Here is a 141,288-nt window from a genome sequence, read left to right as displayed (position 1 = left end):
AGCAGAAAGACAAAACACATGTGCGGAGCTAGGCGGCCTGTCTGAAGGTCTGTTTTTGAACCTCTGAACTCATCAGATGGCAGTTCGAGGAGTGCAAGCAGGAGAGGAGCTGTGGCCACTTTCAGGAACAGCAGAGCTGTGTTTTTGGTCGAGGTCGAAATCCTCCAGAGACATCTGTGACGCAGGCAACACCTCAGCCTCTGACATTTGGACCCTGCCAAGTTCCCGTCTGTCCTCCTTGCACCTTGCCAAGAGCAGAGCAAACCCCTCCCTCCGTGACTGGGGAACGGGGGGGGGGGGCGGGCGGCAGGTTTGCTCAGCAAGGTGATCTTGTTTCCTTCAACAGCTGCTGTAACTGGAGCCCAGGAGCTCAAGCCCAATAAAGATAGTTTCTACTTTGTTGTATTTATAGCCCTCTCTCAGGAGGTGTCATTTGGAGGGGGGGGGGTTTCCATGGATGAGTAGGCAATGTTCAGTTCAGCAAATAGGTCTGGGGGTGGGTTCTAAGCCACATTAGGCCTCCTTGTCCCCCGCTTTATTTCCAGGGGATTTGGCAGGGAGCCCCCGTCCCCCACCAGCACAAATCTAGAAAGTCACGTGAACCATGGGTTGCTAAAGTGCCTTTAGAAAGTCAGGGGTGGGAACAAGGGCAGTGGCCTGCCCCACAAGGTTGTTGTGAGGGTCACTCAGATGATGGTGTAGTAATATTGGGGAAAGCTATATAAATCCCTTTGTGCAAACACTGTCAGAAAGTCAGAAAGAGAGAGATGGAATTACTCTCTTGCCTACAAAGAACCCACCTGTGCAGCCCCACAGGTAAGAGGCTTCAATGGGTCCCTCCTCCCCATTCTATGTTGTTCTCACTTCTTATCTCTAGTCCAACCTTTCCTCCAAATAAGCTCAGGGGAGCAGCAAAAAGGACCGTTCTCCTCCACATTTTACCCTCACAACAACCCTGTTAGGCAGGATAGGCTGAGAGGGAGCAACTGGCAGTGAGCTTCACGGCTGAGTAGGGGATTGGAATCTGGCACCCTCAAAACCACTCCAGCCCACTGGCGCACCAATATCAGTTTTTTCCTCAAGCGAAGGTGGGAGAGTGTCTGCTGCTGCTGTCTTCATACCCTGCTTGTGGGCTTCCCCTGGGCATCTTGTTGCCAGAGAAGCAGGGGAAAGGAAGAGGGAGTTGTGCCAGCCGGGGCAATGGGGAGGGGGGGCACTCCCTCTTCACAGGCTGGGCACTTCTGAACAGCAGCTGCGGGACAAACAGCCGCACCCTCCTGTGGACTTTCAGCTTTGCACATGAACAGGCACCTTAGTCAACGTCAGAGCACGACCTGGAATCCACCAGAAGGTGCCACCTCACCAGGTAAACACTGTTGACTCTCTATAGGCGCCCTTGGCTTAAAGCTCACCTGGTCCCACCCGGAGGCGCTGATGCACTTCTGTAGCATGGGAACAGGTAGCGAGGCACACAGAAGGGTGGGAGGGAGCTCAGCACGACTGTTGTCATCAGCAAGGCCGGTCTTTGTCAATCTGGTGCTCTCTGAGCTATTTGGACTACATTTCCCATCAGCCCCAGCACCATGCAGCTGTGCTAGCTGGGGGCTGATGGGTGTTGTAGTTCAAAACATCAGCTTGAGGAAGGCCGAGGTGCACAGATAGCAAGAGAGAAGCACCAGAGGATAGCCATCGGCCAACAAAGCTGCCCATCTAGCCAGTTTAATCTGCCTCGCACCAAGTTCACAAACCTCTCTCCTGCCATCTAGCAGGAGGTTGTAAATTAAATTCCTCTATATGAATGGTGGCTATTTTATTTATAAACAGCCGGCTCATTTTTAAAAATAAAACGTCCTAAATTTAGAAAATCGTGACCAAGACTGAATCAAATCAAAAACACTTGGCCAAGTTTCTATCATGTTGCCTCTTACTCATCTGTTCTCTAAACTAAAAAGCTCCAAATGCTGCAACTTTTCCTAACAGGAAAGTGCACAATGGCCAGTGACTCTGCACATTAACTGCTCAGCTGCACATTTCACTAAACACAATTAAATAAACTATTAAAATTTTGGGAGATTAGCAGCCAAACCCAACAAGTGCATATTATTGCTAGTTAGCCTGAGAAGGGGCTAAGTCCACAGAGCTATATTGCTGATAGGCAGATACTCAGACCATAGGAATACAATTGGTAGAGTGAGCTTGGTGTGATGTCACTTCCCCTTCCTCTCCCGGATAATCTTATTTTTAAACATACTTTACTAATTGTTGCCTGATTCTTTGTTAAGAGGCGTAAAGCCAGCTTGCTTTGTTAGCTGGACTTCCTCAAAACAAGGCTTTCCATTCTTAATTCCTTTTCTTTTTAGATTTTGAAACCCACACACCTGGGAGCCTGCAGGGATAAATTTTAATTAATGTATCATCTCCTACCAATAAAAACCCATTCATCCCACAAAGATACTTTATGCTCACAATTGCATATGTCCGCCTAGAGGAGAGCTGTTAAAGCACATCGAGCCAAAATTATGCTTATACTTAATAGCGGGATGCGGGTGGTGCTGTGGTTGAAACCCCTCGGGATTGCCGATCAGAAGGTCGGCAGTTCGAATCCCCGCAACGTGGTGAGCTCCCATTGCTCTGTCCCATCTTCTGCCAACCTAGCAGTTCGAAAGCACGTCAGCGCAAGTAGATAAATACGTACTGCTGCGGTGGAAAGGTAAACAGCGTTTCCGTGCGCTCTGGTTTCTGTCATGGTGTCCTGTTGCGCCAGAATTGGCTTAGTCCTGCTGGCCACATAACCCAGAAAGCTGTCTGCAGACAAACGCCGGCTCCCTTGGCCTGAAGCGAGATGAGCGCCGCACCCCATAGTCACCTTTGACTGTCCATGGGTCCTTTTTTATATATACTAAAAATAGAGACTGTCGACTTTCAGCAGTAGAGGGAAAGCCCAAACAATTTTTTCTTTTCTTTTACGTTATGTAAGTAAAATTTAAACTTGTTGTTGTTCAGTCGTGTCCGACTCTTCGTGACCCCATGGACCACAGCACGCCAGGCACGCCTATCCTTCACTGCCTCTCGCAGTTTGGCCAAACTCATGTTAGTAGCTTCGAGAACACTGTCCAACCATCTCGTCCTCTGTCATCCCCTTATCCTTGTGCCCTCCATCTTTCCCAACATCAGGGTCTTTTCCAGGGAGTCTTCCCTTCTCATGAGGTGGCCAAAGTACTGGAGCCTCAACTTCAGGATCTGTCCTTCTAGTGAGCACTCAGGGCCGATTTCCTTGAGAATGGATAGGTTTGATCTTCTTGCAGTCCATGGGACTCTCAAGAGTCTCCTCCAGCACCATAATTCAAAAGCATCAATTCTTCAGCAATCAGCCTTCTTGATGGTCCAGCTATCACTTCCGTACATTACTACTGGGAAAACCATAGCTTTAACTATACGGACCTTTGTCGGCAAGGTGATGTCTTTGCTTTTTAAGATGCTGTCTAGGTTTGTCATTGCTTTTCTCCCAAGAAGCAGGCATCTTTTAATTTCGTGACTGCTGTCACCATCTGCAGTGATCATGGAACCCAAGAAAGTGAAATCTCTCACTGCCTCCATTTCTTCCCCTTCTATTTGCCAGGAGGTGATGGGACCAGTGGCCATGATCTTAGTTTTTTGCATAATATAGGACTGTGAGAATCTGCAAATATTAAAAAGGAAGGAAGACTACTTAACAAAAACAGAAGGCAGGGTAGGTTAAAATGTACCAAGGATGGAGCTGGATTTCCCTCTACTCAACTGGGTCTCGCAATCCACCCCAGAGCCACTCTCAAAGCCACTCTCATTCCGATTCCTCTCTCTTCTCCATCAGCCCCCAGGGCCAACTTACTGCAGCCCAAAAGTTTCTGCAACATTCTTAAGAGAAAATGTGATGAGGAAGGGAGCAAAAATCTCAGGTGCAGCACCACGTTCGGACTCCCCTGGCACAAACACACTGCCTTTTCCACAGACACACACACACACAGCTCCCCCCCCCCAGTGCCATCGCTGACTATTACACAATAGTATCTTTTATCACTTGGTATTGATTGGCTCTAATTGCTCTATGCAAAATTTTCATTTTGTGGTCTGGCTTATGAGCAGACGCTCTTCCGAAAGCTTTTTAGCCGAGGCTTGCACCAAGGGTTATGATGCCTGGCACATAATGATGAGTGTTGCAGGCAAAGCACCTCTAATTGCTTTTAAAGAAGCACTCTAGGTGGCATTTCCATGCAGACAGGAGGGTCAAAGCTTATTCTAGCTGAGAATAGGCTGCCAGACTCAATGGATCCAGCAGACTCTTCTTCCGTTTTTCAACATGGCAGAAGAAGCTGCTTTGTCACCTGCAGAGGGTCTTGACTTCATCACTGCAGTCCTAAGTGATTAACAAGATATCCCCAAACCTCAATTATTATTTATTACATTTATATATCACCCAGTGAGCTGTAGCTGGTGTACATGATGATGATGATGATGATGATAATAATAATTTTTTTTATTTATACCCCGCCCTTCCCAGCCAAAAACCGGGCTCAGGGCGGCTAACACTAATTAAAATCACAGCAAAAACATAAAAACAATCAATTTAAAATACAGATTAAAATACAAATTTAAAAATTCAAAATTAAAACTGCAGTCTCGTTTTCAAATAGCCCACCAATAAAAGAATGAAGCATAAGTATCAAACAGAAACCAACCCAAAGGCCAGGTGGCCAGGTGGAACAGCTCCGTCTTGCAGGCCCTGCGGAAAGATGCCAAATCCCGCAGGGCCCTGGTCTCTTGTGATAGGCTGTTCCACCAAGTCGGGGACAATACTGAGAAAGTCCTGGCCCTAGTTGAGGCCAACCTAGCATCTTTGTTGCTCGGGACCTCCAAAAGATTATTATTTGAGGACCTTAAGGTCCTACACGGGACATACCAGGAGAGGCGGTCCCTTAGCACCCTTTGCACCAACTGTAGGTGGTTTGTGGGAGCAGAAGGGAGAACCTGAGTCCCTAGGAGCAGAAATTGGGATGAGGGCTCAGGGTGCAAAGGCCAAACGGAAGTTAGCTCAAAGGTCTGCCTAGCAGACTTGCATGCTTCCATGGGGGTCCTCTGGCGCCAGAACTGACCCTGCTGCCTTTGTACTTGTGTGGGACTCCCATTTTCCTTGGTCCTTGCAAAACATTTTGACAGAAAGCTTGTCACAGGGGGTTTGCATGGCAGTACTGGCAGTGTCCCTTGATTTCAGTGGAGATAAACTCTTAAACTCAGGACCAACCATGCACTTGGGGAAGACCCTCTTAGCAGGAACCACCTCAGGGTCAGAAAAAAGGGAGCCTCTCCCCTCCACAGCTCACCTGAGATGGGACTTTCGTGACAGTATACAAATTCAAGATGCAAAGTTTCCCCGACTTCCTTGGTTATGGTCTTTACATATAGTGAGTGCCATAGGAGTCAACTCCAAGTGGCTGAGGTCCCTTCACACACACCCCATAAAATACTTGAGGGCTCCCCCCAAGTTGATGGGCATTGCCATTCAAATTTGTGCGTGTGCCATATCATGTGATCAATTATGTGGGGGTAGGGCTTACCTGACCCCTCCCCCCAATATTTTATTCTACTTGGCACCCCTGCCAAGTACAAAAATAAATATTTGTTACACAAACAAAGGGGAGTGGTTTCTCTTTATCTGACAGCCTTAATAAGAAGCTTAATAAGAGAAAAACAACTACCGGTACCAGACTTTTAGAAGACATCTGAAGGTAGCCCTGTTTAGTGAAGCTTTTAATGTTTAACAGACTATTGTATCTTAATATTTTGTTGGAAGCCGCCCAGAGTGGCTGGGGAAACTCAGCCAGATGGGTGGGGTATAAATTTATTATTATTATTATTATTATTATTATTATTATTATTATTATTATTATTTATTATCACCGCTGATGAGATGCGGGTGGCACTGTGGGTTAAACCACAGAGCCTAGGGCTTGCTGATCAGAAGGTCGGCAGTTCGAATCCCTGCGACGGGGTGAGCTCCCGTTGCTCAGTCCCAGCTCCTGCCCACCTAGCAGTTTGAAAGCACGTCAAAAGTGCAAGTAGATAAATAGGTACCGCTCCGGCGGGAAGGTAAACGGCGTTTCTGTGCGCTGCTCTGGTTCTCCAGAAGCAGCTTTGTCATGCTGGCCACATGACCTGGAAGCTGTACGCTGGCTCCCTCAGCCAGTAAAGCGAGATGAGTGCCGCAACCCCAGAGTCAGACATGACTGGACCTAATGGTCAGGGGTCCTTTTACCTTTACCTTTTACCACCGCTGGTAGTTGGAACCCTGCTGATTTAAAAGGCATCCTGCTGCTTTGATTGACAGGTCTTTGTTACATTTGCTTCACCGTTGTGCAAAGGGAGCTGGGCTAGACTGAGCGAACTTTGGCACCTGGGGTTTGTTTCTGGGATGCAGTGTGTCCGAGCCAGGGCTCGTGTTAGTCCAGATGCATTTATTTGCATGCATATATAAGGTCTTGTTATAAAAATTAGGTTCAACCTCAGAAGGGAGTCCACGAACCCGGGGGAGTGCCTTAGTAGGGCTCCCCTCCTCTCAAGAGCACTTATGAATAAATAGAGACAATACAAAATCTCCCAAAGCAAGGCGGTAGCCCTTTATTAGAACTGCTGCAGCAGGGTGTCTTGCAAGCAAAAGACCCCGAACAAAGGCACACAAGCTCCTATATAGACTTTTGAAATTGCCCCCCTCCAGCTCAAGACCACACCTCCATACATTAGAATTACATCACAAATTGGGAGGGTCTGGTAGCAATGATCTGAGCATCTTGGACCCTGCCCCCATGTCTCCTCTTGCCCTCCACCAAAAACCCATCAAGTGAAACAAAAGATATTTACATTTCCCTATATCCCAGCCAAGTTAATCACTCCCTTTTGTCTGACACTCAGGTATCAGGATGCCAGAGATTATCACTCAGGCAGAGGGCTGCTGAGTAGCTGGAGGGCTAACCCCCCCCCCCTTCGTTCCTGAGACAAAGAAATGCTTGGTCAGTTGGGAGTCAAAATGGAGTGAGCCCTGTCTGTGCTTTTTCAGATATGTGGCCTTATTTGTTTTGGCACATTAATAACAATTATTATATATAAAAATAAAATACCTTAAAATTCTTACAACAGTGTGTTATACGGTCTGTAGAAGTATGCGTAAAAACTCACGTATCACAAGTAAAACAAATGTTAACTCTGAAGTGCTGTGGCCTAAAAGTTTTCTGTTGAGAAGAAAAATGGATTCTGGGGCTCAGGAGAGTTCCCCTCCTTCATTTAAAGTTACTCACTAGTGATGCGAGGGGAAAGCACTCTGCATATGCTCAGCAGCACTTCCCTACATGATCTCCTTTTTGGCACCTGTTTCTGTAAAGAAGGGGCTCCTTAGGAGAGGCTCAAGGGAGGCAGCAACAGGCAGAGGTGACAACACCTGCAAGAACATTCACAGGCAAGAACACATTTTGCAGCTGGGCTGGAACTCAAAAACCTCATTGCCTTAAATATTTCCCTTTGATTTCATTCTGGGGAGCTCTGGGGAAATGCAGCTGCAGCTGCTGCTGCTGCTGCTGCTACCACCGGCCCAGGAAATGATTCCCCCTGCCTTGCTTCTCCCCAAGCAGAAATGGTTGTGCAAGGGCTCTGGCTGAGTGGCCTCCTCCCCAGGAGGGGCAAAGAGGAGGCAGCAATGATTTACCAGAGCAGCAGCAGCAGCAGCAACACAAGCACAAGGTCCCTGGGCTCTCGCCAGCCCTCCAACAGCAGACCTTTGAGACTGCAGCTGGGAAGAGGAAGGCCAGGGCTGAGCCACCCACCCTCACCCTGCCCCGGGGCCCCACCATGCTTTCCAGCCTCTACTCCTACCTGGTCTCCTGGCTGCCCACCTTCCCCAGCCTGGCCTGGGGCTCCGATCTGGTGGACTCCATCTTGCAGGGTGAGCTTCTCCTCTTCCCGGGTGTGTGTGTGTGTGGCTACCCCACCCACTGAGCCCTACCCCCTTTCTGACCTTTGCTTCCTTGCAGGGCTGGTGGGTGCCTGTGCCGTCTCCATCCTGGGCACCCTGATGAAGATTTACATCTACATCAACTGTTTGAAGTGAGTGCTTGTTAGGCAGAGCAGAGATTTCGTCTTTTAAACAGAGAGCCACTTCCTCATTCTGTCCTTACAGGCAGCCCTAGGGTGGCTACCAACCTCTGATAAGGTGCTGAGTGGGTGGTGGAGGTTGAGGGAAGGAGCCATAAAGACCAGCAAACTGACCTGTCTAGTGTCACGTGTATAGTGTCACTAGTGTCTAGTGTCCTGAATCTGGATGCTTTGATGGCTCCGTCTGTCTGCAGAAAGAATCTCAGACACTCCTATTAATTCAATAGGGGCAAGCCCAGATTTTCCACTCCTGCGAAGTTGATTGTCTGTGCTCTTGCCTTTGAGGAAGAGGGTGGGCGCCCCCTTTTAAGATCCGGATCATGCCATGCTTTGGAGTCCAACTGCTCCCCAGGGATCCCTGGGAGTTAAATATTGGAGTGGCAGCATGTTATCTCCAGGGCAGGGTGCGAGCATAGCCCCACCTGAGCAGTGCCCAGCTGACTTCTTTGTATGCTGGCTGGCGAGATGCCTTTTGTATTGGTGAGAAGACAATTGCCAGGCAAAGATGCCTTTCTTGGCATTTCCTTAAATCTTTTCAGCTTTGGAAAACAGAGCAAGACAGAGTAGATGAGCACAGGCAACGGAAAGCAGTATTCAGCAGTGTATCAACAATTTTTCAGAGGATGAGGTTGTCCTTTAGCCGTGATTCTTTGTATGAGGACAGGGGCATCGCAAACACATCCCTATGGATTTGGCGACAGTTCCGGTCAGGGCTGAACCAGGAGCTTAATTAGGAGCAGGTTTCATTTGATCTCAGTGACCAAACTCAACTTGGGAAATGTGAAATGATCACAGAGGACTTGAACACACTTCCAAGATTGAGACAGGAAAAGGCAGCCAGGGAGGTTGTGTTTGCCAGCAAACAAACCTTTGTGCGTTTCCAAGGGTCTTTTCGGAGCCAAGCCCCAAGAAGACCTTTTTCAGGCCCCAGAAACAGTACAGAAGAGGAGCACCCCCTCTGAGTTTGTATAGAGTTCCATGCGCAATTTACCCAAAGCCTGTGAGGTTGGATTGTTGGTAGGCCAAAGGGTATTTCCAGACATGCGTGAGCCCCAAAACCTCTCTGCCCCTGGGAGAGGCAGAAGATGGTTCTCCTGGAGTAAATGCAGAGAATATCAGGTTCCTCCCAACCTTGGAGACCTGGTGGTGGGAGAAGCCCTCTAGGCTTCTAGGCTCTCCTGGAAGTGCCCAGGTGGCAAAGGGAAAGTATGTTTACTCCAGCTACTCCCTGTAGCGTCCCAAGTTTGAGCTCTCAGTCCTGAGCGGAGAAATTGCTCCTGCACCTGCCTTTCCCTTCTTGAGACCCTCATTTCTGCCCCAGCGACCCCGACCGGCAGAAGGAGAAGGAGATCATCCGCAACCAGTGGCCCCTCCTGGACCAGCTGCATCTCCTGGTGCTGACTGGGACCTTCACGGTGGTTGGCTACCGTGTGGCTGCCTTGGTGGTGCTGGAGTTCTCCCTTCGGGCCATCTCCACCGTCCTCTCCCTTGACAAGGTGAGCTACTCTTTGTTTTCCCTTTACTTCATGTGCGGGCTGAGGTGGGACCAGGCGGGGAACCCCCAGACAGGCACCCGAGTTAAAAGCAGAGTCAAGATAACCAACAGCCCAGCGGTAGAAGGAAGCGAATTCCCACCGGGTCACCCAGACAGTCAAGCTTTATCCTGCCATTTGGATGGAGGGTTTATTTATTTATTTATTCACTGCATTTACACCTCAGCTGTTCTTCCAAGGAGTTCAAAGTGCTGTACATGGTGGTTCTCCTCCCCATTTTGTCCCCACAACATCCCTGTGGGGTAGGTTAGGCTGAGGCAGTGACTGGTCCCCAATGTCCCCCAGTGAGCTTCATTGCCGAGTGGGGATTTGAACTCTGATCTCCCAACACACTAACCACTGTTATTTATTTCTTGACTTTATATGCCCCCCCCCTGTACATGGAGGTCTCAGGGTGGTTGACAGAACAAAATCTAAATCTAAAATCTAAATATATATAATCAAAATAAACACACAACCCCATACACTGCCACCGTCCATATCAATTTATGTATGAATGTATGGGAGTACAGTTGTACCTTGGAAGTCGAACGGAATCTGTTCTGGAAGACTGTTCAACTTCCAAAACGTTTGAAAACCAAATCGCGATTTCTCATTGGTTGCAGGAAGCTCCTGCAGCCAATCAGAAGCAGTGGAAGCCCCATCAGACATTCAGGTTCCAAAAGAACGTCCGCAAACCGGAACAATCGCTTCCAGGTCTGCGGCATTCGGGAGCCAAAACGTCCGAGTTCCAGGGCATTCGGGATCCAAGGTACGACTGTATATTACATTGCATTTTTGTGTATTGTTTCTTTCTCTCTCTCACACACTCTCTTACACACACATTTGTTCTCCCCCCCTTACTTTCTCACTTCCCCCCTTTGTATCACTCTATTTCTTTATAATTGAAATTATTTAATCTGATCCAAAACACCCACCCACCCCACTCACACATGAAAACAAAGATCACCACAGCCGATCACAAACAAACAACCACACCCTAGCCAACCCCAACCTCTCTCACCACCAAAGGAACACAAGTGAATAGCAGAGAACCTCCACAAGGGACACGGACACAAAACCCCAAACGTACATTAAGTAGAATAGAAACATCGGCACCCGACCCCACCCCCACTCACCTCTCCCCCCTCCACCTCTCTCTCTCTTTTCTTCCTAATGTCTTAACAAATGAAACTGATCTGTAAAAAATATTACTTGAAAAAGAGAGAGAGACATTGCACATACTTTTATAATTGAAATTATTTCAATATATATTTTTTTAATATACACTGCTACCACCTCTCAATTTCCACTGGGATCCTGCAGGGGGCGCACAGCAGCCAGCTCTACCTCCTCTGCCAGTACTCCCTGGGCTGCGGCATCTCCTGCAGCCTCAGCTACCTCCAGGAGGGGGCGCCCCACCGCACGTGGAACCTGCTCCTCAGCGTCGGCCTGGCCGGACTCCTAACTTACTATGTCTGGCGCATGGCACGCCACGTCTTCACCATGTACGAGCTCCACTGCAAGGAGCGCTACTGCGGGGCCTGCCTCTTCCTCCTGACCACCTGGCACGGCATCCCTCGCCTCCTCTGCAACGCCCTCAAGGTCACCTTCGTGGTGGCCGACCTGGCGGCGGTGGCCCTGATCAACCGGGACTTCCTCACCACCTCGGAGGCCGTCCGCTTCTGGACCCCGCTCACCATCTGCTACACTCTGCTTGTCATCTACATGCAAGGTGAGCTCCTCCTCCCCTCGCGGGCCCCTGGCTCAGTGGGCAAGATCTTTGGGAGGTTGCTAGGTGTGGGCGGCCGTTGGCCTTTGGCTTCCTTCCCCAGCAGCAAGCAAGTAAGCAGCACCCTCCTGCAGAATAGTCCGCCTCTGGCACCTTCCCTTCATAGCTGTCAAGTTTCGGATTTGAAAATAAGGGATCAGCAGTCTCACCTATCCCGGGGACAGTCACATATCAGTGGTGGGCGGAGCCAGAGGCAAAAGTGGGCGGAGCAGCAATGTAAACTCCAAGCGGGCTCGGGCTCAGAGCGGAGCAAAGAGGAGGGCAGCCATGTGCTCCGCGCGATGGAGCCCCATCGTCTTCTTGTCTGATCCCATCAAAACAGGACAGGAAGCAGGAGCTGCTCAAAGGCAGCCAGGCTCCGCCCGCCAGCTAACCCTATTGGCCGGCTGAGGGGCTTGGCGGCAGCGGATAGGGGCTGATGCAGGGGGAGGAATACACCCCCCTTAGAGCACGGGAAACGGCTCCCACTTGCTTTGAGGGCTGAGGCTTTTCTCTCCAAGTAGGCGAGGTCTTCCCACCCAGTCCCTGGCCAGCAGGGGAGGAGCTGCTTCCATTACAAAACGGGAAATTTAAGGGAAATAAAAAATAAGGGAGAGCAGCAGGAAACAGCTTGAAATAAGGGAGAATCCCAGGGAAAACGGGATACTTGACAGCACTGCTTCCCTTCCTGGAGCGGCTGGAATGTTTGCGAACGTTCCGTGGCATCAAAGGCAATCAGACTAATGTCTGGTAAGGGGGAAAGGTCCCAGGTGCAACTCCTGGCATTTCTAGCTAGGGGGATCTTAAATACAAAGATCCCTTGTAGATCCGTTCCATCAACGGTGTCTCCGAAAAATTTTACACATCACTTGGGAACAGTGGCGGAGGAACCCTCTCCGGCACCCGGGGCGGTGCAGCCTGTATGGATGGAATGCCGCACATCCTGTACGGAGTGCACATGGGAGGCAGCCCATATGGACACCGTGCAAGCGGCACCCGGTACGGACTGCACATGTGAAGCAACCGTATGGGATGCCGCACATGCGCAGTATGTACAGGCTGCCTCTTGCACACGGCGGCCGTATGGGCTGCCGCGCTCTCGGCCGCTCTACAGCTGGGGGGAAGCAAGGGCCATCTTGTCGCCCCTCCCAGAGCGGCACCCGGGGCACCCTGCCCCCTCCACCCCTCCCTTCCTACGCCACTGCTTGGGAAGACAGGCAAACTAATGCCAGTGTACTGGAAGAAGCAAAGATCACCAGTGTCAAAGCAAAGATTCTTCAACACCAACTTTGTTGGACTTGTCATGTTGTGCGGATGCCTGATTGTCGTCTTCCAAAGCAACTACTCTGTTCACAACTTTAAAATGGAAAGCGTAATGTTGGTGGTCAACAAAAGAGGTTTAAAGATGCTCTCAAGGCAAATCTAAAAAAATGTAGGATAAACTGGGGAACACTGGCTTGCGAGCGCTCCAATTGGAGAACAGGCCCCAAATGAGCCAAGGTGTAATGGGCCTTGAAGACACTTGAACTCAGAAACGTGCTAAGAGGGAGAAATGTGCTAAGAGGAAGGCATGCTTGGCAAACCCTCACCATGATCAACTCTCGCCTAGAAACCTATGTCCCTGCTGTGGAAGGACGTGTGGATCCAGAATTGACCTCCACAGTCACTTACGGACTCACTGCTAAGGCCGTGTTCATGGAAGACAATCTTACTCAGCTACGAGTGATCACCAAAGAAAGAAGAAATACAAAGATGTGTACAAGACACACACACACACACACACACACACACACACACACACACCCTGCCAGAGATCTTGAGGACCTGCTGCCAATTACAAGAGAAAGGTGGATCTGGCCTAAGGCAGTTTCCTATGCTCATTTGGGGCCTCTTTATTGGGGAGGCCCCAAATAAAGAGCACACAGTAGAGTATACACCTGCCGTGTAGGAGACCCTGGTTTCAGCCCTACTCAAAAGGACATGAAGAAGAAGAAGAAGAAGAAGAAGAAGAAGAAGAAGAAGAAGAAGAAGAAGAAGAAGAAGAAGAGTTTGGATTTGATATCCCGCTTTTCACTACCCGAAGGAGTCTCAAAGTGGCTCCTTTCCCTTCCTCCCCCACAACAAACACTCTGTGAGGTGAGTGGGGCTGAGAGACTTCAGAGAAGTGTGACTAGCCCAAGGTCACCCAGCAGCTGCATGTGGAGGAGCGGAGACACGAACCCAGTTCACCAGATTACAAGTCTACCACTCTTAACCACTACACCACACTGGCTCTCAAACATGAGATTGCAAGGCTGGCAAAATAGTATTAACTTGGTACAAGGCCTGTTCCTATGTTGACATGACAGTTCGGTTTCTTGACTTTTTTTAGAAGAGAGAATTGGACTGGTTCTGCTGATGATACAGTCGTAGAATCGGGTCCTCTAGTCCCAATGCCCTGCAATTCAGGCAACTTTAGCTCCATGTGGAGCTCGAACCAGAAACCCTGTGATTAAGAGACTCATGCTGCTGTTCTCACTGAGCTATCCCTACAGCAGGGATGGTGGGCCTGTGGCCTTCTGGATGTTTTTTGTGACTCCAGCTCCCAGCTCCGGCCCTGACTCTTGCCCATACTGGCTGCTGGGACCTGGAGTCCAGCAAGGTCTGGATGGCAGCACAGGTTCTCTGTCCCTTAACTAGACCATCACTTGCCTTTACTGCCCCACATGCCTCCATCACTACTCTGCATCCTTTTAATGCAGGGATGGGGGAGCCTGTGGCCCTCCAGATGTTACCAGACTCCTCCAGCTCCCATTATCATCATCCCTGACTACTGGCCATGCTGGAGTTGGGAGACCAGCATCACGGTGTCCAGGAGCTGCCAAGTGGCCCCAGGTCAACCACAAGGCAGGGACACACAGGAGGCACAGAATGCAATTCACTTTTTTTTTTAACAACACACCAGAGTCCTCTGGCTGAGAAGTTGCTGAAACTGACCACTTGCCCTTCCCTTCCCCCTCTAGCCTCTCTCTCTGGATCTCTCCCAAGCAGATGAAGGCTGCGTCAAAGGGGAATGCTCATCCTCTGGGCCTGTCTGGCCCAATGCTCAGCAACGTGAAGGATTCTCGTCGATCGGGGTGTCAGAGTTGGGGGAGGCGAGCCAGCAGGACCGAGACTGCCCTGCTGCTGGGTAGAATAGAATAAATCTTTATTGTCATTGTCCCCTTGCGGAAAACAGCGAAATTCCTTGGTTGCTATATCAAGGGCAACTTCTGACTCCTCTCTGTCTGAGTCTGTGCTCACACTGTGACTGTCGGCCTCAAACCCTGTCCTGGAAGGGCCTCCTTCTCCTCACCTCACTTGTGCCACTCACCTCACAGAGTGTTGGTTGTGGGGGAGGAAGAGAAAGGAGAATGTTAGCCGCTTTGAGACTCCTTCGGGTAGTGATAAAGCGGGATATCAAATCGCAACTCTTCTTCTTCTGACTCCCCTGGATCGCTCAGACTCCCTGCTTCTAGCACCTCCCAGCTCGTCCCTTCCCCAGACTGCTCTTCCGTGTCCCACCACCAGGACCCAGGATCTAATCTAAGTCTAAGTCATCTTCTGCATCCTCCCTGGGGGGATCTTGGGCAGGTAGCTCCCACTGCTTTGCCCAGTGCTGTCAAGTATCCCGTTTCCCTGGGATTCTCCCTTATTTCAAGCAGTTTCCTGCTGCTCTCCCTTATTTTTTATTTCCCTTAAATTTCCCGTTTTTAATGGAAGCAGCTCCTCCCCTGCTGGTCAGGGACTGGGTGGGATGACCTCGCCTACTTGGAGAGAAAAGCCTCAGCCCTCAAAGCAAGTGGGAGCCGTTTCCCGTGCTTACAGGGGGGTGTATTCCTCCCCCTGCATCAGCCCCTATCCGTTGCCGCCGAGCCCCTCCTGTCCTGTTTTGATGGGATCAGACAAGAAGACGATGGGGCTCCATCGCGCGGAGCACATGGCTGCCCTCCTCTTTGCTCCGCTCCGAGTCCGAGCCTGCTTGGAGTTTACATTGCTGCTCCGCCCACTTTTGCTTCTGGCTCCGCCCACCACTGACATGTGACTGTCCCCGGGATAGGTGAGACTGCTGATCCCTTATTTTCAAATCCGAAACTTGACAGCTATGGCTCTGCCTCATCCAGCCAGTCCTTGACACTTGGAAGACCGCAGTTGTTCCCCATCCCTGCCCTCTCATTTACAGAGAGTATCCAATGTGAGTCTTTCTTAGGTTCATTAATTTGAACAAGTCTCCTCCGAATAGTACTGGCATTGTATATAAGTTGACCAGCATAAGCCTAACCATTTTATCTTTCCTTTGTCCAATGGCAGAAGAGCAACGGCAGAACCCCACAGAGCAGATGGCCTACCAGACGGTCTTTGTCAGGATGGGGGGCCTCCTGATTCTGCTGATGACCGTTGGCCGGTGGATGGACATTGTGAACGTCGTCGTTTCACTGGTTGGGGAGATCTGGTGCCTGATGCGGGCGGGAATCCTGCTGGATATCTGCAGGAAGCAGGTGAGGAGGAGCAAGAGGGTGTTGGCATCTGGGAGGTTTTCCAAGATGGCCGTGGGAGGGGAGAGGAATAGTGGGCTTTGTTGGGGTGGGAAGTCTGAGGGACCTCAGTGGAGGTTGCCACCAGCTGGGGGGGGGAGTCAATATTTAAAAACCTATTTTAAAAAACTATATTTGGAAACAGTCGCACTGAATCATACCAGAGGTCCACCATTTTGACACATGGAGGTCTGGACAGCTCTCTGTTTGAGGAAGGTGGTGAAAGCCAATCCCTGGGGTTTCTCTCCAACATCTGCTCCTGTCTCTAAACTCGGAGGGCACATTTCCCGCTCTCTCAGCAGATAGCCTGTCCCATCCTTCCCCAACCTTGTGCCCCTCCAGATGTTTCAGACCCAGCCAGAGATGGGAGCCACAGTCCAAAGCGTCTCATGGCTACCAGAGCGTTAGGAGAGATGGCATTATATATACTCAATGAATGTGGCTAATCTGCTCCAGAAGGCCACATCCTGTGATCATAAGCTCCACATGTTTAACAGCCATTTCATGAAAGAAGTGCTCCCCTTTGCCTGTCACAAATCTCCTCCTAATCATAGAATCGTGGAGTTGGAAGGCACCCTAAGAGTCATCTAGTCCAACCCCCTGCAATGCAGGAATCTCAACTAAAGCATCCATGGCAGATGGCCATCCAACCTCTGCTTAAAAACCGCCAATGAAGGAGAGCCTACCATCTTCCAGGGGAGTCCGTTCCACTGTCCAACAGCTATAACTATCAGAAAACTATTCCCATGTTTACTCAGAATTTCCTTTCTTGTAACTTGAAGCCGTTGGTTTGGGTCCTCACCTGCAGAGCAGGAGAAAACAAGAAATCTTCCTTGTCACAGACCTTGAGATATTTGAAGATGTCATTGATTTGCTTTCTAGAACCTAATATTTCTGTTTTTTCCTTTTCTTTTGTTTGTGGTGGCACTTCAGGATTATTCTCAAAGGTTCTCGCCCTCAGCTTCTGCCTCCCGACGGCCCTTGAGACACTACAAAGACCTTTCAAAATCCCACTCTGCAACGGCAACATCCTGAAACACAGAGCAGGCTCTGGAGGAGGCTGATATGAGCCAGTGACTGCAGGTCTAAGGTGGGGAAATCCTAGGGGCTGGATTCCATCCCACTCCTTGATTTCATCTGATCCACTGGGCTGGGCTGCTCTGGACTCTCTGGGCCCAGCATTGGATATGGGATAGATATTTCCTGCCTGTCACTTTACTAGATGGTGACTTATTTATTTCTATGTTAGTTGTTGCATTGCCCAATTGCATTTCCCCACCCCATTAATTGCAACCCACCTACCCCCCAATTCGAATCCCCGCGACGGGGTGAGCTCCCGTTGCTCGGTCCCAGCTCCTGCCCACCTAGCACTTTGAAAGCACGTCAAAAGTGCAAGTAGGTAAATAGGTACTGCTCCGACGGGAAGGTAAACGGCGTTTCCGTGTGCTGCTCTGGTTCACGAGAAGCGGCTTTGTCATGCTGGCCACATGACCCAGAAGCTGTATGCCGGCTCCCTCAGCCAGTAACACGAGATGAGCGCCACAACCCCAGAGTCAGACATGACTGGACCTAATGGTCAGGGGTCCCTTTACCTTTACTTTACCCCCCCCCCCCAATTTAAGCTATCTCCTCCCTTAAACAAACAGCCAACCCTTTTTAAAGTCAGCTTGCTATGGGAGTGCCACCAAAATACCACACACTGACCACACACAGGGGCTGGTAGGTGGATAGATTGCACCAAGGGATTATGTGCTTTATGTGTGTGTGTTGCGGGGTGTGTGTGCTGAAAATTCCCCCCGCCCACCCTTGTCCTAGAGAAACACTAAAGTACTGTGCTGATAGCTAAGGAAGGAGCTGGTGTTCCTAGGGAGCAAAGGCTTCTGACAAAAACTGCAACAAAGCGGACCAAACTGCGGAATAAAGTTTGACCACACTGCAGGAGGCAGTGGAAACCGGAGTGCCTGGCGTGCTCTGGTCCATGGGGTCACGAAGAGTCGGACACGACTAAACGACTAAACAACAATAACTATTTATGTGAAACTCTGGAGTCTCTTTCATGCTCTCTGCATGCCCCACCTTCCTAAATAAAGTTCGCCCCCTCCAGCGCTTTTTCTCATCCATCATTCCTCCTGCATCTTCCTATGTGGTAGTTTCAATTGTTTGCTGAAGACGCACCTCTTTCCCTGGCCTTTGACACCTCAGCTCAATAGATGTGTGTGTTCAGGATCCGCCCTATTCCCATGACTGTATTTTGTTTTAAACTCTTTTTAAACTCCTGTAACCTGATGGTGAGCGCCAGGTAAGAAATTGAGATGATGATAATAATAAACCATTGACCATGATATAGCATTCATGCATCAAAAATGAGTCTTGCAGCAGCTGAAAAACTATGGGATTATATTATGGAAATAAGATTTTTGTAGATCAGAGTCCAATGTGCGAAATGTTGCCTGCAGTTGGGGTTGCTGTTGTTGTTGGGTGGGGTTTTTTTTGCATTTAATTTCCCTCTCCTCAGAGTTTACTGTCTCCCTCTCCACACACAGACACTACTGAATAGACCCAGGTACTATGCTTGCTGAGGATCACACTTTCTGAGTCTGCTTATTCCATAATACATTTTGTAGCCTTTAAGGCGTGACAAGACTCTTTGTTACTTATGAAGGGGCTACCTTCCAAGGGTGGTCATCCAACCAGAAGTTGGCATGGAATGTCACCGGTCCCCCTACCAGTAGAGATTCAGCCGAGGCCACCTCACTTCTGGAATACATTTTTGTTACCTGTTTAATCGTGGATTCGTTAGCCACCTGGATGATTATCTGTATTATTGTGGGTTTTTTTAAAGCTGAATTGTCTGGGAAAATCCGGACGTATGGCAGCCCGTGTCGGATGTGTAGATTTTGGTGAATTTCAGCTCAACAACTTTTGTGTCTGGATTTTCACTTATAACACAGTGGTAACACAAAAGCAAAGACATCACCCTGCCGACAAAGGTCTGTATAGTAAAAGCTATGGTTTTCCCAGTAGTAATGTACGGAAGTGAGAGCTGGACCATAAAGAAGGCTGATCGCCGAAGAATTGATGCTTTTGAATTATGGTGCTGGAGGAGACTCTTGAGAGTCCCATGGACTGCAAGAAGATCAAACCTATCCATTCTTAAAGAAATCAGCCCTGAGTGCTCACTAGAAGGACAGGTCCTGAAGTTGAGGCTCCAGTACTTTGGCCACCTCATGAGAAGAGAAGACTCCCTAGAAAAGACCCTGATGTTGGGGAAGATGGGAGAAGGGGACGACAGAGGATGAGATGGTTGGACAGTGTTCTCGAAGCTACTAACATGAGTTTGGCCAAACTGTGGGAGGCAGTGAAGGATAGGGGTGCCTGGCGTCCTCTGGTCCATGGGGTCACGAAGAGTCGGACACAACTGAAAGACTGAACAACAACACCACAAAAGTAATTTTATCAATAATAAAGTAGAACATAGTCATTGTGGCTAGTGGCTACTGACAGCCCTTATCCCCAGTGCATTTGTCTAACCCTTAATGACTAGCCACCTAAGGACCTCCTTAACTCTTACCCATTGAAATTTGGGGGTGGGGGTCTTTAGTGTGCTTAACTAACTTGTAGCTGCACTTTGCACTACAATTCCCTTGCTGTTCAGGAAGCTATGGGGGGAATTGTACGTTATCAGGAGTGTGGGAAAAGCTGGCCTGGGCACAGCCAGATCCATGGTTGTGTTGTTGCAGACGGATTAAACCACAAAGCAATTTAATCCTCGTGTGTGCAAACACCCTCTACCTACCCAGAAGCCTCTTCTTTGCAAACCGGGGTTTGATCCTTCCTTCCTTCCTTCTCTGCCTCGAGCCTAATCTTGCATGCCCTTCCTTTATATTCTTAATGCTGTGCTCCACACCCTTCCCTTCCCTTCGCCTCCAGCCCTTGTAATCATGGAGATACACGATGAGGTGTGGAGGGGGAGGCCTCCCACACTTGCACTTCCTGTCTGCCTGTCTGGTTGGCGAAAAGCAAGGCTTATATGGGAATCCTCAATGGCTCTCCCACCTCCTCCCTCCTCCCCACGCCAGCTCAAGCTGACTCAAGGCTTCACCACTGCAACTCAAATGAGCTGTCAAATGCTGACACAGCTCAGCTGCTTCCGCAAGAGTGCTGGACAAAAGAAAGAAACCACTGCAGACCAGGAAATAAAAACATTCAACCCCACTCCAGAAAATGATTGAAGGAGACACAGAGGAGGAGAGGGTGGTGGTCCTGCTTATCCTTGCAGCCTAAATCTCACTGAATTTGTCTCCGAAACATGCCAAATGGAGACCTCCAAAAGGCTGGCAGGCACGGTGGCTGAATGTCCATTCCAGGGTTGGAAGCAGGCAGCACCCCAGGGTGATTTCCGTTGCTGGGAATCACAAGAGTGGGGAGGGGGCTGTTGTGCTCATGTCCCGCTTGCTGGGGGGGGGGCTTCTCTGGGGCACCAGGCTAGTGGCAAAACTGAGCTAGGTGGACAAAGGGTCTGGCTCAGTGTAAGGCTACTTTCCTATGTTCCTGTGTGAAATATCACAAGGAGCTGAAGGCCTTTGTTCTATCCTGTAGTTTGTGGTGGAGCATATTTGCAAAGGTTCACTCCAAGGCTGGCCAATGACTCAGAGCATGCAGCGTCTGAGCTCTGCTTGGGAGTTGGGAAACACATCTGCACCCTTGCCCCTTGCAAGGTCAGGCTGGAGAAAACATTGTCTCCCATAGAGGGAAGTGGTCTCCATGGAGCAGCAAAGATGATTCAGACAGAGCCCAAAACATGGGAGGGGAACGCCAGAGGCAGAGAGACTGTCACTAAGCCCACAACCTTAACCCAGTCCTTTGCAACGCTTGCTTCTATTTCATTGCAATAGCCCGTGGCGGTGAGTTCCACAGCACCTGAAGCACTGTTCCCTTTTGTCCTTGAATAGTGTGCTGCTAGTGAGGAGAGGGCTGCTGTTGGTGCCCAGGTCTCACTCACAAGCTTCCCTTTGGGGCAACTGGTTGGCCACTGTGAGAACCGGGTGCTGGCCTAGATGGGACTCTTTATCAACTTTTCCAGCAGGATTCTTCTGGGATCTGCTGCCAGCAGGCACCACAGCATTCTCAGCCTCCCCGTTTGGCACCCACCAATCCTGCAACATGCTCCTCCTAATTTTAATTTAGAATAAATTAGGGTTCTTGGGGTGAGGTGCCTACTTTGTTGTCCGTGTTTCACCTGCCTTCTTTAGGAAGTAGGGTGTAGGAGGTTTTGTGTGGTCTGAGGATTGCCGGTTTTTGTTCTGTGAAATGGCGGTGCTTGTGAGTGTTTCTTAGGATTTCAAATGTGCCCACAGGTCCAAAAAGGTTTGCGGCCCCTGGGCTAGAGAGGGTTCGGAGAATTTAAACCTATTTTTCTTGGCTTCAAGGGCATATCAGTGAGTGGGTCCAGGAGAAGTCCTTGGGGGCAGTGGTGCCAACTTGAATAAAATATTGGGGGACCCAGGTAAACCCCACCCTGCATAATTGATCACATGACTCAGGGCACATGTACCATTTGAATGGCAATGCCTAAATATTTTAGGGCTGTGCGCAAAGGAACCTTGGCCCCTAGGACTTGTTGTTGGCTCCTAAGATGTTGGCCTAGCTGTGCTCCCTTTTGGTCCAAGTCTCTTTTGTTGGCCTCAAAGGCGCATATGCCGAGGGAGGTGGGGGCTAAGGTTCTCCGTGGCTACTACCAGCCCCGATGTGGCTGCATCATTTTGCCCCCAGTCAGCAGCAGAGGCAGCCGACCTCCGGCGCCCTGTTTTTGGGTGGTCTGATGTGGCTGCCTGGCGCGGGCTGCTCCTCCACCTCGGGCCGGGCCGGCATGTGGGAGCTTGCCGGAGAAAGGGGTGGGCTTGCAGGAGGGAATGCCCTGGCCCCGCAAGCCCGGAGCTCGCTCCCTGGGAGAGGAAGCCCCGGACCCAGGTAGGTAGCGGGACGGAGGGGGCGGGGCGCACGGGGAGCGCGCGGGCGGGGCCACCTTTTGTTCGAGGAGGGGCGGGAAGCGGGCAGACGGCGCCCGTCGAGGACGGCGAGCAGGACGCAGCTGGCAGGGGCAGCAGACCCTTCCCTCCCGTCGTCCGGCGGCGGGGACCGGAGCGAGATCAGCCGGGGGCCGCCAGCCCGGCCCGCCTCTCTCTCTCCGCTTGCACACGCCTCCCTCCCTGCCCCTCTTCGCTCCGCCGGGCAGGTACCAAGTGGCCGGACCAGCGTTGCCGCGGATCCAGGTAGGGTGGCGTCCAAGGGCGTCCGGCGCCCTTGTCGGTGGCCCTCCGCAGCCTCCCCGGCCCGCCAGAAGAGACCGAGCAACCGGGAAGGTCCCGTCTCTCCTTGGCTGGAGGGAGCTCCCGCACCGCCGAGCAGGGCGCGGCGGGTCTCCCGCTCTTTGGGGCCTCCCCCTGCAGGAGGCGCCCGTGGGCACAGCCCTGCCTGCCTCGCTATCCAACCGGGAGTTGCCCCCAATCAATGTCCCGGAGGACTTTGGGGGAGTCAGGGCGGAGATGGGGGGGGCGGCGCCCAGGGGTGGATCTACTTATGATGAAACTAATGAAACTTAAGCTTCAGGGCCCCTAATCCTGCCCCCCACATTTAGTCTACATTGCTTAAAAGGTTTGGGTCTAGTAGGCCAAGTTTGATTGATTTTTTGCTGTATGTATTTCAACAATCCCAAAGTTTGTCAGTAGCACAGATGTTGCAAAGGTGTGATGATCTGTCGTGGAAGAAGATAACAGTGGTTACCCAAAACTTGCTGCTGGTTGCAAAGGGGCCCGCATAACAGTTCAAGCTTCAGGACCCCCCCCCCCAATGTATATCCGCGACTGGGGGGCGCCTCTTCCTCCTCCACAGATACAGCCTCGGTGCAGGGAGTGGCCCCACCGAAACAAACCCCCCACCACCACCCAAAGAAAGCCTACAGCTGTCTTGATTCCTAGCATGACTATCCCCACTTCAGCTCTCCCTACAAAACGTTAGTGTTGCAAACTCTTGTGCCTCGTTTCCTCTCTTTTTTTGGGGGGTGGCCTTGTTAGGACCCTGATTTCCTCCCTCTGCTTGGGTGATGATCCTGGGAAAGGGAAACTCTAGCTTTTGCTTGCCAGGACTGTGAGCCTGGTAAGGTGATAACTTAGGTACCCTTGTTTAAGCGAAGGTGTTGGTTGTCTTTAGGTGAAAAAACTCTGCACTTTGAAAACGAAAATAGCATGCATGTGCAGCTAAGAAATTTGTGTCTCCAGTATTGTCCTAGAGGCAAATAATGCAATGCAAGGCACTCTTTCCTGGGAGGAAGCCCCACAGAATACAAAGGGGACTTACTCCCAAGTAGACATGGGGTGCGTGCTGTGAGGTCTGGCAAGGCAGAAAGGCCTTCTTCCACTGGCAGATGAGGAAGTGGCTGGTTTTCCACCAATGTGTTGGAGACTTCACCCTGAAAATGGGGCACACACACCCCTCCCACAGGCTGGCTGTAGACAAGGGTCCAAGGCAGAGCATAACCTCTCTAGCACCTTCAGAATCTTAATTTTTTGCATCCTCTTGCAATAATAATGATGATGTTGTTTTGTACATTTGTACATTTATTGCATTTATTCTGCTCTTCACAGCCAATACAGTGGTACCTCGGGTTACATACGCTTCAGGTTGCATACTCCGCTAACCCAGAAATAATGCTTCAGGTTAAGAACTTTGCTTCAGAATAAGAACAGAAATCGTGCTCTGGCGGTGCAGCGGCAGCGGGAGGTCCCATTAGCTAAAGTGGTGCTTCAGGTTAAGAACAGTTTCAGGTTAAGAACGGACCTCCGGAACGAATTAAGTACGTAACCAGAGGTACCACTGTATAGCATTAGGGACCTTTGCAAGCCAAAGTGTTACAATGGAATTAGTGGCTGGAGAGGAAGGGGTCTCTTTTTTTTAGCCATCATAGCCAGACAGGGGCAGAAAATTCAATTCAGTTCACATTTAAAGGTGAACTTACCTAATTCACACTTTCTGAAACAATTTGTAAACCAAAACACAGCAATCCCTCATAATTTGCACCTCTCCAGAATTCGCAGTGCGGCTCTCCAGACAAGAATATATGCATCCAACCAGCATATAAATAATATCCAGAATAGCATTATAAATATTGTTTTGCGGAGATACATTTATTAGGCAGTGTGGCATACAAGCACATCTATTACAGAAGAAATTCACACTAATATTCTTATGAATTCCCATGAAGACTTCTTAAGAAATATTGCAAACTGGTGCGGAAATGTGGAAAACTGAATTTAATATTGGGAAAATGAGGAATTGAGATAAACCAAAATTGACAAATAGCCCCTCCCTCCTCTCAACCCCTCCCTGCTCCAGAGTAGCCTCCCCCAGAAAATGAGGGAGGCATCTAGTCTAAAGAGATAACCATGGTGGGTCCTTGAGCCAGACAGAGCTGCAAGCCTTGAAGTGCCGGAGTTTGGACAGAAGCCAGAGGAATGCCAGAAATTATGGGTGGCAGGGGACAGGGAGATAAAAGAGGGGTCCGGGTTAATCTTCCATGGTTGCCCAGAGAAGCCTGAGGACCCCAAGGCATGGCATGGCCTGCTTGTTGTTTGGTCAGGCTCCCTGTTGTTTGGGTGGGGACAAGCAAAGTATTTAATTAAAGTGGCAGTCTCTCCCCCCCCCCCCCGATTCTGCACAGGAGAGCAGAACTATGCATAACCACAAACTTTCACATGCCACCCCAGTAGGGGGAAGCATAGGAATATGCTTTAAGCAAGTTATAGAGGGGCAGGAGTATTAAAAAACAACAACAACAACCAAACCCAGTCTGTTCAGTTCCAGTGCAGCAGACACAGCCAGGGCGTTGGGGCTGCCCTTTGCCCACTTCCTTATCGCTTCCGCCCCATTCCTTGTGGGATGGTGATGAGGCAGAGCTGTGGCTCAGAGCAGCTGCCTCAGGACTGGGCTGTGGCAATCCCTTGGCTGGCTCCACATCACGCCTCCTGTTGAAACGCTGCTCCCTGGTCTGTCGGGTCTTGTTCTGCTGCAGAGAAACAGCTTTTCCTTTCCTTCCCCGCTCCCAGGAATGAAGGTTTTTGTGGGTTTTTTTTAAAGCAAAGGGTATGTGCTGAGGCGGAAGGAAGGTTGGTGCACGGGAGTGCCAAAGGGAGAAATGGCTTCTTGTTTTGCAATCATTGCTCTGTGGTGTTGTTGATTGCAGGACCACAACCCCAAACGTCTCTCCCTCTGTTCTTTGTCCCAGGAGAAAATGCTGTCCAACAAGGTGGAGAAGCGGATTGCCTCATCCATCTTCATCACCCTCACTCCACCCAGGAGGGACCACATGGTGGGAAGTGAAGCAAAGCCACAGAGGGCTCCACTTCCACCCAGCAGCAGCCTCTCCAAGGAGGCATTGAAGTCTGCTGCTCCCTCCCTGATCCAAACATCTTCTGGTGCTGTTAAAGGGAGCAGAGGCTGCTACGGAGGGACAGCGGGCGTTTCCAATGGAGGTGAGAGGAACTGAGATCACAGTGAAGTGACGCTATAGTCCGTCCCAGGTGCATGGGAAGCATAGAGAGGACAGGAGGACAGCTGGCCAAGACCCTTGTCCTGGAAGGGCTCCCTTTTAGCCAAGGCTCAGCTGAGGAGCCCATATCCAGGGCCAGGAGTGTGAATCAATTAAAAATACAAGCATTCAACTAAGGGCTGTAGCTCTGTGGCAGAGGTTCAATCCCTGGCAGCAGCATCTCCAGGTAGGACAGGGAAAAGATCCCTTACCTTAAACCCTAGAGAGCCATTGCTGCCAGTCATAGAATCATAGAGTTGGAAGAGACCACAAGGGCCATCCAGTCCAACCCCCTGCCAAGCAGGAAACACCATCAAAGCATTCCTGACAGATGGCTGTCAAGCCTCTGCTTAAAGACCTCCAAAGAAGGAGACTCCACCACACTCCTTGGCAGCAAATTCCACTGCCGAACAGCTATCACTGTCAGGAAGTTCTTCCTAATGTTTAGGTGGAAACTTCTTTCTTGTAGTTTGAATCCATTGCCCCGTGTCCGCTTCTCTGGAGCAGCAGAAAACAACCTTTCACCCTCCTCTATATGACATCCTTTTATATATTTGAACATGGCTATCATATCACCCCTTAACCTTCTCTTCTCCAGGCTAAACATACCCAGTCAGTGTTGGCCATACTGAGCTAGATGGACTTGATGGTCTAACTTGGAATAAGGCAATGTTCTGTGTTCCTATAGGTGTTTGCAAAGTGCTAGAGTGTAGTAGGAAAAGAGGAAGCAGCATTTGATAGGGTCAGACCTTTGGTCTATCTAGCTCAGAATGGTCTACACTGACTGGCAGCAGCTGTCTTGGATTTAAGGCAAGGAGTCTTTTCCAGCCCTGCTGGGTGATGCCATTGGGAATTCAGCTTGTGGCCTTCTGCTTTCAAGACAGGGGCTCGACCGCTGACCTGTGGCTCCTTCTTGCTTTCAGTTCTGGGCACCAGCACCTGGGAGAGTAATAATGCTCCCTCAGCTTGTTTAGAGTATGTTTAAGAGTAACCCCTTAGCCTCCCACACTATCTAGGGTTAAGCAGTAGGGGTTGGGGTTTCTTGGTATCTCCTGGCATATCTTCTGAACAAGTTTGAGCTGCTGAACCTCTTGTTTTAAAAATGTACAAAGATGATTAAACCAAGTTTTGAGTCCTTAAGGCAGCTGTTGTTCTGTATCTGTTTCAGGTTGTTCTGCCTTGCCAACTCCTCCCATCCTGTCCTGTAATGCAGTGGACCCTAGACTGGATAGCATCTTTCCTCCTCCACCATCATGTTCTAAACATTTCTCAGTGGAGACACTTGGTCCTGATCTCCAGACACAAACATCAGTTTCCCCCACATCCTTGCAGGTAACCTTCTTTCTGCTGAAGGATCTATTTTAATGCACCTTTTAATGCGATGAGTGGGTAGTTTCTGGCTCATTCCTTTTAATGCAATAAGTGGGTAGTTTCTGGCTCATTCCACATGACTTCATATCGGCTTGTTCTCTTTGTTATTATCGAGGACCCAGGTGATATTTGCTTCCTTATTTGAACCCTTAAACCTTGCTGAGGCACTGTTTTCCTACAATTAGCTAGAGGCCGAATTAGAACATCTACAAAAATATTTAACATAAGTCTATGTTATCCAGCAGTATCTTTACTTGTGGCAAAGATTCTTCTGCAGTGTTTGTTCACAAATAAGTCCCATTTAGCAAAGGTTCTTTAATCTTTTAAAAAGAAAGAGAGGGGTAATTAGTAAAGCTCCCCCCGCTTGTCCCCAGGGACAGAAACTGACACTGAGGTCATTAAAAGAGGCTATTGATCCTCTACCATGACCAACAAGAAGCAATAAAGTGGTCTGAACCTGCAAAAAGTAAACTTTTCACTAAAGGCACAAGAGCCCTTAAAAGCATCAGTTGTGTTTCATTTGCTCATACTTGCTTTGAAGCTAACCTCTGCCACCCAGAAATATATTGTGAAGGTGCTCAGCCTGCCTTAGTCTACTTCAGGGGTAGGCAACCTAAGGCCCGGGGGCCAGATGTGGCCCAATCGCCTTCTCAATCCGGTCCACGGACGGTGTGGGAATCAGCGTGTTTTTACATGAGTAAAATGTGTCCTTTTATTTAAAATCTCTGGGTTATTTGTGGGACCAGCCTGGTGTTTTTACATGAGTAGAACATGTGCTTTTATTTAAAATGCATCTCTGGGTTATTTGTGGGGCCTAGGAATTCGTTCATATCTTTTTTCAAAATATAGTCTGGCCCACCACATGGTCTGAGGGACGGTGGACCGGCCCACGGCTGAAAAAGGTTGCCGACCCCTGGTCTACTTCTTCCTGTTTTCTAGACTTCTTCAACCTTTGCAGCAGAACTGAGGCAACCTAAAATTCTGACTTCAACCCTTGGTTGGGCTGATGAGCATCAGACAGAGAGGAAGGTGGAGAATACCGTTGCAACAGGTGAGAATAAACTGCACACCAAGAAGGAATATGTATATGTAGAAATCTGTTCTTTTGGGGGCTCCATAGAATTATTACAGGTAACTCACAACTTATGCACATTTAATTAGTGTGTGTGCAGCTTTACGTACTTAGCAAAAAATTAAAAAGGGGGTGGAAATGGAGCAGGAGTCCAGGAAAAATGACTTTGACATTCCTACCTGCAATTGAAACCAATGTGTTTTGACTATGTGCAGTTTTGGTTTTACGTGTGATTCCCCAGAACATAACCCCCATGTCAGTTGAGAGTCACCTGTATTTCCAAGGTGCTACTCTTTACAAAAGTTCCATGGACTAACCTTGGGAAAGGAACCCACTGGCTCTAAACATATAGGATTATATTCAGTACTGGTCCTATTCAGAGTAGACCCATTGAAGTTAATGTCCATTACTAGCTTAGCCCATTAATTTCAGTGGGTCTGCTATGAGTAAAACTTTGTTGGATGGAAGCCCATGTGATTCTTTCTTCCAGATATCTGTGCTTTTTGTCACAAAAACATCTCTCCTGGGACTCCCACGCTTGAGGCGATGAACAAACAGTACCATGCTGACTGTTTCACGTGCCGAAAATGTCACAGTGCCCTCGTGGGGCAGCGCTACTACCAGAAAGACGGCCGGCCCCTGTGTGTCACCTGCTACCAGGTAAATATCTCTGCCTCTCCTCCTTGAGAGCCAGTGTGGTGTAGTGGTTAAGAGCGGTAGACTCGTTATCTGGGGAACCGGGTTCGCGTCTCCACTCCTCCACATGCAGCTGCTGGGTGACCTTGGGCTAGTCACACTTCTCTGAAGTCTCTCAGCCCCACTCACCTCACAGAGTGTTTGTTGTGGGGGAGGAAGGGGAAGGAGAATGTTAGCCGCTTTGAGACTCCTTCGGGTAGTGATAAAGCGGGATGTCAAATCCAAACTCTTCTTCTTCTTCTTCCTCTCCCCTGCTTTGTGGCTCAAGGTCCACAGGACACCCAAAGACATTTATGTGCCCTCTCCAAGAGGTGTGGAGGGTAGCAACATGAGAATGGGCCTTTTCAGTGGTGGCTCCCTGATTGGGGAATAGTCTCCCCGGGGAAGGAGGCCTGGTGCCATTAGTGTTTGTTTCTAGATTCCAGGCTTATGGTTTTTAATGGGGAGGGTAGTAAATCCTCCTCAAAGTAAACCCATTGAAGTTAATGGCCACGACTTACTTAGATTCATTAATTTCATAGAACTGTCGAGTTGAAAGGTACCCCAAGAGTTATCTAGTCCAGGCATAGGCAAACTCGGCCCTCCATATATTTTGGGACTACAACTCCCATCACCCCTAGCTAACAGGACCAGTGGTCAGGGATGATGGGAATTGTAGTCTCAAAACATCTGGAGGGCCGAGTTTGCCTATGCCTTATCTAGTCCAACCCCCTGCAGTGCAGTGCGTCTACTCTGAGTAGGTCTTGGTTGGATACAACCCATGGTGTCTTACACACTGAGTGTTTTGAGGAAAGCATCAGAATGCATGCTGCTATTGACACCTTCAATCAGGACAGTGAAAATCTGCATCTAACACCTCACTGCTTCATTCTGAATACATCCTGCCCTCCCAGAACACCTTGGAGAAGTGTGGAAAGTGCCAGGCCTTAATTGTGAACCAAATTGTGCGGGCCATGGGCCATGGATTCCACCCGGAGTGCTTCACCTGTGTTGTATGCCACCGGGCCATTGGTGACGAGGTCTTTGCTGTTGGTGACGATGATGCTGTGCATTGCCTGGACGACTTCTACAGGTATGGCAATAAGAACTAAGCACTTCTTGAAAGGTGGATTTAATCTCCTGTTTCTCATACCAACAAAGTTGACCTCTGGGGTGCCCTGAATGACGCACATGAAGCATGTAGAGTTTAAGAAGTATTTGGGATAAGATAAAGTTTGTGCCATGGACATGCAGAGAGAATCAGTCACAACCTGTCTTTTCCCCCTCTAGGAGGTATGCTTCTGTGTGCAGTGCCTGTGAGAGGCCCATTATCCCAAGTGATGGAAGGGACTCGTACAAGATAGAGTGCATGGGGCAAAACTTCCATGAGGACTGCTACCGCTGTGAAGTAAGCCTGGGAGAGGGTTTGGTGTCCAATGGCTGAGGTCATGCAGTGAGGTGTGTGGGAGGGAGACTAGCCAGCATCATCACCACGAGTTATGTTTGAAGGCGAGTGCCATTCTTTAAAATGTGAAATACAAATGCTATTCAAAGGTTTTCAATCATACCTCAAAAATAAACAAGGAATAACAGAGAGAGATGGAGAATCAGGGGAAGGACTGCAGCTCAGCTCAGTGGTGGAGCGTCTATTTTGAATGTGAAAGGTCCCGACATCTCCAGGACTCCCCGGACTCTTAAGTTGCAGCTCGCCAAATGAATGTGGACAGGACAAAATATTATGGATAGTTCCTTTATAACAAAAGAGAGAGCATATGAACAAATGCACTAGAACTGTGTTTGAAGGACTAGTATGAACCTCTTTGCATTGTTTGTAAATAGGTAATAAGCAGTGTTCGAAACTTCCATTGTTCTAGGCACATTTTGCGACAGGGAATTTCATTAGGGCAAGCAGTTTCTGAGCTCTGGGTGCAGTACTGCACCTAAGATTTCAGACTGAAATTGCAGAATGGAAGGAAAAGAGAACCTTTTTCTGCCACCCCACTTCCAGCTAGTTTCTGAAGACTGGAGAAGAGACCCTCTTAATATTAATAATAGGGGGGTAGGCAGGGGAAGGACTAGAGCATGTGAAAAATGAACATAATATTTTAGCTGCAGTTCATTCATTTTCAGCTTTGTATTGTCATAAAATACATTCTGTTGTTGCGCCCATAGCCTAGGTTTAAGGTGCCATTTAGCTCCTAGCTTTCATATATCAGTTTCTAACACTGGTAATAAGGTGTGAGTGTTCGGGATCTGTTTAAATAGCTTTAAACTGTTGTGACACAGGAACACAGAAAGCTGTCTTATATTTAGTCAGACCATTGATCTACCCAGCTCAGTATTGTCTATGCTGACTGGCACCAATGGCTCTCCAGGGTTTTTGGCAGGGGTCTCTCCCAGCCCAACCTGGGGATGCTGAACCTGGGACCTTCTGCATGCAAAGCAGGTGCTATGCCACAGAGCTACATCCCTTCCCATAAAGGGACACTAACCACAGACTAACACTCTATTTGTTCCTTTCATTCTGCAGAGATGTTGGGTCTTGCTGTCCCCAGAACCCACAGAAGAGGGCTGCTACCCTCTGGGAAGCCACCTCCTCTGCAAGACCTGCCACATCAAACACACTGAAGAATCATCTTGCTGAGCAAATGAAGCACAAGCATATTTCCAGACGCTGCAGCACAGAGCACAGGAGGCAGGCAGTGGTGTGCTTCAGCATTTGGACGTCCCAGTTTGTGCCTCACCTGTTAACTTTTAACTGAGCCTTTGGGGGGGGGAACCTTTCAGTGTTGGGGATTAGTCCTGGGGTTGTGTGTAATGCAATGGTGACAACAAGGCTAGCTAAAAGTGTAGGGTGGAGTTACAGGAATCTCCCCCTACCACATTGTTCTTCCTTCCAGTGGCCTTGGCTGTAACAGCCTGTAGCAGTGCAATGCCTCTCCTGGGAGAGAGACTGAGCCAGGAGGTGGTGTTTTTTTTTTTTTACCACTAGAGGGCACATGTGAAAGTTGGTCAACTGTCAATCATCCATGGGCGGGATTCCCCCCCCCCCCTTGCAGGCTGCCAGTTGCTTTCCACTGGTGTAATATATGAGCATCTTTTTCCAAAGAGGGCCAATTGTTAGATATATAATGTGTTGAACTCTTTTCAGCCAGCAGAACACGGTATGGATGTGTGTGCAGCTCAGCTGCAAGGTGGTTGATGGATTCCAAACTTCTTCACTTGGGATTTGTTCCCTACCTTTTGCTTCGTCAGTCCAGCAAACCCTCAAGGCTGTTGGGAGCAAGACTCTTGGTATAAAAGCAGCAGAACCTTACAAGCACCTTTCTTTTCCTGAGTTTATGTTTCCCTCCCTGTTCTTCAGAGTCCTTTCTGAAATCCCATGGCAGGGTTGAGAGTATAGCTTCTTGTCATTGAGCATGGGAGATACAAGCCTTAGGGTCACCTCCGTCTGGGAGATCTCTGGAGCGAAAAGAGCAGTAAGTTGCTGGGAAGCTTTATTACAGGGTCTTTTAACAATGCAAGTCCGCGTTCCCAGCTGTCATCCACCTTGCTTGTAGAGGTGATAAGGAAGGAGGTGAAGCCTGGAACAGATTCAGGTGTGTTGTGACCTCACAAATGCATCAGGCTTAATCTGTGGGGGGAAGGCTAAGCTCCAGGACCAGATCTCAGTGGCAAGGCTCAAAACATGTGATGTGGTCATGAAGGCAAACATGCTTTTGAGCAAATACAGAACACACCACAATCAAAGGACTATAAACTAGGCCTTGGCATCTGTAGATTTGCTGTGTTGTTAATGTATAAATTAAGACTTATCACACTTTATTGTGTGATACTTTTGGTTTTGCTTGGAGCACCGTTCTCTGAGAAACACCTAATCGTGACTCAAATGCTTGCACCAGTATGAACCTGGGCAGATGTTTCATTTTGCCTGATAAAAATTTAAGGCTGTATGTACGATCTCTTGTGCACACTGAAGGCACCTTGCATGTCTTATCCGCCAGGGGGCAGCACAAGGCAACACTACTTAATAGCAGGTCCTGGCAAAGGCTATTTATTAGGCATGGGGAAAACGGTCTTTCCACCTTCATTTTAGCCTGAAACTGTCATGGTATCAAACATTGTTTTGCAGTCTTAATCACACACACACACACAATCGTTTAAATGCACAGAAACGAAACAATGTACAGGGGTGGAATAAGGTATGGGATTGTTATGACTATTATGATTTTTGTATGCTTTTGATATCTTTCCTGTCTGTCTGCTGGACTGCGCTGATGTTCACTTGAGTTTTCCCCCCTCTGGAAACAATATCAGGAAACCGCAGCTGGCGTCGAAATTACCACACATATATGCGAACTTGATTAAAACCTGACTTCAAATACAATGGCCTTCTTCTGTTTTGATGTTACAAGCAAATATATAAATGGATCCTATAATGCCATTATGTGATTTTTCTGGTTAAATCCATTAAAAATACACACAAGGTGAGAACGCTACAGGGATCCAAACTGTGTGCTGTAGCCTTTCCCAACCTGGAGCCCTCAAGGTATTTTGGACTACTCACATCTGTCCAGTCATGCTGTTTGGTGCTGTTGGGAGTTGTAGTCCAAAATGACCATGCTGACCTGCTGGGAGTTGCAGTTTGAAACAGATGTGCTGGCCTCATCATCTGCTTGTGGCCACGGTCTCACTTTGCCCTGCCCATGTCACTTGAGGGGCAGATATACCAGCAAAACTGCCCACTGAGGGAGGAAATTGGATACTGGGGGAGAGAAAGAGAGGACCCCAGACTGGAGCAAATGAATTAGGGGAAAAGGGGAAACTCTCGGAGGCCATTCAAGGACTGTTGTTACATTGCCAGTGATTGCAATTCCCAATTTAAATGGAAACAAATACAAGAAACCAGCAACCTTGTATCCAGCATTGTTTAGAAATACCAAGAAACGAACAAACAAAAAAATCTGGGCAGTTTTGAAATCAGTGGTTAGAATCGGCAGTTTTGAAAGGTTTTGTCATCCATTTGTATCCAAACACAGATGAAAACTTCCTACTTGATCTCCGGATATGATGTGATATATCTTAAGAGATGTATACCGAACAGATAAATGGATTTCCAAAATATTAAAAACATGAGATCATGAAAACAGAAGAACCATGGCTCTAATATCCCAGACTGGTCAGGTAATGTTTCCTTATTGCTTTTTCATGGCATAAAACAACACATTTGCTGAGGCGCCATTTCTAAAGGCTGAAAGCTTACCGTGTGCATTATCTCAAGAGTTCTTAGTATCTATAATTAGTAAAGTAGGTCATTTTTTCTGTCATCCTATCCCATTATTACAGATGCAGACTAAGAGAGACAAATAAATGTTTCTGAAAATAGATAGGCAGGTCTGTGCTCACCACCCCAGCTTTTACACTCAAACCCTTTATTCCTCAATATCATACCACTGTTACTATGCAACGTTAATACAACCAATCACTTCACGAAAGGTTACGGACCGACCTGCATTTCTTTTGAAATGTTCCCTTGATGCAATACTTGGAAGAAGATGCAGTAGTAACCCCAGTGTGGAATTGGATCGAGGTATTTTGCCAGCGCAATTGGAGAAGGGTCCTTTGCCACCAGCAATTGGGAATCCCTAAAATAGGGCTGTTCCTGGCATGCCCTTTTGGGTGTTTGTGTAAATGCCCCAGATTTAAATTGGGAAAAGTAGATTAAAAAAAAAAAACATTCCTGGCAACCATCCTTCTGGTGTCTTAGGGCAAGAGGGTGGGCCCAGGGTGCAGTCTGGGTCTCTTCGAATCTGTCTTCTGCATGTGCCTTGACATGTTTGGTACGTGTGAAACGAGTATTCATCTCCTTAGCATTGTGTAAGATCAGGAGTGGCAGGTGCCTATGTATGTTTACTTGTGAGTAAGCTACACTAGGTTCAATGGGGTTAGTGTGTGTAGCACTGCAGACTTAAGAGGCTGAGCATAGCTGAGGTTCAGCAGACGGTGGCTGTCACTTTTTCATCATGTTAAAAAATGTTACCGCTTGCCCATCTTTAGCATTTTTCTTCAGTGAAGGCAGAATTGTGCATCTAAACGAACTCCAGACAGACTTGGCCCCAGGGTGTTTTTTTTTGAGCAAGAGCTCAGGGGAACTGAGTCGCCTTAACTTTTAAAAATTAAATAATTTTTATTTTATTTTTTTGTCTTTTTGTGGGGTGGGTGGGCTGGAACAGATATACACCCAATGCCTGAGCTAAAAATCCACCTATATATGTAATCAATAAAGCTGTGGCCATTTCTAATCCAGATCATTGTCTGCTTGAGTTTATTAATTACATCTTACATTTAGGCTATCCACTGCCCAGGGGATTAGCACTGTGACTGGGCCCACAGTAAACAAACAAACAAACTTTGTGGTGAGTTCCTCCACCTTTTTTACAGAAAAAAGCACCACTTGGCCCCTTCAAAAACATTCAGCTTGAAGTAGGCTACTGGTGAGAGAAAATAGTTTTATGGTTAGCTTACATTCTCTTAATTACAATTGTCTTCGATCCGTGTATATCAAACTCAACAGATACAATATAAATAAAATCAGTTAAAAACTCATAATAAATACCTGAAATAAAAAATGCTTAACTGACCATGAGGGTGGGGTGAACTTAGTAAGTGGCAGTTTTTTTTTTTTTTTTAATGCATAGTGTAATTATGCCAGCATCACTCAGAAAATAGAAATTGCCACTGAAACCTCTGTATTTAATAAATAAGCCCTGGATATTATGCGATGTCCTGCTCATTTTACCTCACTGAGGTGGCCAATGGCCAGGCATGCGTAATTTTTTTCAGGTTTTAAAGGGCTAAACTCTACAAGAACTGCCCTGCCTCATCCAATGTTAGCCCTAATGGACATAACTGACTAGGATCCATCCAGTTCAGTGCATTTACTCTAAAATATAACTTAGCTGGATAAAACCCAAAGTTTTCAACTGGGGTCTGAAGCATAGTAATTCTCGGTCAAACTGCAGTGGAGGCAGAAGCTCACCTGAACAAAGTTCTCTCAGGAAAGGAAGGAAAATAAATTCCCTGAATAAAGAGTATGTCAAGGAGAAAGCTAGAACAGACTCCATCCCCCTCACAACTTAAAATATCTTAATTCATCCTCATTTTCCTTTCTGGTTTTTTTTTAATTTATAAAAAAAGGAATGTTTAAATTTACCTCACAGATTTTTCTGTGAGGGAGAAACACATATTAATTTTCATTTGAAGATTGGGTTTTTGTTTCTGCAACCTGGTTACACGCCACAGGTTCTGTCACAAGGAAGACAGACCTATACATGATTTAAACAAATAAATATTGAGTTGTGTGGTAAAACTGGTTGTTGAAGGCAGGTGAACAGCCTTGTGAAGCGTCTGTTTCCAAGGCAGGAAGTATGCGACCCAAACGCATATATACCACACAGTTTGAAAACTCAGTGATCACTTGTATCTTGATGATATTATATTTTATAATGCTTTTTAAAAGCTGTATCAGATTGTTCACTGCCCTGTCACTTTGAAAAAAGGTGGAATATAAATCTATAATATAATAATATATAATAGGCTGTCCGGCAAGGACTGAGCTTGAGTTTGTTGAGGTTTTATTTTTGCTACACACACACAGAAAGAGAGGGGGGTATCCGGATTATTAGGATTTATTTAAAACATACCTGCATTTTTTGTTTTTGTTTTTTCCGCTTTACCTCAAAATGCAGCACATTTAATTTGCCTCATAGCAGAAGCCAGCACCTCACACAGAAAAGCCCCAACACAGATGGGAAACAAAATGGCAAGGTTCATTATTTTTACCATTGCAACTGCTTTATAATATCCTTAGAACTAAGGGAAAGAGGGCAAAGCTGGAGGACAAGTAAGGCCCTCCAGATATTGTTGGGTTCCAACTCCATACCCTCGCAACTTCTTCCAACCTAAATCTAATCTAAAACCTAACCTGAATAAACCAGGGAAATACCGAAATGAGAGGCAAAGGAAAGTGATGCTAAAGTTGCAGGGAAATGCTGTAATAACGGATAACACAAATTATGAATAAACCATTTCATCAATTTTACTTAAGTTGCACAATACAAATCTTTATTATGGTCATAGATCAGCATATACGTAAGTTGTATAAAGGTCAAGCAATTTGGGGGGGGGAGGGGAATTATCTGCAAAGACAACATCTACCAACAATTTAAGATTCTCAAAGATAAATTATGAATGGCCATATAACTAACTATCCAAGAGTTATGTGATGCTATCAAAAATATATGAAAATAAATGTACCAGGGCCAGGTGGTTTATCAGCTGTTTACTATCATTTTTTTTAAAGATTAACTTTTAAAACCCTTACAACGAACAATATTTTACAGAGTAGTATGATACCAAATAACTGGAAAGAAGCCAGCACTATGCTTATTGCTAAAGAGGGACATGATTTGACCTTACTAAAAATTATTGTCCGATTCCATTCTTGGATAATACTATAAGTTATTTACAATGATATTTTCAAAAAGATTTACAATCAAAGTGGATTCAAAGGCAGTTAAGATACAATGTCAGAAAAGTGTTAGACATCTTGGAGTATTTGAACTGTAACAATGAGAAGCAAAGCTGCGTTGATTTCTTTGATGCAGAAAAAGCTTTTGACAACATGAATTGGATATTTTTGTTTAGAGTTTTGCAAGAAATGAACTCAGATAATTGTATTAAATTGGTAAAATTGCTTTATACATCACAGACAGCTCATAGAATCCTTAATGGAGACGTGAGAAAACCCTGAGATACAGAAGGGGACAAGGCAAGTGTCAGGGAACTGCCACCTGGCCCGCTGAGGGGAACGGAGGGTCTGTTAGCATACAGAGAGCCCCAACGCCAATTGAGCAGCAGCACCTCTTCCAGCATGGAAAAGCAGCCATACCTCCAGTGGGGAGGAAAGGGAAGGGGCCAGCCAGGAGAGGAGAGGGCTTGGGGATGCTGCAAAGAGCCCCAGCACCTCACCTCGTTCGGCTCGTCAGGAGGGAAGCACGCCATTTCCAGCTCCCCAATTGCGCAGAGGGGTGAAACGCAAGGAGGGTAGGAGGAGATTTGGGGTGCCGAAGCTCTTATGCTGGGGAAGGAGCCGGAAGGGACCACTCCCAGATTCTGCCAGCGACTGAGACAGACATGCTTTTTGTAGCTCTGCACTGTAAATAGTTTGCACAATAAAACTGCCAAGACTGTTTGGGTTCCTGCTCCGTTACTTGAGAAACACCTTACAGCAAGGATGTCCATTGTCCCTCTTACTTTTCATTTTGGTTATGGAAGTTTTGCTTAAGAGACATTAGACAAGATGAGAGAATTATTGGGACAAATATTTTAAAAGAAAATTATAAATTGTGCACCTTTGCTGATTATCTGACTCTGGTTCTGGAAAACCCATTACAGGGAGTGGAGACCCTTACGGATAAACTAAATGAATTTGACATGCTAGCAGGTTTTAAGATTAATCATAAGAAAATGAACATGACAACAGAAGATTAAAAGACCTTGATGGATAAAATAGAATTTCAAATTGGAAAAATTAAAATATTTGGATATCACTGACAAAATGAATTGTATGTTGTTTCAAAACAATTGTGTTAAGACATGGACAGAAATTTTAAAAGATTTGTTAAGATGGGAGAAATTAAAATTGCCACTGTTGAAGAGAATTTATGAGATAAAGATGAATATGTTGCCCAGAATGATGTTTTTGTTACAAACAATGCCTATTATAGCTAATGACTTAACCATTTAAACAATAGTGAAAAGACTTATCCAGGTTTTTATGGCAAGGGGGAAAACCATGTGTTAGATTTAAAATATTACAAGATGCAAAGGAAAGGTGAGGTTTGGGCACACCAACTTTAAAATTGTATTTTGCAGCCTGTTCTTTAGTGTGGATGAAGGAGTGGATGACATTGAGAAATAAGAGACTCTTGGAAATAGAAGGACATGACCTAAGGTTGGGATGGCATGGACATTTGTGGTATGACAAAGTTAAAGTTAATGTGGGCTTCAAAAATCACTTTATTAGATGTGCCATATTAAGAATCTGGAATAAATACAAACCTGTGTTGTGCCAAAACACACCTTTCTGGATTTCATCACAGGAAGCTTTTACAGAGAATAGATGACAGGCAGAATAGATGACAGAGAAATAGACAACATACCAAGAATTATTAGAATTGCATGAAGGAGACTATAAAACTAAAACAAGGTTTCCTTATATGCAATTAGCAGTGAGGTTTAAAGTGGATAAAAATACTTTTGGAATAGAGCAAGGAAAGGCGGACTTTGAAATTCAACTGTGCACAGATTATGAACATGTTATTGCAAAAATGTACAAACTTTTGTTGAAATTTGAAACAGAAGAAAAAGTATATGTGGACCAAAGGGTTAAAATTTACACTGTGTTATATTAAAGATAACTTTTATAAAATGATGTATCATTGGTACTTAACTCCTGAGAAACTATTTGGAATGTACAGTATAAAGGTGTTTCAAATGTTTGCTATCAGTGTAAAGAACATGAAGGGACATTTGATCATGCTTGGTGTACAGGTATAAAGGCTAAAAAATAATGGATACAAATACAGTGGTACCTCGGTTGTCAAACGTAATCTGTTCTGGAACACCATTTGAATTCCGAAACATATGACAACTGAGGTGCAATGGGCGGTTGGCAAGTTCCATTGAGAAAAATGGAGAAATGCGTCTTGGAAGCCATTCGACTTCTGAGGCGCGTTCAAAAACGGAAGCATTCACTTCCGGGTTTTCAGTGTTCAGGTTCTGAATCGTTCGGCCTCTGAGATGCTCGAAAACCGAGATTCCACTGTACATACATTGATGCAGCAAATTTTAAATATTAAATTGAAGCCATAACTTTTCTTTAAGGGTTAATGGGTAAATAATTGGAAAAGGATTATGGAAGATTATTTCAATATATGATCCCAGTGGCAAGACTGTTATATGCACAAATTAACATGTTTAATCGGAGAAAAATCATTATTGACATTTATTAAGTATTGGAAACTTATTACAGACTTTTTGTGTGAAAGAGAAAATGTAATATCTGGGTTTGAAGATTGAAAAAGTAATGGCTTAATTTGAATAGTTGGATGTCAGCCATGGGTGTGGGCAGGGAGGAGCAGCTGCCCCATCAAATAAATACAGTACTTAAAAATACTTAACTGACCAATCGTGTTGCATAGCATGGTTCTGCCCCCCCCCCCCCATAAATCCTGGCTACCTCCATGATGCTAATTTGAGTGAATTGTTGGGAAAAGTTACTATATTTAGCTGACAGAGATAATTAAAGTCTTTTCATTTCTTGTTCTTTTTTTTCCTTTATTTGCTCGTTTTAGATTAGATTTTAAAAATTTACGTTTGTAAATATTTTAATGTGTGCCAGTAAAACTATTTTTTTGGGGGGGAGGGGAATAACAGAGCAATTAATAACACTTTGTAACCAATGCTACTCCCAATTCAAGAGTAGATTCATAGAAATTAATGCGCCTAAGGGTTGCATCCAATGCTGGTTCTGCTTGCAGTAGACCCATTGGTCTTAATGGCCCTGCCCAGAGAACTCAGCTGGAAACCACCCATGGAGCGGGGGAGGGCTCGGTTCAATAGATCTCGCGCGTTTTCACGAAAGGCACGCGTGGCGGAGGAGCGCGGCAGCGCCCCCATTTCCCACTCGGTGGCCTCTCGCGGGTACTGCAGCCGCATACGCGCAGAAAGTCTTTGGCGGGCTTCTCTCGGCATCTCTGCCCACAAAATGGCCGCCCAGGGAGGCTACAAAATGGCGCCCGCCGAAGGACGAAGAAGAAAGAGGAGGTGGAGGGGGGGCAGTGAAGAAGGAAGGCAGGAAAAGCTGCACTGCGAGTTTATTTGTTTGTAAAAACAAAAACAAAAAAACAAGCCCAAAACATGGGAAGGGAAACCGCTTATTCCGTTTCCAGTTATTTCGAATAAAAGGGCCGCTGCCTCCGTCTGAAATTGCAGCAATGCTGCCGAAATTTTAATTCGCACAGCTACTCCCCCCCCTTCATGTACACTTATATACGTGTTTTAATTTAGGCCCCATATTACCCACTGCGATCCGGCATGGGTTGTAAGGGAAGCGTTGGTACTTTTATTCTGTTCATTATTGAAAATAGCCACCGTGCTTTACTCAACGTTGTTAACTGGTCGTCGTACCCACAACCCTTTTACCAAACATTCAATTTTACCACCTCGTGTTGAACCCCGCTTTTCGACTGCGTTTCTGCCACACCATGTCCGAATACACCCCTTTGTAACTTCTTGATTCGGTTTAAAAGCACACTCCCTCTCTGCAACATTAACATCTAAATCTTTCCGGCTGGAATTTGTTCCGTACAAAAAAAAATGGCTCCTTTTTTCTGCTGAAATAATGTCTAGTTCATTTTAACCTCCCCCACTTCATTACTAGTTTACATCTCTGAACACAACCAGACTCTTTGCACAAACAATGCCTTTGTTTTTAGCTAACACGAGATCTCGGGATTTATTAAGTCACCGCGAAAGTGATCAGATTCAGCCTTTTTAAACTCAAAACAAACATGCTGTTTCCCACCTCCACCAACCCCCTTCCCTGCCACAATTTTGCTATTAAATTACAAAACTTAAAATCTTAATTTTAAAAAAAAATATTATTCAATGCAGACCTACAGTACTTCCCTACGAATAAAAACCGTTTAAAAATGGACACGCGCACAAACACACACCCTTGAAACAAAAAAAACAAAAAACGCTCTTCCTTAAAATATTGTCTATTTCAGCTCACATACGTTACGCTTGCTGGATCGTATTACCTTTGTATCGCTCCGTTCGCATTAAACTACAATGTATCCTAAAAGAAAGGCAAAGCCGGGGAGGCAAAACCCCCATCCAAAAAATAAAAAATAAAAATACCGAAAAGACAGACACAACCCTTTTAATTAAAAAAAATATCATCATCATAATCCAAGAATGATTTGGCTTTTATTTTTCAGGTTTAATCCACTGAGATGTAGGCTGGTCCTAAGAGGCAGGTTTTATTTTTAAAAAAATTAAAAAGAGAGAAAAGAAGAAACCACTCCCTGGAGTTGCAAAGCAATGAGATATATATTCCATAGGAGACAAACCCTCAAAAGGATTGAAACGTGCAGCCTTTTTTTGTTTGTTTGTTTGTTTTAATGGCAGGCTATTGTTTTCCAAGAGGCTCCTCTGAAATCCACCATTGCTAGTGTGCCAGGCATTCCTCCAAACTGGCGTGGTGTGCTTTGTTTTTGCTTTTGTTTTGAAATAATCATGAAATGTGGAGGAGGAGGAGGAGGAAGACGAGGCATCGTGGTGGTTGTGGGCACTGCAGAGCCCAGAGAGCGCGAGTATCTTATGCATTTGCCTGGTACTCTTCGCTTGCCTCCTCTAGGAGAATCAACCAGGGGGCTCCTGCCTTCCTCCTCTCCCTAGATTGGCTGCCTGGTTCCAGAAGTTTCTAAAGTGGGAAGTGCTGCTTAGAAAGCACAGGAGGGCTGCCGTCCTACCCCCACCGCCAGCAACACCCTTTTCTCTCTTTTGCATGCAAGGCTGCCCTGCCCTTTGTGGCCTCTCAGGGGGAGGGAACAGGGGAAACAGAACAGTGGGGAGGGAATGTATGGGGCGGGAGGCTCACCCACTGCAGAGGCGGCCCTTTTGCCGCATTGTGGTGTAGGCGTGGTTGGCTGCAGTGCAGGGGAGAGGAAGGACGGGGAGAAGGAAGCAGAGAAAAAGAAAGGGTAGTTGTTAGGCTGTTAAAAAAAAAATCACAGGCTCAGTAGCATTTCAGCAGCCCAGGAGTAATGAGACATGGGAGAGGAGCGGGCGGTGGAGAAAACCCTCCTGTTTCTTTCATCCCACCCTTGTAGCAAGCTGCTGTTTCCAAGAACTGTATATATTCTTGAGGACCTCCCCCTCTTCCTTTACACCTTTGCCAAGCTGCACAAAACTCAGGACAGACTTTAATTTTTAATTATAGGACGGACTGTTGGTGATATAAGGCTTTTCTTTTATTAATGTTGCACTTATGGGAATTGGGGATTACTTTGCAACAGACTTGTCAGGGGGGAAAATGGGGTAGGGAGACACAAGCAAAGCATGTCTGGGAATGGGACCCACATCACCCCACATGTTAGATTTTTCTTTCAATGCATTTCCCGTTGCTTCCTTCCTAATCCTAAACATAATGTTCTCTGAAGTAAGTCATGTTGGTGTTGATGGAGTTAACTGTCAAGTAAGCATACTTAGGATTACAGCTGTACTTTAAATTCCAGCTTACATTTTCAGTTATAATTGATATGTGAAACATGTCTTCAGATAAGCAACAATGGTCATTTATCTGGAAGGGGTGATTCTCTGGCACTGCAGCTGGGGCTGAGACTCCCCTACCTGTTTCCTGGCCATATGGTCAGATTGTTTGCTTGATGTGCAGACATACTAGGGCAGTGGTGGCAAACCTGGAAGACTCAGGTTCAAATAACCACTTGCTGGGTGATCTGGTTGGCTGGTCTCACACTCATCCTAAGCCACCCTGCAGAATTGTCCTGAGGATAAAAGGGACACATTGATATAGATACCATGAGTGCCTTTGTGGAGGGGAAAAAAACTAAATCATGTGTGTTGTTTATTTACACATTGGCACAAATAACAGCATTCATCTTCATGACTGCATTTTTCTGCAGATTACAATAAAGCCTTAAGAGCAGGCCATGCTGTGTTTTGAATGGGCAGCCCTATATTTACTTGGGGCACAGGAACAGGAGACACCACGGTTGGCTCAGCACCCCTCCACTGCTTCCAGGCATGAGAGATCAAGCCTTTTTCTCCTGAATTTAACCCCTCAGCAAACTTGGCAAATGCATCCCAACCCCTTCTCTTCGTGGGTGGTAGGTGAGACTTTGAAAACACATCCCTGGCAGCTTGGGAGAAAAGAGACCAGCTCTGGATGGGTTAGCATTCACTAGATGGTGAGATCCTTGCCTAAATTCCAAAGCAAGCCCCAGAGCTATAAGCCAGATTTATTGCAATATATCTGTTATGCTTTGTTTATTTAAAGTGTGCATTCTTCTCCCTCTGGATTTCAAACCACCAAAAGGGCTTTTTAACACAAAGGGGACACCTACCAGTAATTTACACTGCCCAACCTCATCCATTTTGGATTCATTTAAGATTTTTGCCTTCAGCAGCATGGACTTCAAACTTATTTTTAAAAAATGTTTGAGTATGGGGGAAGAAATGGCCTATTTACAACTGATACAGCTTTAACGTAAGCCTTTGGTGAGGTTATGGGATTATTCTGTTTCCTGAGCAGTGGAAAATTCAGCACAAAGTTGTCGAGTGTTGCCTTTCCCCCTTCTGCATCCAGTTGACTAGACTGTTGCTTATGAAAGTTCATGTCCACAAAATTCAATTAAGTTTTCTCTGCTGTCACAGTGATTTTCTGCCTGCTTCTCCATAGAGAAAAAAGAGAGCACGTGTGGGAGATCTTACATAAGCATTTGTGGAAGCCAAATGATTCCACATCTGAAACAGAATGGGAAACAGTCCAGGGCATATCAGTCCTAAATTCCCCAGGCTCATAAATCCCACTTGAATGCAAGTACCCACCTGCACATGTTGTCAAACAATGTCTCAAGGAAAGTGAAGTTAAAATGTCCTTCTCTTGGGCAGCCTCATCAACATGGCTGTATCTGGGAATGGCTCCTTGTTAACCTTTCCTGTAGTGCTACAGTAGAGTGTACAAGTTGAGTTTTAATTCTATTATTATTTACATTTATCAGTCATATTATACAAAATAAAATAAAAATCTCAAAGCAGCTTGTCAGGATAAAATACAACAAATACAATCAGTGCAAAACTGGAAAGGGAGGTAAAGAGGAACAATACAAAATACATAAAATGCTCATGCAGTAAAATATAATAATGATAATTTATTTATACCCCACCCATCTGGCCAGGTTTCCTCAGCCACTCTGGAAGGCTCCCAACAGAATATTAATAATAATAAAGTGATAAAACACCCAACATGAAAAACTTCCCTAAACAGTTACAGGTAGGTAGCCGTGTTGGTTTGCCATAGTCAAAACAAAATTAAAAATAAAAAAAATCCTTCCAGTAGCACCTTAGAGACCAACTAAGTTTGTTCTTGGTATGAGCTTTCGTGCGCATGCACACTTCTTCAGATACCTTCAGATACCTGAAGAAGTGTGCATGCACATGAAAGCTCATACCCAAGAACAAACTTAGTTGGTCTCTAAGGTGCTACTGGAAGGAATTTTTTAATTTTTAATTTTGTTTTCCCTAAACAGGACAGCCTTCAGATGTCAAATAAGGTAAAGTCCTACCCATCCCACTAAAAGAGGAGCACCACTGTGACAGGCAACTGAGTTACAAAATGCCTGGGTAAACTAAGAAGTGCCTAGGGACTGACAAGGATGGTGCCAGGCATCCAGACCCGAGTGACACACCAGCTCTGAGGGGCAGGCAGAGGGCAGGACCACCTGGGTGGGAACAGGGAGCGGAGCGCAAGCAGTATTGATTTTAAAAAATGCTCTGTGTGTCCGTGTCTAATCTGGCCCCTTTGTAGAATTTATTTATTTTTTGTAAACCTACCAAAGAATAAAATAAAATCAGGATTAAGGTGTTTTCTTAGGATGGTGGAGAGCATGTGTGCTGTGTCCCATTGGTGTAGTGGTGGTGAAACTTCTCTCTTTTTCTTACAGGAAATACTTTGCAGTTGAGGAGGGCCACAAAAAATAGGTGGTCAAGGAGGGTCAGTTGAGGGGGAGTGAGAAATGTCCCTATTTTCATCTGAGGAATGTTGGATGGTTTGTGATCATAGGCTGTGCTCCAGAAAAGGTCATTTGGTTCCAGGTGTTGTTATTATTTAAACTTTCTGAACTGCAGAATTATCAGCATAGGCTGATGCAGGGAACTGAGAACAATAACACATCCAGAGTTGTGGCAGGCAGATGCATGGGCGTATCAGTTGGCTCTGTATTGATTTCTATTTATTTAGGGGGGCAGCTGCCCCTCCCTGCCTCCCCTTGGCTACGCCCATGGGTAGGTGACTGGGTTCACAAGAGTCCTTATTTCTCCTGTTGTGCTTAACTACTCTCGCTCTCCCTCTTAATTACTGAGTTAAGGGCTGGAAGACATTCCACAACTGATTTATAACCAACTAGCGTCTGACAGTACCTAGCTCCCTAATTTAATGGGATCCACCTTTGGCTGGTTACCAAGAATCCAGGATGCCATGTTTCCTTGTGAGTTGCCCTAATACCAGCAGTTACTACAACAGTTGGCCAGAGGACTCTGGATGGATAATGGGAAGGGGAAGGAAGGGAGAACCTGGGAGGGCTGGTTGGAGAGGTTTGGTAAGCCTCCCATGAAAAACCATGCTCTGAACCTTTCCTTGCCTTCTGGTACATTTAATATGCCCCTGTGATTAAGCAGCTGTGGAGCAGGTTTCGTGTCAGTGCTGTGGGGCATCCTTCTGCCACCTGGGGTGCCTCTGCTAATTATACCCCCAGGCAAGAGGAGGGGGTGGATGTGGCTGGGAATGCCATCTCTCTCTCCCCCTCCCTCCCCTCTGCCTTTGTTCAGCAGGGAACAGCCTGGGTTGAGTTCCCATCTGGCTTGCAACTCAATGGTGATGCTGCAATCCAAGCCCATTAATGACCACCATTGAGGTATCAGCCCCGATAATTAACTTTTCTCATCCCAGCAATAGCAGCTGAAAAGAAACATTAACAAGTGGAGGAAGGTTGCCTTTGTGGTAAACTTCAAAACCTGCTATACCCTAAGTAGCTGTTGGGGCTTAATTTCCACACCAATAAGTGTTGGGGTTTATACAGTATCTGCAGTCAAGCTGCACCTCTGACCTCAAAGCCTATATTTCTAATCCCCCAAATGGGTGGAATCATGGTTACTTATGACTAAGGGAAACACACTTGGTACATATTCAGAGGCATTTCATTATCACTTGTAAGAATATAGCAACTTTCTGTGCATCTATTAATTTAATACTCAGGTAGTACAGTTATTGCTTAATCTTTACTGATTTTTGGTCTCTTTTATACAGACCCAATTATCTATCTATCTATCTATCTATCTATCTATCTATCTATCTATCTATCTATGAACAGAGAGCAAGGATATGTTTTCCAGAGGGGTGGTTGTGTTCCCATTTGTTCCAACAACAACAACAGAGACTCCTGTGGCCCCTTAAGGACCAGCAAATGTATTATGCCATTAGCTTTCATGGTCTAGAGAGGAATCTTCCCTCTCTTAAAAAAAAAAAAAAAAAAGGAAGGAGGGGAATAGACCTTCTGCACAAAGGAATTCCTATCCCAGTGGTTCATTCATAATGAGCTTATAAACAACAATTAAGAAACTTTGAATTAGGATAATCTGATCAGTAAATCTAACCTAATTCTCAAGGTATCGCTCATCCCAAATTGCTGGAATTTAACACCAGGAGAGACGGATCTCCTGTTTGTTTTGTTGGTTACATATATTGTTTTTTTGAATGTGGGAAAACTCTTTGTAGGTTGGGAAGTCTCTAGTGGGCAACAGACAGCTCATACCAATCTCTGTTAAAATATGGCATTTTCCGCAGCAGCCACTGTTCTTGTGTTGTGCTTTCCCAGCATTTATGGGAAACCTCCCATGTGAACTTTCCCCACCAAATAATCCCTCTGTGTCACAAAGGGTTCTGGGATTCATGCAGAGGAACGCTGGCTAGGCCTCATTGCCACACATGAATTGAGGGCAGTTTTTAATTAATTGATGAACACAGCAGTCCTGTGCATAATTGCTCAGAGGTGGCATCATTTCAGCAAGACCTAACTCCCAAGCAAGTGTGTTTAGGATTGCAGCCTTAAGGGATAAGCTTCTCCGGGAGTTTATTGAGAGTAGATGCATAGGCTTACGCTGTTCATCTCCACAATTTTACATATGAGAAAAACTGTCCTACAGAAAAAGAGCAAACTTTATTTGTATGGAGGTGATGTGTTTATAAGTACTTGTATTATTATAATCTTTTAAAAAAACATAAATTATATTTATATTTAAAACAACTAAAACAAATATAAGCAGATATGGAAAAGTATACAAATATATAAAAAGAATTAGATCCAGTATTAGTCCAGCCAATTGTTTATAGGCATCACCAATTTAGATCCCACGAAATTTAAGGACCCATCCTATTACTTAAAAGGCACTATCTACAGTATATGCACAATACTTTATGCAAATAACAGGCATGACAAGTCGCTGTTCCCAAGGAGCCTACAGTCTGAAACACAGATAAACAACATATTTTCTTCTTACTATATGGTATAAAAAAATAATTGGAAACCTATTGCAGCGCCATGTATAGCCCCCGAGGAGCCACATCAGTCTTGGCATTGGCCGGCTAAGTCTTCACAGCTCAGCTTTTGCCACCAAAGTGACACCAAAACGAAGGAAATGCCCAGAGGTTGTCGGCGGTGGTGGGACAGACCTCCTGCGCCATTTCCCTCCTAAGTTTCCGCTTCCAGGAGCTGGGATTTGAGTTTTGGGAACCAACAAATAACTCCGGTAGCGACTTGAATGGTGCGACATTATACCAATGCGAGGGAGCGGGGAAGCCCCACATGCAGTGCCGTGCCGTGCCTGGGGTATTCTGTGACCCTTACTGATGGCGCAGGCGAGGAGCAAAGGGAGAAAGGCGACCTTCCTCCTCCCTTGAGGTCTTTCTACTTCTCACTGAGGCTCTCGGAGGGGGAAAACAACACCGGCGCCCTTGCCTCGAGGGCGCATGCGTAACAGCCTGAGAGCCTGAGACCGCGAGCGAAGCGGGGAGGCGAGCGTTGTGCGCCTGCGCGCTTCCCGCGGAGAAGGCGTATTGGGGACAGCGGGATTCTCTCACCCCTCCCCCACCCCACCTACCTACTCCTTCCCGGCCTCCGAGAGCTCGCAGCGCACGGGGCCCCTCCTCCTCGCACATACCCGAGAGCGCATGCGCGCGCTTCCTCCTCTTTTCTCCCTCTCTCTCTCACACAAGCCACTTTTCTCTTCCTTACACACGCACACGCACGCGCTGGTTCGCCGCGCGCCCAGCCGCCCAATGAGGAGCGAGCCTTGAAGCGCGAGGACCCGGGTTGGTGGCGGCCGGCGGCCTAGGGCGCATGCGCGCGCGCGGAGGTTGGGGGGTGAGACAGCGAGCAAGCGAGTGAACGGAGCGAGCGGGGGACGCCGCGGGGGCTACTGCTGCTGCTGCTGCTGCTGCTACTGCTACTGAGGAGAAATTGGGAAGAAGCGCCGCGGAGGGAGGAGGAGGAGCGGCTTCGGCAGCGGCGGTCCCACCACCAGCGACAGCCGCGAGGAGAAGCAGCAGCAGCAGGAGGCAGCGGGTGTCGGGAGGGCCCGGTGGGATGGTGCCCCCCACCGGCGCCGCGGAGGGAGGAGGCGGCGGCGGCGGCGAAAGAGGAGCAGCGGCGGCGGCAGGCACAGGCCGAGTGCGGCGGCGGCGAAGAGCGGCGGCGGCGGCGGCGGGAAGAAGAGTAGGCTGCAGCTGCTTCTGCTTCTTCCCCCGCTCGCGGTGCTGAGGCGAGCCGAGCGGAGGGCGGCGGCGGCGAGAGCAACGCCCGCCGCGGAGGAGCCCCCATCGCCTGGCAGCAGCATGGTCCGGGAGACCAGGCACCTCTGGGTGGGCAACTTGCCGGAGAACGTCCGCGAGGAGAAGATCATCGAGCACTTCAAGCGGTGAGTAGAGGAGAGAGGGAGAGGAAGGGAGGGAGGGGCTGGTGGCAGAGTCAGAAGGACATCCCCGAAAGGGCAGGGGGAAGAAATGGGGGGAGAGCATGGGGTAGATAGAAGGGGGGTGGGGGAGGCAAAAGGAGGGGGAAAGTGGTTCCCCGCTTCAGTCCAACGTAGGAGGAAAAGGTGCTTGTAGGGATCTTCCCGCTCCCCCACATCATTTCAACCAACGGGGGAGAGGAAGAGTGTATTTTATTTATTTGTTACATTTATATACTGCCCTTCATCCGAAGGCCACAGGGCGGTTTACATTACATTTAGTTACATTCTGGTTAGCTGAAGATAAGCTCTCCCGACGGGTTTACCTAGGTAGGCAGGTAGGGAGAGAGAGGTGGGTGGGTTTACAACCACGAGTCTATATACTGTATATATACTATATACAGTCTATATACTGAGGGTTTTTGTTTCTTGGGGTATATATATATATGACGACCCCCCCCCCCAATTCTCGGTATAAATAAGGAAGAGAGATGCACTCGTGGGAAAGGAAAAACCCTTAACGTTTGAAAGGCAAGAGAGGCTGAGTGAGGGGAAGAGTCTAGACTATGAGCTCAGCCCCTAGATAAAAGTGGAAGAAGGGAATTCCAGACTTAAGGAAGTGGGGGGGGGGAAATAGGAAACTGAGGCAAGACCTAAGTTATAACAAGGGCAGTTGCTTCTGAGAGCTTGTTGGGAGGTGAAGGCAGGGAACAGTGACTCCTCCAGATAATGAAGGGTTGTTGGTTTCAGGAGAGCATAAGCAAACAACTGGGGGTGGGGTGGGTGGAAGAGTAGGGCAGCTGCATCTGCCATTTCACATAGTGGAGGGAGAGAGGTTAGCAAAATGAGGGAAGGAGTACCATCCCCAGGGACATGACAACTATGAGGAATCTCCAAGGTGTCAAGAGAAGAATGAGGAAGGTGACCACTCTCACCCCAAAACACATACATAAGGTGCCACTTCCAGGAGCTGAGGGGAGAACCTTTTCCTCTTGGGAGTTGTGTGAAAGCAGAAGAGAAGGTGGGAGGGGTGTGTATGGGGGAGAGAGAGATCAAATACCCCTAGTTTGGGAGGGGGTGCCTGTGGAGGCATGGATATAAATCAGGATGTGTTAGGAAGGGAAGGGAGTTTCATGGTTGTCTATGTGGAAGGGAAAACCTAAGATTGGACCTGGAATTGAGTGCCTGGAATTTCACAGGCCAAGCCACAGAAGGCAGATGTGCCTGGGAAAACCTGTCTTGAGTATTATAGCAGCTGCTGCTTTTGCTTGCCCCTATGGATCTGGTAGAATTGGAATACCTTGGATCCAAGAGAGAAGGAAGTTCAGGGGGGCTGGGATTAAGGATCCCCTCCTGCACTTGGAATCTTTGACACACTAAAGGAAGGAACTTCAGAAAAGAAACTCCAGAGTCTGAGGAAGAAGGATACTGCCAAGTGCCATCAGCATTGTGGATTGGATTTTTCTAAGGGCATCCTGGAATGGAACCAACTTTTACCTGAAGAGGCCTGCTAATTTCTCTTTTCCATATTTTTGTGCCAGCACTGTCCACTGATGGAACTGAGGGTTTTTGTTTCTTGGGTTTTTTTTTTTTTTGGCTTTTCAGTGCATCATAAACACAACATGGATAAAGTATTGCTGTTTTCAGGGGTGCCCAAGTGTCAGTCTGATGTGTTTTTTATTTATTGACTTTGCTTGCTTGCCTCTTGAAACAATTTATGAATGAAATATTTGGGACCCGGCAATTCAAGCACAACTTTGAGAGAATAGAAGCTGAAATCCTCCTTGAACCCAACTTCCTTTGGTTTCCTTTGCGATGGAACAGTTTTCTGCCATGGCTAATTCTGAAGACCAGATTGGTATTGTTACTTTTGGTATTTTTCTTGCTGCCCTTAGGCCCAGTCAAACAAAAATAATATTTCCTCGCCTCTTACTCATTTAGCAACAGGTCATATTTGGCTTAATATTAACAATAGCGCTAACGTGTGTGTGTGTGTGTGTGTGTGTGAGAGAGAGAGAGAGAGGGAGAGAGATTTTTGTAAGCCTTCTTAGTAGTGGATGGATCCTAGGTGATGTATGATTGCAGGAGTAAGCACCATGTTCACAACTCACTTCTGCTGTTACAGTGGAAGCCTGTTAATGGCATTGTGGAAGGAAACATAGGTAGAATTCTAGACAAGTGTTTTGGTCAGCTAAAATAGTTTCCAGTTTGAGACTCTGAAAGGGCTTGTAAATTTCCTTGCAATTTCCTTGCTAATGTTTAGAGTAGGAAAATTATGGAGTGAACCTAATGAGTCACCATGGGAAAAATAGACTTGGTCGCTACCTCATGGGGAACAAGCTTGGCTGGTGAAGCAGGGGGAGAAAGGAGAGTAGAACTCTGCCCTGCTTTATTAAAGGGAAGCTCTCTAGTTACTTGGCCTTTGCTTGTTCATCAGTGTTTTACGTATATTCCGAATTTGTCAAAGCTAACTCAATTTGCAATTTTTAAAGCAGATAATTTATCTCCCTCCTCCCCAATATTGCAGTTTTGGGTGTGGGGAGGAAGACCAGTGGTGTTATGTCCGATAAACTGGTATTTGTTCTTGCTTCAGTTATTAATTTTTCATTTGTTTTTGTGTTGGGGGTGAGGGAGGGGAAAGGTTTTAACAGTGCTCCTCTATGCAAAATGCAACATGCATGGGAACAATGGTTCCTTTTATTTCTGCTTGGTTTCCCTATGCGTTGCTTGTTTCTTAGTGTTGGTTTCTGTGGCTGAGAGAGGAAGAGACACATCCAGGCAAACTGTGTGTTGCAGCATTTGCTGTGACCAGCAGCGTGTGGCATGACTTGTTCTTTAGCAGCGCTGCCTGTTTTTAGAGACATTTTCCTGCTTTCTCTCCTGTTCCATAGGTTGGGAGCGAGGAAATGTTCAGGGAAAGGACTCCCTTTCTGAAGTGGTGACTGGTGCAGTGCTTTGGCTGGTGTGAATGCCTTTCTAAAATGGCGGCCCAGTTTATGTAGGGAAGAACAGAGCTGATCTCGCAGGGCTGCACACAGGGAGGTGGGGGAGTGCTAGGAGAGCAGCGTAAGGAGAGAATTTCTCCAGCTCCCTTGTTACAGTTGCCTGAGCTGCGGAGCTTCCTCCAAAACATGCAGAGGGAAAATATTTCGCAGAAAAGAGCAGTTGCTGCTGCAGCATTTGTGTTCACGAGGGACATCCCTCCTTGCAAACCGTCTTCCCAGGTTTTGTAAAGGGCCAAATTTGTAAGAATAACCTTGTGCCAAGTGGCATGAAACACAGAATGGCAGACAAAGGATTAAGAAATTAATCTGAATGAATTAAAATCTAGGTATAAAAGGGGCATAATCCAGCCAGTCAGATCCTGATAGCTGTTACATAAAACTGAAGCAGCTGCCTTATTTTCCCATTAAGACATTGTCAGTTGCCCTTTTATTTATTATGCCTTACACTGGAAATACAGATAACCACAGCTTAAATTGATGTGTACAACTAGATCTGTCTTTTTTTAAAATAATGCTTGTTGCAGGGTAGTGATAGACTAGATTTTGGAGTGGTGATTTTTTAAAAAGACATGATGGGTTTATGCACCAAGATTGCCAAAGGATTCCTCCAGTGAGAATTAAATCTGACTTTTCAGTGTCGTCTTCACCCTGTTTTCACAGAGTATTTTTAATGCTGGACAAAGTTGCCATGGTGCTGTTGCTTAGTGATGGTTCAGAAAAATGGAAGGATCTGAATTAAGTGGCTCTTTCTTTCATTTTTCTGAATGTGCCATCAGTTTAAATATAGGTCTTGAAATTCAGTGTGTGTGTGTGCTTAGATTTCAGAATCAGATTTATTTGGCTGTTGCATTTGGAATTGGGGGTGGGTGGGAGCTGGTAAATACTGAGGTGCACATTCCAGAATTAATATGGCCAAATATGCAAAAGTGTTTTCCATCTGCTTCTAGCTACTTGGATTACTGAATCCTTTCACTATCAGATATCTGTAGAATTGAGTTTCGGTTGGCAGGAGGAGGCCATTGTGAGTACTGTACACTGACAATAGAGCAGCCCTTCCTTTGTATGTCCCTGGCTTGTGTGGGGGAAGGGCAGAGCCCAGTTGCACAATAATTGCCTTGCTGTCTTGTGCAGGTATTGTCAACCCTTTCAGGCCCAGGACCCACTTTTAACCCAAACATGCAATTGGGGAGCCATTTATTATCCTTTTACCATAGTTTGCATGATGGTAGTGCTCCTTTTATGACCCACCTTGGATCAAGCTGCGACCCACTATTGAGTCCTGAACTGCCAGTTGAGGATCAGTGTGCTAGAGGATAGCTGTGTTGTGCATATATATATGAAAGGCTGCTGATAGTGGTTGCCTATAGAATGAGTAAGGTTTAATTACCGGAGAGGACCTATTTTAGTTCAGAGGGAAAAGAGCCTTTTTGGATTTAGCTGGGCTGTGCAAAGTTCCCACCCATCCCCCCATTCTGAAAATAGGACAAAGAATATGCAGAGTCGGAGCAAGCAGTAATTATCATCTTTTAGCTGCAGAGGCAAAAAAAAACTACCTGATGTATTGCTGGACATAATTGGCAGGCATAGCCAAATACTAGCCTCTGTTAGCAGCAAAAGGTAAAAAAAAAAAAGGTTAGCAGCACACCGGTGTGAAATGTAGTCATTCTGGTTGGTACTGGTGATACATTCTCATTTCAGAACAAAACACATTCAAGCTGTTCATTCTAGGGTTCTAAAAAAATGTACTCTAAAAAAAGTACATTTAGGAATGACTCGTTAAAGAGGAAAAAAATTATGGGACTCCTAACTCTAAAACCTTATAAAGGGAATTGAGGAGAGAGGCTTGGAAGTCTCAAGTAAACTTCCTTTGCCATAATGCCTTTATTAGGACCAAGCAAAATGTCATAAAGTTGTAAGCTTTTGAATTCTCTAAAATGAATTTGGATACATATCATTTTTATTAATTTGTGTAAATTTGTGTTTTTGTATATTTGGGGGCTGTTATTATAATATCCGAATAATGTTTTGCCCGTAATTTTGACAGTTCTTGTGATCCTTTTTGGGAAAACATCCCTGAAGTTTTGTTTGTGTCAATACTATTTTATTATTCTTATTCATACAGTGCCCTTTATGTACACAGCAGTTTACAGAGTTTTAGAAGGGAAAAAACAGGTCTGTTGCCCCAAAGAGCTTACAGTCTAAAACATGACTGCTGGTAAGGAGACTATGTGATAGGTATGGTGGAGGTGGGGGTGATATGTAATTCTGGAAATATAGATATTTTCTTTTTTTAAAGTCTCTTTAAGATGGTGCATACAGATTATACGTCGTATTTAAAACGGCATCTGAAACTACTAAGGTACCTCTTCCTTTCATGGTTTCTGTTTGGGGCCCAAGGAGTTGATTAGTTGTAACTGAAAGTGTTTCACTAGTATAAATGCATCCAAATCATTTCAGTCATTGAAGTACTGAAGCAATTTCCCACTGCTAAAACAGAAACATGGCAGCCTGCAAAGAGAAGCAGGCTAAATATAGTAACATTTTTCCTCTGCACAAATGCCAAATGTCCACGTTTCTCCATGATTAACTTGAGGGGGAAAATAAGAACCTTTGCTCTCAACTACTTCTGTTTTAAGTACATAAGATAATGTGTGTGTTTAGTCCATTAATAAAATGGTGACAGTTAAAGATGGGCGTCACAAACATAATGAGTACTTCTCAAGAGCTTGTGCTGCTTCACATTCAAAAGATGCATGAAAAGTGACCTTTGAGGTTTCCCATTTCATTTTACCCTTTTTAGGCACTGAGTCTTATTGTGGGAGAAAAACACCAGTTTGGTATCCTTTAAGACCTGTTTTTCCTTAAGGCCTTTAACTGTACATTCTTTATTGTATTTTTGGTGACTTCAAGTCACATGCTGCTCCCTCCTCCCTTCTACCAATGTGTTGCCCTCCAGTTGCTGTTAGACCACAGCTCCCATCATCCATGATGTGCTGGTGGAGGGGGGTGAGGGGGCTGTTAGGAGTTGGAGTCCACAACATTTGGAGGGCACCATGTTGTCTACCTTTGCACTAATGCACACAAGCAGCACAAGCTGTGTGCCTTCTGGCATTTTTATCCCCCACAGACAGGAATATGTACAGCTGGATGCTAGCTGTCTAGTCTCTCTGTGCACTTTTCTGCCTCTGCATGACTAATGAAAGCCTAAACACGCTTCCAAGGCTATATGGATTGAGAAGGCTGAATCTGGATCTTTTAAATATGCAGCTGCGTGGTGTTGTGTACCCTGTTTTGCAAGTGACTTGACAGAAGGAGGATTTGGTGCAGAGAGGGAATGAGTCATTGGGAAGGATGTAGCAGAGAAAGTAGGCTTTCCTTCTGAAGACGGACAGAGATCCTCATGAGAATAACTGCAATTGATATTGGCAAAGTTTGGTTTGCTGCTTTAATGCTATTGTGTTTTGAATTCTACCCACGCCCTCATTGTTATCTTTTGGAGGAAGAGGAGCAGAGTGCTCTAGGTTCTAGGTAGTTGTGGGATCATTGCTATGCTGTGGCTGACAGAATTGTTCTGCTCTCTGCCACTTCATGATGTGTAGGATCCCTCAGATCTACATGCTTGTTAAAGAGCTTGAGGCTGCTGGTGCGTTTCCCCGGAGAAATCCTTGGATGCTTCCTTCCTGCCAGCCCACTGGACGTGAAATGTGTGTTTGAACAGGAGGGGCAGCCTCACATCCTCTGATTCAGCCATGGATTTTTGGATAGCCTTGAGCAAGCCTCATGCCCATAAAGTGTGGGCAGCCTTGAAATTTCCTTGGGGGAGCAGTTCTTTGCATTCTATGACAGTGTTCTATAAATAACATTTCAAAACACATAAAAGCCACAGAGCAGCCAAACCTCTAGAAAGTTTGTTTCAATGGGTGAAACTTCTCAGGCTGTATTTTCCTTAAACTTCCCACATAGCTGCTTTGTTTCTTGTTCTAGCACCAGCTTCTAAATAGTCATGATACCATAAAAGCGATACCATGTCGGACATTCCGCAATGTGATCTGCACCCTGTTTTGCAAGTGGCTTGGCTATTTGAGAAAGGTACGCACTGAAGCACATAACCTTCCCAAAGTCAGCCTTGAATTCTGATCCCAAAACTGATTACACAGAAGCAAGCCCTGCTGCATTAAATGGGACTTGATTCCTAGTAATTGTGCTAGGATTTCAGCCTTTTGTATTCTACAAATTTCTAATTAACCCAAGTGAGCTCCAGGAATCTTAGCTGACTTTTGTGAAACTGGACATGTCTGATAAGGAGGTAATTAAATGAGCTGAGAGAGAAGGCAATCATTATAATCTCTAGCTGTAAACTATCTCCTTGTCTGCCAGATGTAAAACTTCTAGGAAGGCTGAAATTCTTCCAGGGGCAAGAAATATGATGCTGAGTTCATAATATCTCTGGTGCGATTGGTTGTATGCAGTAAGGCTTTAGACAAAGGTCACTTGTGTTGCAAGATGGGCTCATAGGTTCCTTGTCTCAAAGCCTGAAGTCTTTGAACTGTAGAAGTAAATGTTCTTATTCCGCAAACATTTTTGTGCTTTTGGCGTGGGAGGGGAGTGGTGATCATACTCTCACCCAGTGTGACTAAACTTGATGAACTAAGTTGACTGCTAATTACATGCATTAATGATCTGTTGGCTTCATTCTTACAAATGAATAGATAAAGAAAGGGTTGTGTGTCTGTTTACTTGAGATACTGAAGGGCAGTGGTTTAGACCAGTCATTACTAATGGCATATGTGCATGTATGTCCCACTGTGGCCTCTAGTTAAGCTAGTGTTGCATCATTTTTTGGTGCATCAAACTGTATCCTGAAACTGGAAGCATGACTAGTACTTGTAGACGGTCTTACTTAGATCCCTGTTGAATAGTGTGTATGACAGATAAGACGCCAGCCTAGAATGGAGAGGAATCCCTCATGTTGCATACTTCCTTGGTTAACCTTTGAGCGGGGGGAAAGCGAACCGTGGGCATGGCAAAGACAAAAGTAGGTAGAGATACTGAGCACAGACATACAACTTACACATTCATTCTCCCTGCTTAACAGTTAGGCTTGGAAAAAGCATTTGAACCTTTATGGGAGCCCAGTTATGTGATCTTCCCCGAGATTACAGCTGGGAGGCTTGACCTTTCTTTAGCTGCATTCTCCATGAAGATTACCCAGTTGTCCATCCCTCCCCCAAGAAGAAACCCCAACAACTACTCGTGAAAAAAACACATTTTGTTTGAGCCACTAGACAGATTTTTTTCAAGCTTAATTGTGGTGGGGGTGAAAAGGGGACACTGGGGGCTGGATAGGGAGGTCCCAGGGGCTGCATCCATACCACTGACCTATACACACACATTCCCAGAGCACTTCTTGAAAGATTTCTTTAATTTATTTTTAAAACTAATATTCCACCCTTTGTCGTAAGACTCCACGGTGAGTTACAATAATAAATGCATAGAATAAACATTAATAAAACAACTCTTGTGCAATTGAGTTGTTCTTGAGTTTAAGGCATTTCTCCTAGTGTATTAAAGGCTGGGTGCCCTATTTTATTAATGGTTGTTGGTTTATATTTTGCTATATATTGCCTTGCCTCTTAAAAAGTGGTATGGAAAACATGATCATATGTTCCTTATAATCTGATGCAAGGAATTTATTTCATTCTCTTCCCCCATCCCCCACCCTACTGTGTTGTTCTTCAGTGAGTTTGGGTCCCAGTTCCAGGAGCTGTAAGCCTATTACAGCAACACTCGCCAAGGAAAACAAGGTTGAAGGTGCAGTCCAGTCCAAACAAACCAGGGTCAGACACCTGGAATCAGTTCAGGTGCAAAGCATGATGCAGAGGCAACGCCAGGCAGCAGTCCGAGGTCAATACCTCAGGAAGTCCTGGCAAAGTACAGCTCAACAAGGAGGGGAGATGAGGCTTGGAAACAAGGAACCAGTGATATGAGAAGTTACTAGCAACTCGGAGGCTCAAGAGGCAGACTTTGTGTACTCATACCTCCTAGACCATACCCTAACCACAGTTACTGGTAGTGAAGGAGTTTCAGGGATTACTTGCTCATGAGGATGCCCTTGACTCATGAGGCTCTGTGGACTTAGGGTCCACAGACTATGCCCCGTTGTCAGTCTGGCCCAGAACTGGACCTTTTGGTGCCAGCAGATGCAGGGAGCGGGGCTTCCTCCTTCCCCTTTGATCCTGAACACTGATTCTGGGGGACACTGCCTAATCCCCAAGGGCCTTGGCTTGTGGGAAATCTGGTTTGTCCTTCAAAGACAGCACTCGGTGTCTAGTATTGGGTCAGGACTAGTCTTGACATACTGCCACCAATCTCTTGGCTTATGTGGGGAAGTTATTGCAAGTTATTTGACTCCTGCATAATTGCTGCCATGGCACTAGCTCCGAGTTAGAACTCTGCAGAGGCAGTGTTAGAAACTGAGATATGAAATATTATGTTCATTTTTCATATGGTTTAGTCCTTCCCCTGTCCACCCCCCTAATATTCTTCAGAGGGGCTCTTCTCCAGTCTTCAAAGAGTAGTTGGAAGTGGGAAGGCAGGAAAAAGGTCCTCCTTTCCTTCCACTCTGCAGTTTTAATCTGAAATCTTAGGCACATTACTGCACCCAGAGCACAGAAACTGCTTGCCCTAATGAAATTCCCTGTCACAAAATGCCCCTAGAACAATGGGAGTTTTGAACACTGTGCAGAGGTCATGGGGGCCTTGCTTCTGTCAAACCACAGATATAGGAAGTATGTTGCCTTAATGGTGGAAAACTATGTTATATTTTGTAGAAAGGGAAACTTTTTTTAAAAAAAGCAAACGTGCTGAGTATCAAACATTTGAAAATTAAACCTAGTAAGTTGCTCATGTCCATTAATTTCCATGGGTCTGCTCTTAGTAGGACTAATGTTCAATATAACCATATAAGGTTGCAAGTTGATTTCACTTGTGAAACATTTTCCAAAGCAACAGAAGCTGTTCTGACATGTGTTGTGGTACCCTGAGACTTTCATTGTGGTCTGTGGACAGCAGCCTTGAGCAAGTGCAGCCCCACAAGTGGTAACGGTCTTTGGTTTCGCCATCAGTCTGAAGAAACACAGTTTTTGAAGGAAAGTAAAAGAGAATCTCTAAAACCAGTAGGTGGGGTGATCTCACTTTTGGCAAACTTTCCCCATGTTAGGGAATTCTCTTCACTTTGGGAACAGGACATCTCCGATGAGGCTGTGCCAAGATGGCCTTTAGGACACTTGAGTGACATCAACCTGACTGTGAGCTATGGTTTACGTTCAGGTAGATATGGTTTGTGTGATAGCTGGGCTGTCTTTGGCTGATGCATTTGATGTTACCTGCTCCTCCCTCTTGATTTTCAGAACACCTCTTTTCTGTTTGTGTAAGTCTCCTTAGCCTCATGTTACAATGGGAAAACACAGGACTCTGACCTATTTGCGCCTGCTGCAAGAGCAATTGGAGGACACAGCATAGTCATTATTGTTTAGGGGCCCAGCTTTTATTTCTAAAACTTACAACTTCTTTGAAGACAGGTAGAACTCTGTGTGCCCACATGTGCTTCTCCCTATACAGTACTAGTGCAAGTCTTATGCAGTCCCAACAGGTGCCATGACATGTTCTCCGTGGCAGGAAGTCTCGTATCAAAACGATTGCTAGGCTCATGGCTTGCCTTTAGTCTTGTAGTGCTTGATCTGCACACCTATGACCTGGGAGAGCAGGGTTTGAATCCCCACCCAGCCATAAAGCTCACTGAGTGACCGTGGGCCACTCACCATCTCTTAGCCTAACCTGCCTCACAGGTTTGCTGTGAGAATGAAGTAGAGAGTAGGAGAACCATGAGATCATTGGAAGATAAAGTTGCTGTATAAACCAACCAACCAATATTTTTCCCACCCTGAATTGATGCGTTAGCAAACTAATCAAAAACCTCAGTCTTGCATACTTGAACCTCCTCTGTCTCCCCTCCCCCTGCAAAAAAAATGCCCGTGCTCTTTAGCTTCATGGGAGGTGTGGTGTGTGTGTTTTAAATCCATACTGGTGTACTGATGATCCTGTATACTGCATTTGAAAATAGCTGTCATCTGCCATTCTTTTGAGGATAGACTGGAATGATGCACAGTCGGAAATTCTGTCAGCAGCTTGAAAACTGGCACTGGCCACCCAGCTCTGTGGATGCCAGGAAGAGCTGCTGTGTGTTCCTTATGTGTCTGTGGTGAAAGCCAAAATGCACTGGCAGCTTAAAGCTGCAACCAGTTCAATTTAATGCCACTGAAGACTTCTTTGGAACTGGGCTTTCTTGTTTTTTTCAAATAATCCTATAAACATAGGATTATTGCTCTGCTATGTGCATGCCACCTCCAGCTAGTTATCCCTTGATTTGAAGGAAAATGTGCAGTGTTTAATCTGGCTAGAGGGGGAGAGCTATATGGAATGGCTCCCCCCCAAACACCTCCCTTTTAGGTTAACCAAACATGCCCTGGATGTTGAGGGCATTGAACTTAAGCATAGTTTTTGAAAGAGGGATGTACACTGCCCTGGAGAACAGTTCTGGGGACGGCCAAGTGCCATTTCCTTTACAGTAATGCTTTTTGCTATATGTTCAGCATTTATCGCAGTGCGGTCAATGTGATAAAACTAGCCGCTTGCTAAACATGCCTGTGACAACAACTGCTTAGCAACTAACTTTAACATGAAACAAGTGTTTGATGTTTTGATGGAGCTTATAATGAAGTAGGTACTGTAAACTATTATTTGCCTGGAAGACCTGCAGCATGCCTAACTCCTCTGGATTTATCATCTTAACGGTGTAAATTTTATGTGATATAGAATTTTCTGTTGTGAGCTAGGGCAGATCCACACCAAACATTTAAAACAGATCCAACGTACATTTAAAGCACATGACTTCCTCAAAAGTATTCTGTAGTTTTCACCATACAGAGCTACAGTTCTTTGTACCCATAACAAACTACAGTTCCTGGTATTCCTTGGGGAAAGCCCATGTGCTTTAAATGTATGGTATGGAGCTGCCCGTACTTGCCTGAAATTAACATAGATAATTACTAGGACTCCAGTAAATATGGAGGAAAGTGCATGCAACTTCCTTGCCTATTTTTATAGACATATACAAGCAGACTAATGGGAAAGGGTAACAGGCAACATAGGATTATTGCTCTGCTATGTGCATGCCTTTAAATCAGTGTATCTGTAGGTGTTCCAGGACTGCAATACCTATAATTTATTTGGGCATTGTTTTTTTTTTTAAGTGTGTGTGTTGCTAACCTGCTTATGTGCCCATGGGATAGTGTGTGTCGGGGGTGTGTGCTGTTGACCTCACTTGGTTGGGCTGTGTTTGCATGAACAAAGATGAGCAATATGAACACACCTATAGTGCTTAGCAAGAGCCTATAGTACCTGTACATGTGTCTATGCACCCTCCTCCAATTGTGTGTGCTGCATAGATTTGAGCAAAGCTGGTGTTTGTCTAAAGAAGAGTGACTTGTAAAAATGTGAATGGCAGGTTCTGGAATCTCCCCTCCCCAACTGCCACGTTTAGCACACACTTTCTTTTTGGTTAAACACACGTTGCAGCAGTTGTGAATATGGTTTTCTCCTAATCAGTGTTGTTAATTAAGCCAATTTCTGCCTTGAGCCCTTGGAATCTGTTGCCAGCAAATAAGCAGCAGCAGTTTAGTTCTGTTTTCAGTAGCTTGGGAGAACCTAGCTTTGCAAACCACAAGCTCTCTTTCACAGCTATGCTTTAAAAAAGACTAAATTGACCCATAATGACTGTATAAAATGCATGTGTGAAATCTAGATATTGTGTTAGTCTTTGGAATGAGTACTAACTAAATCAGATTCAGTGATGGAATATTGACTTTTAAACTTCCTGTCACCATATCCCTGTTACGATGAAATGCCTGTTTTTGGAAAACAGCCCCACATTGGCTCTTGCTCTTTCCGTTTATATTTTGTTAAGCTGTCCTATTTTTTTCTGGTGGCCTTTGCACACTTCTGCCTCCCCAGATTTAATGTCCTCAGTGTCCTAATCTTTTGTAATCAGTTTTACTAATTATAGTTAACAAACAAAAATGCTAACATGCACATCATTAACTTAGGTTGCTATGGAGTGTGATGATGGATTATTGCAGACAGCTTCCTCAGGTCTCCCCATTTCCCCAGTTCAGCTGAGGCTTGTCTCATGGTGACACATTGCCTAAGGATGACAATGAAGAAATCTACTTAATTAAGCCTGGAAAAATACCACCTGCCCCAGGATCCATTGTGGAGGAAGAAAGAGGAGAGGGGGCAGCACAGCTGCCCTGTTGGTTTCTTTGTGGTAGCCTGGTCTAAGGTGAATGTACTGATCATGTTTAAGTCCAGAAAAACTGGCTTAGCGTGGCCTTGGGGTTGGGTAATTGACAAGGGGCCCTGAGTCCCAGTTTTGCTCTCCTGTCTTCAGGAGCCTTCAGGTGCCTTAAAGGAACAGATCAACTGAAAGGTCTTACACTTGTTCCAGAGAACTAAGAAAAGGGCTTCATGCCCTCAGAGGATTCTACTTGCAGAAAGAGCTTCATAGAAGCCACTGAAAAGCACAACATACAATGAGACCAGCTTGTCTGACATGCTGTGAGTTACTTATTGATTAACATGAATTATGCAAGGTGGGGAAGGTTGCTAAAAAAGAGCAACAAGAGGAGCTTTGTTTTCATGGAGATCTTTAGAGCCAGCATGCAGCAAATCCCCCCCTCTCCCCTCTTGCTGTGTTTTTTATCTGTTTGCTTCTTGGAAAGGCTGAAGTCAGATAAGAGAGATGTAGGAAGCTGTTTTTTCACAAGGGCTCTTTTCAGCATGGTGAAGGTCATGATGGCTCCTGTCCTTTTTGTCTCTCATTCCCAATGAAGGTTACCCCTCACAAAAGCTTTTCTCTGCTGTTTCTCCTTCCTTGTTGTGGCTCTTGCAAATGCCACTGTGAAAAATGCTCTCCCTTTCCTCCATTGCCTGTCCTCCGGCAGCCCTTCAGAAAGCCTCTCTTCTCCTTGCCGTGCATTGTTCTGCTGCAGTAACTGATCCCGTGATGCAACATTGCAGATCTTTTCCCTCCCCTCCCTTTTGGATCAGATAGCATGAAGCAATGCAGCTCCCCTCCCCGCGGGAACTGCCACCACAGGAGCAGTTTGGAGAGTAGCCAATGGGTGGGGCTGGGCTGGATCACTAGGCAGATTAATCTTCACGGTGGGTGACTAAAAGGTATGTGCAATTAAAAAGGCGCAGGCGATGCTAGGGCACAGAGCGATGAAAGCCTTCCTGCTCGCACAGCTGCTTTGTCTTGAGGGTTCTGTGTATGTTGGTGAGGAAGTGTAACTTTTACTCTCTCCTCCTTGAAAAGCAGCTGCCACACTCATCCCAGTGGCTTGTTGCATGAGAAGACATACTGTTACACAGCCCTGGGATTTAGGTGTGGGTGAACAAATATTGTGCAATCTGTGTTAGGGCTGAAAAAATTAGGGCAATCTCTGTGGTTGTAATCTGGCAATAGTGTCTCCAGCTGTGCCTAGTTTTTAAAACTGTAGATGGAGAAATTTGACTGCATAGGTTTCCTTCTTCCCACACATATTTTAAATTTGGCCTGTGCATCTGTTTTATAGGAAAGTGCCTTAAATCAGCGCAGACCATTTCTCCATCTAGCCTAGTATTAGGCTCTCTGACTGGCTGTGGCCCTTTGGGCTCTTGGATTCAGAGGCCTTTCTCTTCATCCGCTCCTGGAATCTCCAGGCATTGAGCCTGGGACTTTCTACATGCAAAGCATGTGTTCTGCTGTGGAGCTGTGGTCCTTCCCCTCTCTCCTTTGATTGTCTGCACTGATTTCTCCAATGCAGCCAGTGAGCTTCGTGTAGCTAGCAGAGATTTCAAGGCTGGGAGTCCTACATCACCCATTCAGTTGTTTTTGAAAACACTTGAGTCATCTGAACAGAATGTGCCCTACTACCCCTTGCAACTGTACAAGGTTTCTACACTCCATGAGTCTTAGACCAGCTAGCATTGGAGAACTTGAAGCAAGTAATAACCCTCAAATTCTGTGGCAGGCTTCTGCTTCTGCTGAAGAGCATTAGTGGCCCCCTTGCTCCCTGTGGCAGAGATCTAGCAGGTTTCCCTTCCTGTGGATCTTCTTTGTTGGTGGTGCCAGTTCTCACACATGGATGAATCTATGGACTTCGCTAGTGTCTATGAACCTGGAGAGAGAGAAATGTGCTGCTGGCACATTGTTGTCAGTGGTGCCTGTGTCTTTTCTTTTGTTAAAGCAATCTCATCTTGTTTTTGCGTTTCTGGGTTTTTGACTTGTTCTTTCACTGCTTGGGCCTACAACTTCTAATTCGGACTCTTGAAAATGGAGTCAGGTGTGTCAAAATTGGAAGCTGGATGATTCTTTTCCTCAGCTATAATTAAAGGTTAATTAAAGATACATGAAGTTTGTCTGACAACCTTGGTAGTTCTTGCACTTTCTCTAGTGAGATAGCACTGTTTTGTCATCTTTCTCCAGGTTAGTTTATTTTCTGTTTTAAAAAAGGAGCATTTATAGAACATCTGTGGAACTGTAATGCTTACAGCATAACTTATTTTGTTCAAGGGAGCTGGGAATTCAGTTAAAGGGTCTTTACAGGTGGGTTTATTAAAACTGGATTATTTCAGAACTTCCATCTTGTCTATCCAGTTTGGGGACATTAAAAATATTGCCAGGGGCTGTATCAAATTAGTCATACTCAAAGCAGACATGCCTGTTGATTTCAGTAGGACTATCTTGTGAATTGGTTTCAAACCCACATTTGTAAATTAGTGGTCAAACAGATTCCCTGCTCACTGGGATTGCAAAAAACACAGAAACTTCCTTGGTTGACTAGTGTGTGCAGACTGTGGTGCTGATATCCAGGAATATGAAATGTTTTATCTGGTTGTTTGCTAGGAATTCCCAAATATTCTTCCAAACCTGGCTGAAGCTGCGATTTACAGCATTGTTTAGATAGTAAGCCCATGGGCAGGACTTGATGGTTCTATTTTTTAAAATTGTATAGCAGTGTCTTGCAAATAATATTATTACTAAACTGTAACAATTGGAAATACACACATTCAATAAATCCTTTGATCTGGTTACTTTTAAGGCTGGTTGAACTGAAGCATATTGGGGCTGTGACACACCTTTATGAAAAACTTTCTTTCAGTATAATGCATAATTTTATAAAATAATATTTAGGGGTATTCAAAACTGAATATTGTATCACAGCTTTGTTCGTTTATTTGTTTGTTTGTTTACTTGTTTATAAAGTGTGATGGGAAGGATAGGAGCAGCAGAGTGAAAAAGCAGTTTGTTTGAAACTTTGTTTCTAACAGACTAAAGCCATGATGTGAAGCACAGTTACTGGAATGAAAGTTCAACAGGAATAAATTCAAAATAAATATGGAAGTCAAACTATTGTGTGAGCCACTGGCTGCGACATCATCCCTAACATCGACAGACACGAAATACACAATAAAATCATAAATAAATCTAACAAAAATCTGGCAATAGTGTCTCCAGCTGTGCCTAGTTTTTAAAACTGTAGATGGAGAAATTTGACTGCATAGGTTTCCTTCTTCCCACACATATTTTAAATTTGGCCTGTGCATCTGTTTTATAGGAAAGTGCCTTAAATCAGCGCAGACCATTTCTCCATCTAGCCTAGTATTAGGCTCTCTGACTGGCTGTGGCCCTTTGGGCTCTTGGATTCAGAGGCCTTTCTCTTCATCCGCTCCTGGAATCTCCAGGCATTGAGCCTGGGACTTTCTACATGCAAAGCATGTGTTCTGCTGTGGAGCTGTGGTCCTTCCCCTCTCTCCTTTGATTGTCTGCACTGATTTCTCCAATGCAGCCAGTGAGCTTCGTGTAGCTAGCAGAGATTTCAAGGCTGGGAGTCCTACATCACCCATTCAGTTGTTTTTGAAAACACTTGAGTCATCTGAACAGAATGTGCCCTACTACCCCTTGCAACTGTACAAGGTTTCTACACTCCATGAGTCTTAGACCAGCTAGCATTGGAGAACTTGAAGCAAGTAATAACCCTCAAATTCTGTGGCAGGCTTCTGCTTCTGCTGAAGAGCATTAGTGGCCCCCTTGCTCCCTGTGGCAGAGATCTAGCAGGTTTCCCTTCCTGTGGATCTTCTTTGTTGGTGGTGCCAGTTCTCACACATGGATGAATCTATGGACTTCGCTAGTGTCTATGAACCTGGAGAGAGAGAAATGTGCTGCTGGCACATTGTTGTCAGTGGTGCCTGTGTCTTTTCTTTTGTTAAAGCAATCTCATCTTGTTTTTGCGTTTCTGGGTTTTTGACTTGTTCTTTCACTGCTTGGGCCTACAACTTCTAATTCGGACTCTTGAAAATGGAGTCAGGTGTGTCAAAATTGGAAGCTGGATGATTCTTTTCCTCAGCTATAATTAAAGGTTAATTAAAGATACATGAAGTTTGTCTGACAACCTTGGTAGTTCTTGCACTTTCTCTAGTGAGATAGCACTGTTTTGTCATCTTTCTCCAGGTTAGTTTATTTTCTGTTTTAAAAAAGGAGCATTTATAGAACATCTGTGGAACTGTAATGCTTACAGCATAACTTATTTTGTTCAAGGGAGCTGGGAATTCAGTTAAAGGGTCTTTACAGGTGGGTTTATTAAAACTGGATTATTTCAGAACTTCCATCTTGTCTATCCAGTTTGGGGACATTAAAAATATTGCCAGGGGCTGTATCAAATTAGTCATACTCAAAGCAGACATGCCTGTTGATTTCAGTAGGACTATCTTGTGAATTGGTTTCAAACCCACATTTGTAAATTAGTGGTCAAACAGATTCCCTGCTCACTGGGATTGCAAAAAACACAGAAACTTCCTTGGTTGACTAGTGTGTGCAGACTGTGGTGCTGATATCCAGGAATATGAAATGTTTTATCTGGTTGTTTGCTAGGAATTCCCAAATATTCTTCCAAACCTGGCTGAAGCTGCGATTTACAGCATTGTTTAGATAGTAAGCCCATGGGCAGGACTTGATGGTTCTATTTTTTAAAATTGTATAGCAGTGTCTTGCAAATAATATTATTACTAAACTGTAACAATTGGAAATACACACATTCAATAAATCCTTTGATCTGGTTACTTTTAAGGCTGGTTGAACTGAAGCATATTGGGGCTGTGACACACCTTTATGAAAAACTTTCTTTCAGTATAATGCATAATTTTATAAAATAATATTTAGGGGTATTCAAAACTGAATATTGTATCACAGCTTTGTTCGTTTATTTGTTTGTTTGTTTACTTGTTTATAAAGTGTGATGGGAAGGATAGGAGCAGCAGAGTGAAAAAGCAGTTTGTTTGAAACTTTGTTTCTAACAGACTAAAGCCATGATGTGAAGCACAGTTACTGGAATGAAAGTTCAACAGGAATAAATTCAAAATAAATATGGAAGTCAAACTATTGTGTGAGCCACTGGCTGCGACATCATCCCTAACATCGACAGACACGAAATACACAATAAAATCATAAATAAATCTAACAAAAACCTTTGTTTACTAGGACAGATAAAATAGAAGGGAGTCACATATGGAGTGCAAAATAAATATGCTTACGATCACAGCCTCAGTACTGGAAATTTCAGCCAACTAAAATGTGGTTCGACAACATATTCTGTCTGTGTGAGCCTTTAATACATACTATTTTTCTTTCTTTCTCCCCAGATATGGACGTGTTGAAAGTGTCAAAATTCTCCCCAAAAGGGGGTCAGAAGGTGGCGTGGCAGCCTTTGTGGATTTTGTGGACATCAAGAGTGCCCAGAAGGCACACAACTCTGTCAACAAAATGGGAGATAGAGACCTTCGGACGGATTATAATGAACCGGGAACCATTCCTAGCGCTGCTCGGGGATTGGATGATACAGTTTCCATAGCATCTCGTAGTAGAGAGGTTTCTGGGTTCAGAGGAGGTGGTGGTGGGCCCACGTATGGCCCACCACCATCGCTTCATGCACGGGAAGGACGCTATGAGCGGAGACTTGATGGGTAAGTTCCAAGGTTTCACTAGGCAGGTATTTTGTATTTGATGTGGTGAGAAACACAAACTCCTGTATAGGGCCCCCAGATGGATTTAAAATTTGGGGATTTATCTGCGTTTCCTATTTTGGGTTTGGAAACGGAAGTGATTCCTGCCCCAGTGGCTGGTATCTTGTGGATCTGTAGAGGATATTTCCCGCAGCTGGTTGGATATTTGGTCCTAAGACGGAAGACTTCCGATGGTCATCCTCGCTTATGGAGCTATACTTCTAGAACTTCTAGAACAATCTCATTCTTGGATAACGTTAAGGCTTTACTCGGATGTATCCTTATTATCAAATGGAGCTATTTCGTTACTGCAAGCCTCAAAACCCATTATGGAGTATCTTCAGAATGTAGAACCTACAGAGTCTTGGAGAAGCTTCATGGCTAGTTTTTTCGAGGGTTTTTCTGGTGTGCATAGTTTATGTATAGAATTGGATTGATTCCAAAAATTTCTAGTAGGCTTTTTAAAAGATACGCATTCATCGTCTTGGATTCTACAAACAACCTCTAGCCATGGGAATACATTGTGGTATGGTGAAGACAGCAGAAGGCAGCTTTTGATGTTTCCACTTTTGGATCTACACCACTTCCATATATCTTGGGATTACTGTTCCTCATGGTATTGGCAAAAGTGAAGGAGATGGACACTGCTAAATCTTGGAAATTACAGGCCATCTGTTAAGGTGCTGGAATAATGGCTACTACCTCGAATTTGTGGGATGGTACACAGCCAAGATCCCAGTGGCCCAGGGGAGTGGATTACTATCTAGTTTTGTTAAGAGCACATTTGTCACTGTACAGTTAAAAGGCACTTTAGCTTTAAAGACACTCTGTTGATAATCAACTTGTGGATACATAAAGAGAAAATTGACTTTGTTGGATGGTTACAAAGATGGACAGAGGATGTCTGCTAGCCAGCAGTGAGGCATTCATCTATTCATATCTTGGTGTATTTTCTACCAACTGTTTGATTCAGACTTAGAGCTGGAGTCACTCTCTTTTGTTGGATATACCTAGACGTGCTTTGCTGCCTGAAGAATGAAGTCTGGGGGTTACAGAGTCCTCATGTCAATCTGGGACAACTGGCTTCCAGTGGATTTTTTTCCCTGTTTGTCACTAAGATTTTTTTTCTTGCTCGCTCATCTAAAATATCATTTTGACACCCTTGCCCATTAAGAAGGTGGATTACCCCTATAAGAGGGGCCAAAATTGGGGAAGTTATGTTCACAATTCTCTCCCTAGATTTAATTGGGAATATAGGTCGTGTTTCCACACTTGGAAAAGGTTGGTATGTCCTGCCCTGTGTATATTAGCTCCTCTCCTAACCCAAGTCAATCCCTCTTTCCACTAACTCCAGTAGTAATTAGTACTAATAGATAATCAGCACTGCTGTAGTCATTAGATTTTCAGCTCTGCTAGTTCTTTTGTCTGTCTTCTGTGTCCTTCTAATGGATAAGGAGTTCTTTTTTCTATACCAGTAACCCTCTAGGAGTATTGCTTCTGTTCCTTTATTATACCAGCTCTCACTGGCTTAATGTTTCATAGGGTGCAAAGTGCTGCTTGTTTTTCTTCTTTTAAAGAGGAAGACACACATGCACACACACGTGCACACATTTGGAAACAGTTTGCTACCTTATTTGCATGTAGCTGCAAATAATTGGAAGTGTATATTGTGCATTTTGGAATTTTGCTTTGCATTTCTGTTAAGACAACTCTGAATTGCTCAAGAGGCAGGAATTCAGAGAAAAGAAAGCCTTTAAGATTCATCAGGCACCTTCATCTCAGGGATTACTAGCCCTGTGCTTGAGATGCATGTGTAGGAAGAGAGAGAAATTTATAATCAAGGAAGATTTTAATCCACTCTTAAGACTAAACAAAATAATAAAAAAAAAGTTTCCTGGCTTTTGAGAAGATATGTCCTAGGACCCAGCAGAAGAGGAGGAACTGTGGGGGTGGAGGTGGGAGAGGATTGAGTGCCTAGAACTGAAGTAGCTGTGAATTGGTTTTCGAAGAAGACAGTTGGAAGGAAGGGAGATGGCTTAAAATCCTTCTCCCTAAAATGGGGCTTTAAATTTTGCAACTAACTCAGGCTCTGTCTTATTACTAAATCCACAAACATTTCCTGTTGAACTACTATTTTTCTTGATTAGCCATGCCACTAAAGATGGGCCATTCTTTTACTTTTAATAAATTAAGAGTACTAAACTATTGGAAGCCTTCTGGGTCATTTTGCTTTCTGTTTTGAAATACTATCCTATGAAAATGCTCATCACAGGCACAGTGTTCTCATTAACTCTGAAGTACACAGTAGAGCAAACTGCTGATTATTTATGTGGAGTATAGAAACTGTGGCAATTAGCTTTATTCTTTAAATATTAATAGCCCACTTTTCTTTGATTCAAAGCTGCTTACAAAAATGCCCACATCTTACCAGTAAATCAACAGAAATCTTGCTTTGCGGACTTAACACCTTTTGTGGGCATGACTTTGTCTCCACATTGTCTGTGGCACTTAAAAGTACCTACCTCTTGGATAATTAATAGGATCAATGTATTGAGCATTAGCTGTTTTGACATTATATCCAAGGAATCTTAGCAACTAAAATGCTAACAATAACTTGCCTTCTCTGGACTCATGCTTTTCACAGGGGCTTTCATGGCCAGCCAAACATTTAGCAAAAGATCTTCAGCATACCCATGCAATGAAAAATATGAATGGTAATTATTTAGAGCATTGTGCTCCTAGAAGAATTATATTTTAAATTGGTGATTAAAAAAAAACTATGTGAAAATCATTCATGGCCCAGAAGATCATTAATTTGTTCTGTGATGCAGAACTGTGGTCATGAAAGCCCAGTTTAATCAGTGAAACAGAATCAGCGCCAAGCTGTGCTGTACCTAGATGTAACTGAGGAGTTGTGTGGAAGAACCAAGCTCATTGGTTTTGCTTAATAGTCATTATAGTCATTTAGAGTCTTTTATTATTAATATTACTTGTGAAGATCGCCAATGCCACACTAAATGTTTGCATGATGTTGGGACCTTCTCCTCCATCTCTGATTGACATAAATATTTTCCCCCTCCTAAATGCAGGGCTTCAGATAACAGGGAGCGTGCTTATGAACATAGTGCCTATGGACACCATGAACGGGGGACAGGAGGATTTGATCGGACAAGACATTATGATCAGGATTACTATAGAGATCCTCGAGAGCGGACTTTACAACATGGACTCTATTACAGTTCTCGGAGTCGCAGCCCGAGCCGTTTTGATGCTCATGACCCCCGCTACGAGCCTCGGGCCCGGGAGCAGTTTACTTTGCCCAGTGTGGTACACAGGGATATCTACAGGGATGATCTCACACGGGAGGTACGAGGCCGGAGGCCAGAGCGGAATTACCAGCACAGCAGGAGCCGGTCACCACATTCATCCCAGTCTAGGACCCAATCTCCTCAGAGGCTGGCCAGCCAAGCGTCAAGGCCTACCAGGTCCCCTAGTGGCAGCGGCTCTAGGAGCAGATCATCAAGCAGTGATTCAATCAGCAGCAGTAGCAGTACCAGCAGTGACAGGTATGTAAACGCTCCTGTCGTATTTATTACTGCCATGTTTTCATCCTGGGCCCCGATACGAATTCCCAAGGATTACCCATGGGATATTGCAGTGTCCTTTTCTTATTGCTCTTATTTCCCTGCCCCCTTCCCCCTGAAGACCTGTACCTTCAGCATTTGAGCCCCTGCTTTAAGAATGAAGTTGTTGACATTTATATGTATTACATTTCAAAATGTGTCAACTTAAATGGTGCCTCATGGAACAAAGTTAATGTGATTGGTTTCATATGGCTTTCCCACTTCTATTTAGAATCCAGTGTCAATTATCAGTCATTGTCTGCCTTGCTTTCTCTTCTCCCACCCCCTGCCTGCATGTGTTTCCCCCCCCCAGCATATTTTGTTAGTTTAAAGGAATAACCTTCTCTTAGAGATGATGCCTGAGAGATGAATGGAGTGTTGGTTTTAAATTGTGGCTGTAGCTAAATGGATTACTGTGTCAAAATAATGTTGTGCAAGCTTAGCAAGGACTTGATAGAAAGATTTTATTATTTTGTTTTTATTTATCAATGAAGAGCTAAGGGAGAATGAGAGAAATATTGGAATAGAATGTGTATCATGTGAAACTGGTTTTAAAGGACTGTATCTTCCTTCCCAGTCAAATTGCATGTGTGTACAGGCGACAGCCATTTTAGGCATGTCCAATTGATGCGCGATCGCTGATGCGTGGGTCCTTTTGGACGTGGTAGAAGGCAGAATGGGGGTGGAACGGGACAGGATGGGACACACTTGTATGCACCGGCACACTTGCTTGTCCTCGCAAAGCCATAATTTGTTTTATGTGAACCATGTCCAAATGTTCATTACAAGTACTTGGGAAAAGTGCTATAGATGCTTGTAAAATATTGGAGAAAATTAATTTTTAGAGCTACCAATCAGCAAAGGACTTTGCAAAAGAAGGGTCCAACATTGCAATGTTATTCTCTATTGGTGTCTATAAAAATCTCACAAATTGAAAAGTGTTTTCAGTGTTTCATCAAACTAAATTTTGTCTTCCTTATTCTACTTAGTGCTTGACCACTAGTACAAGGTTTTTGCAAACTTGACTCTGGCATATTTGCCTGAAATACTGACTGGTGTTGAATGTATTATTTCCACTGTTAGATATATAAGCTATTTGTCAAATGGCACCTTAAATCTTGGTTACAATCACCTTTTTTTTTGCAATGAAATTATTTCAAGGGAAATATTCCCTATATTTATTTACCTGCTTTGTTTGTATAGCTGCCCCATAGCAGAAGTACTTTAGGAAGCCAGTGTGGTGTACTGGGTAGAGTGTCTGACTGGGACCTGGGAGATCAGGGTTCAAATCCCCATTCAGTCATGAAGCTCACTGGGTGATCTTGGGCCACTCACAGCCTCCTAACCCCTACAGTGACCCTGTGAGGTAGATTAACTGAGGAGGAGAATGAACCATGTACTCCTTGAAGAAATAGTTGGAATATAAATGCAATAAATACTGTAAGTTCTTCTGCTCACCATCTTAAGAAAGCTGGAGGGGCCAGTCAGATGGAGATGTCAGAGGCCAACCTGGCATCTAGAGATCTCTATGTGGTTGCAGTTGCAGAACGTGCCTAGCGCCTGGGGAATTTCAAAACAGTGATTATTTCACATTGGGCTTGTGAAGCTCACATACTTGTGGTGAAGCCCAGCTTTCAAGTAATGTTACTGTAGAGACCACAGAGCTTCTTTTTATCTAGAATGTGTTTCGAGAATTCCACTTGAATTAATTCTTGTGTTTTCTAATGTAGTTGCTGTTTTAATGGGCTGTGACTCTTTGGTTAAACCAGAAGAACTTTAGAAAGAATTTGTCTTCTATGGTGAAACTTGACCTTGTCATAGATTTTAAAAATTGCTTGCTTTCATGTATCCTGAAACATGAGGATGAAAATTACTGTAGTGAAAGGTGCGAGAAAAACCACCATGACTTAACATTCAGGCTTCCTGAGACTTGGCTGGAGAGATTGGTTGCTGTCTCTTGTTTACCAGCCTCCTCTCCTGGAGTGAAAGTAGACATTGGCAAACTTTATTGTATTACATAATACTGGTCATTCCCTCCTATGGCACCCCCTCCTTTCTTTCCTGCTCAGGAATTTGCCAACTAATGATGAATCACTTGCTTAAAATGGTATGTAGTGGAGTGTGGGTGGGTTAGGTGCTTCCTGTTCATGGGGACAATTGGGGAGAACTGCTTCAGAACTTAGGCTCAACAAAGGCCATTTTCCATGTGCTTTTGCTCCTGGAGAAGCAGTTTGAGTGGAGAACTTCAGCAGGAACGGTATGATGACCACCGTGTGTGTGTGTGTGTGTGTGTGTGTGTGTGAGAGAGAGAGAGAGAGAGAGAGAGAGAGAGAAGCCTTGTATAAAAGACCTGAATTGTTTCTATTGCCTGTCATGCCCATGCTAATGGTGCAAATATTCAGGAACATAACTAGATTCTCCCTCCCTTTCTTATTTTAATATTGGATGTCCCTGCCCCCACCCCTCCATGCATACAGACAGTTCTTCAAGAGAAAGAGCCTTGTTCATTTTTACATATTACATTGTTAGGATATTTTTATGTATTTCTTTTAGGACAAAGAGAACTTTCTGAAGCCAGAAGCTGAATGACTAAACTCCCGTTGGCTAGCTTTGGTTGCAGGGTTGTAAACTGTGGATTGTGTTAGCTTCTCTCTAGAGCAGTGATTTCAAAAGCTGCCCTGTCAGATATGTCTTTCTCTTGCTCTTTAAGGCTCTCCTTAGCTGCTCAGTCTCTTCCAGAGGTGTTAACATTCCTTGCCTTAAGCTGTCCCCTACTGTTCAGCAGTGTGGAGTGTAGCTATCAGGCATGTTCATTTGTGTGTCTGTGCTTAGGGTTTCTTTTCAAGGCTGCTTGCTAGGATGTTCCGTTCCTGTGGGAAGATCTCATCTTAAAATCTTTCAGAAGGACAGGACCCAAGACCATTGTTCATTCAAATGCTTTGCATTCATAAGCATTTCTTGATTAATTCCATCTTGAGGCAAGGTGCAAATGAAAACAAAGCCTCAAGACGGAATTTATTTGTACAGGTCTAAGTCAAGGTGAAAGGGACGCGGGTGGCGTTGTGGTCTAAACCACAGAGCCTAGGGCTTGCCGATAAGAAAGTCGGCGATTCGAATCCCCGCGACGGGGTGAGCTCCCGTTGCTTGGTCCCTGCTCCCGCCAACCTGGCAGTTCAAAAGTGTGTTAAAGTGCAAGTAGATAAATGGGTACTGCTCCGGCGGGAAGGAAAACGGCGTTTCCGTGCGCTGCTCTGGTTTGCCAGAAGCGGCTTAGTCATGCTGGCCACATGACCTGGAAGCTGTACGCCGGCTCCCTCGGCCAATAAAGCGAGATGAGCGCCACAACCCCAGAGTCGTCCGCGACTGGACCTAACGGTTAGGGGTCCCTTTACCTTTAAGTCAAGGTGCATTTGCAAATCAGCCATGTTTGCAGGGAGTTTATTTGATTTCTGTCTCACCCTTCAACAAGTTTCCAGTGTGGCGTAGCAAAAATTATAATTACAGCGAAACAAATTAAAAGAAAAACACTGGTATTCCACCTTTCTCCACTCAGATAAGGTGGCCGGAAAAATGTGGGCAAACCAGGCCTCAGGTCTCCACAGCTGATAAGCGAGGAGCAGCCTTGTATGCTGTGGGAGCTGCTGTGTCCAAATAGTGTCGACTGTGCAAGGACCTCCTTGTTTGTGTTCCCAGAACCAGTCTGAACTGGAATCATCCAGTCGGATTTGGCCGTGTGCCACCTCCCAAGAGGCTGTGTTAGATGTAGGTCCTGCCGTCCTGGTGTTTTGTTTATACAAAGCAGAAGGTTGTGGGAGAGACCTGAGAGAACAAGCAACTCTTCAGCCACTGTGACAGACAGGGACCTCTGGTCATCCCTAGAAGGGAAGGGCTGATACCTGGATTTGAAGGGGTGACTGCCTTAACCTGGGATGTGTATTCTCCAGGCACACAGCAGTGCAGAAAACCTTTAATTAGGCACACGCTAAAGAGCCAGCATCTTTTGAAGCGCTGACTGTTGCACCTTCTATGCGTTATTCATCTTTTGTGTTCAGTCATTATGAGCGCTCTCTCTTTATTAGCCCCTGCTGACTTTACTTTTTTTCCCTTCCAGTTTTGAATTTTGCTGTTGAAAATAATGAGCTTGGCCAAAACAACCCCAGCCAGAACTAGGAGGCTTAACTTTAGAACTTGTTTATGTGACCCCCACTCCAAATATTATTTGGAGTGGAGAGTTAAATATTTGCATGATTGACCTGTTTATATTGTCAGATCTCCACCCCATACCCACTGTTGTCATCTTCTGCTTTCTCTTTTTCAGGTTTGGCTGAGCACATTTATTTATTTATTTCATTTTTCCTATTTTTGCCCCACCTTTCCTCTATGAAGTTCAAGTTTGCACACATAATTCTCCCCATTTTATCCTAACAGCAACCTTGTGAAGGGTGAGTGACTGGCCCAAGGTTGCCCAGTGAACTTCATGGCTGATAGACACTCAACTCCTGATACTTTTGAGTTAATTAATGTGAGAAAACTGATTGATTTGATCGTTGTGTAGTTTGTGTATTGTGTACCCCAGATAGAATTGCTATAAAATTGTTATTGTTTTTGTTGTTAGCAGAAAGAGTTGCAAAGTGGTGGTGATGGTACTGATAGCATTGAATTAGAAAGGGAGATACAATTCTTGTTTTTCAGTATCTCTTCTGTCCTGTGATGGTAGAGTTTCTACTTAGGAAGTTAGAAACATTACAAGAATTCTTGTAATGTATCCTTACTCTTACGAAGGATATAGAGCTGAATGGGAATACTGAACTTTCAGAAGGCTGGCAAAATCTGTAGCATCTTAATTATCTGGGTTGGGATACTGACTCAAATGCAAGTCTGGTCCCTGGAACTGGCAATACTGTTGCCTTATTTTTGGGCAGCATTGGCAGATGTGATGACACTTAAAGGCACAGAAAATTAGTTTGACATTGGATTGCCGATGTTTAAAGTGACAATGGCCAACAGGAGGCTTTGAAAGGCACCACTCCCACTTGTAAATTGAACAAGATATTTCGGATCACACCCCTGTTGTAATCTGCTGTTTGAGGATTAGTGAAGTTTTTGTCTCCCTCTTGACAGAATCCAGATTAAGAAAGATCAAGTTCCAGCATGTAGATTTAAAAAAGTGTAGCTATATCTTCTCCCACTCACACTCTCCATCTATCAGGATTTGAATAGAGGATTGACCTTATGAATATCAGTAAGACCAGTTTTGAACTGGAAAAGTCTTTTCACAGCTGAGACTCTGGCTTTAGATCTCCAGAGCAAGTGAGAGAACGCTGGTCATTTAATAATATTGGATTGTGTGAATGGTAGGCAGCTTGCACAACTGATCTTCCCTTGAACACCTCACCAAAAGCCTCTCTAAAAGGGGGGCGAGGCCCAGAGTGTTAGAAATGCAGAGATATAAGCCAATTGCCAAATGGCACCTTAAACCTAGGTTATGAGCACCACAACAGAATGCCTAGGTGCTGTTCCTCTCTCAGTGAAAATAATCAAGTAACTGAATGAGTGTACTAGGATTTTGATTGAAAATAAGGGATTGCCAAATTTGCCCTATTGCAACATCAGAAATGATATAGCGCACATGATTAACCTGATGGCAAAACAGCCTACTCTCAAACACCTCATATACAATTATCACTGTTGCCATGAGTGAAACTGAGGGAGAGGGCAAGGATATAGGTGTGCCAACAGATTGTGAGTTTAAGCGAGGTAAGAAGAATGCAGTGAAATATGTCTTCTGGTTCCATAGAAAGGTGCCATTGGGAAGCTTTCACACTGACGGCAAAGGAAATAAAATAATACTGTCGCCACTAAGGTTGTTCTGGAACTAGAAGTAACCAGCAAATGCTTCTAGACAATGTTTCTCATTTGATTCCACTGTGGACAGCTGTGATGGTCCCATTCTATCGGTATAGTGGTACAGCCAGCAGTGCTTCCAGTCAGGCTTTTTTCAAGGACCTGAAGTGTACAGAATTCAAACATACAACTCTATTATTATTCAGGCAGAGGGCCTTCTCGGTAGTGGCGCCCGCCCTGTGGAACGCCCTCCCATCACAGGTCAGGGAAATAAACAACTACCTGACATTCAGAAAAAACCTGAAGGCAGCCCTTTTTAGGGAAGTTTTTAATGTTTGATATTTTTGTATTTGATTTCTGTTGGAAGCCGCCCAGAGTGGCTGGGGAAATCCAGCCAGATGGGCGGGGTACAAATAATAAATATTATTATTATTATTATTATTACCTGTGCATCTGGGTGACTTCATTTTCAGGCATAGTCAGTCATTAGAGGGCACCAGGAAGCTTGCTGCTGCAGCTCAAACTATATCTGTGATCATTGAGGATAGGAAAGAAATGGTTCAAGAAAAGGTGACTACTTGATGTGCTTCTGAACCTAGTGGGGAAGTGGAGGATTTCTGAACATTCCCAGACTCACATCTTATTCAAGACAATGCTCAACAGAAAAGCAAATACAGTAACAATACCTAGGAAAGACAGACAATGTACTGAGTCCAATTTCTGAGAAGGATGACAAAGAGAAGGTGATTCACACATGCCAGAGTATCCTCATTGTGCTAGAAGTGATAAAGTCATACGGTTTGTATACAACCAAAGAAGTGCATGGAAACATCCTAGCAGAAGAACCTCTGATGCTCTGTGTGGCATAGTTGAAGGAAAATGAGAACTGATTTTTAAATTGATTCTTAATCTCAAGTAACAAAACATTCCCATACAAGGAAACTAGAGCTTTGTAGTTGTACAGAAAATAAAGAAAAATAGGAGCAGATGGTGGTATTAGACGGTCTAAGCAAGTGTCTCTCCATAAGGTTCCATGAGTCAGTAGAGGGTGAAAACCATGTTCTGTTGTCTTAGCAAAGTTAATAAAAGGACACCATGTCATATAGGAGGTGTGAGTCTTCCCCCTGCCCCCGATAAATGTAAGGTAATAGGATTAATTTTGGATCTGGTTGTAGCAATTGTCCCATCATTTGATTATTTGTTTGAAAAACTTGTTTCCTGAAAAGCGAATGATTTTGGGGCAAAAACACCACATGTGGATTGTTGTTGTTGTTAATTTATTTATTTTTGTGTTTGTATACTACCCTTCATCTGCAGATCTCAGGGTTGTTCACAACATACTGGAGAGCCAGGTAAATGGCATTTCTGCCAGCAAAGGTTGAATGTGTTATGATCATTTCTCTATAGTGTTGCTAGGCACGTGTACCAGGAGACACAGGTGGCACTGTGGTCTAAACTACTGAGCCTCTTAAGCTTGCTGATCATAAGGTCAGCAGTTTGAATGTGTGTAATGGGGTGAACTACTGTCTCTTTGTCCCAGCTCCTGCCAACCTAGCAGTTTGAAAGCATAACAGGGAGTAGATAAATAGGTACTGCTGCGGTGGGAAGGTAAATGGCATTTCTGTGTGCTCTGCCTTCCATCATGGTGTTCCGTTGCACCAAAAGCTGTGTGAGGATTTTATATAGTTGGGAGATGACCTTTCTCAGTGGATGAGTTGGTTGAGTTGCGTAGTTGCTCCAAACTGTTTAAGCTACATAATGCTTGGGTCTTTATATTTGATTGATTTAGAAAATGTATAATCTGGTGTACCTCTAACCAGCCACATCATCTGTCTCCCAATTTAAATAAAATAAAATTCTGGAGCTGTAAGGAGCTTTTGATTAGTGTAGAAGTCTCTGAGTTTATATAATCCTACTGTTTCCCACCTAGGAAATTAGCCTGATTTCAAAAGGTAGAAGTTCAGTCTCCATTACTTCCATATGGTAAAATCTGATTTTAGAAAGTGGTTAATAGCAGATTTGACCAAGTTAGAAACCAGGAGAGACAGTGGGCAGCCCTATTTTGTGCCCTGACCAATGGGAAATGTCGAAGAGAGTTCCCCATTCACCAAAACGTGGACCAGTGACTCATAGAATAAATTATAAAGCATATCAACCCAGAATGCACTAATACCAAAGGAACATTGAATTGTAAAGATATAGTGCCAGTTTAACCATTAAATGCCTTTACTGCACCCAGCTTCAAGAATACAGTAGGTTCTGGATGTGATTAACTCTAAAAAATTGTATTGAATCCTTCTAATAGAGAAGGCCTTAAGAATCTGACTTTGTGATGGTGGACATAGTTGGGTGAAATTTTTGAATGTCCACTGACCATTATGCCTGTAAATAATTTAGCATCCACATTAATCAATGAAATAGGTCTATATAATTCAACTTGTTCAAGTTCTTTCTGTGGTTTGGTTATAACTGTGATAAACGAGATACACCAAGTTTCAGGAATTTGGCCTCTATTCTATATGTCAAGAAACAATTTCAGAAGAAAATGTGAGATTTTTCTGTTTTGTTTTTTAAACAAAAAGGCTAATGAATCCCTCAGGACTGGGTGCTTTGTGGAGCTTCACATTTTTATTCTGTTTTGGATTTCTGCTAAGAGTCTTATTAAATTTTGGATTTATTTTTTCTTCTTCTAGAAATTTTGTGAAGATTTGGGAGTCCAATGGTTCAGATTTATAGAGTTTTGTATAAAATATTTTAATCCCCCAGTATTTATTTTTGTCTATAGATTTCCCCCCCCCAAAAAAAGTTTGGCGTTTTAAGAGAATGCATCACTTCTTTTGCTGTGTGTGACATGTTCTTAGAGGTGCTGTGCATTTCCGAGGGAGCCAATCAATCCGCCTGAATGTCATGGAGTATTATGTACCATATTCTCCGAGACATGATGACATGTGGGAGGAATACAATGATCTAAGGAACAAGAAGTCATTATGCAGTAAAAATAGGCAAATCATTTGTCATATACAGATTTGCACCTGTATAGAACATACAAATTTGGCACTAAGCTTTCTGTAACCTTATGAAACTGGAACATAGAAATATTTTGGCAACTGAGCCAGTGAACATTTTCAGTGGATGTTCCCAGGAGACATGCCATCTTCTTGGAGACTCAGTTTTACACTATGTTACCATTTCTAAATAGTGTCTTACAGCTTTTAAAACAATGAATCTGTGCATATAAAGCTCCCACATTCCTCAGTCTAGCCTATTTTCATTTACTGCCCACACATTATACTTCTGGAATTCTTGCAGGTCCTGGTGATAACAACTTTAGCTAATAAATACTTTTCGCAATAATTGTGTATGTAGATGTGTATGTGTATGTAGATACACGAGCTACCACTGTATTTGCAACTGATGCTGGTATTTATGTTTACATGATTATGTGCATAAATGTTTTACAAAAATATGGCACAGGTTTGGAGTAAATCACTGATTGAACTTTGGCACCAGTTTGGAGTAAATCAAGACTGTTAAATTCTGAGTGGTTTTTACTAGGGGCCTTGGTTAGATACATCACTTACTGTACTTTGGGGGGTGGGCACGTACTGCAAAGTGTAGGGTTTGCCCTACAAAAATGCTGCAAAGCAGCTGCAAAACGTTGATAGTGGTTTGGAGTGAATTGGACAGTGTTGGTTTCTTGGGTGATACCTATGACCCCTGGTTTGAATACCAATTATTCATTTTTTGGGGTGCTGCAAAATGTGGGGTTTGCACTGCAAAACAATTGCAACTGCTTGGCACCAGTTTGGAGTAAATAGGAGAATGATGTATTTTGAATGGTGTTAATGACAAGCCCTGGTTTGATGTATCACTTACTATGCTTTGAGCATGCTTCAAAAAGATTGCAAAATTTTGGTGCCGGTTTGGAGGTGGTCCCAGATTTCAGGATTCATAATTAATGGAGCTGTTGGTACGAACAGTGTACTGTTTGGTTTTGGGCAATATAACCCAGTTCCGTAGCCTAGCATGGCATTGACAGATACTAAATACATAGTGTGACAGTTTGGCTCTTATGACTATCGTTTCTTGCTGGGTCTTCTGCTGCTGTTTTTGCAACAGCAGATGTGGGTGGCAATCTTCTGTGCTTTCCCCAAAACTTGTTCAAGGACAACTCTGATCAAAATGGTAATGTCTGACATTTGCTGTCCACGTATCTACACATAGCTATATCTGGAGGATGCTGTTCTCTGCATGGCTGCTTGCATTTAGAAATTATATTTGTGCATAAGGAAGCCCATGAGTGTATATATTGGAAAAAGCACTTTTGCAGCTTGGTAGACTAAAAAACGGTTGTGCCACATCACTACTGTTGCTGCTTATCGCCAGAACACCTGAACCTGGGTTTTGTAAATAGCTGCTCACGTGATTCCCATGAGGAAATGTTGTCTTCAGGTGATCAGGTTGAAAAGTTTTCTGTAAACATGTAGGGAGTCTGGCTAGTAACTTCTAAGGACATACTGTCTGAACCTGCTCAGTTTTCACACCAGGTTTTCAAAAACAGGCCTTAGGGTTGGGAATGTTTCTTTTCTGATATGCTGGCTGAAGAAAGACAATTCTCAGAAGTTCTTGGAAAGTTTGACCATAACCTTGGGTTGCTTTGGTTACTCATGTTCCCAGTTGGGGAATTAGACTGTGGATGAACTCAGTTGCAGATATTGGTGTGAATTTAGCACTACTTGTCATAAATAGAAAGGATGTTGCCAAGAGATCCGAATTTCAAGCTTTCATGGCTAATTAGCAGTGGAGCATTACGTTTTGCATGTTCACAGTTCTAGATTTAATACCTGACATCTCTACCAAAAGGATTTGGGGAATGGGAAATCTTTGTCTGAAATCTTGGGAGAGCTGATGTCATATTCAAAGCTTATTGGGCAGCTAAACTAGAAAGATTCCTGGAGAGCTGGTGCTAGTCAGAGTAAGCCATACTTGCTGAGTGTTCTGAACTGCAGACCCAAAAGAGAGCCTGAGTGAGTGGTTTGATGCAGGGATACCAAACAAGGATGTCAAAAATGCCAGAATGGCCTGGTCTAGTGCTTTATTAAAGAAAGGTGTAAACTAGGGGTCGGCAAGGCTTTACTGGGCATGGGCCGGATCACTCCCGCAGAGATCCTTTGTGGGCCAGACCAGTGCAGTGTGACGCCGGAAACCGTGTCTGTGCATGTTTGTGGTGCCAGAAATCGCTTCTGCGCATACCCAGACAGTGGAAATCTGCTCCTGCGCATAAGTGATTTTTGGCATCTGTGGGCATGCACAGAAGTGATTTCCAGCAATGTGGACATGCGCAGACACGATTTCCGGAGCCGCGGAAGAGAGTCCCTGCGCTGTGCTGCGCCAGTTTAGCGCAGCGCGGAGGGACTCACCGAGCGGGCGGATTGGTTCAGGGGCAACTCATGGACCGGTTAAGGTTGCCGACCTCTGGTGTAAACTTACAGTGCAGCTTCCGGCCCATGGGCCTTAGGTTGCCGACCTCTGGTGTAAACTTACAATGCAGTGTAAAGTCTCACTGGCTTTACAGACCTGGGACCGGACATGACAACAGTGGGAGGTTATTGTGCTTTGTCCAGAAAGTGCTAATATGTATAATGTGAGCATTACTTACACAAACGACAGCATAAGTAAATTTGACCAGAACCTCCCATCAATCCACCTGACCTATGAGGGCATAGATGGCAAATATCCAAGGCTTAAAGATAGCTCCCCTCTCTGGGGCAAGAGCCCAGCATCCCAGGGCCCACAGATAAGCATAGCACCATAGCAAGCAAATACGAACCTATACCAGCTGATTCTTGCAACAACTACCAGTTAAAGTAATTGTAGAGTTATCTTGACTATCCAGATGGTGTTTGCAGAGCTCCCAGAACATCTCACCTTTGGTTCAACACATCTAGATGAACCAGTGGGCTGACAAAGAAGGCCTGCAAGGTTCCCCCTCTATTAGAGATGGCAGGTTCAGACTATGGTTGAATCAGAGTGGCTTGCTGATGCCCCGCAGTTAGTGCATGGCAGAGGTGAGAAATGAACATGAGATTTCCAGCTTAAAACATGCTCGCAGCTACTATAACACTTCAAATCATGTATAAACATAAAGTGACTCAGAAAACACACGTATATCCTCTGTTTTTAAAAACTTTTTTTTTTAAAGAGGGGGACAGGTTTTCTAAAAAAATTGTCTCTACATTTTAGCACAAACTGCTAAAACCCTTGCCAATCCACTCCAGATATGTATCATATGTAACTCCCATCCCCCTTGACTTGGAGTTGCATCTTATGTAAATCAATACTACTAGAGTTTTTGAAATAATAATAGTCCTAAGGAAGACCTGGTATCTGGGTATTGGAAGCATTTTGAATATCTGTTTTAAGGCCATTCTGTACAAGAATTTCCAGGTGAAACAACACACTTAAATGTATCTCACCACCCATTTAAAATTAAGGCACATGTGTTTACCTGTAGGATGTGTTCCAAATTCTGCTAATTAGACACAAGTCCAAAATTTGGAGGTCATTAACATGCGTAACCAGTCTTTTACTGTCGCCTTCTAATCAGTATGTAAATCAAGAAACCGGTGTGTTGTGCTCACCTGACTAAGAATCTCTGGACTCTGCCTGAGCACTGGCCTATTTTTAGCTAGGGAGGAATTACAGTAGTTGTTTATCGACACAGTCATATGACAGTATTAACTAGTAGGACGTGACACATGGCCACCAGCTGATTCCTCTGTCTTATGTAGGTCAGAGTTGTGAGGACAAAGTTAGTTTGCCTTGATGAAAGGATATGTTGGATCTTCAGACCATATTCTCTTGTATGCTGCTTGCTTGTTTCCTGAATTTACATTTCTCTGTTTCAAAGACTCAATGGATGTTAATGCTTCCTTATTCTTTTCTCCAGTATCCCTCTGAGGTAGGTCACTAGTTTTCCCCATTCTACAGGTAGAGAAACTCAGGTTGAGTAGCTTGCCAAGGAAACAAGTGAATTCTCTAGGCCGATCCTGATCTTATTTCAAAAGTCCCACATGCTTCATTTCACTCTGCTATGTTGTCTCATATACAAGTATGGAGGCTTTGGGAGAAGGATGGGAGTTGTGTGTAGGAATTAGTTGTAATTATGGTACCTCTGCCTAGTGTGCCTGAAAACAAGGGTTGATTATTGGATCACTTGAGATTGGCTCTTTTACAATGTGTCGGCTAATCAGATTAGACTTCATTAGAAACGCATGTAAATAAAATCCTTCTGAGGTCATTGGACCTCCTCCCCCTGGCAGTAAGTGTATATGAAGAGCGAAGCAAGAGTCCAATAACCTGTTTGGGGTTTGGAAGGGCTTGAATTTCTGGAGTTTAAGGGATTACGGAGAAATTTTGCTGTCTCTCCTGATGAACACTGAATTGAAAATGACACACTGAGTTTAGAGCTGTGTTTGTGCTCTGTGCCAGAAAGAAATCTTAAGTTCTGTCTTAAAGAAACGTGTAAAATAAATTCTGCACATTATGTAGACTTGCATTCATGCCTATGATCCTTCTGCAGATTACTTGACTGATAGTTCAGTTTATCTTTTGATTTCTAGTTACGGCTTTTTGGTTACTTTCAAGGATAAGATTGATAAGGGACAGGAGCCCTGCAAAAGACTGTGAAGGGAGGGTATGGCGCATGGAAAATTATCTTTCCTCTCTCGTACATTGTCAGCCACCCCCCCCCCCCGGCCTCAATTTCAGCCTTCCACAGAACATAGAATATTCTCTCAGTTCCTCTCTGCAACTCAAGCCTAATAGTTTGCTTTACTTGAAAATGAAAAGTGAGAGGCTTAGGAATCCTATCTTGTATGTCAGCTTGGAGAAAACACACTGCTTGGTTTGTATACCACTTTGAGTCTTCCCGTCCCTTCCCCCCTGAAATCAAGCAGTATATAAACTTTATGGAATGAATGAAAGAATGCATCTAACCTCACACTGCATGTTTTGCACCTTGTATGGACCCCAGGGTGTTGTGGAAAGGTTGACTGCACGAATGGGGGGGGGGTGGTCCTACAGATGCCCCCCCCCCAATCCTGAACAAGCTCTGAGGCTTGGTTGGTCTTGACTTGGGAGGGGCTGTTTCCATTCTGTGCGTCCCTCTGTGTCTCCTCCCATTTAGTTAACTGATCAACTATGAACCTGCTATAATAAAGTGTGGTATTAAAACTGTGGATCGTGGAGCGCTTTCCTCTGCAGCTCAGTTTGCAGTTTTTATAAGTGTTCTCTTGCCTGCAAGCACAGTTGCTTTTAATGTGTCATGTGTTTAAGTGACTGTTTTATTCTCAGTTCTGCCTTATTTTTACATCTCAACTTCCTAGAGAGCATCTTCGCACTTTCCTTTTCAACACTAATAGATCAGCACTAATAGAAAATTAGGTCACCTCAGGTACCTGTGCTCTTGGCATGTTTACTAAGCTATTAGGTTCAGAGGCTGTTTGAGTTAATTGACTTGTACTCCAAGACGGTAATGCTTCAGTTTTGCAGATGTTGCTAAACAGAGGTGTTTGACCAAGGAGCTAAAGCTAACTTAACTCTACAGCAGCTTTAACTCTGTTTTTTGTGTGTCACCTAGCCTGAAAAAGTGCAGTCCATAGCACAAAGTGAACATATGGCAGGTTCTATCAGCTCAAATTTTGGTAGCAGCAAAATCATGAGCCTCACTTCACATACTCCTGAGAGTGAGAAAAGAGTATTGGAGGATAAATCCCAAATTCCTAGGACACTTGCTAGTGTTAGTTGTTTGTGGACCAGGCCAGGGGTAGCCTGGGGGGAGGCGTGTTGCAGGGGGCATGCAGGGTTGAGGGAGAGATCTGTTTTAAGTTTTAAAAAGTTTCTTTGGTTGGTTGCCTGCCTGGAGGCTTGGAATAATTAGTCCCTGATCCATAGATCCAAAGTGCTACTTTAGGCAAACCCAAGTTGGATGGATATTTGAGGTGGGTTTTTTGTGATTGACCTGTAGGAGGGTCTGGAAATAGAGATATGGGGCACATAGGCTGTTATTTCTAACCGCAATCTTATGAGGTAGGTTAGTTACAGCAATTACTAGCCCAAGGCCACCAAGTCAGGGTCTTGTTTGAATGGAGCTGAAGACCAGGGTTTAACATTAATACATTGGACAACTGCCAGCTACACCATACTGGTCTTCAATTAGCCCATGAGACAAGCCTCTCCATCCCATGCCATATCCCATAATACTTTGGTAACTCCCCTTAGTTTGAAAGCAGTTTTCCCTGTGGAGTCGATGAGTTAATGGACTGAGAGAACCAAATGCTGAAACTAAGCAAGTATAGTTTTTCGTTTTTCTTTCAAGAAGGGGCAGGTTACCATGAAAGGCAGGGGGTTACAGACCTTTGAGAAACCACAGTCCAAAGCCCCAGTGGGATGCAAAAGCAGTTACCTGGTTCTTTGTATCATTTGGGTCAGAGGGGTGGACTGGGTATAAATTCGTGTTTTTTTATTAAGTAATGATACTTTCCCATGCAAAGAAAGAACCTGCATTTGGCAGTGCCCATCTTCTTTGTTACTGTGGTATGTAATCCTCGAGTTCTTCTGGAAAATGACTCTTGACTTGCACACCGGAGTCAACATATTGGTGGGGTGAGACATCTCAGGAAAAAAACAGTGGGAAGCAGTAATGTGATAAGTGAATGTAAGTATACTTGGCCTGTAATCACCAGCTCACAGCACTTAGAATCATAGAATTTTATTAGAAGGCACCACAAGGAGCCCCCAGTTCATACCCCTGCCATGCAGGAACCTCAACTAAAGCATCCATGACAGATGGCCATTCAACCTACAATGAAGGTGTTTCCACCACCTTCCAATGGAGGCCATTTCACTGTCAAATAGCCACAACTTTCTTAAGGAGGTAAGCAGAAGAGCTTATGTACTGCATTTATATCCCACCTTTTTTCCCTAGGAGTACATGGTTCACTCCCCTCCTCAGTTGATCCCTACAATGACCCTGTGAGGTAGTTAAGAGGCTCTGACTGGCCCAAGGTCACCCAGTGAGCTTCATGACTGAGTGTGGGGATTTGAACCCTGATCTTCCATGTCCTAATCTAACCACTACATCACACTGGCTTTCTAGAATACTTCTGCTATGGGGCAGCAATATAAACGAAGTACCGTATTTTCTGGCGTACAAGACGACTGGGCGTATAAGACGACCCCCAACTTTTCCAGTTAAAATATAGAGTTTGAGATATACTCGACCGCAGATTCTCCACCCGGCGTATAAGACGACCCCCAACCTTTGAGAAGATTTTCCTGGATTAAAAAGTAGTCTTATACGCCAGAATATACAGTAGGTAAATAAATATGGGGAAAGCAATATGTCACTTAGAGAAGGATCTGAAATATTCCCCTTGAAGCTTGAATTTGTTTTGTTCTGGATTGTTTGATTTGGCATTTTAATATGTTGCAAACTGCTTTGAGATCGTTTCTTTAAAACATTCAGCAGAATTGAAATGAAATTAACAACACCAGCAATAATAACAAGAAGAAGTAGTTTAATCATGGGGGGGCGGGGTGAGAATGGCGCCTAGACATACTGTTGTGCTGACTGTAACCAAGATTTAAGATGACATTTGGCAATAAGATTATATATCTGAGTTTCTAACTCTGAGAAGATTTAATCAAACAGGGTATGTTTACCTGGTTTTGTACCCAGAGTAGCCAGGACTGAATGATAATCAGCAGGAATAAAAGTTCTGTATTTTATATTTACACTGTATTGTTTGCTGAGAGTTAGAATAAGAAAAGTAGCTTTGTAATTTTGTGTGTGTAATCGGTAAAAAGGAATGAAAAATGGCTGCAGAGAAACACCCTCATCTTCAAGATAAATGTCTTTGGCTGCTTTGGCACTCTCATGTTAACTGATGGGGAGCATTTTGCCAGCTGACTGAGAATTAACTGAACAAATCTGAATCGTTAGCTGCCTTCATGCTTCTGCAACAGGACATAGGGCTACCCTCTAAAAGGGCACTTCCTGGAAGTCTAAACCACTGAGCCTTGGGCTTGCCGATCAGAAGGTTGCCGGTTCGAATCCCCGTGACGGGGTGAGCTCCCGTTGTTCAGTTCCAGCTCCTGCCAACCTAGCAGTTCGAAAGCACATCAAGTGCCAAGTACATAAGGTACCGCTTCGGCGGGAAGGCAAACGGCATTTCCGTGCGCTGTTCTGGTTTGCCAGAAGCAGCTTAGTCATGCTGGCCACATGACCCGGAAGCTGTCTGCAGACAAACGCCAGCTCCCTCGGCCAGTAAAGCAAGATGAGCGCGCAACCCCTAACGGTCGGCGTACCTTTACCTTTTTACATACTCTTACCTCTACACCAATCTCACTCAATTTATATATATATATTTTTCTCATAAATATTTACTAGGCATTCTATTTGGGTAGTGAATAAGGCACAGCTTAGCTTTGTGTAAGGGGTGTGTGTTGACATGCAGTAGCTTGTTATTTTCATCCTGTGACAGCAAAGAAGATGAAAGATTCCACAAATAATTCAGCGTAATAGCATGCCTGCAAGCCTCTCAGAACTTGCCTTCTCTCTCTCTGTCTTTCTTTCTCGTGCACATGTGCTGTTTTGAGGAGCCACACTACGAACATTTCTTCAAACTGATTTCAGAACAGAGACCGCTTTTGCTGCTGTTCTCTGTTCCCTGAAAAGAGAAGCTAGGAGACACTGCAGCCTGTTACAGAACACTCTGGCATCTCCCACTGAAAGCACCAGGCTAAGGAACCCTTTCCAGTTATTCCTACTGGAAAAGGGCACCGCGCTTCAATATTTAATCAAAATAATATGTAATCCGTTTATAAATTAGGGCTCTCCCTTAAACTCTGATAACAAAACAATGTCTGAACAAATTTCTGTTAGGGAAAAAATGATCCAAGTCTGAGAACTGTACCTAGATAATCAAATCTAGATTATGTCTGGCCCAGTACAAACCGATATCTGTATTTTTAGGACTGTGACGCAATTAAAAGAAATGATAATGTCCATCAATCTAACTGAATCTGGCTGCAGCTGGAAAAAAAGTTAATGCTGTAGAAAAAAACTATTTATGGATGATACACTTATGTCTCACAGAAGAAGCCATCCTCATCACAAGATGCTCACCATCCATGTTTTTTATTTGTACTTCTCTTGATATGTGTTGCATGGCTACCAGGAAATGGGTTTCCGCTATCATGAAGGTTTACAAGATTAAACCTCAAAATAATACAATAAACAAAACTCAAACCAAACAACAGAATAAAAAAATGAACCAGAAAAGTAGAGTACAGGGAGGGTGAGATGTCCCCTTGAGATAAGCTTTTTTTGTGGGGGGGAGAACATTGTTAAGCCTTTTCTGGGAAAATTTAAAAAAATTATGTGATTGTCTGAAATTCCCCCCCCCCCCCGAACACTAATTCCGGAATTGGAATCCCAGACATGTCCAGGGAAATCTGGATGTATGGCAACACCAGAACACTTCCCACCCCTCTGATCCCTTCCAGCAGCCAGAGCAGATTTGCAGGATCAAAGCAGTCGGTGGAACAAATATGTTCGAGCAGCCAGAAAGTATGGTGTTCAAGAGAGTACTGTAGTTTATCCACTGTATTTTGAAATCCTGAGTAACAAATCCTAAGCAGTTTATGGCGCAAGGGGAAAATCTGGCAAGATAAAAGCTGCCAGTGGCAGGTGATTTTAAAATTCAAAATACACAGGGACAGTGAGAACAGAGGAGCATTGCCATCTAGTGGTAGGAGGGGAAATGATGCAGGAGATTGGAGCGTGACACGAAAAAGCAGGACTTTCAGGAGCCAAGCTGTATCTCTGGAACTACAAAATCAGTTCCACCTTGGACACCAGTTCTTGGCCAGAGGAGCAAGTACAGTGGTTACAGACCTGAGAACACACCAAGTGGAAGATAGCATACAGAACGATTCCTGCAGTCCCCAGAGGAGAGATGTGTGGTGACCCCCAATGGTGGGAGACAGAGGCAGCAGTGTGAGGACGAATGACTCCTGGTTTCAGTTGTTTCTACATGAATGCCCAGAGTATGGAAAACAAGCAAGAAAAACTTGAACTCTTAATACAGGATGGCAAACATGACCTAATACTGAAAGCTGGTGAGATGAGACTCTCGACTGGAATGTAGAAATGGGGGGGGGGGGTACAACCCACTCAAACGAAATAGAACAAACAGGAAAGGAGCAGGAGTAGCATCATATGTAAAGGATGTGTATGCTTGTGAAGAAATCCATGACCTGGAGCATGGAAGGCAGATTGAAAGTATATGGGTAAGGATTGTAGGAGAGGAAAACCGCAGTGACCTTATTGTGGGTGTCTGCTTATAGACCTCCCACCCAGGTTGAGGACTTGGATGATTCCTTCCTAGAGCAGATTACCAAACATTCAAAAAGGAGAGAGAGATAGTAGTCATGGCAGATTTCAATTACAGTGGTACCTCGGGTTAAGAACTTAATTCGTTCTGGAGATCTGTTCTTAACCTGAGGTACCACTTTAGCTAATGGGGCCTCCCGCTGCTGCCGCGCGATTTCTGTTCTCATCCTGAAGCAAAGTTCTTAACCCGAGGTACTATTTCTGGGTTAGCGGAGTCTGTAACCTGAAGCGTCTGTAACCTGAGGTACCACTATACCCCAAAATCTATGGAACTCAAAACTCTGCCAAGAATGAAAAGTCCAACAAATTCCTCAGTTGCCTCGCTGACAATTTTGTTTCCCAGAAGCAGGTCATCTCTTTGACCTAGTGCTCACCAACAGGAAGGAAGGAAAGAAGTGAAAGCACAGGGAACCTTGGGAAGAAGTGATTATATGCTCCTGGGTTTCATTATATACAGACAAGGGAAAACTGAGTGTAGTTGGACATGCACTGGACTTTAAGAAGGCCAATTTCAAAAAGCTTAAGGAACTGCTGGGTAAAGCCAGTGTTAGAAACTTAGGTATGTAAACTAATCTCCAAATAATGGCACCTTAAACCTGGGTTGTTGCCACAATAGAATGTCTAGTTGCATTTATTTTCATGAATGGAATTTGTTGTTGTTCATTTCACTTCTATACCACTTCAAAGAAAAAATCTCAAAGTGGGTAACAACACATTAAAGCCGTAAATAAAGCAATCCAGAATAAAAAAGCGACAAGGCATCTCTACAGATTGGCTGACTGGCTGGCGCACAGCAGTGTCTTTTGAACACTGAATGTACTGTAAGGTGAATGAGGGTCTGGACCCTTGGAATATGTGCAATTTTGCATTCTACTTCCTAACTGGAGCTGGTTTATTGGCCTCATTCCATTACGCCTGAAGCATTCAACCTGAACTCCCTGCCTTTGGCAGAGACGTGATCATGGCTCAGTGATGCTACCAGAGTGCTGGATGTACACCTTACTCTTGAAATGAGTCATCCATTGGAAAGGAATGGGATCTTCCAGGACATTCCTTTCTCTCAAGACAATAATCTCTCATTAATGAATCAAATCACCAGATGCCATCCTTTTGTACATAAAACCAGAATTTTCATGCCATTGATAGGTATCCCAACCCAGCTTTAACTGTACTACCAAATAATTGTGCTTAGCAGAATCAGTTAACAGGGCTCCTGAACTGAAACTTGGCTAGCAATTTAAAATTAAAGTGTGAAATTCAGTCACACCACCTCTGCTGCTGCTAAGTCTTTGTGTCGCCGTTCCTCTGCTTGCCAGGCTCACAGTGCTGCAGTGATAGCAGAAGTCATAACTGATGAAATGTCTCTGGATAGGCAAAGCAACCCTATGATGCCCCCTTGGCTGCTCCCTTTATTCCTGTGTAAAGTACCCTCCTGTCTCTAACCCTCCTTTTTGAGCTCCCATGTCCCTACTACCCATTACTTCCTCAGGCCACTGTCTAATTTGTTCCCTCACTTTTCTCTACCATGTTTCTAAATCAGGGATTCCCAAACTGCAGCCCACAGAACATTAATTTCCTTATTATGAGCTTGTCTGTAAGCAGCTATGATGCGGGAGTTACGTTCCAAGGCACCCATTGAAAAATCCTGCAAAGGCCCCATTCCACCCCTGCTCTGCTCTGCTTTGCTCTTCTCTGCCCTGCCTCGTTCTGACCTCCCCTGCCCCCATTCCGCCTTTTTAGTGATGTTTCAGTGATGTCTTTATGATGTTTCTGGGTCCGGCGTGATGTGCGTATACACAGTTGTACACATATTGAACGCGTGTAAACATTTGGCTACCTGTATATAGCGTGAAAGACGTGAGCTAAGTGACTAGTTTTTGGATTTAATGTGTTAATTGTTATAACAATTAAAAATTCACTTTTATTCAGGAAACGTGTGAATTGAGACATTGGAATCTTGGGTTTAACTTGCAGGCAGCAACCAGTATGCCCAGATTTACAATAAACTTTAAGAGTCTATATAACTCCCCAGTTATTTGACTGTATTGGGTTCCTTAATCACAGAATTGTTTCATAATCATTTTAATGCCAACCCTGTGTAGGACTGAAAAGAGATCTCAAATTTCTAATTGCCCTGTGACCAGACCCTTGAGTTTTCCCCATGTACAAAAAGCAAACCATCTCCCACACCCTTGATTATTCCTCAGGGAAGACTTTGGCACCCCCATGCTGTCCTCAGATGTATATGCTGCTTTTCTGCTGATGGGTAAAAGAATTTGGCCTTGGGCACCTTTTTGTTTCAAGGCAATGACCTGACAGCCTCCCTCTGCTGAATTTTCCATTCTCTTTTTACTTCCACAGCAGTGACTCCAGCAGCAGCTCAAGCGACGAGTCTCCGGCCCGTTCAGTTCAATCCACGGCAGTTCCAGCACCCACCTCCCAGTTGCTTCCATCTCTGGAAAAAGATGAGCCCCGCAAAAGTTTTGGGATTAAGGTTCAGAATCTTCCAGTGCGCTCCACAGGTAAGATCTAAAGAGGCACAATCCATAATTAATGCTAAACCAAAGCAATATTGTGACTGCCCATAATATTCCACTGGAAAACGCAAGCCCTGTTTAATGAGCTTTGAACTGCATTGGTAGGCTACCGCTGATGCAAAAGCTGGTGGAAAATATGTCATATTGCAAATAGGGCAGCATTAATTTTGATAGAGGGTTTTTTTTTAAGCAGTCTGGTTCATCAACCTAAGGTGCATGGAATTTTCCTACCACAGGTGAAAGATACCTAACAGTCAAAGCAGGGTTGTGTATGTGCCTTTAAATCAAAATTCTGTGCACAGTTTTGTCAGTTTTGCACAAAAGAGGACTGAGCAAATTCGCACATTTGCGCAATTCTGGTTCTGCTCATCATGGGAAAAGGCAAGAAGAAACAGAGCAATACCAGTGGAGGCTGTATTGAGGTTCCTTTATGGCCAGGGTGGTTCTGCTAGGCTTCTCCAAGTGCAGACTACACATCGCTCTATGCAGGGAATGGTTAACAGTGAAAAGAGGGGAATTGGGGAGGAGAGGCGGCATGTTTGGTTGGGAGAAGGGTGAACCCAAGCAGCTTGTTCTGCAGGTGGCAGTTCTGTGTGTATGTAACACTATACATCTAAAAATAGAAATTCACCACACAAAAGAGTACAAACCACAACCTTTGTGCTGCGTTTTCCAAAAAGGCTACAGTGTCTTCTGTAACCATCAGCATGAATCTTCTGCTTTGCTTCTTGGGGTGTAGACACCAGCCTTAAAGATGGTTTATTCCACGAGTTCAAGAAGTATGGGAAGGTGACATCTGTGCAGATTCACGGAGCCTCTGAAGAGCGATATGGACTGGTGTTCTTCCGGCAACAGGAGGACCAGGAGAAAGCACTCAATGCTTCCAAAGGGAAACTCTTCTTTGGCATGCAGATTGAAGTGACTGCTTGGATAGGGCCAGGTGAGCGCAAGGAGGTTGTTGCAAGGAGGTTGTTGCTGGCCCTTGAAAATTGGCAGGTTGCCTTGGGCTGGCCCCTTAAAGGAAAATCCAAATAACAACAGTTTGGCCCAACTGAAGCACAACAAAGCCATGAGCTGGTTTTTAAGTTCTCCAGAATGGAGAAAATTCATGAAGAAAGCTAGCTTGGTGTTGCTTTACATAGGAAATACTGAAATGGACTCATTCTCTTCTAGGAATGTTGGAGATTGAACATGGGGCCTTCTGCATTCAAAGCAGATGCTCTACCAGTGAGCTATGGCTCTTCAAGTTTAGCGATGCTTAGGTTGGCCCTAACAAAAACATTAGCCAGCTGGTCATTTTTGATGCATTGGCACCATCCATCAGGAACCTGTTCACAAATCCCATTGAAGTGGGCGGGAGCTCTTGTTTCAGTTTCCCCCTCCAGATTAGTCTGTTGAATTTAGTTTCTGCTTATGGAATAGGAGTTGGTAGACTGCTTTGACCTTTAATTTGCTGTCATTACTAGATCCATAATAATTTGAAATGGGGTGGGATGAAGCTCAGCCCTTCTGACATGGCACTTTAGAGAGATTTAGACACGACAGAATGTTAAAGAGAGAAGACACCACAGAATGTTAAAAGAACTTTTTTTTAATCACCTGCCTCCAGAAACAGAGAGCGAGAACGAATTTCGGCCTTTAGATGAAAGAATAGATGAATTCCACCCTAAGGCAACGAGAACTCTGTTCATCGGCAATCTAGAAAAAACCACCACATATCATGACCTTCGCAACATTTTCCAGCGTTTTGGAGGGATAGTGGTATGTACAGTGTATGTGTGTGTTTGTATCAGTTCATTTGAGAGAGAGGCATGTTTCAGCTCATTAAATGTAAGCTGTGAAGGTCCATTAATCTGATAAGTATCACTGGATCTTATTGAGCCATGCTATAGAAAGAATAAATTTGGAAGGGGGAAAAGGCAGCTTTCGTATCCCTGGGTAGCCTTTAACAACCTTACATTGAAAACCACCCTGTTGAGATCTCTGAGCCCTACATATGTCAGATACTGCCTCCTTTGCTGTGCTCCCTTGCAAGAGGAGGTGGCACTTGAGGCAGCTTGTTAGAAGGCTTGCCTGGCCCTTCCCACCTACAAGGGCCCAAGGAGGAAGAGCACTGGGGGCAGCTGTGCAGCCCTGGGACTTCCCTTCCTGAAGTGTGCAGCTCTTCTCGCTTTGTCCTGAAGAGGTGGAGCCTTTTCACTTGCTTACTAGGCATTTGCTAAACTCATGTCAATGGCTGAACAATGCAAGTCTGGTTCAGCAGCAAGTGCTTCCGCTTCTGTGTGTTTGGCATTGGGGAAGGAGAATGTGTTAGCAAGCAGGACCGAGAGTTGCCTGGGTTGTGTGTTGCCAGGCCTCTTAATCCCCCACCTGCATGCCCTGAAAAGCACTGCGTGCAAACTCAGGAAACATCCAGGAGAAAAGAGACTGTCATTTGCGCACACTGACCGTGCAAGTGGGGTATGTTGCAGATCCACTGTTGTGTGGATGCCTCATCATTAATGGAAAAGTGACCCCTAGGGGTGTAGCTTTTTGTTTTTGCTTTAATTGCTTGCTTGCTTGCTCACGGCAAGTCAGTCACCCTAAGTTGGAAGCTCCTATGCTGCTATGTCACTAGAACAAAGACTGGCTGGTGCTAGAGAAGTCCTCTCTTTGGGCAAGTCTTTGCTTCCCCACCTTTGTTTGGAGCCAAAGGCTTCTGGAAATGGAAGTCTTCTCTGGATCTTTTGCTCTTGTCCCTGGACTTGTTGAAGGTGCTGGAGTCTCCTTCCTTGCCTGAACCTCCTAGCACACTGCTCACAAAGGCAGAAGTGAGTGTTGTTTTGCAAAAATAGAAAGTGTCCAGCTTCTATTTCTAGCTTGGGAGGATGACTCGTCCTACTCAGAGAACATTGTGCCTGCCTCGGCTCCTAGTCATCAGAGTGAAGTCTGGCCAAAATGTTGTTTATCCTTCTGCCTGCCTAAGCCCATTAAATCCCCAGGTAGATAATTTCTCTGGGACAGGTTTTAAATATTTCCAGAGTATCTTAGTCACTACTTAGATTTCAGCTGTCTCTAAAGATATATATTTATATAAAGCCAGCATTCAGATAACTAATCAGCATCACAGTGTTGTTGCATTGTTGCTGTTGTTCATCTGGTTTTTATTGTGTGTGTCATCTTGGTTTAGAATGAGCTGCAAGATGAGGAAGGGAGGGAAGAGTGGATTGTTGTGGTTTTGCATGAGCAGTATTTTTAAGAGCATAAAAATAGGACAGGAACACTGAATGGTTCTGGGGTATTGTCATTTAGAAAAAGAAGCTAGGGAGGGGAAACTGCTTCTGTCACTTGTGTCCACACCCCAACCTGACCTTGCTGGTTTAGGAAGCAAAGGAGAGTCCACAGATGTGAGTGGATACTTGACCTAGGGCCACCAGTTGCAGATTCCCACTTACGTTGCTGAGCTTTAGAGGGATGTGTGTGTTTTTGACTTGCCCAACAACTGCTTTAAACTGGGGTCCAGCTGCATCCCTGAATGCTAACCTGCAAAACTATGAGCCTGCTTCCTCCTTAGCAGGGCATTTTCTTTGACCAGCAGTCCTCTTGGTGCCCTGTGGCCTAGTCTGTCTCTCAGTGTGAACTGCTTTCCTTCCCCACCAGGATATTGACATCAAGAAAGTGAATGGGGTTCCCCAGTATGCATTCCTGCAGTACTGTGATATTGCAAGTGTGTGTAAAGCGATCAAGAAGATGGATGGGGAATATCTCGGAAATAATCGGCTCAAGGTAAATTTTCTCCTAGAAGTACTGCTCTGTGAGGGTTTTTTGTTTTTGTTTTTGTTTCCAGAGATTTTAAGTGATTCTTGTCAGCTTAAGCCGTGAAACAAGGATAAGATGCCCTGTGTCCCTGTTAGGGCCTTTCTTTTCTGTTTGCTTGTAGTTGAGATTGGATTGTTTCTGGGATTTTCAGTCCCTCCAGATGGCATGAATGGGCAAAGTTGTTTGACCATCTTGGTGCAGAACCTGGAAACCAAATGGGCATGGAGGTGGCATTTGTTTTCTTGCCCATTCACAGTTTTCTCTCCAGCTCCTTATCCTGCCTGTCCTGTATAGACTGCAAGTTGCACTTGATTCACTTGCCATAGGAAGGGGTCACATTTTGTGTCCATTTAAGCTTCCGGAATTTGAGTTAATTAAAACTGGCTTTAAAAAAAAACTGGCTTAGTACTTGCTTGCACCTGCTCTACGGATCTTAGATTAGAATTAGGTCTGCTCTTGTTAAATGAGCTTAATTGTGAATTCTTTGACTGACTGGAAGTTTTGCCCTTTTGTGTCCAGCTGGGCTTTGGGAAGAGCATGCCCACCAACTGCATGTGGTTGGATGGTCTTTCGACAACCCTGACGGATCAGTATTTAACGCGACATTTCTGCCGCTATGGTCCTGTGGTGAAGGTAGGTGGGAGGCTTTCTGCAGCACGAAGAGGTCTCCTCTCTTCCTTCCTCAATAAACCTGCTCTTTTCTGACCCCCACATTCAAGCTCCGTCCTGAAGACCTGCTTCTGTCTCTATATTTCTCTCTCTCTCTATCTCTCTCTATCTCTCTCTCGGCTGAGCCTATCCTTCCGAGAGGTCCAAAGCTCTCGCCACCTTTTTTTCAGTTAGGGAAATGGCATGTTAAGGCAAGCCAAACGTGTGCAGAGAGTGCTTGGTGTGTCTGCCCACCTTCTCTTCCTCCCCCACCCCACCCTTGCAAAACTGTGAATCCCCCTAGAATTGTGGGTGCATGGCCCACTTCAGTGACAGGGCTCAGATTAGTCACATTAGATGCAGAAGTTGCCTTATGGCTCCCATTCTAATTGCAGAGGCAACTGACTTCTCTCCCCTCCCCCCAATGCCTTTAATCTCCCCTCTTCCCCCTTGCAGGTATCTCAGGTACATGCACTGAGCTGCCTTATGATCTCTGGAGCAGAGGTTGATCTTAAAGTCATGTAGCGCCTCTGCATGAATGAACCATGCAGGGGGGTTGGACAAGCTTGAGCCAGAAATGCCTCTTGCATAATCTCTGCAGGGAGTGGGTGGGATTTTGAACTCTTGGCATTACTTCCACAGAGCCTGCTGGTGCGTTGTGTCTCGAGCAACACACATTTATCTCCTTAGTGAAACTGTAGTTTCTTACACTTGTTTTTTGTTCTGTTTTTTTAAACAGAATTTGTACTCTCCGGGCATAAAATTTGCAACTGCAGGGAAATAAGTAAAATACAGAAAAACAAAATAAAGGCCTACCAATGCCTCAAGCCACATTATTCTCAATCTGGAGCAGTCCCTTTCGCCCCCTTTTATTGTCTCTGTTACAAGATGCCTTGTTGCGGGGAAGGCTGAAAACGCCTCTAAATTTGGTGTTGTAACCATATCTATTCTCCCTGCCCCTAGTTGCATTTGTTTGCTGGGACTGACATTTCTGTCCTGTGGATGAGGCTCTTATTTTGGTTTTGTTTTGTTTTTTTGTTCTTACAGGTGGTGTTTGACCGCTTAAAAGGCATGGCTCTCGTTATCTACAATGAAATTGAATATGCACAAGCTGCTGTAAAAGAGACCAAGGGGAGGAAAATCGGTGGGAATAAAATTAAGGTCTGCAAAATTAAGTTCCTAAAGATTAGCAGTAATGATAATAATAAACAATAGTAAATAATAGGCCAGGCAGGGGAATTGCTTAATGACACAGAATGCTTTGCCAAAGTTTTTCTAAGTTTGATTATTGTCACCCCCTCTGCTGAGTGGAGCTGTGCGGGCATCTCCAACTGCTGCTTGCAGCCTTTCCCTTCCTGTCATTTGCTTTGCTCAGTTCTTCTCCTTTCCTAAGTTCTTTGGCTGCTGGACCTTGTGCCGCTAACATCTCTGCAGCTGTAGAATTTCCTTGGCCCTCTTGGTTCACCGCATCCTTCCCAAGGAGAGATCACCTTGAGTGCAGGAGTCTTGCCTTGTGTACATGGATGTGCCAGGTGTGTTGACCACCTGGCCTGTGCCATTTGGGGCATAATAAAGGCATGTGTTGTGTCCCATGGTGCTTTTTTCGAGATGGAGATAAGTTCTATGTCAGAGGAAAGATGTGGTCCTTGTGGTGCATTGGGCACTGTCCAGGACGGCCTTTCAAATGCTGTCTCCTCTTGTCTTGCTTGGTTATCTGCTTCCAAATAAGACATCCTACCTGGTGTCAGGGGTGTGGGTAGCCCTCAGTAGGATAGCCCTCCCCAACCTAGTGCCCTCCCAGTGTTTTGGACCACAACTCACATCAGCCCCAGCCAGCAGGAAGGCACCATATTTTTTTGGCGGGGGGAGGTAGGCGGGGCAGGGGACTGCACTAAGAGGTGAACACCGTAAAGGATGAATTTAACATTGAGCCTCCTGTGTGTTAGTTCTATAGCTTGTGTGGCTTCAGTGAGTTTGATGTCTGCCTGCTCTATTGCTGTGGAGTATTACAGAATGTCTTCTGGTGCATCCGTCTTAAACCTTTTAATTACTGGCCTTTGATTAAAATTAGCCGTTTGGGTTTTTTGACATTGTAACAGGTGTTTGAGGATTGTTTATTCAACTTCCTGAGAGAGGGATTTATTGAATCTAATTTATAGAGTTGGAAGGGACCCAAAGGGTCATCTAGTCCAATTCCCTGCAATGCAGGAACCTCAGCTAAAGCATCCATGACAGATGGCCACCCAACCTCTGCTTAAAAACCTCCAAGGAAGGAGAGTTCACAATCTTCCGAGAGAGACTGTTCCACTGTTGAACAACTCTTACTGTCAGAAAGTTTTTCTGTATGTTTAATCTAAATCTCCTTTTTGTGACTTGAAGCCATTGGTAGGAGTCCTACCTTCCAGAGCAGGAAAAAACAAGCTTGTTCCATCTTCCATGTGACAACCCTTTAGATATTTGAAGATTGCTGTCATATCTCCTCTCAGCCTCCCCTTTTCCATGCTAAACATACCTAGCTCCTTCAACCATTCCTCATAAGGCTTGGCTTCTAGACCCTTGATTGTCCTAGTTGGCCTCCTCTGCACACGTTCCAGCTTGTCAACATTCTTCTTAAATTGTGGCACCCAGAACTGGACACAGTATTCCAGGGTTGGTCTGACCAAGACAGAATAGAGTGGTACTATGAATTGCATCGATCTGAACGCTATACTTCTTTTGATGCAGCCTAGAATAGCATTTGCTTTTTTGCTGCTGCATCAAACTGTTACCTCATGTTAAACTTGTGGTCCACCAAGACCCCTAGATCCTTTTCACATGTACTGCTAGTAACCCAGGTGTCCTCCATCCTATATTTGTGCATCTGGTTCTTCTGCCTAAGTGCAGAACCTTACATTTATCCCTATTGAAATTCTTTTTGTTAGCTTGCACCCAGTTCTCCAATCTGTCTTTTTGAATTTTGATTCTGTCTTCTGTGGCATTAGCTACTGCTCCCAGTTTTGTGTCATTGCGAATTTGATGAGCATCCCCTCAATTCCTTCATCCAAGTCATTTATAAAGATGTTCAACAATGGGCGCAGGACAGAACCCTGCTGCACCCCACTTGTCACTTTTTTCCAGGATGACGAGGAACCAATAATTATTTGGGTTCAGTCAGTCAACCAGCTACAAATCTACCTTATTCAACCCACATTCTACCAGCTTTCTCACAATAATATCGTGGGGGACTTAGTCAAAAGCCTTACTGAAATCAAGATACACTATGTCCACAGCATTTCTCTGATCTACCAAGTTTGTAATTCCACCAAAATAAATAAAAAATAAATTAAAAAATAAATTAGATTGGTCTGGCATGACTTATTTTTGAAAAACCCATGCTGGGTCTTAGTAATCAGAAATTCCTTTTCTAAATGACCGACTGTTGAGTTACCTGTTCTAGGACCTTCCTTGGTATTGATGTCAAGTTCACTGGTCGGTAGTTACCCAGGTCTTCCTTTCCCCCTTTTCTGAGGATGGAGACAACATTTGTCCACCTCCAGTCTGTAGGGACCTCACCTGTTCTCCAAGATTTCTCAAAGGTCATAGACAAAGGCTCTGAAATTACATTCACAACCTTCTTTAGTACCCTTGGATGCAGCTCCTCAAGCCCTGGAGATTTGAATTCATTTAAAGTAGCTAGGTGTTCCCTTACTACCTCTTTTCCTATCTTGGGATGCAGCTCCCTCCTTACATCATTTATTATGTTATCACTATGTTCGGCATTGCTTTCTTTTTGGGTGACGACAGAGGCAAAGTAGGGGTTGAGTAGTTCCCCCCTTTCTCTGTCTTCTCCAAGGAGAGGATCCACCACTTCTTGTTCTTCTTACTTCGGACATAGCCAAAGAAACCATTTTTATTATTCCTAACCTCCCTTGCAAGCCTGAGTTCATTCTGAGCTTTAGCCAGCCTGACTTTCCCCCTGCAACTGTTGGAATCACACCCAGTAGTTCCTTAAGCTTTTTGAAAATTGGCCTTTTTAAAGTCCAGAGTGTGTGTCCGACTACACAGTTTCCCCTTGCCTCTGTATCATGAAAGTCAGAAGAACATGATCACTTTCTCCCAAGTTTCTTTGTACTTCCACTTTGTTGATCAGTTCCTCTTGATGATCCCCTTGATGCTTCTTCCACCTTCTGGGAAATGAAATTGTTGGCGAGGCAATGGAGGAATTTGTTGGACCTTACATTCTTGGCAGAGTTAGAGTCCTAACAAATATCGGGGAAATTGAAGCCCCCCATGTTCCTCCTCTCTTCCTGTTCAGTCTATTCCTTTTGAACAGGTTATACCCTACAATTCCTGCATTCCAGTCATGAGTCTCAAGCCACCAGTTTTCAGTAATGCCTACCAGGTCATCCTGTACTAAAAGCTCCCAATTCATCTTGCTTGTTTCCCTTACTCTGTGCATTTGTGGATTTAGTATCTGTGGATTTAGTATTCTGGGTTTGGCTTGCTGTGTAAGATTGACCAGAGGCATTTTAATTATAGTTCTTGGAAAAAGCAACAGTAATATTTTAAATGTATTTAATATTTGATGGAAGCCGTCCAGAGTGGCTGGGGAGACCCACCCAGATGGGCGGGGTACAAATAATAAATTATTATTATTAGTAGTAACAAGAACAAGATCTCACTAGTTACACATGCATTCATAATTTGCTCGTGATCCTTTTGACTAAAATCATACAGAAAAATCACTCTCATATTAACATGTTGAAGGTTATCAATGGCTAAATGCACACCTTCCTTATGAGATTCTCAATTGTATCTGCTTGGCCATTGCTGAATTGGCCCAGCATGGTTGCTGTTCTTTTTTCATAATGTGTATGAAATTATGATACTTCCATACCCACATCTAAGCTGTCAAGTAACATATTCTATTGAAACTAGCTTCTACGTTAAAACCCACCAGCAAACAAAATTCTCCTCATCTGATGGTTTAATGGGGCGGGGGCACTTTTAATCGTGTCACAGATCTGCTCTCCTTTCCCTGTGTCTTAAATGCAGTTGCTGAACCTTTTTTTCATAATTAGGTCTTATTGGGAGTAACGGGCCTTTAAAAATTCTTGTTTTTCAGGTGGATTTTGCAAACCGTGAAAGCCAGTTGTCATTCTATCAATCTATGGAGAAAACGGGTCAAGATATCAGAGACTTCTATGAAATGCTGGCAGAAAGAAGGCAAGTGGCCCCAGTGTGTTTACAGCAGCCCAACATGGGTCTTTGGAGGTTGGGAGGATCTACCCAGCAATTCATAATTCAAGTTTTTTGGCATTTTTCCTGCCATCATTTTAATTCTTTTTGGCTTTTTACAGTGGTGCCTCGCAAGACGAAATTAATTTGTTCTGCAAGACTTTTCGTCTTGCGGAAATTTCGTCTTGCGAGGCACCGTTTCCCATAGGAACGCATTAAAATTTAATTAATGCGTTCCTATGGGGAAAAAGTCTGGGGGCCCCTTCCGACCGGCACCGGAGCCGCGCAGCACCGCTTTTTAAGGCTGCAGCAAGCGAACAGCTTTAAAGCGCAGTGCGGTCCGGTGCCAGCTTACAGTGGTACCTCGCCAGACGAATTCGTCTTGCGAAAAACAGCCATAGACGAATTCGTCTCGCGAGTCAGCTAAAAACTCGCAAAACCCTTTTGTTTTGCGAGTTTTTCGTTGTGCGAGGCATTCGTCTGCGGGGTACCACTGTATTTTTACAATGGATATCCAAAGTACCATTGCAAGTTGGGGAAGGGGTTAGCAGCCAGCAGCAATTCTGTTTAAATGATTGCAGCTCATAACCAAGGCTTGTAAACGGGGGGGGGGGGCATTTTGAGGGAGAGGCTCAGAGTGCTGTCTAACAGTGTACATTGGACCAAGAGACATGGATTGTGAGGGAGCTGCTGCAGATATTGCCCAGACCTGCCAGACACATTCCATATATATATATAGCAAGGGACTACAAGCTTCTGGGCTGGAAGTTGAAGGGCCTTAGAACAGAAGTGTTTTTTCCCCATCACTCATTTCTGTTGAAGGTCATGGCTTAGGAAAAGCCTCTGAAGCCTCTCTTAGCAGTGGGGTGTGGGGTGTGGGGTGGAGGATATTGAACTAAAGGATCAGCTGCCTGCTTAGAAAATAGCTGTTATTTTTGTCTTTTGATTGAACCTGTAGCCACAGTAGTCGAGCTGTATATGGTGGTCTTGATCTGGGGAGAAGCTGACTATTTTATGTTCCTGGGTTTGGCAGGGATGAAAGGAGAGGATCTTATGACTATGCTGCTGACCGTACCTACTATGAGGCTGTTCGCACCCCAGGAACGTATCCTGAAGATCCTAGGAGAGAATATCCAGCCCGTAGCAGGGAGTTTTATGCTGACTGGGATCCTTACCAAGCAGAGTATTATGACCCACGGTATTACGACGACCCACGGGAATACAGAGATTACAGGGGTGACCCTTATGAGCAAGACATAAGAGAGTATAGTTACAGGCAACGGGAGCGGGAGCGATTTGAATCAGACCGGGACCGGGACCATGAAAGGAGGCCCATTGAAAGGAGCCAAAGCCCAGCTCATTCCCGACGGCCCCAAAGCCCTGGAGCGTCTCCGTCCCAATCAGAGAGGCTGCAGAGCGATTCTGAGCGGAGGATCTACAGCCGGTCCTCAGAGCGGAGCGGCAGCTGCAGCTCCCTTTCCCCACCCCGCTATGACAAGCTGGACAAAGCCCGCCTCGAGCGCTACACAAAAAGCGAGAAGCCCGAAAAAGAGCGGGCCTTTGAGCAAGAGAGAACGGACAAAGACAAGCGCCTGGTAAGGAAGGAGAAACCAGAAAAACTTGAAAAGGATAAAGCGGAGAAGCCGAAACGGAGGGCCAAAAATCATTCTCCCAGCTCTCAGTCGTCGGAAACAGACCCAGAAACCGAACGAGAGCCCACCCCTGAGAAGGTCAAAGGCAGCAGCAAAGCGAGTCGGGAGAGAGCAGATAAAGAAGGAGCTGCAAAGAACCGTCTGGAGCTGATGCCATGCGTCGTCTTAACACGAGTCAAGGAAAAGGAAGGGAAAGTAATCGAACAGCCTGCTTTGGAAAAGTTGCGTGGGAAGCAAGAAAACGACATGCTCAAGTCTCCTTTGCTTGAACAAAAAATGCAGATTTCTCAGGCAGACCAAACCAAGTCAGAGCAGCTGAAACTTGAACCCGCCCGAGTGAAAGTGCCAAAAGAGAAGGTGCTTGCCAGTCACATTGAAGTGGTCGAAAAGGATGCAAAACTGAAGCCTAAGAAGCACCTGAAGGCAGAGCTGCCTAGTGAAGTGACTAACCCAGTAGATCTAGAAAAGCTGGAAGCTCGCAAAAGACGCTTTGCGGATGCAAACCTCAAACCAGATAAGCAAAAAATGGACTTTAAAAGGAGTAGTCAGGAGGAGGAGGAAGCGCGTGTGGTTTTGAAAAAGCAGATTGAGTTAACAAGTAGTGAATCTGAGAGAAAGCCCTTGAGGAAAGAGACTCTTAAAAGGGAATCGAGGAAAACCAAGCAAGAAAGGCTTGCCTCAATGACCAGCCCCAAAGAAGCTCAAGAGCCAGCTAGTATTTCTCTGGGGATTGGTTTACGGCCCAGTTTAGAGCTGCAGGCTAGGCTGGGGGAGCTACTTGAGGAACCCGGGGAAGCCCCGGAGATCCCTGCAAGGAAGGTCAATTCCATCAAATTGCAGCACAAGCATGCACAGCTGTTAGATGACCAAGGAACTGAGCGAGAGGACACATGGAAAAACTACTGCAGTCTTCCCGAAGAAGTGCCCGACCACAAGCTAGCTCAAGAGAAACCTCCATCATCCGATATTGAGGAGAAGATTCCCATTGACATTGATCACACACAGAGTTATCGGAAGCAAATGGAGCTGAGTCGCAGGTTGAAGCAGCAAATGGAAATGGAAATAGCAAAGCATGAGAAGTTTGGCAGCCCAAAAAAAGACCTTGATGAGTATGAGAGGCGTAGCCTGGTGCATGAAGTGGGGAAACCCCCGCAAGATGTGACAGACGACTCTCCTCCCAGCAAGCGGAAGAAATCCTCTGATGCTTTTGACTTTGAAATTAGCACAAAGAGAGAGAGAAACTACAGGAGCTCTCGGCAGGTGAGCGAGGACTCTGAAAGGGTGGCCTGTTCCCCTGGCCTCAGGCCTTTCGCTTTTCATGAGGATGAGGAGATGCTGGAGTCCCCGAGGCTGGTGCCTGTGAAAGAAACCAAAGAGTCACCTAAAATGGATGAAAAGGGTCCTCCATATTCTAATGTGGCTGTAAGGGAGGATTCTTTGAAATTTAATCCCTACGACTCCAGCCGAAGAGAGCAGATGGTAGAAATGGCTAAAATAAAATTATCTTCTGTGAGTTGTGAGGAGGAATTGAACCGATGGGAATCCCAAGTGAAGCAAGAGCCTGGGAGGGTGGACATCACCTTCCCAAGCAGCATTGTCAAGAGAGATGGCATAAGGAAGCGGTCAATACGGGACCTGGAGCCAGGAGAGGTGCCTTCAGACTCTGACGATGATGGCGATAATAAAGCCCATTCTCCAAAAACCCCTTCGTTGCTGGAGAGCTCCAGGTTGTCTTTTTTATTACGGGAGAGGGAAGAGAAACTTCGTGATCGAGAGGAGAGGCTGCCAACCTCTTTGGAAAGGAACAAGTTTTATTCCTTTGCATTGGACAAGACAATCACTCCCGACACAAAGGCCTTGCTTGAGAGAGCCAAATCTCTCTCATCCTCCAGAGAAGAGAACTGGTCTTTCCTTGATTGGGACTCGAGGTTTGCTAATTTTAGGAACAATAAGGACAAAGAGAAAGTGGATTCTGCTCCCAGGCCTATCCCCTCGTGGTATATGAAAAAGAAGAAAATCCGAACCGATTCTGAAGGGAAGCTGGATGATAAGAAGGAAGACCACAAGGAGGATGAGCAAGAGAGGCAGGAGCTCTTTGCTTCACGCTTCCTGCACAGCTCCATCTTTGAGCAGGACTCGAAGCGCCTGCAACACTTGGAAAGGAAAGACGAAGACCTTGACTTCTTCTCTGGCAGATTGTATGGCCGGCAGGCATCCCTGGATGGGAACATTGGCATGTCAGACTTTGTGCCGGAGCCAGTGGTTCTCTTCCACAGCAGGTTTATGGAGCTCACACGAATGCAACAAAAAGAAAAGGAGAAAGACCAGAAGCCCAAAGAAGCAGAAAAGCAGGAGGAGAAGGAGAGTCAGCCCAAAAGCCCAGAAGCAGCAGTGCCTGAGGACAAAGTGGCAGAGCATAAGCATCAGCTTTCAGTTGGGCCATTTCCAGTTTCTCTTGTGCTCCAAGAACCAGGGCCAGCCTTGCCAGAAAAGGTCACGAATGAGAAGTTGCCTGTCAATGCGCCCTCTTTGAGAGAAGAGAAGCCTCTGCCTGAACTTGGTCCTGTAGCTGAAGAACCAAAGCCACTTCCAGAACTCCTTGCTGCTGTCAAAACCGAACCACCTGAGCATATGGAAGCACCGCCAGGAATAGACAACAAGGACCCTGCTCTTTCTGCAGCAACTCCTCCTGAGGAAGACTCTGTATCCCTAGTGCACCCTTCCTATTTGGACACAAAGCCACCCACGCCTGGATCTTCTTTCTCTGAAGCGGACATCGGCACAGATCCAGAACCTGAAATAATCCCACCACCACCACCTCCACCACTCAAACCAGCAGCAAGGTCCGAGGAACTGCCTGAGCTGAAAGAAGAAAATGTTTCACCATCTCTGAACTCTGAGGCTGGTGCAGGGCAGAAAGCAGAGCCAGCTGTGGAGGTCCTGCCTCCAGTCTCCGACACGGAGATGGAAGCCGAACCCCTTGTTGTCATCAAAGACAAGAAGCCATACAAGAATAAACGTTCCAAAAACCCTGTCCAGACTTCAGTTGCAAACGTTGCAGAGAAGCCTGTCACAAGAAAGAGTGAAAGGATCGACCGCGAGAAACTTAAAAGGTCAGGCTCTCCCCGCGGGGAGGCACTGAAGGTGGAAACAGAGAAGGTTTCAAGAAACGCTGCTAAATCTCCAAGTGCTGCACCAGAGCCAGAAAACCCAGAGCCTAGCTTGCCAGTGGGCAGGACGAGGCGCAGGAATGTGCGGTCAGTTTATGCCACCACAGGGGACCACGAAGGCCCATCGCCTATGAAGGATACTCTAGAGGTCACCAGACCTACCAGGAAAAGGGTTGAAAGGGAGCCACCAGACTCTGCCTTGACTCCAACCCCTCCAAGAAGAGGCAGGCCTCCCAAATCCCGTCGCAAGCCTGAGGAGGAAGTCTCTCCTGTGAAGGCTGAACCAGCCAACCCAGAGGTAGAGGAAGCAGAACCGAAAGAGATGGTGGAAGTCCCGAAACCCGTGGAGGGGTGGAGGTCGCCCCGGTCCCAGAAGCTGGCACACAGCCACTCTCCAGCAGCCAGCACTCCTCAAGCCAAGAAAGGGGGGAAGAACGAGTCGAAGGCTGAGAATTTGGTGGAGCCAGAAGAGCCCCCTGACCTCCCTGGCCAAGGCTCGAATGGAAGTGAAAACGGTAACAAGCCCAAGGTGGAGAAAGAGCCTCTTCTGAGTGACCAGAAGCGAGATAGGAAAGAAGTCGAGCTGGAGAAAAATGCCCCCGAAGCCTGCACCATTGAGATTGTGGAAAGAAAGCCCGTCTCTGAGAGAACTCCAAAGTCCAAACGTGGAAGATCCAGGAATGTCAAGGCCGTCGATAAAGCCTCCTTGATTAAGAGCTTGAAAAGCGTTGAAATCCGGCTTAATGTGGATGAAGTCAAAGGTGCTTTGCGGCCCAGCGAAGAGGACATGGAGCCTGTGCCGGCATCGTCCCCCAAGAACAAAAGTCCCCGGAAGGAAGACAAATTGTCACCACATTTCATAAAGACAGAGGCAGAAGACCCCTTCCAGGAAGCAGAGAAAGATCTGGCTTGTGAGTCAACACAGTCTCCTGAAGCAGACCAACTGGCCAAGCAGATCGAACTAGAGCAGGCCGTAGAGAATATTGCAAAGCTCACTGAAAGCCAGACGATTGCAGCCTACAAGGAACAGGCGGCTGAAGTGTCAGATGTTCGCCCAGAGGAAGACGGGGACAAGCCTGCTCATCAGGCCAGCGAAACAGAACTCGCGGCCGCCATTGGCTCCATCATCTATGACATCTCTGGAGAGGCTGAAAGTTTCCCTGCTCCGCCAACATATCCTACCGAATCTGAATCAGAAATACCCGCAGAACCGTTGGTACTGCCACCCGCACGAGAAGAGATGGAGCCTGAAACTGATCAAGCCGTGAGCAATATCTTGGAGTCGGAAGCCACTTCAGTTGAGCAGCCCGCCCCACCGGGCCCTGGCACTGCCCCAGAGGCAGACTCTGTCAAAGAGGCGGAAGTGAGTGTAAGCGAATCCTCCAATTCGGCACAAGAAGCAGAAACCTTGCAAGAGGCCGACATGGCTCGGAAGGAACGGGGCCGCCAGAAAACCACCCGGCCAAGGCGCAAGCGGAGCACAAGCAAGAAAGGGGATGCAGTAGCAGAACCGAGGGCTGTTGAGCCCGAACGAGTACAAAGCAAATCTCCAGTGGCTAACGAGGTTAAAGGGAAGTCAGAAGGAGCCTCGAAAGAAGAGAGTCAAGAGAAAATCTCTCCTCTGGCTTCCCAGCCGGGTCCCCCTGATGCCTGCAAGGCTGCACCCCTGGAGGAGGCTTCTCCAGAGCCTCCTGTGGCAGAGAGCACCCCCCTGCCCAAAGCAGTGGATCTGCTATCTCCGCCGCTTCCAGTTGAAGAGGTGAGCCAGAGTGGCTTCAAACTACAGCCGGGGGCTGACAGTGCTCCAGTGACTCCTCCGCCAAGCACCCCCAATACACCTCTGCCAGCAGCAGCCCCATCTTCAGCTGCAGCAAAGCCTGTCCCCGCTGGGTCTGCCTCCCTTCACTCCAGCACAGCAAAGGTGACTGAGTGGATTGTGAAGCACGAGGAGGCCCGGGCCCGCTCCACCCCACCACCGGCTCTCCCCCCTGACACAAAGGCATCGGATATAGACACAAATTCCAGCACTCTGAGGAAAATACTGATGGAGCCCAAGTACGTCTCTGCAGCCAGCGTGGCATCAACAACGCATGTCACGACTGCCATAGCCGAGCCTGTGAGTTCACCTCGTCTGGTGGACGAAGATCCTCCGCAGCCTCCAGCAGAGGTTGTCCGGCCAGGATCAGAAGACAAGCCAGCTGTCCCAGCCATGAATGCTTTGGAGCCGCCAGTTGCAGAGGCCCCAGTTTTCACCGAGAAAGAGAAGGTCATCAGTGTCATTGCTCCCAAGGCCACTTCTGTGATAAGCAGGATGCCCCACAGCATTGACCTTGAGGAAACCCCACGGATAACTCTGGTGAAGCAAGCGCCCCAGACGTGCCTAGTCAATGCCCTCTCGCCAAAATACAAGCAGAGGCCAAGTACCAATGACAACAGCCGGTTCCATCCGGGATCCATGTCCGTAATTGAAGATCGGCCGGTGGAGACAGGGTCCAGCCCGGGTCTTCGCGTCAACACATCAGAAGGCATCGTGCTCCTGAGCTATTCTCAGCAGAAGACAGAAGGCCAACAGCGGATCACAGCAAAGATCAGCCAGATCCCCCCAGCAAGCGCAGTTGACATTGAGTTCCAGCAGTCAGTGTCCAAGTCCCAGATCAAGCAAGAGCCTCTTGGCCCTTCTCAGCCAATCCCAAAGGGCTCTCAGACGCCAACGGGGTACGGGAGTGTCTCAGCCCCATCGTCCCTTGTGCTGGGAGCTCAGCAGTACAGCCCTTCCCCTGTACTTTCCTCCATTAAGCAGGAACGGGGCAGCCTGGAAAAATCTGAGCCCCTGCACCTCTCTGTCCAGGCGCCCACTTCTCAGTCGGGGCCAGTCAAAGTCCTTTCCCAGTCTGCCAACACTCCATCCATCCTCGTCCACAACCAGATGGTGCTCCCACAGAGCATTGCTTCTTCCACCAACAAAAAGCTTCCAGACCCAGGTGCCCTGAAAGTGGAGACCAAGACTCTTCAGCCATCGAGCTTGAGCCCTGGGGTTGGGCCTCATCACCCCTCATTGTCTGGCAAGATACACCCAGAGGCCAATCATGTGAGTGCAGGGCCCAGCACCCCAGCAGAGCGGGTGGTGTCTCACTTGGGGGTCACCAAGCAGGAGCCCCTCTCTCCACGGACAAGCGGGCACTCTCCGTCTCCCTTCCCAAGGGCTTGTCATCCGGGTGGCCCTTCTTCCCCAGCCCTGTCTGGGAACAACTCCATGCTAGGGATCCAGGGTTCTCCTTGCCCTGGGATCCCGGTGCCTCAATACATCTCCAGCATGCACCCCGAGCAGTCTGTGATCATGCCCCCACACAGCGTCACCCAGACGGTCTCCCTGGGGCACCTCTCGCAAGGGGAGGTCAGGATGAACACCCCTCCTCTGCAAGGCATGCCTTACAGCATCCGCCCCGAAGCGCTTCACTCCCCGAGAGCGGCTCTGCAGCCGCAGCGGTCCAGCACGCCGCAGCCAACCCCCATCCGAGAGATCGTCATGCCACCTCTGTCTTCCCAGCATTCCTCCGAAGAGGAGATGCACTACCACCACACGGTGTGCCGCGGGTCCGCCCCCGTGCAGTCGGACGTACTCGTCATGCAGCCAGACTACCGCTTGCACCCCTCCGGCATTCGGCTCGACCAGTACAACGTGCCCCGGGACGTGCGAATGATGATGCACCCACACATGGCTGCAGTGGGGGGCGACCACCACCCAGAGACCCGGCAGTCCCGCACGCCAGAAGGGAGGTCTGTGAAGACTCCCCCTGCCACAAAGACTCTCCCGTCAGGCAAAGATGCGCCCAAGGCCTCGGAAGTCAAGATGGCTCACTCCCCGCACAGTGAGCCCCGCCTCCTCAGCAGCCAGCTGCCAGGACTGCCTCTGACGCAACCAGTCGTCGTCCCTCACGGCGTGCAGATCATGCACCCGGCGGGCACCTCCTTCCACGATTACAGGACGGTCTACGGGGACATGAGGAGCTACCACCCAGCGGCTCAGCTAGGTCATCCTCAGTTTTCCGGGGCATCGCCAATCGGGCTGCCTTCTCGGAGTATGACCCCCTCACAGGTAAGCCAAAAGCACTGGGATCAGTAGGTGGGATGCTTCTGTATCTTGTACCACCTTGAGACTAGCAGCGTTTAGGGTGGCATCATAAGCTTTTGTGGACCAGGTTCCATGTCTCCAGGTGTCATAGTAATTGATAAAAACGCAGTCTACAAAATTCAGTAGGGGCTAAAATGTGTGCAAAAAAAAAAATCTTGTTCATGCAAGCTGCTTATGCCATAGTGAAGCCGGTTCCTCTTTAACTGAGGTCCCTGATGTTGCCTGTGAGAACCACAGCACCCTCAAACTCCTTGCATGGTGCATGCTAAGGCTCCTGTCCCTCCCGCGTGTGTGTGTGTGTGTGTGTGTGTGTGTGTGTGTGTGTGTGTGTGTTGGGTGGATTGTCTGCTGTGTTTTTTATTTTGAGGTATGTGGAGTTTTCCCCATCTAGTTGTTTTGGGGGCAGGGAAGCATTCTGAGCACCACCCATCTTTCTTCTGTGAAATCGGTATTCTGTGGTGCCCACAACAGTATCAAAAGTGCCCCTGGGCCCCAAAAGGTTAGGGATCCCTGTTTTGCAAGACTGGCTGTTGTGTTTGCTGCAAGAGACCCAGGTGGGAATTGGCTCCTGTTCTTTGAGGTGCCCAGAATAGGATTCCTTCCTCTCCACAGCCTGGGAGTTGCTCTGCCTGCCCATCTGCCTTGGGAGTAGGGTGTGCATCTTCCAGGCTGCTCCCAGCTTCCAAGCCTGCTCTTGGCTTATGTATAAAAACATTTTGGGATTGATGCAGCTGGGATGTGTGTGGTAAGTTCTTGCATGGCTGGGAGGCATGTACCTCAGAAGGAAGTGGAGAGTGCCAGCAGCTCTACCACAAGCATTTGATGTACAGGGTAGCAGGTCACAGGAAGTGTTATTGGGGGTCCCACAGTAGTCCTTAATCTGTAGCTGTGTGGCGACAGATGTGGGGGCTTGGAAATCAGGGTCCTGGAAACCAGAGAAGGCTGCTCTGGAAACCAGAACCATGGTCACAAAGGCAGGTTATGGCTGAGCATGCAGATGCAACATGCAGAAAGCCTTGAGGAGGAGCCATTGTTGGAGACCCTAGGGATAGAAGCCACAAGTTTGTTTGTTTTTTATCTAGAATGATAAACCTGCACTAGTTTGCTTTTCTGGGGAGAGGGTGTGGTGTTTCTGAGAGCTTTGGAGTTTGCTACTCCTTTGCTGCCTGCCAGAGCCCTCTTTCAGAGAGCAGGCACAAGGAAGGCAGGACCAGACCAATGTTTCCTCCTCCTCCTCCAATGCGCCCTGCTTTTGTCTTTGTGCTTCTCAGGGTCTGCCAGAAGGGGAACACACCCACCCCAGCCAGCCAGCTCATAGCAAGACTCCCCAGCTCTCCCAGGAGCCCAAGGGAGCCCAGGCGGCAGGAGCAGACCCCACTCACCACCCAGTGGCTGTCAACCGGCACATCCAGCAGATCGACCCCCACTTGCACCTTCAGCGCAGCCAGGCAGATGCAGGCCAGACCTCCTACCCGTCTCCCGTCGCTATCTCTGTCAAGCAGGAACTCCCATCCCCACATCAGGCCCCAGTGCAGAAGCCGGCGCTCTTTATCCCAACGACCTCTGGGCCTGGGGCTCCTCCAGGGCTGCCCCTCTCCCGGCCCGAGCCCCAGTCGGTGCTGAAGCAAGACCTTGCACCTCATCCTGTTTCCCAGAGACCGGTGGACATGGTCCAGCTGCTGACCGTGAGTTTTCTGTGCTGGCTTTTGATTGAATTATTGTTGGTAGGAGGTTGCGGGGGGAGGCCTGGTGACGAACATTCAGGTGGGAAAGCAGGTGCAAGTAGGAAGCAAGGGGCTGGTTGTAAAGGAGGGCCCTCAGTGGGCCACAGAGGCTGGGCTCTAGCAGTAAGGCACTTGCCAATCTTCCATCTAGTTGTTGAAACCTCCAGGGGTGGGGAATCCTTTCAGCCCAAGGGCCGCATTCTCTTCCAGGCAACTTCTTGGGGGCCGCATGTCACCGATGGGCAGGGCCAGAGGCAAATGTGCATGGGGCAAGGACACATTTCAGCTGGGCAAAAACACAATGGGTGGGTGGGGGGTCATGGGGGAGTATTTGGTGGCTGGGCCTGAGGCCACCCCCTCCAACTCTGCCCTGCTTCTTTGCAGTTATTCCATGGCTTTCCTCATTCACATTGAAGTGTTCTTCTCTCCTCTCCCCCCCCCCAATTTGCAGAAATACCCCATTGTCTGGCAGGGTCTCCTGGCCTTGAAGAATGACACGGCGGCCGTCCAGCTGCACTTTGTCTCCGGCAATAACGTCCTGGCACACCGCTCCTTGCCAGCCCCAGAAGGGGGGCCTCCCCTGAGGATTGCTCAGCGCATGAGGCTGGAAGCGTCGCAGTTGGAGGGCGTGGCGCGCAGGATGATGGTAAATGGCTGGAGCAAGAGGCTCCTTTCTGAGGAGGGTCTCGTGCCCGCTGAGTCTGTTTGGCACGTCTGCCTTGGATCCAGCCGCTCAAAGCCTCTGAGAGACCAGGCTTCAGAGGCCTGTTCAGTCTGCAGCAGAATTGCACATTGCAGGACTGAGCATGGCTGCGTCCTGTGGGGAAAGCAGGGGTTGTTCATCATAGCACATGAAATTACCTGTCAGGTGTTGATGGATGTGCTTTTGCAGGCGCCTGGAATGTATGGCGCTGGGTCCTTGGGAATACAGGGATGAGGCAGCAAAGCACGTGCAGATGAGATGTGCTCTTCAGGGGTCTTGTCCTGCCTTCCAGGTGGAGAGCGACTATTGCCTGCTGCTGGCCTTGCCTTGTGGACGAGACCAAGAGGATGTTGTGAACCAGACAGAGTCGCTCAAGGCAGCCTTCATTAGCTACCTGCAAGCCAAGCAAGCCGCTGGCATCATCAACGTTCCCAACCCTGGCTCCAACCAGGTATGGGGAAGGGAGGGAAAGATGGGCTTGTTTCCTCCCCATAATGTGTTTAAATGCGAGGACTAGAATGCAGTGCCTGAGCATATGCGGAACGCATTTCCCTCACCACTGTGTGAACTTAATGAGACTTATCTACACCTGCTCTTCCAGGCAGGCTTGAGACATACCCACCAGATCTCTCCCGGTCCCCAGCTTTGCTTTGTTCTTTTGGGGATGTCACAGCTGAACTTGTGAGGCAGCAGCAAGGTGGAGCCTGTTGAGTTCGAATCAAAAGAGCTTTCAGCACAAGCGGCTGAGGGGCTGCCCTTTGTGCTCCTGCCTGGGGCGAGTGTGTTGGCCATTGAGAGCTTGTGTGGTCACCCTTTCCCTCCCCTTTGTGTTTCTCTATTCCAGCCTGCCTACGTCCTACAGATCTTCCCACCCTGCGAGTTCTCCGAGAGTCACCTCTCCCGCCTCGCCCCAGACCTCCTCGCCAGTATCTCAAACATCTCTCCTCACCTGATGATTGTCATTGCATCGGTCTGAGAGTGGCTTACAGTTACGGACTTCTTTCTCCAAGGCCCTACAGCAAAAACAGAGAGACAGTGAATGACAAAGGAAGGGAGGATGGACGGAAGAGATTGGACCCTCCTGCCCAAAACTCTGGCTATGTAGTGGCCGCCATTCTACCTTGTATGTTTACATATTGCTCTAGTGAAGACAGACACCTGAGGCACTTCAACGAGGCAGACTGTTCCTGGGAGCTGGTGCCTCCTTGTGGGGGAAATGAAAGGAAGGCTATTTTTTTTTTTAAACTTACGAAATAACTTAAAAACAAAAAAAGGAGGAGGAACCAGAACTGCCTTTGCACTAAATCAGTGACTTTGGACCTTTGCACAGTTAAAGATTTGTTGTGGCGTTCAGGGTGGATGTCTCGATACACGCACGAACTTGCGTTGTGGACTTAGAAAACGCAGGACCTGGGAACTTCTGCTCCAGTCTGCGGGTCAAGGAGCATTTCACGATGTGTCTCCCCACTCCTTCTCCCGGATGACCCCGCGCGCTGCCCCCCCCTCCCCCAATGCTGCAGTTGCCTCCTCTTCCTCCTCCATCATCTGGGATGTACAGTTTACACTGAAGCAAAGCAAAACACAAAAGGGAGAGAACTATTTTCCTTCCTGGTGGGATATGCAGGACTCTGTGGGTGTGTGTACATAGAAATATATATATATATATAATATATATATATATATAAATATATAATACTGACTTTAAAAAGAAATCTGATCCCCACAACATACTTTTTTTTAATCTGTGCCAAAAAATGTGTTTTCAGAGAAAATCTTATTTTCATACTCAGACTTTGTATTTGTCACTCATTTGTAAGTGTGCTTCATTTAGACATTGCCGCCTCCTCCCCGCCTCTCCCTGTTCCTTCACATGTGGAAGTGTTATACACTTGTACAGACTTTTTATCTCCTCCTCCTCTTCCTGTCCTTGTCGTCCTAACAATTAATTTATGGAAATGTTTTCTCAGCGCCGTTTTGTTTTGTGTGTCCATTGGATTACAAACTTTATTAAAAAATACAAGACATTCCAGTCTTTGGTGTGCTGTGTGCAGCTGGCAGGGGGAACTGCAATTTATTTATTTATTGTACTACTTTCAACCTCTTTGCCTTCTGTTGCTTGATTCTCACCTGCTACTTGTACTTGGATCCGGTACTTTATACCCACTAGCACCTTTAACCCTAAAATGCCAGGTATCTAATTTCAGGCAGGCAAGCAGAGCCTGGTTTTGCCTGTCACGGGAGATGGAACCCATGGCGGGTGAGTGTGTCCGCATTTTCTGTCAGTCACTTGAAATGTGTATGTAGAAGAAAAACACTGGGTTTGGGGTTTGAGGATGCTTGCTCTTCGTTCTTGTGGATTACAGTGGGGCCTTTAGTGCAGTTTAGTCTGGATCCAACCCTACAAAGAAACGATGTCATTTAAAAAAATGGAATTCCACGAGGTTCTGCAAATATAGCATATATTTGCTTCAGGGTGAGTTAACTCCTCCTTATCCTTTCTGGAGTGCGTCGGAGCAGAACTGTGGGTGTTGTAGCATTTCCCTTACATGGTTTGAGGCTATGCGAGAGAGCCCGATTCCAAAATGAAGTGCCCCATCCACCCCCCTGGCTCATGGAGAGAGCAACAGCAGCAGATGTACAAGGAGAAGCCATTTTGTCAGCCAGAGTGGGTGCTGGGATTCAATCTCCAGCTTCAAAGGGGCTGGTAAAGTTGTTTTAATTCACTTCTTCCCTAGCTGAAGCATCTTTCTCTACCCTGCTGCCTGCACCCGTCAGAAGATATTGACCAAATGCAGCTGAGGGGAATCTCTCGGAAACCCAACACTGACAACCAGAAAACTTTTTCTTTTAATACAATGCGAAGGGATTTTTAAACAGGCTGCCGAGACCATACCCAACAAACCAGCGTGCATTTTGAACCAGACATTAGAAAATAATGGCCTTTATTTTGTTTCTAAATATTAACACAGATGCAGAAGCCTCTCAAATACAGAAATAATCTTTTTTTTTTTTTTTTACATTAGTAACGCCTTCACCTCCTTAAATAGCTGCTTGTGAGTGAAGCTGGAGGCATTGGGTGGGCAAGGAGGGAACAGCCAGCAGCACCTTAGAACCAAACCACACGTGCTGCCCCCCCCCCCCCGAAGGAGCAGCATGTAGTACAATCCATACCGGTCCCCTTGCTCCTCAGCAACCAGCCCTCCCTTCACTCTGCAGTCTGTGGGGCCTCTGTGGGCAGAGAAGTGGGCTGGGCATCGCTGCCATCCCTCGTGCGGAAGAGCAGCTCCCCTGAAGGAATGACCTGTTCAGGCTGCCAGGCAGCAGTGGGGGCACCGTACTGCTGGTAAAAGTCTGTGTCCGCCTGGAACATCACCAGGGCTTGGGCTGTGTGGATGCGGACGTGCTGGGCCAGGCTGTTGGCGTCCAGGAACTTCTCCCCGCAGGAGTCGCAAGCGTACAGGATTTGGGTGTTTGGATCTGGAAAGACAGGACAAAGCCAGAAGACAGCAAATTGCAGGAGAGCCGGGGTGGTCAGTCCCATCTGTTTTCTTTGAAAACGCTTCATCCGAGAGACAGTCATACAGAAAGGCCGAGCAGTAGGGCCCCGGGTGAATCGCTTCAAACGGCCCCAGCCACCCATCCTACAAATCATAGCTTCCCGGGAGGTGTAGTTTGTCACAGGTGCTGAGAAGGTAAGGGCTCTCCCACAGGGCTACAATTCCTAGAGTTCCCTGCGAAGAGGTATTAAGTATTAAACCACTCTGAGAAATGTAGCTCGGGGGGGGGGGGGCTCTGCGCTACACTTTGCACCAAAAAACTGCAGTTCCCAGGATTATTTTGGGGGGTGCCAGGACTTGTTTGAAGTGGCACGACGTCGTTTTAAATGTCTAGTGCAATTGAGCCCCTGACAACAAAGCACACTTTGAAAACTTGTGCACACCCAGTGCTCTCGCCCCGCTGGAGGGTGCGCAGACCCAACACCATGGCAGGTGGCAGAGGTGAATTTAGACCAAAGCCCTTCTATTTGCAAATGAGCAAATCCAGGAACGAAACTCCTTACTGTTACTATGCACATGTTCTTTTCCTTTACATGCACCTTTTTAAAAAAACACCACCATGAACCTGTATTTAGGTACATTTGAAAGTATTTCCCTCTTTTATATAGGGGTACATGGATGAGCAGCAAAGGGTGATGGGGCTGTATCCCCAAACAGCTGGAGGGCACACACTGCTGCATTACTGAAGCTGAGAACTGTAAGAGTTGCATCCCTTTTCAACCCCATCACCTGAAAGGCTAAAGAATGGGGAAGAGCGCATAAAACAGCTGGTCACACATTGGGGTGCTGCACCTTTGTGGCCAGATTTCTATACTGCAAGCTTCTAGAAACAGCCCAGCTTTGTGTTCTGCACAGTTACCGAAGATCTGAGCTGTGACTAAGAAAGCTGAGCCAAGAGCCTCCTTTGGAGGGGTAGTGGCCCACAAGCTCCCAGATGGATGCTCACCTGCTTCCTGTACTTGCTTCACAGCCTTCGTTATTTCAGCCTTCAAGGCTTCCGTCTCGTCAGCTGTGACGGGCGCTGCCACAGGGACCACTGCAGAGCGAGAGCCACGGGGGAGTTGAGAAGCACACAATGGAGACCCCTTGGCAACCCAAACCAGCAGAAGGGCCCTTTGCATTGTGGTGGACACCCTTCCTAGCAGTGGGGAGGCTTAAGGAGGGACTGAAATACTGGGGGGGGGGGGGAGAAGACACTAAATACCCTAGCAAAGATTGTTCCACGGACAGGGAAGAGGCCGTAGCTCAATGTGTTAGATCAGGGGTCCCCAAACTAAGGCCCGGGGGCCGGATGCGGCCCAATCGCCTTCTAAATCTGGCCCACGTACGGTCCGGGAATCAGCGTGTTTTTACATGAGTAGAATGTGTGCTTTTATTTAACATGCATCTCTGGGTTATTTGTGGGGTATAGGAATTTGTTCATATTTTTTTTTCAAAATATAGTCCAGCCCCCCACAAAGTTTGAGGGACAGTGGACCGGCCCACTGCTGAAAAAGTTTGCTGACCCCTGTGTTAGATCATCTGCTTGGCAGGCAGGTCCTATGCATTCAGTTTCCAGCTGGGAAAAGCACCCCATCTCCATTTAAAACACTGGAGATACTGCTCCTCAGCGTAGGCAATGAACAAAGGAGGAGAAAAGCCACCCTGCCCACAACTATTCTACTTTGGGTGAAAACCAGAAGGCTTCATTTGTTTGGATTTCAAAATTCAGCTTACCAGCTCTTTCGCAACCTCCTCTATTTGCCAAGGATAATATGCAGAATAAAGCAAGGGAGGAGGAAAATGCAAGTTGCTCGGGGCGCTCACGAGTGTCGCAAGCCGCCTTTTTTAAGGGGAGAGCCCCGCCCGAGTTCTCAAGCCTCCCTCAGGCCCTTGGTAAGAGAATGTCAGCTAAGGATCACCTGCTCACCTGTCAGCTGTGTGACTGCCGTGGCCGCCAGGGCTTCGGTGGCCAGCGTCACCATCTCGTCGGAAGCCACGGTCACGATGTTGAACTCGTCGCCCTCCCCGTGCTCCAGCACCTTCATCCCGGCCTTGCCCTGGTGGACCGTCTTGACGTGAGAGCGGAGGTTGTCCACACGGTTGAAGCCGCGGCCGCACTTGTCGCAGAGGAAAGGTTTCTCGCCTGCGGGGAGTCCAGGATGGTGCAGAGGCCTCAGCAACCCGCAAGCTGGCTGCCTCTCACTTTGGCCTTTCCCACAGAGAGGTCCGGCAGGGCCCCACCACTGTGTAGCACTCCCTGCTCTGCGCATGACTATCGCAGCCTCTCTGTGCCTATGTATTCTACCTCCGCGGTCTTGAGGCAGTTGCGCTCTCCAAGGATACCAAGTGGAGAGGGTGCTGCTGTTGTACTCGGGTCCTGCTTGTGGGCTGCTCTATGGGGCATCTGGCTGGCCACTGGGAAGACAGTGTTGGTGGCTTGCCAAAATAAACTTGAAACCGCCTAAAACATCTGGCTAGCGACAAGAATTCTCCCCAACAGCAGGCATCTTTATCAGGGCATGTGGTGGAGAGTGCCTGCCAGAATAAGCGAAAGTTTGTGAGCCTGTCTCTCTGGCCGAATAGCTGAAGGGTGCAGAGATCTGCATACACAGTGGTACCTCGGTTTTTGAATGTAATCCGTTCAGGAAGATCGTTCGAGTTCTGAAACATTCGAAAACCGGAAACTTGCACTCAGTGGAAGCCGCGTATCATGTTCAACTTTGGAGGCGTGTTTGAAAACTGAAGCATTTACTTCCGGGTCCATGGCGTTTGGAAACCCAAATGTTTGTCAACGGAGATGTTCGAAAACCAAGGTACCACTGTAGTTCTGTTTCTTATTTTATATGTAACTTGCAATGTAAATAATAAAAGAATTTAAGGAAAGAACTGGATAGGCAAGGTGGTTATTCCCGTCATGGGAATTTACCAAGAGAAGGCTGGACTGATAACTCTGCCAAGTTGAAGAAAGAGTTGGCGCTCATGCACTAACAGAAGGAGTCCGGAGTGGACCTGGCTGGAAGCAGCTGCCCCAGGGCTCTCCCTACAGCCGGACTCACCTGTGTGGATGATGATGTGCTTGGAGAGGTCGCCCACGTTCACGAAGGCCTTGTTGCAGACGCTGCATTTGTGGGGGCGGATGTTGTCGTGGTGGCGGATGTGGTTGGCCAATTGACTGGACTGGACGAACCTGGCGGGGGGGGGGCAGAGGCACAGAAACAGAACTGAAACATGTACAGGAATTCTAGGTATTCAAAATGTTTCCCTGGATTTATTTAACAGAATTTAGAGGCTGCTTGATTGTCCAACAAACCTCAAAGTGGTTTGCAAAGATACGAAATGATATTTTCTTTTGCTTTCAACTATAGTCCAAAAAGTTAAACGAGCTAAAATTCACCTCGACTTTCTAAGCATTCGGACAGGCTTCTCTGAGCATGTATCTATACGAAATAATTGGAGGGCCCGGTTTAATCTCCCGCCCTGCCTCCATGTTTAGCAAAGAAAACAAAAAAGCCCAACACAAATAAATACTTTGTTTTAGCACATGGTACACAGATCGCCTCCTCCCACAACGCAAAAACACAGCCCCCAGCCCAGGATGGATGAAGATGACCCCTGAACCCCGAAGCTCTCCCGGGACCAGGCCAATAGCCAAGAGAGGGGCCCACCTCTTGCCGCAGCGCTCGCAGACGTAAGGCTTCTCCCCGGTGTGCTGGCGCACGTGGGCAATGAGGGAGCTGGCTTGAGTGAAGGCCTTGCCACAGATCAGGCACTGGCAGGGCTTTTCGCCTGGAGAGAGAAGGGAGGGGAGGGTAACATATATAAAAGGATGTCATATAGAGGAGGGTGAAAGGTTGTTTTCTGCTGCTCCAGAGAAGCAGACACGGAGCAATGGATTCAAACTACAAGAAAGGAGATTCCACCTAAACATTAGGAAGAACTTCCTGACAGTGAGAGCTGTTCGGCAGTGGAATTTGCTACCAAGGAGTGTGGTGGAGTCTCCTTCTTTGGAGGTCTTTAAGCAGAGGCTTGACAGCCATCTATCAGGAATGCTTTGATGGTGTTTCCTGCTTGGCAGGGGGTTGGACTGGATGGCCCTTGTGGTCTCTTCCAACTCTATGATTCTATGAACATCACAGGGGCGCAGGGATGGCCACCTACTTGGATGGCTTGAGGACTACAAGCTTGCTTTATTGTTAAGGAAAGGGACCACGGCTCAGGGGCAAAACTCCAACTTTGCATGCAGAAGGTCCCAGGTTCAATCTTCCAAGGTTGTCCCTCCCACATCTTCCTAGTGTTTGTGGGATGTAATCCATTGGTACGGTCAAGTGCAACATTCCTTATTTCCCAAGAGTGGGCACAGGCAGGGGGGCACCCGGTCAGTGTAACTTCCTATTCCACTGGTCTGCAGCAGCCTCCCCCTGCATGTGACCTGGGAGATGGGCGACTGGGCGTGGCTCTGGCTGACTCTATAAAGGAGCAGAGTCATGCAGCCATTTTCTCAGTCGTCTTATTCTCTCCCTTGTTGTTGTTGTTTTGCTGCCATGTTGCTCTCCTGCAGCCATTGTTATCTTAATGTAATTTTGCTGTCTGCCGGCTCTCAGACAGCAGCACATGAGTTCAATCTCCCTATGAGATTAACTCATACTTTGTTTAGAGACCAACTAAGTTTGTTCTTGGTATGAGCTTTCGTGTGCATGCACACTTCTTCAGATACCAAAGCTCATACCAAGAACAAACTTAGTTGGTCTCTAAGGTGCTACTGGAAGAATTTTTTTAAAAAAAAATTAAATTTTTTATTTTGTTTTGACTATGGCAGACCAACACGGCTACCTACCTGTAACTCATACTTTGTTTGTGTAACCACTAAGTAAAGCCTGCCTTTCAGGGATCATATCGTGAACTAAAATGTAAGTAAACTTTGTGTTACTTTACTCAGAAAGACTCTTGAATCTTTATTTTTTTAAGAGGGATTAAAGGGGACACCAGGAAATAATCTTAACTAAGAGATTCAAACGAATCTGCAAACTAGCTTACAGCTATAATATTGAGGGGAATCTGCTCTGCTACATCACTTCACTAGCATGAGTGAAGGAAGGATAATACTTATTAAATATATCCTTTCCTACTACCCTTAACACTCCCACAATGTTTAGCTGGAATTTCCTTGTAACTTGAAGCAACAGATTCTAATGACAAGGAAGGAGACTGCAACTGAACACGAGGAATAACTTTCCAACAGTAAGAGCTGTTTGACAGAGGAACGGGTGGCCTGGGAAAGTGGCAGACTCTCCTTCCCTTCCGACTCCATAGAATTCAATGATCCTATGAGCCCCAGCAGGTCAGAGCTGGGAGACCCACCCTGCTGGAAGGCAACAGCTTGTAACGCCTTCTCTGACCACCCGGGGAATGAAGGGAGCGCCCCTTGGCCAAACTCACCTGTGTGGATGCGGACATGGCGCTGCAGAGCCCCCGGGTCGGCAAACTGCCGCTGGCAGTGCACGCAGATGTACGGTTTCTCCCCACTGTGGATGCGCAGGTGCCGCTTGAGGTTGCCTGCGGGCGGAGGAGGAGGAGGAGGAAATGTGGAGAAGCCTTGGGCAGGCTGTCGGAGACTGGCTAGATCAGGAGGAGTGGTAGAAACCGGCTAAGAGCCCCCCCCCCCCCCGGGAAAGCGCAGAGGGAGAGGATTTGGATCCGGGCTCCTGGTGGTGGACACATCCCAGAGGAGGGGAAGAGCTGGGAGGTACTAGAGGCAGCGAGCTTGGAGGCTGAGGAAAAGGGGGAAAGGAGCAGTGCCCCAACACGGAGTAAAGACGGGAGTCAGACTTGCCAGCTTCACCCTACTGACAGTGTTTGTGCTGACAGCCTGCCAGCTCCTCTTTGCTACACATAACAGAGAGCCAGCCAGAGGCCCAAAACACAGGGAATGGAGTGAATTGGGAGGTGCAAGACAGCCCAAGCAACTGCTTGCTATAGTGGAGTGTATCTCAGGAGTCTCTGTATGTTTTCTGTTCCGATTCCTTAACAAAACAACTAACTGCAAGTGAGCTTGGGTTGCCTCGTTTCTCTCTGATCTGCAAACAAACTGCTCTGTGTCAGCTCCCTCGACACAGGCCCCAGATGGGCTGCGGGCAAAGGAGGCCGGGGGCCACCCAGCCCGTCCGGGTGACCGCCCAAGGGCCGCATACCTGATGTAGTGAACTGCTTTCCGCACTCCCGGCACTTGAGGGGTCCATCGGCAATGTGGATCTTCAAGTGGGCTTTGAGGTTCCCCACCTGGCAGCAAAGGCGAGAGACCGGCTTTGAGAGGGGGTGGCGGGGTGTTCCCAAACATCCGTAGGCGTTCCACCCACCCCACCCCCAGCCGGAGCAGGGGAGCTGCCCTCCACCCCTCCAGCCTTACCTGGTTGAACTTCTTCTCACAATGGGGGCACTTGTGCTCCTTGTGGGTGTCGTGGGTTTCCAAGTGGCGCATCTTGGAGGTGGGGTCGGAGAACGAGCGGCCGCAGTAGTCACACCGGTAGGGCTTCTCCCCGCTGTGGACCAGCTGGTGGCGCTTCAGGTTGCCGGAGGTGGTGAAGAGCTTGCCGCAGTCCTCGCAACGGTACTTGGCCTCCCCGGTGTGGCGCTTCTTGTGTAGGTTCAGCAGGCTGATGAGGCGGTAGCTCTTGCCACACTCCTCACAGCTGTATGGCTTCAGGGGGCTGGTGGGGGGAGGGGGAGAGGGAAGGGTCACCGATGCTACCCGCCCACCTGACTCCGCAACTAACAGAAGCGTAGTTAGACGCCGCCGCGGGAGAATTCAGGGTGGGCGAGAGGGAACGAAGGACAGCTTTGCAGAAAGAAAAGATGCCGTTAACCGGCGGAACCCCTTGCTGCAGGGTGGCGCAACAGTAAGGCGGTTTTACAGAACAGCTTGGTGCATAGGAGGACAGGCTGGTACATCAAAGGCTGTGGTTGTTTTTGTTTTAATTATGTATTCTGTGTTTTCATCTTGCGATTTCATATTGTGAACCGCCCTGAGACCTGTGGGTATAGGGCGGTTTACAAATTTAATAAATAATAATCATGGATTTTATGGGCAGGAGGTGGCCCTGGGTGCAAACGTCAGCTTTGATTAACTACAGCTGAGAGGATCTGCTCGCGATGCCGACCGAGAGGTCGGAGGCTCATGCAGCCTCCCCACATCCCTGTGCCGTCGTCGGCATTTGCGCCATTTACACAGACAGAAGCTGGGCAGGGAAGGCTAAGCTGTTGGCACGGGCATCGCACGGCCGCCACAACTGCCAATGGGAATCCTTCCGCCCCTTCCTTCATGAGCCTGCCCGTTCCACCGTAATGCCTTCCCCTTCTGGATCATCCTCTCTGGCTACTGGCCACCTACCTGTGTGTCTTTTCGTGAGCCTTGCAGGCTGCCGGGTCGGAGAAGGCCTTGCTACACTCGCGGCAGGTGAAGGGCTTCTCCCCGGTGTGGATGCGGATGTGCCGCTTGAAGTTGCCAGTGTGAGTGAACTCCTTCCCGCAGTCCTGGGGGGGGGGGGACAGAGAGAAGGAGGAGGCGGCATAAGTGGCTGGTCCCGAGGGAGCCCCCTCACAAGTGGGCGCATGCCGAATTTTCCAACTTTCAAAATTCCCAAAATGAGCGGTGGTTTAAAAAGTTGTTACACGGCTCAGGAATTCAAAACCTATTGCGGTTTAATTCATATAAGTATTATTATTATTATTATTATTATTATTATTATTATTATTATTATTATTTATTACAGTCGATGACCAGCATGCATACACACACACAAAAAGACACATACAGAATCAATAATAAATGCAATTTAAAATTGATCTGAGATATAATCTAAAAGGAGTTGGCCGTCTTAAAACTAAAACATATTAAACTTAATAATTATTGCTTTAAGAGAATTAATTAATTAAAATTAATTAAAAGAATCAGCAATTCAGATTATTACAATACTTAAATTGAAAAGAAGGACCAGGAGCCACCTATTTGTGCGGCCCGAAGCTTAATAGCGACAGCACAAAACTTTTTTAATTAATATAATTTAGTTTGGTAAACCACTATGTAAAAAAATATGAGGAATTTTCAATCATTTCAAACTTCCATTACTGTTTTTCATGGGGGGAAATGCGCGTGAAATTGCATAAAAATCATTAAAAGAGGACTGCACAATCAGATTGTCTCGCCAGATCTGCCTGAGCGTAACAGACAAAAAGCAGACGTGACAAGAAGACAAGAGAAGGTGGTTTGCTGAATATAAGCAGAAGTAAGCAGGGTGCGCCAATGCCATCAAATTAAATATTTTTTTTCCCTGCTGATGAAAATGAAGAGCAAAGATGCTCAGGATGGAAATGATGGAAGTCATGAACTGACATTAGGAAAACTAAGTGCGACTTCCACTTCTCATCCAGTGCTCTACCAGCTGCACTGGCTCCCGGTGGAGTACAGGGTCAGGTTTAAGGTGCTGGTTTTGACCTTTAAAGCCCTATGCGGCTTAGGACCCTCATACCTAAGGGACCGCCTCTCCTGGTATGTCCCGGGTAGGACCTTAAGGTCCTCAAATAATAATTTGTTGGAGGTCCCAAGCCACAAGGATGCTAGGTTGGCTTCAAATAGGGCCAGGGCCTTCTCAGTATTGGCCCCGACTTGGTGGAACAGTCTGGCACAAGAGACCAGGGCCCTGCGGGATTTGGCATCTTTCCGCAGGGCCTGCAAGGCGGAGCTGTTCCACCTAGCCTTTCGGTTGGTTTCAGTTTAACCCTGATGTTTCGTTCTTTTGGGGTGATTGGTGGGCTACTTAAAAATGAAGTTTAGATTTAATTTTAAATTGTATTTTAATCTGTATTTTAATGAACTGTTTTATGTTTTTTTGTTGTGATTTTATTGGTGTTAGCCGCCCTGAGCCCAGTTTGCGGGGAAGGGCGGGGTATAAATAAATTATTATTATTATTATTATTATTATTATTATTCTCATAAAAAGATGGAGTACAACACATTAGGGATGCATAATGATCTGCAGGGCATCAGATATGGTGCTGGGCCTGCCTGCGTGCCACACCACTGCCGCCGCCTTCTGTGCGCAGTGAACTAGGTAGAATATATCTCTACCACTTCACTCTGGAGAAAGGCTCAAAGAAAGAAAAGCCAGCTGAGGTTATTGCTTGTAATCTTCTAGAAGGGCACTGATAACCACCTGCAGGCCGTTAGAGGCCATTCTACAAACGTTCACACCAGCCGGGAGGGTGGTGCCATGCATCGGGTAGAGGTCAAGCTCAGCCGTAAGCTGATCTGGTTGGCTTGTGCCCTCCACACCGACGAGTTTCCCCCTGCGACACCTGGTCACGGCATCCGATGGGAAGACCTTGTCCAACGGCAAATGGACAGGTAACGCTGGCAAGATGCGAGATGCTGCTGCTGAACTTCGTCCACCAAACTCTCAACTGGAGAGCCTCTTACTTCACTTCAATGTCATAAAGGATCTGTGTCCTACTGTTGGTATCTGTCTGTCTCGAGAGGCAACTGAGGAGTGTTGCTACTGATCAAGCTCACCCAGGCCATAAGGACAGGATCTGTCCCTTCTTAAAATTGGCCCAGTGAGCTATTCAAGGTGGTTGGTAACAGCACCCAGGTTTTGTTGCAAAACACCCCCAACAACTTAAGGCTGATAGCGAAATACATGGTTTGCCTGTCCTATCACTGTTGGTTCAACATCAAAGTAAAACATTCTGGGGTGGAAGGTCCATGCCACATCATGTTTCAGCTGCAGAAAGTTAGGCTGCAAAAGGCAGCTGCAGCAGATGTTGTTTGGCCAACCATCCAGTGCTCAGCATGGTATGCATTCAGTGAAATGATAATCTCTCACCTCGCACTTGTGGGTGACCGACCCGTAGGTCTTGGACTCGGTCCTGTCGCTGTAGGTCCCCGAGCGCAGAAGCCGGGCCTCCCCTGCGTTCTCTGCCCCGGAGTCCGTGCCCCCCGACTCTTCCTCATCCTGGGAGTTGCCGTTGGCCAGCTGGGCCTCGTGGGCCTGGGAAGGTACATCGGCCTCTGGTTGCACGGTCCCCTCGCCCTTGCCTTCCAGCTCTGCCTCCATCTCAGAGGACAGCTTCAGTGCAGAGGGCTCAGCTAGAGAGTCACAGAGAGAAAGAAGCAGTCGAGTGGGCCACCTGCGCTAGACGCCATATTGTGAGAGCCACCAGTGTCTAGGCGTCTGCACTGCCTTCCCCTGTACCCTCCTGGATTACATTCACAAAATCGGCAAGTTGGGTGGGGTTTCTGGAAGGCATCTAGCCTGACCCTCTGCTAAGGATCGGGATCTTGCAACGTACAGCCCCCTCCCCAACAGAAGGACGCTTCTGAGCCTGAGGTGGGTGGTGCCCTCCTGGCCAAAGCAGCCCCCCCTAAAGCTTTGCCAAAATCTGCCTCCCTGCCTTGTCCATCTGCATGCTCTGCCCTCTGGAGGAACAGAGAGAGCAAGGGTCTGCTCTGCCTTCCCCCCGGCAGCCTTTCAGATACCCGGAGGCCATCTTCCTGAAATCTTCAGCTGGGATTCCTGCATTGCAGGGGGTTGGGCTAGATGATCCTCAGGGATCCCTTCCAAATCTGCAATTCTCTGGTTCTATGAACCCGGATCCTGCAAGCCTCATCTGTTTCCCTTCTGAGGGCGGCTGGTGATACGAGAATGTTCTCCCCGAAAGGAAGCGCTTGCTTGGTGCCCTCGTGACCTACAGGCGTCATGGGCAAAGGGAAAACCAAGATCCCTTGGGTGCCACGCAGATATCACCCCCCAGGAGCACCCAGGAAAGGCTTTCCGCCCTGCTGCTGTTGCCACTCACCAGCCTCTGCAGCCCTCGAAAGGGCAGGTTTTGGGGCAGCGCTGCTTTCCCCAGGGCAGGAGCCTTCTGCCTGCGAGGTGTCGGGCACTCGGGAGGAGACGTCATCTTCTACAGCTGAAAAAAGAGAGGAGTTGGTCACATACCCCTCAGCATTAGTGACCAACAGCCACGGGGATAAGGGGCAACAAATCAGAGAAAGGGAACAGGAAGCAGGGCAGGATTTGATGAGGGAGGGAAGCGAACAGACATCCTGGGCTAACAGACGAAGCCTGCTGCAAATGTTAAAATCAAGTCCCACCCAAGGTGCTAGATCTCATGAATGCTGAGTAATGCAGTCTTCCTAAATATTTTGTTTGAATTTCCTCCTCTTGGCCTTCAGATCCCACACCAGCCTTCCCCAACCTGCTGCCCTCCAGATGTTTTGGACTACAACACCCAACACATCTGGAGGGAATCGGGTTGTGAGGGAAGGCTGTTGTACACACGGATCACTGGGCTGCGATTCCTGCATTGCAGGGGGTTGGACTAGATGGCCCTTGGGGGACCTTTTTACTCTCTGTAAGATACTTTGGAAGCATCTCAAAATAAGCTCTACTTGGAATTTTGGCCCGTTTCATTGCATCATCAGGCAAGGAACCCAAGGTTTCAAAACAGATTTTTAGGTTGTGTTCTGAGATGTTTCAGTGTGCCCTGAGCTTTGGGAGAGGACTGGAATAGAGGAGGTGTTTTTTTTTTTTATAAATTGCTGCCGTGATCCCAAGCCGGCTCTCTCCCCACCCTTCTCCCAAAGGAAGCCCCCTGGCACCAAATCAGACCACTGCTCAGCCAAGCTCAGTACAGTGGTACCTCTGGTTATGTACTTAATTCGTTCCGGAGGTCCGTTCTTAACCTGAAATCGTTCTTAACCTGAAGCACCACTTTAACTAATGGGGCCTCCTGCTGCTGCCCGATTTCTGTTCTCATCCTGAAGCAAAGTTCTTAACCCAAGGTACTATTTCTGGGTTAGTGGAGTCTGTAACCTGAAGCGTCTGTAACCTGAAGCCAGTGTGGTGTAGTGGTTAAGAGCGGTAGACTCGTAATCTGGGGAACCGGGTTCGCGTCTCTGCTCCTCCACATGCAGCTGCTGGGTGACCTTGGGCTAGTCACACTTCTCTGAAGTCTCTCAGCCCCACTCACCTCACAGAGTGTTTGTTGTGGGGGAGGAAGGGAAAGGAGAATGTGAGCCGCTTTGAGACTCCTTCGGGTAGTGAAAAGCGGGATATCAAATCCAAACTCTTCTTCTTCTTCTTCTTCTTCTTCTTCTTCTTCTTCATCTGTAACCCGAGGTACCACTGTATTGCCCGCACCAATGGGCAGAAGCCCACAAGGCAGGGAACATTCTCAGCCAAACCTGGTGGTTCAGGGGATCGAACCAGGACCTCCTGCATGCAAAGCAGGTGTTCTACAGTTCAGTTACTGAAAACGAAGGAAACGCTAGTCCTCATGGTTCCAGATTAAAGGGCTGATTTAAACAAAGGCTCAGGAAGCGACATTGGTCCATTTGGCTTGGCATCACCTGCACTGACTGGTGGCAGGCTTTCTGCAGATGGCAGGGTTTGAACCCAGGTCCTTCCAAGGACCAAACAGGAGTGTTTCAACTGAGCAAAAGTTTTCATTTGCTTATTTACTGTTTGCGCCCTTCACCAAACAGTTCCAGGGCAGATTGTGAAAATACGACAATGCAGACAAATATGATTTATACATTTAAGTCTGGCTCTATCCAAGACCCTTGTTCCCGGTGCCTACCTGGGCCCTCACCAGCTGCGCATTCAGCCTCCTCTTCCTCCTGTTCCTTTGTGGGATCCATGGCCGCCTCCTTCTGGATGCTGCTGGGTGGGGGCTGTGGGGTCTCCTCCAGATCCTGGGGGGTCTCTGTCGCCTCTTTACCCCCACCAGCTGTTTTCTCCTGCCCTAGGAAAGAGAGGGGCCAAAACCAACTAGGACAGGCTCCTCTCAGCTGTGGCCCCAGGAGAGCAGCTCTGCTACCAGATGCTGAGCCCCCACCCACTTACCCCATCTGCACAATGGGCACAAGGGCTGCCATGATGACAAGAACTTGAGGAGGCGCTGGGGGAGAGAAGGGTGAGGAACGCCCTGCTGGTTCAGGCCAAGGTTGGGGGTCTCCCTACAGATGCCCTCTTGGTGGACCGCAAGCTTAACATGAGCCAATTGTGTGATGCAGCGTTAAAAAAAAAAGCTGATGCTATTCTAGGCTACATAAACAAGAAGTCTAGTGTCCAGATCAAGGGAAGTAATAGCACCACTCTATTCTGCCTTGCCAAGATGATCAAGGGTCTGGAAACCAAGCTTTATGAGGATCAGTTGAGAGAACTCTCCTTCCTTGGCAGGTTGTTGTTGTTGTTGTTTTGGTATAATTTTTATTAAGTTTTTTCTATTTTACATTTTAGAATATTCATTTAAACAACCTTAAACCAATGACTTCCCTTCTTCTCTTTCCATGGTTCAACTTACATACCATAAATCCCTGTGTATTTTACGTAAGCTAAACCATTCCATTGTTACATCCGTCAAAAATCATCTACACGCTTGAATTTATCTAATGCTGCCAGCGTTTTTAAATGTACGCAATTTTCACCCATAGATTCAATAAACATTTTCCAATCATCTTTAAACGTATGTTCTTCTTGTTCTCTTATTCTGTAAGTTAAATCTGCAAGCTGCGTATATTCCATCTGTTTAAGCTGCCATTCTTCTTTGGGTGGGACCTCGCTCGGTTTCCATTTTTGGGCTAACAAAACACGGGGCACAGTAGTGGCACACATAAATAGTCTTTTTTTTTGACACCTGGGAATTCCCACCTGAATTATCCCAAACAAGAAGGATTCTGATTTTATTTTTTTGAAAGGTACTTAAACATTTTTTCCAATTCATTATAAATTATTTCCCAATACTCCTTTTACCCTGTTACAAGTCCAGAGCAGTTTTTAAGTAGAGGCTGTGTGGCCATCTGTAATGGATGCTTTAAATGAGATTCCTGCATTGCAGGGGGTTGGACCAGATGACACATGGCTTCCCTTCCACTTCCAATAATCATAATAACAACAATAAAAATAAATATTCGACTGGGACCTCCTTTTGGGGCTCACGGACCAGTCTCCAGAGATCTAACCAGGGATTGCCCAGAAATCTAGAGAAGTGCCCCCGTTACCTCCCTGCTCACGAAATTACAACCACAGCCCCATACCAGCTGTCGGGGGGTCCCCCGGGCTCTCCACTGCAGTTTCTGCTGGTGCTGACAGGGTCCTCAGGGAGTTGCAAGCGATGATGATCTCCTGCATCTGAAGGAAGCCAGCCACAGCCAAGACGTCCTCCACGTTCTCCAGGCTCAGGTTCAGCTTGGATGTGTACATGAACTCCAGCACCTGCTCGAGACCTGGAATAGGCACGGACAGGCAGTCAGCCCAGGACAATGGCTCGGCTCTGCCTTCCACAGTTGGGGGCAGCAATGCTTCTGAATGCCAGTTTGTGGGAACCGCAAGATCGGAGAGTTGCTCATGTGCTCAGTTCCTGCTTGCAGGCTTCCCATAGGCATCTGGCTGGCCCCTGTGAGAACAGGAGGCTGGACTAGATGGGCCACTGGCTCTGCTTATGTTCTTATGACAGACCATCATGGACTTCCCACCTGCAAGTAAGGCAGAGTGGACCCTGGTGCCAAGTGCTGGGTAGCCCGACAGGCAAACTGAGCACATGGTTTAAGGCGTCTGCAAAGCAGGGGCACCAACAATTTGAAAGAATTTGATTTTAAAAAATAGAAAGCACTGAAAGAGCCAGAACTTTGCTAAATCTCCTTCCTCTCCACACTCTTCTTCTAAAAACTGGATCTCATAGTTTTACAAAGCTAAAAATGAAAACAGTAAAGACCAGAAACACCCATATTCCCCACCCTCCCTAGCCATTTTTCTCTTCCCTTTCTATGACTTAAAAGTAAAGGGACCCCTGACGGTTAGGTCCAGTCGCGGACAATTCTGGGGTTGCGGCGCTCATCTCACTTTATTGGCCGAGGGAGCCGGCGTACAGCTTCTGGGTCATGTGGCCAGCATGACTAAGCTGCTTCTGGAGAACCAGAGCAGCGCACGGAAACACCGTTTACCTTCCCGCCGGAGGGGTGCCTATTTATCTACTTGCACTTTGACATGCTTTTGAACTGCTAGGTGGGCAGGAGCAGGGACCGAGCAATGGGAGCTCACCCCGTCGCAGGGATTCGAACCGCCGAATGTCTGATCGGCAAGTCCTGGGCTCTGTGACTTATCCCCACCTAAACTGGGTGGGGTGGGGGGGATGTCTTGTTCGGGTAGATTAATGTGAAGAAATCAGACCCAGTCCTGTGTCGCACATGACATACACACACGCGTGGAAGTTTTGTGTCATTTTACAAAATAAAATTATACTTGGTGATTTAGTATCTGATTTTATTTATTTTAAATCTGTATTTATTTATTAGGTAATTTATATACCGCCAAAGAAATCTCTAGGCTCCTTCTAGGGACCAACGAGGCTCCCACTGTTACTTCCTTGGGGGCACCAGGGACATCGAGAGACAGGGTACTGGGTGGCCCAGAGGCACCGCCAAGGCCCAGTCATACTTCCCCCCAAGGTGGTTTTTGCTCAAGTCTGCCTCTGCCTCGTATCTCTGGCCCAGATGTTGGGAGGGTACAACTTGCCCGGGGGCTTGCTGCTGTTTGCCTTGCATGGGGAGTGCGACGTGGGTCCCTTGCTGGACTCACCTTGCTTGACTTACCTGTACTTAGACTGGACCCTGGGAGAGACCAGGGTTCAAATCTCTGCTCATTCATAAAGCTGTCACTGGGCGACCTTGAGGGCCAGTCACTGCCTCTCAGCTTAACCTACCTTGCAGATTTGTTACAGGTAGGTAGCTGTGTTGGCCTGCCATAGTCAAAACAAAATAAAAAATAAAATAATCCTTCTAGTAGCACCTTAGAGACCAACTAAGTTTGTTGTTGGTATGAGCTTTCGTGTGCATGCACACGAAAGCTCATACCAACAACAAACTTAGTTGGACTCTAAGGTGCTACTAGAAGGAATTTTTTTATTTTTTATTTTGTTTTGCAGATTTGTTGTGAGGATTAATTGAGGGGGAGGGAACCATGCATACCACCTTGAGCACCTGAGAGATAAAGGCTGGATATAATGCAATCAATCAGCTCTGCAGGCCCCTTCCTGTGGGAAACCTGCACAACCTAGGCTGGCTGCTTCAGGGCCTTGTGGTCATTTGGGCCCCTTGCAACTGTTATCCTGGCCAGCTAGTCATTTCCCTCAACCTTGCATTTCGCAGACCATTCAGGCACGGGATAATTTCCTGCAACCCCATCCGCCGCTAGGCCCACCTGCTGCGTTGCTGATGTCCAAGTGCACCACGTCCTTCTGGTCCACGAAGAGCATCCTGAAGTATTCGCTGCAGGCCGCCAGCACTGCCTTGTGGGCCTTGAAGTCGATGCCATCCACCACAAAGGTGCAATCGCACAGCAGGCCCAGTTGCCGCTGCTGGTTCAGCTGCTCCAGCACCTGCTTGCTGTGCTGAGGGAAATCCATGGCTGTGGGGAGAGAGGCAGGAGGCCCTTGAGCACAGGCGCACCTCCTCTGACTATGCAGGCCTCCCTCTGCCCCACAAATCATGCCCTGCCCAGCCAAAGGAAAGCAGCATGCAGTTCCAATGTTTCACCATCTGTCATGGATGCATGAGTTGCGATATCTGCATTGCAGCGGGTTGGACTAGATGACCCTCAGGGGTTCTCTTCCAGCTTTACAATTCTGTTGACAACCATTTCTGCACACAACAGAAGGGGATGGGGCTTAGCTGTGTTGGAGAGCACCTGCTTGGCATGCAGAAGGCCCCAGGTTCAATCCGCAGTGGGGCCTCAAGGTAAGGCTGAGAGATACTCCTGCCTGAAACACTGTAAAACTGCTACCAGTCAGTGTAGACAGTACTGAGCTAGATGGGCCAACAATGGGATTCAGTATAAGGCATCTCCCTCCTTTCCAGGAACAACCCAGCATAAGTGAGGCCAGATCCCCCTGTAGCAAACCAACACACTAATCCTGAGGCACATATGAAGAAGTCTGACAGCTGTCACTGCAAACAGGCTGATCTTTCCAGTTATATCCTCTTTTTCTAGGATGTGTATTTGCAAAGGGGCTCTGCTGCCCTTAGTGTTGCTGTTCTCAAGATGAGGCAAATCAGCATGTTCCCATTTTATAGATACTCAGACAAGCTAAGATGACTTATTTCTTGGGTCTGGGGCCCAGGTGGGACTTGAACCCATCTCCCCTCCTCCAACACCTTCAATCTCCTCCCTCATGGGGTCCACACTTTTCCCCCAAACCAATTGAGAGCACCCATCACCTGCCCACCCCCCACCAGAACGCAGAAAGTGGACACGCAGCAAAGGCTCTCCTGGGTTTCAGGCAAGGGTCTCTCTCCTGGTCCTACCTGGAGATGCTGCCAGCAGGGACTGAACCTGGGGTGTTCTGTAAGCACTGAGCAACAGCTCCTTCCCCTCACCTGAATATGCTTTTGTTACAGGAATTCCCCCGAACCACCTAGTTCCACAAGCACCACACACACACACACACAGACAGACACTTGAGTGAAAATATTTCTTTCTCTATAGCGTTTCTGTTATAAACTCATAAAAAATTAACCGTATATCAGATCTAAAGCGTTCCACTGTTGTCCTGCACTATCGAAGAGGGGAGGCCTGGTGCGCTCACAGGGCAGCCACAATCTCCCAGGCAATGTGCCCACTCAAAACTGCCAGACGATGGGTCATTTCCACCACCTGAAAATGGATTGAGCCCAGGCTAGAAGAAATGACAGTCATTACTGTTTTGTTTTGTAGATATGTGTGCCTGGAAGGGGTTCAAGGAGGGATGACACAGGTGTCAAGACACTCAGGTTACCTCCCTTGACCCTCCCAATCTGTGATGTAGTAATGATGTAGTCTGGGGGTGTTACTTGGGGGATTAGTAACTAATAAAAGTCGGGGTCTCTTCCTGTTCGGGGCTTCCATTTTGTTCCACCTGGTGGCAGGTGGGGGCCCTGTCGCGACAGGCTTCAAATAAAGACCAAGCCTACTTACTGGCTGCTGTTTTGCTCTGGCATTCCTGGCTGGTGTCCTTGTTTTTTGTCCAAGGGAGCCCTCATATTTCTCCTTTAACACTTTCAGCCCCCCAACTAAACTCTGTCACAGGCTTCCTGCCCCTCACCAAAAAAAAAGGGGCACAGAAAGAATCCTAACTGGACCTTCGCGTCTCTTCCCCACCCTGAACAAGTAAGTCCCACCACCCCATATTTCTTTTTTTTAAATTCCAAATTGTATTTCCAAACACAATACAAATGTTACTGACCTGAATTTCCTCACCCGCAGCAGCACCTGACACTCGGGGTGTGTGTGTGTGTTGGGGGGGAGGGCAATTGGCCTCCACAGGCGGCCAGCGCCCCCGATTGTCCCCTTCCTCTGCTTGCTTTCCTGGACCCCCTTAACCTCGCCCCCCCACCGCACACACCATTGCCCCCCTGCTTGTTTCTTCTCCCCTCCAGCCCCCCCCAACCCTCCCAGCTTGCCGCCTCTGTCAATGCCCCATATTAGCTCCCTGCTCCCCCTTTACAGGCAGCCCCCGGCCCCCTAAATTCCCCCCACCTGCTGGCTAGCAGCCCCCTCCCCCTGACAGGCAGCCCCCACCCCCGGCTGCCTTCCTGCCCCTCCCCTTCCCGGCCCCTCCCCTTCCACGAACCCTCCCCCTGCCCCCCCCCACCACCACCCCGCACCTGCTATCCGGCGCGCGTCACATAATCCCGGGCGGCGGCGGCGGCGCTCAGAGTGACACGGAACAGACAAAGGGCGCCGCCATCTTGGGCCCGGGCGGAAACGGCGTCTCCGTAGCCACCGCCCTCTTTCTCGACGCGCATTTTTTTTCCCCTCTTTCGCTTTGCGTGCACTGCGCGTCCCGTCTCGCCGGCGGAAAAGGGGCGAGGGCAAAGGAACTGCTGGCACGTGACGCAGGCGGCCCCGCAGCGTCTTTTGGCCGCCATGACACCAGAGGCAGGGACAAGCACTAGAGGCAGCGCAGTTTCTCCGGGGGATAGGGAAGCGCAGAGATTGAGGGGGGACCCGTTGCCTGCTTCCCCGCCCATTCATTTCTTCTTCTTTTGCTCTTTCCCTCTCACATTTTCCTCTTCCTATTGTTATTAATTATTAACCATCATGATCGACTGTTATTTGTACACCACTTTTTTGAAACAATCCCATCCCCCCCAACGGCTGCAATAATCACAGTGAAACAACTAACATCATTTTTTTTAATTCTATTTTTTTTATTTAAAAATCGCCTTTCTTTCTTCTTCTTTCCATTTCTTTGTTCCACTTTCTCGTCCCCCACACTTTCTTTTCCTTTCTCCACCTTTTGCTCCACTCTTCACTTTCCACCAGCAAACAAGAAGTTTCAAGAGAAAGAGAGGACTAAAATAAAGGGAATGCTGATGAGTTTGGCCAAACTGCGAGAGGCAGTGAAGGATAGGCATGCCTGGCGTGCTCTGGTCCATGGGGTCACGAAGAGTCGGACACGACTGAACGACTGAACAACAACAAAGTAAACTTTCCAGCTAGGCAGGTAGGTAACGATCAGTATAATGGACAAACAACTGGCATAATGCTGGACAACAGCAAAATGATCACAAGGGCTGGGGTATTGTTTAGGGGGGTTGTTGTTGTTGTGATCCTGACGCTGGTTTTGCCCTAACTTTTATAATGTTTTAAAATAGTTTTAAGCTGATTTAACTTCTGTGTTTTTAAATTCGGAGGTTTTGTTGTTTTTTAAATTAAGGAGCGTAGGTTGATCTCAGAATAGAGGACCCGGGGAGAGCAGGAGAGGCTCGATCACAGTGGTTCAGGGTAGGGGAAGGTATGGTTTTGGGACAGGGGCAGGCCAGGTAAGGGGCACCTGGCACAGGCAGTTAGTGCCAGCCAGAGGCACCACCTTGGGCCGAAGACTGGAGGGGCCAAGCTGTGTGACATGCACCTGTGACATCATGTGTGTGACACGTGTTGAGCATGCATCATCAGCAGGAGTCCTTGCCCAGCACCGCAAAGCTTCCAAGGCTGCGGCTCCTCCTCCGCCAGTGTGGTGTAGTGGTTAAGAGCGGTAGACTCGTAATCTGGGGAACCGGGTTCGTGTCTCCACTCCTCCACATGCAGCTGCTGGGTGACCTTGGGCTAGTCACACTTCTCTGAAGTCTCTCAGCCCCACTCACCTCACAGAGTGTTTGTTGTGGGGGAGGAAGGGAAAGGAGAATGTTAGCCGCTTTGAGACTCCTTCGGGTAGTGAAAAGCGGGATATCAAATCCAAACTCTTCTTCTTCTTCTTCCTCTCTCATGCTCAGGAGGAGCCTGCCTTTGATGCTGTGCCATGCTTGGGTCTGCGGCTGCTGAATGCCAGCCCGACTCTGAGTAAGACCCTCCTCATCCATGATCCGATTATGAATGAGGAGGTTGATCTGGTCTGTATCAGCTGTGCCCACCTGGGTACTCGATACGGCATCATGGAAGAGTTGAGAGTCGGGGAGCAGGAGTTTCTGTGGCCTTTAGCAATCCTCTCTCTCCAGGCTCTCTGTTCAGTTATGGGGGACGGGATATAGTGTGTGTAAGGGATGCGGGTGTCGCTGTGGGTTAAAACCACAGAGCCTAGGGCTTGCCGGTCAGAAGGTCAGTGGTTCGAATCCCCGTGACGGGGTGAGCTCGTGTTGCTCCGTCCCTACTCCTGCCAACCTAGCAGTTCGAAAGCATGTCACAGTGCAAGTAGATAAATAGGTACCGCTCCGGCAGGAAGGTAAACGGCGTTTCCATATGCTGCTCTGGTTCACCAGAAGCGGCTTATTCATGCTGGCCACATGACCCGGAAGCTGTACGCCAGCTCCCTCTGCCAATAAAGCGAGATAAGCGCCACAACCCCAGAGTCGTCCACAACTGGACTTAATGCTCAGGGGTCCCTTTACCTTTATAGAGTGTGTGTTCCTGGCATTGGGCAATCGGAACAATTGAGGATTCTGTTGGTTTAGCGCCCACCTTGCTGCCCAGCAGTCTCCCTGCCTGGGCTGCCTGGGCTGGTCTTGGAGGCACTATGGAGGACTCCCAGACTGCTGCTTTCGGAGGACTTCAATATCCAAGGCCAGGTGTCTGGCTCTGGGGTGACTCAGGACTCCATGGCTGCCATGACAATCTTGGGGCTGTCCCAACATGTCACTGGGCCAATGCATGTGACAGGCCACACACTGGACCTTGTTTTCTCAACTGGGCAGGCAGTGGCGGAGCTTCATGCTCTGGCATCAGGGGCAGGAAGCTGGCGGGGGCAGGGCTGGCATGCGTTCTGGGGGCAGGGCGCAGTGCCCACAGGGGCAGGGCGCACGTTCTGGGGGTGGGGTGCGCAGTACGGGTGGGGGGCAGCCGAGATGGAACCCTACCGGAATCGTGCTGCCCGGGGCGCCCCACCCCCTACGCCCTGCCCTACCTATGCCAGTGCGGGCAGGGGATCGGAAAGTGGGGGATGTTAACATCATGGTCCTTCAATCACTTCCTGCTGAGATTTAGGCTTTCAGTACCTTTTGCCCTCTGCCGAGGAGGTTGGGTGGACTCCTCATGGTGCCCCCTCAGAGGCTGATTGATCCAATGGGTTCCCAGATGGCTCTGGGTGATTTTGGGGCTGATAGAGCTGGAGCTCCAGTCAAAGCCCTGGCTAACCTGGGGGACATTCAAATGTTGAGGCAATCGTGCCCTGAACGCCCTCTCCCGATTTGTGGAGCCTTCTTGGCTTCCTGATGGTCAGTTCCCCAGGTATATTCCCTTTCTGGTGCCATTATGGCAGGCTGTTGCCTCTCCTGACAGCCCCCCCCCCATCCAGAAAGGGAGAGGACACGGTGACCTCTACGTTCCTCTCCCTGTTGCACCAACACAATGCCAAGAGTGCCTGGTGTTACTATAAACAGACCCATCCCAGAGCCAAACACCAGGCGCCAGCGGCTTGTTTTGCAGACAAAACAGAGGCCAGCTCTTTCTCACCTGCCCTGTGCACTAGAGAGGCCAGCCAAAGTCTTATGCAAGTGCACTGACCTCCCCATGTCCCCCCCCCCCCACACACAAATCCCACACATTTTGGCCGAGGCAAATGTTCCAGGGGGAGCCATCTTTATTTAATGCGGTGCCCTCAGAGCAAGGGGGTATCTCTCTGTCCTCACAGAATGAAATGGCCGGTGGGCACACTTCCCTTCAAGCCATGTTCGACCAACCCCTAGATCAGCCTCCCCAACATTGCACCCTCCAGGACACCAAAACATCTGGGTTGGGGAGGCCTGCCTTAGATGAGGCAGCTGGCCTCCTGCCACACCCACCAGCAAATCAAAGCAAATCGTTGCACTTTGAAATTGAGCACCTTAGGATTCCAGCCTGATCTGCTCCCTCTATCCTCATTTCTATGTGCGGGGATTTCCCCCCCCCTTCCCATGCAGAAACATTTTGGTATGGCAATTTGTCACACACTGCAGCCCACAAACAAGGC

General features: G+C 46.6%; 5 protein-coding genes across 13 annotated transcripts in view; 4 read left to right on the top strand and 1 right to left on the bottom strand.

Moving 5' to 3' along the window:
- SLC25A34 (solute carrier family 25 member 34) overlaps window positions 1-292 on the top strand; it is an 11,196-nt gene extending 10,904 nt beyond the window's left edge. Inside the window, exon 5 of the mRNA XM_033159345.1 lies at window positions 1-292. This exon is cut by the window's left edge and continues 898 nt beyond it. The gene's annotated coding sequence lies outside the window, so the exon portion shown is untranslated.
- Window positions 293-7,628: 7,336 nt separating this feature from the next.
- On the top strand, window positions 7,629-17,274 carry TMEM82 (transmembrane protein 82). Its single transcript, XM_033159344.1, has 6 exons — window positions 7,629-7,966; window positions 8,055-8,127; window positions 9,497-9,671; window positions 11,034-11,442; window positions 15,808-15,995; window positions 16,965-17,274. Exons 1-6 carry the CDS (start codon window positions 7,873-7,875, stop codon window positions 17,064-17,066), a joined length of 1,041 nt encoding a protein of 346 aa, XP_033015235.1. The 5' UTR covers window positions 7,629-7,872; the 3' UTR covers window positions 17,067-17,274.
- Window positions 17,275-21,857: 4,583 nt separating this feature from the next.
- FBLIM1 (filamin binding LIM protein 1) lies at window positions 21,858-31,709 on the top strand. 3 transcript variants are annotated; one of them, XM_033159341.1, is made up of 9 exons: window positions 21,858-21,947; window positions 21,990-22,001; window positions 25,312-25,558; window positions 26,783-26,946; window positions 27,925-28,036; window positions 28,548-28,717; window positions 29,647-29,825; window positions 30,023-30,140; window positions 31,263-31,709. In XM_033159341.1, exons 3-9 carry the CDS (start codon window positions 25,318-25,320, stop codon window positions 31,374-31,376), a joined length of 1,098 nt encoding a protein of 365 aa, XP_033015232.1. In that variant the 5' UTR covers window positions 21,858-21,947; window positions 21,990-22,001; window positions 25,312-25,317; the 3' UTR covers window positions 31,377-31,709. The 3 variants fall into 3 exon arrangements, with proteins under 3 accessions (XP_033015232.1, XP_033015233.1, XP_033015234.1); XM_033159342.1 differs by having other exon boundaries at window positions 21,858-22,001; XM_033159343.1 differs by lacking the exons at window positions 21,858-21,947; window positions 21,990-22,001 and adding an exon at window positions 22,048-22,303.
- Window positions 31,710-49,442: 17,733 nt separating this feature from the next.
- Window positions 49,443-117,305, top strand: SPEN (spen family transcriptional repressor). Of its 7 annotated transcripts, none has more exons than XM_033159333.1 (15): window positions 49,443-49,573; window positions 68,410-68,730; window positions 71,859-72,335; window positions 94,057-94,217; window positions 94,972-95,172; window positions 95,842-95,993; window positions 97,872-97,997; window positions 98,550-98,663; window positions 99,726-99,839; window positions 103,783-103,883; window positions 104,929-112,813; window positions 114,121-114,534; window positions 115,025-115,219; window positions 115,569-115,727; window positions 116,121-117,301. In XM_033159333.1, exons 1-15 carry the CDS (start codon window positions 49,491-49,493, stop codon window positions 116,250-116,252), a joined length of 10,635 nt encoding a protein of 3,544 aa, XP_033015224.1. In that variant the 5' UTR covers window positions 49,443-49,490; the 3' UTR covers window positions 116,253-117,301. The 7 variants fall into 7 exon arrangements, with proteins under 7 accessions (XP_033015224.1, XP_033015226.1, XP_033015225.1 ...); XM_033159336.1 differs by lacking the exon at window positions 49,443-49,573 and adding an exon at window positions 51,330-51,464 and having other exon boundaries at window positions 116,121-117,305; XM_033159335.1 differs by lacking the exon at window positions 98,550-98,663.
- An 896-nt stretch (window positions 117,306-118,201) lies between these two features.
- On the bottom strand, window positions 118,202-137,621 carry ZBTB17 (zinc finger and BTB domain containing 17). The gene is made up of 15 exons (XM_033159332.1): window positions 137,510-137,621; window positions 135,069-135,275; window positions 132,908-133,096; window positions 131,449-131,613; window positions 129,664-129,777; window positions 128,691-128,953; window positions 126,200-126,342; window positions 125,219-125,519; window positions 125,004-125,091; window positions 124,252-124,368; window positions 122,481-122,601; window positions 121,872-122,002; window positions 120,743-120,958; window positions 119,780-119,869; window positions 118,202-118,753 (listed from the first exon to the last, which is right to left on the bottom strand). The coding sequence occupies exons 2-15, from the start codon at window positions 135,271-135,273 to the stop codon at window positions 118,482-118,484; spliced, it is 2,415 nt and encodes an 804-aa protein (XP_033015223.1). The 5' UTR covers window positions 135,274-135,275; window positions 137,510-137,621; the 3' UTR covers window positions 118,202-118,481.
- Between the last annotated feature and the right edge of the window lie 3,667 nt (window positions 137,622-141,288).

The sequence above is a fragment of the Lacerta agilis genome, chromosome 8, assembly GCF_009819535.1.
Source record: "Lacerta agilis isolate rLacAgi1 chromosome 8, rLacAgi1.pri, whole genome shotgun sequence".
Taxonomy (NCBI): Eukaryota; Metazoa; Chordata; class Lepidosauria; order Squamata; family Lacertidae; genus Lacerta; species Lacerta agilis.
Note: the sequence above shows the minus strand (reverse complement) of the source record. Positions and strands in the feature narration are given on the sequence as shown.

What these genes read in the sequence shown, in the direction of transcription:
- ZBTB17 (XM_033159332.1), bottom strand. Translation starts at nt 135,273, where the DNA reads ATGGATTTCCCTCAGCACAGCAAGCAGGTGCTGGAGCAGCTGAACCAG. An exon ending in CGGTCACCCACAAGTGCGAG is followed by an intron (nt 126,343 to 128,690) that starts GTGAGAGATTAT and finishes CCCCCCCCCCAG; the next exon opens with GACTGCGGGAAGGAGTTCAC. An exon ending in GTGAGAAGAAGTTCAACCAG is followed by an intron (nt 125,092 to 125,218) that starts GTAAGGCTGGAG and finishes CTTTGCTGCCAG; the next exon opens with GTGGGGAACCTCAAAGCCCA.
- TMEM82 (XM_033159344.1), top strand. Translation starts at nt 7,873, where the DNA reads ATGCTTTCCAGCCTCTACTCCTACCTGGTCTCCTGGCTGCCCACCTTC. An exon ending in ATCTACATCAACTGTTTGAA is followed by an intron (nt 8,128 to 9,496) that starts GTGAGTGCTTGT and finishes TTTCTGCCCCAG; the next exon opens with CGACCCCGACCGGCAGAAGG. An exon ending in TGGATATCTGCAGGAAGCAG is followed by an intron (nt 15,996 to 16,964) that starts GTGAGGAGGAGC and finishes GTGGCACTTCAG; the next exon opens with GATTATTCTCAAAGGTTCTC.
- FBLIM1 (XM_033159341.1), top strand. Translation starts at nt 25,318, where the DNA reads ATGCTGTCCAACAAGGTGGAGAAGCGGATTGCCTCATCCATCTTCATC. An exon ending in TTTCCCCCACATCCTTGCAG is followed by an intron (nt 26,947 to 27,924) that starts GTAACCTTCTTT and finishes CCTGTTTTCTAG; the next exon opens with ACTTCTTCAACCTTTGCAGC. An exon ending in TGTGTGTCACCTGCTACCAG is followed by an intron (nt 28,718 to 29,646) that starts GTAAATATCTCT and finishes CTGCCCTCCCAG; the next exon opens with AACACCTTGGAGAAGTGTGG.
- SPEN (XM_033159333.1), top strand. Translation starts at nt 49,491, where the DNA reads ATGGTCCGGGAGACCAGGCACCTCTGGGTGGGCAACTTGCCGGAGAAC. An exon ending in TCTTCCAGTGCGCTCCACAG is followed by an intron (nt 94,218 to 94,971) that starts GTAAGATCTAAA and finishes CTTGGGGTGTAG; the next exon opens with ACACCAGCCTTAAAGATGGT. An exon ending in GACTGCTTGGATAGGGCCAG is followed by an intron (nt 95,173 to 95,841) that starts GTGAGCGCAAGG and finishes ACCTGCCTCCAG; the next exon opens with AAACAGAGAGCGAGAACGAA.